This window comes from Pararge aegeria, chromosome 4, assembly GCF_905163445.1.
Source record: "Pararge aegeria chromosome 4, ilParAegt1.1, whole genome shotgun sequence".
In the NCBI taxonomy this organism is placed as follows: Eukaryota; Metazoa; Arthropoda; class Insecta; order Lepidoptera; family Nymphalidae; genus Pararge; species Pararge aegeria.
The window spans coordinates 5,187,425-5,331,603 of NC_053183.1; the positions used below are offsets into that span (position 1 = coordinate 5,187,425).

At 33.8% G+C, this 144,179-nt stretch overlaps 2 protein-coding genes across 3 annotated transcripts; one reads left to right on the forward strand and one right to left on the reverse strand.

Annotated features, from left to right (window-relative positions):
- The first annotated feature begins 343 nt into the window (after positions 1-343).
- LOC120623492 lies at positions 344-22,812 on the forward strand. Its single transcript, XM_039889530.1, has 24 exons — positions 344-746; positions 1,963-2,133; positions 2,796-3,055; positions 4,106-4,278; positions 5,130-5,223; positions 5,963-6,196; positions 7,297-7,555; positions 7,852-8,018; positions 8,802-8,925; positions 10,743-10,809; positions 11,634-11,909; positions 12,641-12,686; positions 12,781-12,824; positions 12,998-13,081; positions 13,673-14,160; positions 14,232-14,532; positions 14,807-15,690; positions 16,127-16,149; positions 16,875-18,381; positions 18,975-19,112; positions 19,885-20,001; positions 20,623-20,838; positions 21,506-21,614; positions 22,628-22,812. The coding sequence occupies exons 1-24, from the start codon at positions 483-485 to the stop codon at positions 22,759-22,761; spliced, it is 6,180 nt and encodes a 2,059-aa protein (XP_039745464.1). The 5' UTR covers positions 344-482; the 3' UTR covers positions 22,762-22,812.
- Positions 22,813-34,283: 11,471 nt separating this feature from the next.
- LOC120623516 (voltage-dependent calcium channel type A subunit alpha-1) lies at positions 34,284-80,058 on the reverse strand. 2 transcript variants are annotated; one of them, XM_039889567.1, is made up of 40 exons: positions 79,955-80,058; positions 68,243-68,377; positions 62,581-62,713; positions 61,257-61,396; positions 60,176-60,276; positions 59,438-59,593; positions 59,055-59,275; positions 58,719-58,822; positions 58,060-58,175; positions 57,919-57,978; positions 57,689-57,790; positions 56,342-56,539; positions 55,491-55,705; positions 55,145-55,357; positions 54,767-54,940; positions 54,468-54,518; positions 53,074-53,177; positions 52,862-52,984; positions 52,444-52,623; positions 51,712-51,978; positions 50,868-51,011; positions 50,316-50,517; positions 50,068-50,232; positions 47,591-47,701; positions 46,791-46,874; positions 46,608-46,652; positions 45,485-45,667; positions 45,297-45,388; positions 45,027-45,180; positions 44,819-44,946; positions 44,531-44,733; positions 44,247-44,455; positions 42,266-42,429; positions 41,481-41,493; positions 40,296-40,414; positions 38,229-38,383; positions 36,218-36,298; positions 35,307-35,500; positions 34,615-34,724; positions 34,284-34,533 (listed from the first exon to the last, which is right to left on the reverse strand). In XM_039889567.1, exons 1-40 carry the CDS (start codon positions 79,966-79,968, stop codon positions 34,314-34,316), a joined length of 5,583 nt encoding a protein of 1,860 aa, XP_039745501.1. In that variant the 5' UTR covers positions 79,969-80,058; the 3' UTR covers positions 34,284-34,313. The 2 variants fall into 2 exon arrangements, 1 of the variants encoding a protein (XP_039745501.1); XR_005658710.1 differs by lacking the exons at positions 34,284-34,533; positions 34,615-34,724; positions 36,218-36,298; ... (2 more) ...; positions 46,608-46,652; positions 47,591-47,701 and adding exons at positions 39,683-39,729; positions 48,570-48,680 and having other exon boundaries at positions 35,427-35,485.
- Positions 80,059-144,179: the final 64,121 nt, after the last annotated feature.

Here is a 144,179-nt window from a genome sequence, read left to right on the forward strand (position 1 = left end):
CCGTATTGATAAAAGTTTAAATGTAGAGTTTGAACAAACTCATGACCAGGAGATCATATTTTACTGAAGACATTTTGATTTACTTACGCGGTTTGGGATAAATTACACTGCTTAGAATGTTTTACTTTAATTTATACTGAAGAATGGCTTAAGACATATTATGAAATTTGACATGACTATTTAACATTTAAGACAGCTTTATGCCTAAAAATCGAAATATAAAACACTATTAGGCATGTCTGTACAGTGACATACCTCTCTCTTTTTTCCCTAAAAAAAAAATAAGTGACGTTTGGTATTAGACATATGAGTTTTGACATTAAGGCATCTGTAGGGCGCCAGCGGTGTGCCGGTGACATTTACCAAAACAAAACAACAATCGTCAAACAAAACATGTGAACATCATACAATTATCGGCACCAACTATTTACAACGCCGGGGGAAAAATAGAATTTCACAAATCACCTGTTTCAATCAGAATAATGATTATTGCATTGCAGGCTTTGTTATATTTTCGGGAAACTTTGGTCACCGTGATCGAAGGATTTCTGAGGCCGTACTACCAAAAGTTAAGTTTGAAGTTCAAAGGTGATGACGATTCGGACGATGAACAGTCTGACGATCACGTGTTTGCAGAGTACGATGATGAAAAGGGAGTTGTGTTTTATCCGCCGGTATATGCGCAACGGTATGCAGCCGTCAGCGACTGTCTTATGGACGAACGATGGTCCGGGAACCTGGAGAAGGTTATCTTTAATATTATTTTTCAAGACCGTCCTGAGTACTCAACCGTGTTTGAACGAATTACTATTGAAAATCATTAACCAATCTCTGTGACTGCTAAACACTTATTTACCACTTGTATCTTATATTGCTTAGGATTCTGGATCATTTATTATCGTCTTCATCCTCAGCATATTAATGACTCTCTGCAACAGGCTGTGGAAATAAGGAACTGATTTGTTTTGCTTTGCTTTTCTGGGCACAGGCCACTTTTCATAAGATATAAGATCTTATGGCCAAAACAGATGGCTCAACTTGTTCAAAAAAGGACGGGTGGACAAAGCTAATTTCCTAACTTGGCTTGTTATAAGAGTTTCCTAAAAAAATGTATGTATGTAACGATTTGGGGCAAACATAGAAATAATAAAATTTTATATTGCATTTCATAGAATGTTTATTGAGAAAGTTTAATTTTTTAAATATGTATATGAAGCAATAGGGCATAGAAATTAGCACGCCAATAATTTTTTTTTTATTCAAATACTAATGAGAGAATGAGGGATAAACTTGCATTAAAACAGTGAGGTACAGAAGTAATTTTTGGGGTTGAGTATTTGTTGTTATAACACAATACCTAAGTATAAGTTTGAGTAATGTTAGGACTCATTTATATAATACAGCTATGTTAAGAAACAATTGATGAATTTCTTACTGATCTGTTTCTTTGGAAACACACCAATCTACTTTCATCTCTAACAAGACAAAATTTCAATTGTAAAATTGCTGATGTTGGAAAAGAGCAACTGCTGAGTTTGCCAGCTTGTACTTAGATGAATCTGCCTTCCAAACAGGTGAGAGAGTCATAGCAAATAGATAGACTCAACAATTTAAAAGTGTTATATATAAGGTCTACTGGAAATAAATGAAATTGTGGCTAGAATTTAACATAGTAGCTGTGTAACACATTTACATATATTTTACTAAGTTGTCATTAAGTAATTCATCAATTGTATCATAACCTCGCTGTAATAAATGTGTTTTAACACATTCTTTAAACTTATGCAATGGTAGGTCCAAAATTACCTTAGGAATCATATTATTAAAGTGTATACTCAATCCCACAAATGACTTCTGCATCTTTCGCAGACAATATGCAGATGTCAATAATTTATGACCATTTCTTGTAAGTCAACTGTTTATATCCAACTACATATACAAGACAGGCTATTATTGTTACAGGTCGTTGATTTTGGATACCATGATATGAGTTTCATAAAGTATCTCAAAGATGTGCCAGGCATAAAACACATTTTAGGGGTGGACATAGAAACAATACCGCTGCAATGTTCCTCTGATCTTCTAGGATGTGATAATTACATTGCAAGAAGAGAAAATCCATTGAAAGTTACTGTAAGTATATGACAAAGTATGAGACAATTTTCTCCCCAGGTAAAGGATAGAAAGTTATCTTTTTCCACAGTTTTATCAACTCAAAGAGCATTGGCACGCAATTGAAGAAGGTGGACACGTTAATTATATCCCTTGTGAGGGTCTATAATTTTTTACTCCTGCCTGCAACACCTTTGAAACATGAACAAAAATATTTGTTGTAATTATTACGGCAGGTAGTTGTAGTTAAGTTAATAGCTCTTAGAATAATTAATTCTGTTATTGTCACATCTACTGTTTACCTCCCATACTGCTGCTGCTGCCTTTTGCAGAAATTTCTTTATTCCATAGTCTTGAATTAATGTTTATTCTAGTCATAGAAGAAGAAGAAGTCACCTTTATCCAGTGGAACCCTGAGACTTGTTTGTTTTCATCTTTCCACCTTGTTGGAGTCTACCAACACTGCACTTTATTATTTAACTTCATTACACCTTGGAACTGCAGTGTTCATTAGCACTCTGTGCAAATCGCCCCCACCCATTGACACTTAGCGTTGAATAGAGCGTAAGTTGGTTCTCTCCTATACATCTTTTTGCATGCTAAGTGACTGATGAACTTAATTGGAGAATAAAGGAAACACACACAGGTGAAGAATAACAGAATTTCATTTTTAATTATTTCAGCTATTTCAAGGCAATGCTGCAGATCCAGATTATAGATTAATTGGATGTGATGCAGTTGTAGCCATAGAAATGATAGAGCATATGCTTCCACATGATTTGGAGCGACTCATCCACACAGTGTTTGGTTTCATCAAACCTTGGGTAGCCATTTTTACGACACCTAACGGGGATTTTAATGTCCTGTTCAAAGCTTTGGAGAGAAATGGCTTAAGAAGATTGGACCACATGTTTGAGTGGAGTCGTGAACACTTTCATGATTGGTAAGGATGGTTTTATTGTTATATAGTTTGTTGGTTTTATTGTTATGTAGTAATTTGCAACATCTTCAATTTGTCTTCTATATTAACCTGAGAGATAAAAGCTCTTGTTGGTATTATTTTATTTGTTCCACAAGATCCAGTATTGGCCATCCTCTTCCCCTTTTTAATTTAATATCAAGTTAGTAATGGTAGATTGTTCAACATGATTTACCCAAGATAAATATATAACATATAACATTCCAGTTATGTAATGTATAACATTGCATAACCTGAACCCCCATGATAAGCAATCTACCATTAACAAATTTGAATTGATGATGAATTTAAATTCCACCTGTATGTTAATTTCTATAGTTCTTTTTTTTATAAAATTGGCAACAAATAAATAATAAATAATGGTAAATGTTACCATTTACCATTATTTATTCAGTCAGCTGATTTTTGTAGTAGGCTTTATAACATTATTCTGTGACCCACAGGAAACGTGGGTGATACAGTGGGGCACAGCTAGACATTTCATGTTGTAAACCTGCATTATTAGAATTAGCTATAATTTTAGCATAATTTCTTCAGACAAGGTTTCAAGGTCCATTTTTTTATGATATTGAACACTCCTGTTTTCTGTGTATGACTTAATAATAATAAATGCTTTTAATTCAGGCCCAATATGACAAAAATTAAAACAAAAAATACTGTTAAGATAGAGATAAAAGAAGCAAATAAAGACTACGATAGTATAACTTAAATAAAATTAAAATTGCAAAAATACAGATAAATATATTTTAAAATTTAGAAACTAAATGAATACCAAACTACAATTACAAATTTCTAAAAATAATAATAAAATAATTCTGATAAAGTTTACAAAGTAATTAAAAAAGAATTATAGCTAGTTTCTTCTAGAAAGCCAAAAGCTATAAAGCTGTAAATTCCTTTCTTAAATAGGCTTTTAATTAAGTCTTTAAAGAAAGTGTCCATTTTATTCAAAATTTTCATTTTAGTCTGAAGACATAATTGCATATAGAAATGATTTTGTACATTATGTTACAGGTGTAGCAATATAGTTACCAGATACCCAGAATATACAGTCACATGTAGAGGAATTGGTCCTGGTCCACCTGATACAATGCATTTAGGCTGCTGCAGTCAACTTGCACTTTTTACAGCTAAAAACTACATTAAACAGCCTGATTTGGACCTTAACAGCTTAGCTTTAGTTGCAAGTAAGTTTTTAAATTTGACATTCTTCACGAATTAAGAATAACGATTTCGGAAAAAGTAAAACAAATAATGTCAGTGTATAGTCAACACATATTTGAAAATATAATGAAATATATTTTCAAATATGTGTATAATATAAAAACATTTCATAAAAACATTTCATTTCATATTCATAAAAACATTTTAAAAACTAAGAAAAAATGTGACTGCAATAATTTGAACATTAGAAAAAATAAACTTGCAGTGCAATATACTAGGTTACAAAAAGTTCATAATTCGTTTAAAGGAAATTGCATACTATAAACCAATTGACATCTTGTCTCATAAAAATTTAAAAGTTTGTATTAAAAGTAAGCTTATAGAAAACTATTATTGTATAAAGGGCTATGTAATCGATAAAAAAGCTTGGGTGTGAATTATTGCTTAACCAGTTTGCCCTTCTAATAATTTTAAAATAATTTTAAATGACAATGTGAGATGGTGATAACAAAAAAGACCTGGCTAAGTTTGTTGTGGGCTTCTTCTTAGACCAGGACCCATTTGGAACCCTCGTAGCTATAGTTTTAAGTTTACGAATATGGTTATCGCCATAATCTCACTACCGTGTACACATTTCTCATGTAATATAGGAATTCATCAAAAGTGCCATCTATGGGCCACTTGAATAAAGATGTTTTTGACTTTGACTTAAGTGCAACTAAAATTATTTTGTATTTGTAGTTAAAGGTCACCGATATTCATTTTAAATTACGTTTACTAGGAATATGCATATAATTTGTGTGATATTTATCCCTCAACGTAACGCAAAAAAATTACACAATCTTTATTTCTCAATGGATAATTTTTTCTGTAGAAAGATCGAGTCAAAATGATTTAAGTCATATACTTAGCAGTTGGGAAAGTTCATATTCAATAGTGGAAAATAATATGCTATGTGCACCACAAAGGTAAGCTTGTAGATACTCTTATATTTGGAAACTTTTTGATTATTGTGTGCAGCCATGTACATTGACCTTTAAATCCAGAATTACAAAAATACTTCCTGGTTGAATTAATTAACCATATAAAGTGGTTATTAACTTTTATATCTAAAAATCAAATAATTAAATTTAAATACTGAGTGGTTATGGCTATGACCAGCTTTTCTTCTTCACTTGTGTCGCTTCATATGCCTAGCCTGAAGCTTGATCTAACTGACCATAATAACTTGATCAACGTATTACCCCTCATTCCGGTGTCCAACCTTCTTATTGAGAGAATCATCATACAATTGATGAATTTCTTAGATTCTTAGAAACAGGTAGTTCAGCTTTCTCACAAGATAGATAATTGCAAAGCCTTATCTCGGAAGCTTAATTAATTTTTTTTTAATTTGAAATATGGCTACTTTGGCACTTTCGAAACGTCAACTCTACCTATTTGTAGTGAACCTACTAGCGGTCCCGGTGTCAGATTCTATCGAGAAGAAGCCTCAGCAATTGCTTTTTCCAACATCAATATATTACAATTCTTTTTATCTTGCGGAAGATGAGAGCGGCAAGGTTCCAAGCAACCTTGAAATTTGAAAAACTTAAGAAATTAATCAATTGTATAGTATCTTCTCAGTAGAATCCGCCACTGAACCGGTGTCAGAGACAGAATTAGCTTTTCTCATAAAGGAAACAAGAATTTTGAATTTTTGAATAGTGTCGAATCTTATCCCGAACTGTACGACGAGTCTTCCTGCATGACAATTGTCATAGCGTCTGCCCCGTTGTCCCTGGAGTCCATGGAATACCAGGACAAGATATTGCAGTGTAACTTAGATTCGGAGATTGGCAAGAGCTTTCTTATGTTCGATGAAGAAGTGTATTTTAAAATTGTGGTGCCGCGTCCGGAGAAGTACTTTAGAGTTTATGAGTTTGAAGATGTGACAAGCAGGTTTATTGATTCAGAAATTATACGTATATAAGTAATGTTATTAATTCACAAAATATTTGCAGTAGGTACCTACTACGTTGCACACATTACAATTCGATAGGTTTTAATTGAAATATTGGAGCCAATTCTGTTCTCTAAAGTAAACTTAATTGACTATAAATACTGTTATTTTTAAACTCTTCCATTCGACCATTGAAAAATAGACCTCACTACTTGTAGACCTAGTCAATTTAGTTCATTTTAATTGATTTTGTACAACAGAATTCGGATAATTATATGTTCAGATTAAATTGAACCTTAAGTTATCTGTCTGTCATTAGTGCATCTCATACCAAAATTATGTTTTTCTAGGGTTCCAAACCCGAATGGGTGCCAACGGGACCCTATTACAAAGCCTTCGCAGCCAATCCGTCCGTCTGTCTGTCCGTCTCTCTGTCTGTCATTTGTATCTCATGAACCGTTGAAATTTTTAAAGGAATGTGTATTTCTATTGCCGCTACATCATCATTTATTAAAAATTAAAACTAGAAAAAATTAAGGCCCTTTTGCAGGAAACGAATTTTTTGGTGATTTTTGCTCTTTTTGATCCTTACAATGTTAATACTGTTTGCTATTGGTAGTGGAACCCTTCGTGTGCAAGCCCAACTTGCACATCGATTTTATTAGTTAAATTCTGTTATCCTATCCACCGGTCGACGTAGTTATATTTACGCGTTTTTAAGTCTTTTATATGTTTAATATTGAAATAATACATACAAGTTACAAGTAGAAAGCATTACAATAGTATTAAAGAATGTGAGAAAATGTATGTAGTTATTTATAATAATATTTCGAAATAAGCTTTAGCTAGTTAGTAACATTAATAATAACATATTAGTTGTATCTAATAATCGATGATACTTAGAGATATACTATTAAGATTATACTATTAATTTATTTCATATCATTGTCTATAATTAATTATTCGTAATACTTAATTATTGATAAATTCCATGAATTACTATGCAACTCCATAATCCGTAATTGAATTCTAGTTATCATTTTGGACGTATTTGTAAAAATATGAAATAATCTAAATAGATATGTACCATTAATTACAGGTTAAATTGTTCAACATTTCAAGTGAAGAAGTTTTCTAAAACAACTCAAGGTTTAATGGAAAAAAACAAAATGGAAGCGTTTGCGCACACGCGCGAGGTGGTTAACGAAATCCGGCATTTAACAAAAATGCTCAACTTTAACAAAGAGCACATAGCTCCAGATTTTGAGGGAACATGGTGTAATATTAACTGGGGTGTGAATGCTCCTTACTGGAACCAATATTACGGGGTTGTGAGAGAATATAGCTATCCATTTGAGGTAAGCGATTTCAAGGTTCCACGCTGTAACACAACATTATCAGCTATTCGTTATGCAGCTTTTTCGCCTTCATACGGCGAGGTGTTTAGTTTCTATATTTACTTTATTCTGTACAATTATCACTTAGCTAGAGAATGTTTAGCGAATAAAAAAAAACCGAACCCAGTTCAAATTCAAAGCACTAAAAAGAAGTATTCTTAAAAATAACAGTATTTTTTTTTGTCTGTGGTATATAATTCAAATGTGTGTGTGTGTCTCCATATATTTGTTGCCTAATTTATACAATTAACTTGCAGGTTAAGACCGACGAAACTCGAATTTTAGACCTAATAACAAAAGAAGTGAGTAGACTCATAGACACAGATTACGAACACATCGCATCGGAAATGCATAAAATAGAAATACCCATTGACCAGTTGATGGGAGCGGTCAAACATATTACTACGGATGTAGACAAAGTGAAGTAAGTTTTCTATTTATTTTTATATACTACAAGTTAGCCTTTGACGGCAATATCGCCTGAGGGCCTAGTGTGAGAACGTTAACTTATTCGATCGCCTTAAGGTAGTTACAATATGGAATCGAAAAAGCGACATCTAGTGGCAATACTGTTACCAAGTTTTGTTAATAGATGGCGCTCTTCTGATTCCGTACAAGACCTAGTTAACTTTCAGACAACCTGGTGGTTAGTGATGATGCACTCTAGTATGGTAGCGGGATAATCTGCTTGTGGAATGGCAGTTATATTAAACGTACGTAGAAACCGATTAGAGGTATATCCTCTAATCGGTTTCTACGTATGTAATGTACCGACATGCTAAATCGCCTAGCGGCACGCCTTTGTGGGTAAGGTTAACTAGCCATGCACGAAGCCTCCAGCCAGAAAAATGATGAAGATGAAGGAATATTTACAAAGAGAGTTCTAAATCTAAGTTATTCTATATGGCAGCAAACGGGAAAACAGATATACTCTTTTCTAGTTTATAATATGAAAATTAAGCTTAGTTTGCTATACTCTGCGAATAACAGGAGAATCTGTATGGTGTAATTTAAAATTTCTTCAATCCTCATACTCCACACCAAACAGATCTTCGGCAATGTACCCTCTACGTATACGTAATCGCCCTGCGGAGCATCCTTAGGAGATGTTGACTTTACAATGAATATTTTTTAAGTCCTGTCCAATATCTAGTTTAAAATATTAGTGTTTTGAGATAACCAGTATAACATCCGTACTCTCTTTCAGAGAGCTTCTTGAATGGAATGGCTACGATGTCGTAAATGATCTTGTGATCCATTCGCGTCTAATAGTGGAAAACAATTCGGACATCTCGAAGGATGACGACTGGCAAGATGACACCATATCTGACGTAAACAATATATTTGAAATTGTTTAGTTATCATTAAATAGCAGCATGTGGAGGGTTTTCTACTACGCTTTGTCAAACTTAGGTTGATAACCTTGGCATCTCAGGCCCATGGAGTTGAAAATGTACAGATAGTGTCGTATTTCATTGATGGATATCGTTTAAAATAGATATACTACGACAATACACACATCGCCATCTAGCGCAGTTTGTTATGGGATAATATTTTTATGAATAATATACATAAATATTTATAATATACAGATAAACACTGAAAAATATTAATTTTCATCACAAAAACATCCAGCTGTGGAGATCGAATCCACGGCCTTGGACTCAGAGAGTAGGGTCGCTGTCCACTGCGCCAATCGGCCGTCCACTTCACTTAGTATTGCCGCAACAAAACAACCACATAATATCAAATCGGTGTGAAAACGAAATGAATTTTAATGACGAAATGACCAAATAAAAATACGCATCAGTATAAATCTTCATTGTTATAGATCTTTTAGTCATCATATTAATAAATTACTTATTTAATAGAAAAAAATGGGTTTGTTATATATTTCAACTGTCGATTCCGAATTCAATGACAATAATAATAGATTAGTTATCATAGTGTCATACCTTATAATAGTTAACAAATGTAACGTTCATTTCCTCCATGTTAAGTGATAATTTGTACTAAGGTTAAGCTTAATTTATGTTTAAGACACAAGTAGCGTTAGCTCAATTTCATGAGCCAGCAGTGGACCGATTGACGTCAAGCAGTGGACGTCAATCGGTTGATGATGGTGATGACAAGTTTGCCATTTACTGCGATCTCATCTGGTGGTAAGAGATGATGCAGTCTAAGATGGTAGTGTTTAACCTGTTAGGCTGTATGGTAGCCATACCCCTTACCGGTTTCTACGCAATAAATCTACGATGGCCGGCAGCAAAGACTGTCTCGTTGGTAATTTTCGAGGAGTAAAGAGGTTTGTTCTGTATTTATGTTCTGTTTCGTAAAGTAAAGCGATATTTTTTTTTAACACTAAACTCATGTAGATGTGTGCAACCTGTTGATTAAATGATATTTTTTTACATTCATAAACTCATGTTTCATTTACGTATTTAAAAAATAGCAACCCATATTGTGAAACGTAGCTTTTGTTAATTATTATCATTACCGATGTAGCAGCTGCCAAGTAAAAATAGCATAGACAATTTGGTACCATTAAGTAAAAATTATGCGACAAAATCGACTATAATAATGCGATTACACAAGTTAATGGGTAATAACTCCTTGGAAAACTTAAATCATTAAACTTTTTTACAACCTAACAAAAATAATAGTCAACGCAATCATTAAAGAACGGGCAAAAAATTGAAGAAATCTCTTCATTTATTTATGTGAAGCTGGTTTCAAACAATAGTGTCTGGAATGACCATTTATGATATATACCATACCACGCGGTTGAATATGGGCGTAGCCGCGAGCATAGCTAGTAAAAATAAAATAAGCGAACATCTCGAAGAGCCAACTTTATCCGGCCAAGAAAGTTCGTTCGAACTGTAAGTAGCAAGTGTAGATATCAATGAGTCGTAAGACCTATTACTTAAGATAAATCAAGCTCTAAATACTTTTCTATGTACTAAAGACTAGAGGATTCACTCAAAAAGATGGTATAAATAAATACATTAATTAACGCTATAATTAATTGTCAACCTCGTGACACCAATTGGACTTGTCGGACTATAAGAATACTTTGTATATTAGGTATAACTCAATTAATTTATCAGTGAAGTATCTATAGTAAAATTACTATAAACTTTTGCAGTGGGACACAACGGAAGCACGATCAACTTCATTTTCAGACGGTAGTACGATCATTTCGGATTACTATGGTTTGCAATTTTTATTTTCATAAGTTTTTAATTTTAATGTTGAGTACCTACTATCAGGCTAGGCCTTATTCCTAATTCTTAACCCCACCTATCAGCCGCCCTACATACCGACTATTAAAATCGCATTGAGAACTAGGGGTGCGCTTTTAAACACGAAGATTTGGAATCCAACGGGCGACAGATTCCTCATAACCTTCGACCTAATGTCCTTCTCAAGTCCTCGTACTAGTCATATTCCACCGCCTGTGCCGACGTCTGCTCGATAAGAGTCCACGTCATCTTCTCCACCGCTCCCGCGCCACCTTCTGCGCTCTCACACACTCGCATAAGTAAACTAAGACCATGGTTAGCAGCGTTAGGTCTTACAAAACCATAGCATCGTGGACGAAGAGACGGAGAATTCAAGCAACTCTTTAATCTGTGATGCGTACTCCCGGTAATGTTTGATTAGATTTAGCCATCTTCTTCCTGCCTCATACTCCAATTGATCAAAAAGTGCGCAAACTCCAACTGGATACTCTATATCTAAATGAAGTAAAAAGATTACTTTTTCCTTGTGATGAAATCTGTGTTTGTTTCATTGAGATGGACCATGAATACGTTTTGCTTCATCTACCAAAGTCTACCAATCTGCACTGGGCTATATCTATGGACTATACCTATGGCCTACGAGGAGAACCGTGTCATTTAGTGGACTCTGAGAGGAGACCCGTGTCATGTAGTAGGCTGGTGATGGGTTGATGATGTTGATTAGACAGCTGGAATTTTGGACACCTATGTTGTTGGAGTAAATACTTAAGAATTTGAAGCGTGAGGAAGTTTAGGAATTAATTATGCCGCAGGCTTCCGTCTTCGTCGGGCTATTGATCAAAAAGTGCGCAAACTTCGGTCAATACTTACCGTTGATAAAGATATCACTATCGAGCTCGACCGAGTTGTATGTAGGCTGATGAAGCTAGCCCTTTGCACGAGTAAAGGACGACAAAACCCACCGCCCATGAGTTGGATGCAGTGCAAGTTGTATGACCTGCTTAGTCTCACTGAAAGGGCTATTGAGAGACGGAGACTGCAAAGATTCCCTTTTAAAGCTATCGAATACCGTAAGAATTTCATAATATTAACTTTATTTTGAATTTAAATAAAAAAAACTATTATTAACAATTTAAAAATAAAAACGATTTCTAGCCACACTATGCAAGACAGGGTATGCACAGGTACCTATGTAGCTACGTACCTACTAATCGGGCATGAAATAAAAAAAGACGAAAAAAATGGAAAAAACTACTTATACGGTTTATAAAAACTTATGGGTAGGCTTTTTTAACTCGTACAATACCTACCCTTAAGTTTTTTACAACTCGCACTGGAGATTTTTTCTATTCTATATCATCAGCACGCTTAGTGCATTCCCTGTATAGACGCCACTGAGCATTGTAAATTTTGTATCAAGAATTTTCAGTACCATCCCATACCGGAGTTATTAAATTGGCGGTGTCAACTACAATCCCCCGTGCCTCGGCAAGCACATAAAGCCGTCGGTCCCTGTTATTATCACATGTGCGTGTCGCTAAAGCCCACCAACCGCATTGGGGCCACTTGATCGGTCTATGCTCTAAGCGGTCTTTTCCTGTGAGAGGCTACGCCTGTGTAACGAAAAGGTACTGTACCGTATGTACAGTAGTACTGTATGTTTGAGCTAGCGAGTCGCTCGCCCGAACATACAGTTTGTGTAGGTAAACTACATGAGCTTTCTATAACTGTACCCACAATTGAATTGTTTTCCTATTATTCTATGCCAGAAACTTTTTCATTTAAGACAGCAATGTTTCAGATATAGATAGTTCTGGTCTCGACGAAATAAAGGTAGATCCTTTATGGTAAGTAATAATCTTTGTGAATATTTTTATACTTTTTTTAACGGACTGAGTTTTATTTCGTCGTTCGTTTAATTAAGCCACTTTTTATTTTCAGCGAACAAATTGTGTCAAAGTATCAAAACTTAGACTTAACGCCAGGTATGGTTTTGTAGTTTTGTGCTTATATTTTAAAATGTGTCTGTCTATTTTGCTCTGTGGGATTTATATGGAATTCAATTCTTATAATTTACCGGCATTAAACTTATACCGCTTTACTAAGTAAAGTAAGTAAAGAGCCCGAAATAACACTTACTAACTAATTTTATTTCTAGATCTGGATTTAAATGGCGACTCACAAATATATGATTCTGAATTTTATGACTATAATATTAGCATTACCAGTAATGAATTTAAAGGTACGTACTTTTGGTATTACAATGGCATATTAATATTGCAGGTAACTAAAATATTCTCTATATTTTTGATAAATCAATATCTTTGACAAAAGTAAAGACGTCAAATTCAAACCTAGTTTCGCGGATTAATCTTGAAAAGCAACAGTTTAAACCCCACAGGGGTAAAAATAACTTTCTTAGCAGATGCACCTCATCGTTAACGTATGACTGTCCACTGCTAGTTTAAAGGCATCTCCCAACGGGAGGTTTTGTCTATTATCACCACGCTGAGTAAATAGGTTAGTGATCGCAGCAGATGGTTCTAGTTGATCAGAGGACGCAGCTGCCCGTTCTCCTTTATAACATTTTTTATACAATGATCGTATAGTAAAGCACAAATTTAAAAATAATAATATATTCCCATAGTCGCATTGTAATATATTCCCTTAGTCGCAAACTATATTCTGATCACTACTTGGCTACGTGCAGTCTTTTGGGCGGTTGTCTGTCAGTTAGTCTGGACAAAGCTTATTTTAGTTATAGATAACAAGTTTTCTTTTTGGGTTTTATCAGTACATATACTGGAATTTATTATTAAAAATTGATTTTTAGAGTGTGACAATAATTTGCAAGAAGAAAGAAAGAAGTTAAAAGAAGTAAATGAAGGTTATACAACAGAGTTAGAAAGAACAGGCTGCATTGGCAATTGTAACCTGGAGCTAGTCCCATATCATAATTGTAGAAGTAAAGCTGTCGTAATTAGTTCTGGGGAAAGCAGCTGTAGCTCATCTAACGGTTCTGGAAAAAAACAAATTAAATTAGAAGACAATAATGAAATTTTATTACATAAGAAATATAAAAGAATGGGTTCTGAAGCAGTTGGGGTGCAAAAACGATTCCTCAAAAAACGAAGCATGGGTTCCTTTAAAAGTAACATATATAAAACTAGTAGAACGAAGATGATTAAAAAAGTTTCTAGCAGGAGACCGAGCTATCTCAACCTTCTGAAATATGATTCTATTGAATATAGCAAATACCAATTAAAAGAACGTAAAATGCCGAAGGAACATCACATGTTACAATCTACTACATCAAGACCGGTAAAAAGACAAACCTTATTTGTAACAAATAAAAAATTAATTAAGTTCAGACGATAACATTTTGTTTTCAGATTCCTGCCAGCTTGATCGAACTCTGTAATTCGCAATCAAATAAAAACTTGGAAAAAATCACTTCAACTAATTCTAATAGCAATACAAGTAAACTAAATAACGATATCGCAGCTACTGAAGAATGTATGTTTATTGGAATAGTAACAGAAGAAGGCGAGGAAACTATACCTATGCGACGACATATCGGAATATCTCCTGAAATAGATTTAAACATTTTAGAAAATGAAGTATTATTAGCATCTGTCATAAACTTATCTCAAGATAATGAAAATGACCAATCTCAGCCAATATTTATATATGGTAAGAAAAACCTTACTATACATAATTTGTATATAATTTTAACAATTACATTTACTGAGATAGCTGATGAATATTTTTTTATGAATATAATACACATAAATACTTATAATATACAGATAAACACCCAGAAAACTGAAAAACATTCATGTTCATCACACAAACATTGTCCAGCTGTGGGAATTGAACCCACGACCTTGGACTAAGAAAGCAGGGTCGCTGCCCACTGCGCCACTCGGCCTTAAATACTTAGCCTTAACTAAAATCTATTTTTTAGATTTAGATGAACCTTGTACGTCAAAAGGAATCCGTCACCTAAGTACAGACGTTCAGTGTGGTCCAGACAGACAGTTGAATATTGCTTCCCCCATGTACTCGCAAACAAATTCACATACCAACATGCCTAAGTTATTTACAAGGGGAATAAAAATTAAAGAATCCATTGATTATGATGAAAAAACAAATAAGAATACTTACAATTATGGTACATGTACAGAAATATGTGATAGTACTATAACAAAAGGAAGAGAAACTACAAAAATAAAAATAAAAATTAAAGATTCAATACAAGATGCCACAGTGAAAATGCCACAAGAACTTAATAATAAAATGTCTGAGTTTTCTAATTTTGAACCCCGAACGGAAGCTAAAATTCTTAGACCCGCATCTAGCAATCTTAAAATTGAAGATTCAGGTTCGGAGTTGTGTGAAAGTTTAGAGAGCTCTGCTAAATCACCGAGCAGATCCAAAAACACTAGTGATTCTCAAATTCAATCTATATGTAATGAGAAAAATGTTACAGTTAAACTTTCACAAGCAAGTAATGATAGAAAAAATTTGGTATGCGGGGGCATTTATGTACATAGTTTTAAACATAAACAAGTTTCTGAAGATGTAGTATATCTGGGTGAGTGGCAAAGAAAACAACATTTACATGAAAAGAAACGCAGTTCTCTTTTGAAAAAAACTCTATCACTGCCAAAGAAGAAAATGTTATATTCAAAAGAACATGCTGATGTTAACGAAATGAAATTTTCGAAGAAACATAAATCGTTAACAGGCTCTATTTTGACTATCAAGAAACCACAGCCTTTAAATAAACCAGCCCGAAATAATAAACTTTATTCAACAAATCCTTTGAAATCAAGTGAAAATAATACAGCGAAAAAGGTATAAATAAAAAAAATAAAAAAAAAAATATTTTTATCAAAAAAATTGATACAAATTTTCATCCCATTTCCCGGAAGAAGCTTATTGTTTATCGGAATAAAAAGTAGCCTATATGTTGACCCGAAAATTTGGTAAATGTATAGTGGTAGCTGATAGCTACAGCTATACATTTTATTTAAATCCGCTCAGTAGATTTCACTTGATGCCCGGACAGACAGGCGATAGACAGACATACAGACAGACAAAATTAAATAAAAATCTGTTTTGGACTTGGTATCGATTATAAAGCATCCCCCGGTCAAAATTTTCAAAAAATATTAAATGCACAGAAATCTTCCAGTTACAGTTTTATTATAAGTATAGATAGATATAGATTATATCTTTTAATAAATTAATTACGATTAAGCTTATTAAAACTATCTTTCAGATTGCTTCGAAAACTCTTGTAAGGTAAGAAAAAGTATACCGATATGGCTTTTTTATTACTATTAAAAAAATTAATGTTATGATTATACTCAATTAAAGGATGTCTACTGAATTATTATTAATTGCATATTATTCTTCACTAAGAAATAATTTTGTTCGTCTGATCTAAACACGCGTGAGACAGAGTTATTTATATTTTATACTTTATTACTTTACTTTACTTTATTTACAGATTGATATTTTATATATATTTCAAATAGTGTGTCGTTTTATTAATATACAAGGTACATTAAAAGACATGACCAATAGAGAAATTAAGACTTACTTTAAATCTTGGCTAATACATAACGATTGTGAGGGCACAGAGAAAATAGTAATAGTTAAATTATTTAATATAAATTAAACAAAATTACAAATTAAAATTAAGCATAGAAAATGTTATCTACACAAACACACAGACACACACACACATATGCACCATACACATACCCACGTACAAACACGTTCACACGCAACCACCTCAAAAATTTATATCATCCTTTTTGTAAATTTCTTTTTTCCCTTTATATAATTTTGCCTGTTCATTTGTCAAATGTTATCAAGATTTTAGATATAGGGAAAACACTGCCTCCTGTAACACAGTTTAAACTACCGCAAGAGACAGGGCTTAACACAAATGAAATCTATACGTTTTTTTAATCAGATAAAGATATTATATTATTGTTATTGTGCATATGAAAAAATTTCAGTTCGCATATAGCTAAGAAAATAAAAACCATAAACACTACAAAAAAATGGATGAGTGTGAGTACTAAAGAAACTCCTACAACAAAGCAAGAGGCATATCAAAAAAATAAAAACATAAAAAATTATTTACCTTGGTATTTACAAAGGAAGATTCAATGTTCAATTTTAAAAAAGAATAAAAATGAAAATAAACGTGATTATAAAGTAAATACTAAAGCTGGAAATATTGTTTCGAAAGATAAATTAATTTCACCCTTGAATGCGAAAGATTTGACGAAAATTCCTCAAAAAACATTAATGAGTAATATTAACTATATGATATTCCGAAATGAAATTCAAACGGAAGATGAGTCTAACATACAAAAACAACTTGCTACAGGAATAATTACAAATGACAGTTTTGATCGTAGTCAAAGCCCACAATCGCAGCATAGTTCCACTTGTTCTTCTCTCAATAGTGTAGCTACTGTTCGCGCGGTACCTACACGAAATAGAGTTACTTGTAACCGCAGGAATTCTACATCTTCAGAGAAAAATAGTTCTGCTGTTTTAGAAGCTGAAAATAACAATAAGAAATTTTCTCGTCGAGGCAAGAATAATAAGAAGCCAACTATATCGACTGTGCTGTGTGACAATAAAGAAAATATTCCACAATCATCTAAAAATGCAATTTCACCTAACAGAGATAACGAAACAGCTAAAACTGTATTTTTAGGAAGAACAAAAAGTATCTATATGGCCCAAGTGACTGCGGAGACGTCTTCCTTGCCATTAACATCTTGTGCTGTTTCAAAAACTGAAATACAACCATTAATCAAATCACTAAATTTAGGAAATATTTGTATTAGAGATAAACAAGCATACGAAAAACCCAGCTCATCAAAATTAGATAAGAATTCTTCTTCTTTTGTTCCTGATAACAAAATTTATAAGTTTGAAGAGGTTATAGAATCACCCTTAAAAAACAGCTTTGTTATTGATATATCTGAAACCTCAAATGAAGCTGACGATGAGTTTTTGATTAGTCAACAATCTATTCAGAGCACGGAAAGTGGTATATTATCTGCTATAAGAACTTTAATTGAGAATAAATTAAATATTCCTGACTATTCTTATGAGCATAATGATTCTGATTCGGAAACTGTAATTTTGAGTAGAGACGACAATTACGTTAGTATAAGTAATAACGACTTTTTGTCTACTATTGATACAGTAATGAAAAACCAAGTTACCAGTGAGTCAGAGGGCTGTGTAAATTACTCGCACCTTAATTGTCCTAGCACGATGAATGAGAATGACACAGTACTTAATACCGTAGATTTAAAATCACCAGGTACAGAATCCGACGCCCTATCGCTTGAATCTTTTGCCTCTTTGTCAACATCCAAGTTTTCTGAGTATTATTTAGCTGACAATGAATTAGAAAGCACATTACCACATGTTGATGCTTTAAATAATATTAGCTCTATTCAAGATATTTTTGAACGTAAGGAGCTGAATACCATACCTGTAAGTATTAATTTTGGGATCCCAACAAGCCGGAAAAAGTGGCGATCGCACTTAAAATAATTGTTGGTAGATACCCACATAAGGTGGATAGACGATATAAAACGAATTGCCGGGTGTCGTTGGATACAAGTGGCACAAAACAGTACTGTTTTGTGAATATCTTCAGGGAAGACCTATGTCCAGCAGTGCTGTAGTTGAGATGAGATCATTTATTTATAGTGTACTTGTACACCACAAAAAAAAAATGGACAGTACTAGAGATCTCTTCCAGGCAACCTTAGTACTCATTATCAAAGGTCCTAGTACCTAATAATTAAGAAAATGTAAAAACCGAACCTAGACCGACCATAAAATTTCTGAGTTTGTACCTATTTAATGACCTAGTATTTTCGCACAGTATTATAATAAACGAACGACGATACAAACGATTCACAGGGAGGCGCTAGAAGCAAGCGGCACAAGACCGTAGAATTTGTAACTCTCTACAAAATACTCATATGTCTATGTTCAGCAATGGAAGTGCATGGGTTGATATGATGATGATTATTATAATAATTAATATTTCCAGAGAACTATTATTTTAAACTTTTCAGAATGTAGGTGGACTCTTAGCCATACATGCATTCAGCGGTTTTTATGTTAACGAACCAGTAACAGGTGATCAGCCTGATTTCGTGAATTTCATTGATTCTGAAACAGGAAGTTTTGCGTATGAATCAGCAAGACAAGCTGTAAGTTATAATTGAAGCATGAAAATTTCCCGCCTTCGGTCTATCAGTCAGAATTTAGAAAAAACAGGCAGATAACTTTATTTATTCAAAGTAGACAAATGATAGTAATACTAATGTTTGCCTGTTATCGTCCCATTGCTGGGCACTGGTCTCTCACGAAAGAGAGGGATTTAGAGCCAGACTATTCCAATGCTTAGTATAGTAGAGCTTTTTAGGAAGTACGGCCATGAGGCACGCCTACGCCTTAGGTTTTAAGCCTCAGAGATAGATCAGCAGGGTGTGTTTCTAGCATGCCCTGCGACGTGTTTATAGGCGACGGTTTCCTCTTGCCACCAGGAGAGCCATCAGCTTGGGCCATAAATTTTGTGACAAAAAACATAGCCGGGCTTCAACGATTATTATTAATTTTTTCAACGATTTTGGCAAGGCTAAAATGTGCCCCGAGGTGCTGGACAACATCGATTTCATAACTTCGTGCTGGTTCTTACCGAGATTTATGTTTACAGAAAAGACCAATACTTGCCCAGGCCATCTTTATCCGTAGTTTTATATGCTTACCACTAATCAGTTTAATTCATAGGTAGTTAATTGTTACTATAGGTCGTAATTTTATTTTTATATGTATGTATACTCTTTATTAGTACTCCTAAGAAAAATAAATCATACAAGAAGTAGGATGCAATAGGCGGCCTTATTAAATCTGCGAGGCAACCTTAGGATTAGGAAAACTAAAAAGAAAACAAAAAAAAATTAACTCATTTTAATTTTTTAGACATCCGAAGAAATATTTGTGTCCGGTCGATCTTCTGACACATATGAATCATGTTATGTTGATGATGACGCCTATGTCCCCAATTGGTTATTCAATATGATCAGCCAACAGGCATCGGTAAATTATTGTTTGTTGTACTTATCAATTATCAGTTAATTATCAATTATCTATAATTGTCGATATTAAATAAATGAATTATATGGTAGCGAGCAAACGAGCATGTGTCACCGGATTTTAAATGATTACTGCCATCATCTTATAAGTTATTACCTAACATATTGTCACGCACCTAACGAATTCGTTTATCCGCTCCTTGAATAGGTAACCTAAATCGTAGGTTCATGAAAGTTAGAATGAAGGTCCGTCATTTTTCAAGTTAGATATACTACTATCCTTGAAACTTTGTATTTAGGCTTTAGGGTAAAAACAAAGAAATACGTGTTCAAACAAAGAAATTGTACAGCTTTCTATGGGGGGTGAAATTGGGGATGAAATTCTATAGGAAACTTTTTAATATATTTTTAAAGGTTTTCTGGGTCTTTCGGGTTTTGTTCCATCTATAGAATTTTATACTTTTGTGGGTACCGTTTTTCAAAGCGTTTCGTTCAATTGGTTTGAAAGTAAAAAAAGTACTGTTTGCAAATCAACAAATTTGCAACCAGTACTTTGCAGGTATATTTTCGTAGAAGCTACCCAAATCAAATAAATACAAATATCAGAAATAATCCTTAATTTTAGGCCGAAGAATCTGATGCGGAGGAGCTAAATCTTCCGCTGCCAATGGCCATAGTAGAACCAGGTTTCGATATGAATGGTAACGCTATGGAGCCAGGAATTGGCGTAACTGCTGGTGCTGGCGATGGGAGGGGCATGCACAGTGATCATTCGCAAGATAGCTCTGGTCGTGGAACTTCGCTTAGCTCAAGCGAAACCTCTTCTGGACCAGATAGCGTGGTAAACAATTTGCTAACTCATTTTTGCGTATGCACATCGAAGGATCAACTGAAAAGCGCATGATATTATCGCCTAACATTTTTTTTTATATTTAGCGTTTTTCGTTTATTTCCATATAATAGTATCATTTTGTATTTGAGAAAGTTGATAGCTTTAGTGGCTAGGATTTCGGAATTACTTTCTGGGAGCCCCAGTTTGATCTCTAAGTCTGCTTTTCCAAAAATTGTGTCAGTGGTCGATTAATGGCATAATAACTACTAAAAAAAATTCAATATAAAAAGTTATTTATATTAATATTAATACTAAACAATTTCAAACTTTGTACACATATTTCTGAATGTATTAGAATTAATAAAGGATGCTTTTTATCCCGAAATTAAGCTCAGTTCTTTTGAGAGAGGGGTAGAAGGTGTTTGACGATTTTACACCATAACGCCGTCAAATGATAACCGATTTAAATAATTACTTTTGTACTTTGGATTTGAATTTCGTGTAGACCTGATGAATGTTATTGGAGATAGAGGACACAACTCCTCAGCGGACATCAGCCAACCCGTCATTTAAGGCTTAGCTATCCTAAATACATAAAGTGCGTAGAATTACACCTTAATCGAATGCCACATGTCTTTCGAAAAAAAGCTAGTATTAAATAAACTATTAATTTCAGGCAATTTTAATAGACCCAGCTGCTTTTACGGCACAAATGGAACATGTACGTGAGCCAATGATTGGTGCACCCAGTCGGCCGGATGCATCGAGAGTGTCATACAATGGAGGTAAGAGTGTGGTATATCGTATCTATAGGAACTGCATGAGGTTATTTGCTGTATATTGTCTGGTGCAATCTGAAAATGAAATGTGCATATTTATGAAGCTCGATGTAAAATATGAATAAGACTACGTAGACTTAAAAGAAGCCTTCTAGTTTAATATGAGTTCACATATTAAAACGACATAATTAAGGCGTTTGTCGTTATTAGGTATTTACAAAATATAACTTAGAATTTTTATTTTTTTTCTGCCGCTAGCAGACCGGAACGCAGCATTGTTGCAATGCTGTGTTCCGGTCTGAAGAACGTGGTTGCCGGTGTATTTACGGGCACATGAGGCTTAATATCTACGCCTCAGATTGGTGGACACCAGTGCACGCCACTTGGTTTCCTACGAGGGTGTGCATACAGCAGTAAATTGCATAAAGCGGCAAAAATTCTCCTATACGGGTTTTATATAAATTTTTAGGGTATGCAGTGCTTTCGTACATGTATGAAGTGCACGCCTCTAGTGGCAAGACTCTACATGATGTGTTCCTTGCATGCCCTGCGAAGTGTGGCTCTGTTTATGAGCATTCAGAAGGGCTATCCGTTTGGTCCATCAATCATTAAGTATATAAAAAAAAGTTATTGAACGAGTAAATTTTGCTGACATAATGAAAGGAATTTGTCACTACGACTTATGGGAATTTGTAAGCATCGTAGATACTCGTAAGTATTAATCCTTGTTCGTCCGTGCTTAAAGAATGGAAAATATACCATTTTTCTCAAAATTGAGTCAGTAAGAATGTGCTTGATTCTCGTCACGTCTCGTTTGTTTCATTATTAGCGTATAATAAAATCGGGCTAGCAGATTCCAAGGTATTCAGTATGAATACTTTGGAATCTTCTTTAAATCTTTCGCCTAGAATTCTGTCAGAAACTCCCAATCACGGCTCTAAAGAACTCTTTAGAGTGTTAAATGGACAGTAGTTGGTTAAATGGACTAAGAAAGATGATGATGAAATTACACTTTACAGAAACTAACGGACAGAACCCGTCCAATCATCAAACTACGACACCGAGAATTTTAAATCCCGTGCAAATTGCAAGTGATGTTGACGCTGATGTCAGTTCTCTTGAAACTGATGCTGTTGATTCGGATAATTTTTGAGTAACCAAACACAGATTCGCAGGGTTTTCTATAATAGTTAGTTTTGGCTTTATTTTAGAAGACGGTAAATCTAGACTGCCTGGATTTTAATTGATGTTCAAATTAAATTATTGTATAGATACCCTCGCTTTTCATTTTCGGATAATTTAGAAGATTCTAATAGATTTTAAGTCGACGGCCGATTGGCGAAGTGAGCAACGACCCTGCTTTCTGAGTCCAAGGCTGCGGGTTCGATTCCCACAACTGGAAAATGTTTGTGTGATGAACATAAATATTTTTCAATGTCTCGGTGTTCATATATATTTATTATAAGTAGGTATTTATGTACATTATTATAGAAATAATTATCATTCATCTTAGTACCCATAATACAAGCTACGCTTACTTTGGGGCTAGATGGCGATGTGTTGTAATATATTTATTTATTATATTTATTTACAATCTACGTTAGCCTAAAGTAGATAATCTGTTCAATCTGTCTTAACATCAAATATAATTAGGAACTATTTTTTTACTTGTATTTTATCCGTTTGCCCAGCGAGGTGATTATAGGCAAGCCATACACCATTAGGAGAGGCCTTTAGTCCACCAGTGGAGTGTAATAAACTATGGATTAAAAAAAAATTACTAAATATTTGTTCTGTAAGTATTTGTATCGTGTAGGAAAAATATGGAAAAGTAATTTTTTAGATGGAGTTTATTGTAAATATCGTTTGTTTGTTACCCATGATCGGTTCAACCACTGTACCAATATTGACGTTATTTTGATAGAAGCGGTCATAGTCTAGTGGTGAGGCCGTCGGCTTTAGGTTCTTTTGGATGTGGATCCCCGCCACGCACCTCTGACTTTATGAGCGTTTTAAGGAATTCAATTGACTTAACGATGAAGGACACTGAGTAAACCTGCATGCTTGATAGTTCTCCTTTATGTTCTTAGAGGCGTTTGAAATACATCAAAACGCCATTGGCCATCGTGGTGGAGAACGGCCTAAACCCTTCTCATTCTGAGAGGAGACCCTTATTCTGTAGAAGGTCGATTGCGACGTAGGCTAAGGTGTAAGAAAATTTGGAAATGAAACATAACACACATTATCGAGGAAATGTCTTTTTTTGCATTTATTCATATTGTACAATCTTATAATATGATTCATTCTGCAAAATTTTACATGCGAGCAAGAATTCATATATAAAACATCAGCTCTGTCGTATTGTACATAACGATTTTACCAGTAGGTATAGTGAAAACATGCGTATAGTATTTAGTTTTAGGATAATAAATTACTTAATTACTAAGTTAAAGTTGGTTCTTTATTAATACAATATCAATATGATGACTATCGGAAGTTGTTGACTCGTACCAAAAAAACTTATCTATGGTGCGCTCTCGGTGCCGATGAACTTTCTATGCTAAATTAACAGTAATAATAATTATTTATTAAATATAAAATATTATTTTTTGGTAAAGCGTTTAGACACAGATATAAGGCAGTCATCTGACATGACTCACTTATTTCGCTAGTGACTGTTACGACCCAACAAGCATGTCGGAAGCCTCATTTTTAATTAGTTCCGCTATTCCGCAGTATTATTAGGTTTCTGTAAGAAAAAACGCACATGGTTTGTTTAAATTTTACAGCCCTATTACATTTATTATTATTATATGTAACAAATCAAATATCACTTTGACTCCATTCATTACATTTTATTTTCTTTGCCAAATATTTCCATTGCAACAATATTTTTCCACAAAATTCGCCATTAGCAACTCAACCCAGGAAAAAAATTTTACCTTAATCTACTTTTGGCCCTTTTGGCTTTTTTCCTTTTCAACAAGCTTTGTTTATCTTATTATAATGTCGTTGTACCTAGCTCATCTAACTGCGTCACAAAATAAATATTATAATTAACAAAATTTTAATTTAATATAAATTATCAAATTCATTATTCAAAATAATAACTTACCTTTTGACAAATATTTGATTCGCAAAAAGTAATAATATCGAACTATTAAAGATGAAGATTATAAATATAATGCAAACAAATTAAGTAAACCGTAAAGTTAACCTATTTATAAAAGATACTGACATTAATACGTAATAACAGTGACGCATGTTGTCGAATGATAAAAAACGTATAAGAATATTGAAATGCCCTTATCTGCAGTTAAGGTAACTATTACATAGAACGATTTTTTTCATTATTTTAAGGCAGTGAAACACCCAACTTAAATTCAAGGACAGTTGGGGACGAGATTACCTAGCTAACGTTATTATTAACTAGTATATATCACTAGATTTTTCACAACGACCTCTACACAACGGTCGCGTATATATTACAATATTTACACGTCTTAAATTTGTATGCATAGCTGATAGTTCATTGCTTCTTAACGTTCTTATAAAACAAACAATCTTTTCGAAACTTACGTTAAACGTATATTTTAAAAATAGACAATTGAACAATTGTATCAGAATTAAAATATATTATATATAAATAAAATAAAAAACAAAATTAATGTATGTATCTAGATTACTGTTTTTTTCTGGTATTTTCGAAACATATTTTTGAATAAGAAGTTATGAAAATATTGTTTAGAATAAAAAACAGTTAAGAAGACATGGACTTTAGTTATAAGAAGGTATCACGAACACTAAAGCAGGACGCACTCCGCAACTATTCACTCAGTCATCGAAAGTCCATCGGCTTATTGTATTCTAACACCCCAATGACAGAACGGAAACCCTCATACATCTATACAATAACAATAATATAAATATTCGGGTAATGTCAATCCTTTAAATTATAAAACTACACAGAAGAAATCTAACACTCTGAGATCAAGGGTAGTTAACCAGTTATATTGTAACACTTATTTCGCTGCGAACTACACGCTTTGGGCTGCATATTTTATTCGGTAGTATATGTTAGAAACCCGAGGCATTTTCTTCATAAACTTGACATCGGCTACGCAAGCCGAAATTTCGTTCGGCAAAGCTTTGCTGAATTGGCATGTTTGGGTTGGATCAGCACAATTTCAATTTTGTTCTTTATGGATTCCACATTCATAGCTCTACTGAAAGAATGTTGATCGATTGAAAAAGTCGGTGGTTGAGTTTTACCGTCCGGCTCGGCTGGCCGCTAGTTGCACTGGCGGCTAAGCTTAATGGGCTTGTTCTCGATGTCTTTTATTGCCCGGATTCGCCGAATAATGACGAATGCTTAAACGCGTAGCACGACTTATGTTAGCAAATAATACCTTTAAATGTTTAACAGCGTAGCTATTATTAATTATATGATCAAATCAATAAGCAATTTCAAAATCAGTTTGTAGTTTTGTAAAACCATTCATAAAATATTAATAATGTTTACCTACTCTGTTTCGCAGCCACACTTTTAATGCATAAACAAATACAATACAATCTAAAAAGTTATTATTGAACGTAAAATTATTAAATTTACAACAAAAATTTGCAACTCAATAAATTATAGACTTCTAAATTGTAACCAAATACATTTTTGAAGGTGCATTCAAAGTAGCTGCATTAAGTTTCGATGGTCAAAGACCGTGAACTATGGACTATGGATACTATTGCCTGCATAATCCGAGGAAGATGGACTTTGAACAGTAGCTTGTTGAGCGGGTTCTCAGGCCATACAATGAAAAACTTACGGCGAATACCAGTCTTCTTCGAAATGATACGACCTTAATGCATCTTGCCTGCCCTGGTCGGCCCTCAAAGCCTACCCTATGCACTGGCTATGAAGTACATACGACCTTCATAACAGCAAAGCGGCTGCAGTACTGTGACTAGTTTCTTTAAACTAATGTAATGAATTACGCTCGTAATAAAATTGTATGGATAAAAAGCTCTTGATTGGTAGATTCTAATATCATACACAATACGTTCCAACCCAAAATGACAGCCCACTAACGGAAAAGTCCATCTTGTATCTAGTAACAGGCTTAGTCTATCAATGTAATTTTTTGCCACTTTGTTGGTTTAGGCATCTAATTTGAATATACCCAAAGATAAACAAACTGTAACATCTTAAAATTAAACAATTTATATAGGATAAATTTATTTTATAAAATATAGAATAAACGGACATAATATTTTGACACAAACATGTGACCCTGATTTTTAAATTACGACCAAAAATGTAAACAAAGGTGTTGTTGTATAAGAAAATGTTCATGAGGCAGTGACGTTTTTTATTTAAAAGTATTCTAATTTGAAAAAAATACTTTTCAATACATTTGCTCGATAGCTGAAGATTGTTGTCCAGAACTGTATACAGAAAATTAAGGCTGATGTGAAGTTTATAATCATAATGCGTATGTAACGCAGTAAATTTAGTAAATAACGAACTAAGTTAGTACATTGCAATCAGCGGTCAAGGTTATGGCCTCCAAATACTCGACAGATGAGACAGAGTTTAAGCCATTGAGGATATTATATTTCATTTTCGAAGATAAATACTCTTTGGAAGAAATTAGAATTGAATAAGCTTCTTCAATTCTGATCATCTTCAACCTAAAGAAAAGGTATTTTTGCTGGGTTACTGAAAATTATAGTGTAAAATATGATTTAAAACCGATAGATATATATATAATATTTTAAAAATCACCAAAAGAAAAATTTGAATATACCAATTAAAAATTTTTTGAACGCTTCGCTTCATTAGTGCCTGTGATAAGGTCTACATGAATAAGACATTTCTGAATTAGAATTTGAATAAACACCGTGTTGTGGGATACATTATAATATTGTAATATATAGGTAGTTTAAAATACTGCATCGTCCTTACAGCTTTCAGTGCGCTTCTTATTATTTTCTTTACAAATGTATTGAAAAACATAGTATTATACAAGCGTGCATTGATAATTATAATCTCGGCGCTATAAACACCTTCGCCTACGGATTTATTAATAATTTTCGAGCCTTTACCTTAATTACCGACTTACCACACTTGTAAGATCTATAAAAATCATAGTGAACTTAAGCAAACAAATAACATTAAAGTAAAGTATTTTATATCAATCAACATTGTTATATTTACATTTTTTAAATCTATCACTTGTTATCTTTGAACACATTTTATTAGTAGCAATAATATCATTGAATTTTAATTATAATTTATAAGGATCGCGCGAGTGAGGTATCCTTGTTTACGATAACTTGATAAGTCATTGTGTGTGGACATTAATTTGTTTACGTATTTTGTTGGACTTAAATTAAATATCAGAGTCAAGCTACGTTTTATTTAAGGTATTCTGCGAACAATAACTATATACAATTGTTAAATTTTCGACAAATAACTTTAACAGCGTCTACGCAATTAACGCCGTCCATTCAATATCCCGCGTTTCATATTCAGTAAAGGGTGACTAACTAACAGGCAAGATGTCGTAAAAGGGAAAATACTTTTACAATACAAACTAAAAATCTTTAAGAGATGCAGTGCTTTTGTTCACATATGAAGTACGGTGTGAACTAAATATCTTCAAGTTTTCTACGACATTTAAAAATTAGTGGACCCAGTATGATACCAAAAAAATAAAGTTAAAATTTGCATGAATTTAATTGCTCCATAATATTTGCTTAAACTAAAACTTTGTCTCATTCTGTACCTATCTGTATTTATATCGCGGCTAAGTTATAATTTTTTTTAATTGTATAGTATCTTTGTAGTACACCGACGACTAAAAATATGTAAAATATGGAATTGAGTATGTACTTGTACCACCGATAATCAATATGGTTACAGCAAAAAAAATATCAATGAAAAATTATTTAATCCCTTCTAGGATAATATAAGCGGTCTTAGTCCATGGTATGCACTGTATTCTTCACTATGTTCTTCATATTTGCACAAAATCTCTCAAATCATAATCTTCATATAGGCAGTATGCCTAAGATTTTTTTGAACAATTCATAATGCAGGGGGATTTTCTGTTTGATATCATGTGCCTTTGAAATGTCTACCCTGTCCAAAGATATATATATATATATATATATATTATATTTATATATGTAAATATATATCTGATGCGTTATATGATGTCTGGTCAAGTGCACATCCTCGAACTTAAAATATCTTCTATTCAGTTATTGTGTTGGATAACTCATTTCCACAGATTTTGGCTCTATGTTCATGCGCAAAGAGTCGCGACTATGTTAAAGTTACTTGTCGTAAAAAATATCGAAGAGAATATAGAAATATTCCATTGGTTTTATTCTATTGAATCGAGCTGCGTGTAAAGGAGTAAAAAATTTTTGACTGTGCACACAAGTGGTTAAATCACTTTTTATGTTTATTCAATTTTATTATAATACCAATATCAGAATTAAGAGTATTAAATGAATGGAGACGGTATTTTTTTTATGAACTACCCACTAGTTGCAACGCAATGTATTTGTTTTAAAAAGATTTTGCTTTATACATTGTGTATTAATGTACTAGGTACTAGAGCGATGATACGCAAAGTGGTCGATAACGAGTCTACGGGTCGACCTGAATGGGGTCTATGCGGAATGCGGCGGAAAAAAACTTGAGGTTCCATGAGATGTTAAAGATCGTGGAATCGTGGACTATGTTTAAGCAGGCCGTGACTTTAATTGTGGCTTTAATTATTAACCTCCATAATTTTCTTAGAGTTTCGCAGACAAAACGGTATTAAATTAAACCTCACACTTAAATAAATGTTCTTTTAAATTCGGTATTAAAATTAAGTTTTTGACCAGTTTGTTATTCTTGAGTGACATGGAATAAACTCTTTTGAAGTTGATGACTTTGCAAAAATTCTAAAGCAGGTGGTCAATCCAACACTAGATAATATGGTAAGTATTTTACAAAAGAAATAACAAATTCTTGGTCATAAAATAACGAAACGAAAATATTAATGTCGTGTTTATTTGATTTATTCCGTCCCGTATTTTCGAATACGACTGCCATCTTCCCATGGATGCCATAAAAGGCGCAAAAGGAATAAAATTAGCTAGACTAATAGTAGCAAGTTTTCGAAACATGAAGACAAATTATGCCGACACCGAATTTCAGTATGATTTACCTACTGTTGTACAGTAAGTATTAGAGGAAATATATAGTTACTTGTTACTTGCAGCCCAGTTAACGAAAAGATTTGCAATTTCGTCTCTAATACGTAGTACGTTATTACTCAAAGGCTTTATATTATAAAAAAGAACATAACAATTCTTTATACAAAATTTGTACCTACAATCATCGCTAGTCAAAATAACCACGCAATCATCATTCATAAAGTTCCAATTTAGTCACAAGACATGCATAACGTTAATAAACGAACATTTTTTTTGACAGCAGTAACAAACGTTTGCAAAGAGCTTACACCCATTTCGAACACAGCGTCTCCGTGAAATTAACAACTTTCCTATGCAATCACACAGTTCTAATAATTAACCTCATTCATAATAATGTTATCACAGAAAATCATCTATTTACAATTTTGACGCACTTAAGTTTTGTACGTAACCTATAGCATGCTTCGTTACGATCTTATGGTTTAACGATTTAGCCTCGAACATTAACTATTGTATTCTTGTAGAAAAAATATATCTAATTAACTAGAACTCGAATCCAACAATAAAACAAGTTACTATTAAAATTGCTCCTAAACGTTAAGTCTAAATCAAGAATTAGAATTTCACTAAGCTTTTGACCAAGTGTATCAAAATCTAGTATCATAATCTACAACAAGCGTTTAAAAATTAAACAGACTTATAATGTCTTGAACTTACTAACATTATAGCCAATATCAATAATAATGTTCGAGGTATTGCTCACGCTTTTAGTGAATATGATAATGGAGGTTTAGTTTAACCTGGTTTAGTTCTTACAAGATGAACATCAGTGATCGTACCTGTCGGAATTGGCTTACTACTTACAGCATACGTTAAGAGCTTCGATCTGACAGGATCTAATTTTTAGTACAGTAATGGGTCGAAGGATAAGATATTGGAATAGGTACTTGAGTATAATTTCAAAATCAGAATCATTTAAATTAACTTACAAATAAAAGAAACAGAAAAATTATAATTCTCTATGGATGCCTCAAGAGACATAAACTTGGAAGAAAGAATATGTATATTTCGTAAAACCTAATCAGCTCAAATGTAAAACACAAGAATACTGGATAAGTTTATGAGCATCTTAAAAGTACTGAATGAAAACTCTGAGAACCTGTAACATTCTAACACTGGTATTTGCATATTATAGATTAAACAATAATAGTAGTAATCCAATAATATACTTTATGTTATTGTATATTAAAAAAGGATGTCAGATTGTTAAACTGTAGGCGTCAAATATCGTAATGGCGGTGTTGCCCTCATAATGGAACCATCCTCAGGTCTTAATGGCACCACGGTCAAATTCATATGTTTATTTCATAAATTTATATTACACTCCCAGAAGGGGTTAAAATTTTAAAAGGTTTTTATGTCGAAACAAGCTTCCAAGATTGTGAATATTTTACCGTTGTTACAGGATAAATCATAAATAACTATGTCAAAATAATCTGATCTTTTCTCGATTTATTGTATACGGTCTCTTTTATTTAGCATACTAAACTTCACCGGTGTATCAACAAAGCCTAGAAAATATTTTGTAGTAAAATATATAATAGTATGATGTAACTATGACCTCTTTACAGGTTATTCGTGGCCGTTAACGTTTAAGTGGTAAACCAATTCAATCAGTGCCTTCGATTATATATTATGTCTAGTCATCAGGTGGCTCTAGGGAGATGTTGGCAATTTCAGTATTTGATTCATTTGTGGCCGAATAAGTTAACGAAGTCTTATATCGTTGATTTTTCGAGCGTCGATCGTTAATACGTCGGACTGTTATTTGTTAAAACAAGAAGTCTAAAACGATAAGGTAGGTGGTTAAACAAGGATTGTTGCATAATATCCAAGAAAAGGAAAACAGTAAAGGAAGCTTAAAAATAAGCATACAATCTGGGAAGATTCTTGGTGTAATGTAACTCAATCTAACAAGCTTATATTATTTAGTTCTGAAAGTGTTTTAACATGTAATACCGCTGTTTACTTTTAGTGTTGAATTAGTTTTGGCGACTTTCCAGTTTCGATACTCTCATCTTCAAATACTATGCTTTGTCTAATTTAGGATGATAATTTTGACAGGTCACATAAGGCATGAGGTATTGCATAAGCGTTTGCGATCCTATCCGAGTATTATTTTCATAGAACTTGGAATCGACAGTTTCATGGCAATGCTGTATGGTCAGATTATAATTTATGATACAAAACATTTAGTACCTACCACATTTCTTTTTTTGATAAAATCATTCCCATCCCAGTTTTAACCGCTACGCCACTGGCAATCAATGGACTTCTAATTTTAAAAGAAAAAAAATATTTTTTTATTGCAAATAACTTTAATACTAACAAAAAATAATTATTATGTGTATTCTATTAAATGTGTGTATGTAAGATAATAATGTAGATTGAATGCTTTATATATACAACCTAAAATAAACTATGTAAAACTAAATAAAATCTAAAACGTCTTGGAAACCACCGCAGAGGAATGACTTGAATGTTAGATTTATTTTATTTCACAAATGATTTCGATAATCTTTACTTAGTTGTTCTTTATACGTGGGCCATTCACTAAGTGGGCGGTAACCATCTATGAAGTACGACATTATCTGTAAAATGAATCACTGGATAAGAATACAAAACTTTATGGGCGAGCCTGCCAAAATTATCATCCTAAATTAGACAAAGCATAATAATACCCTGCTGCCCGCAGGACGTCATATATATTTTTTTTAACCTAAATGATAATGCGATATAATTTCGGATGTTGACCGCAGTGGTTTTATAATCAAAGTTTTGAACCTTGTATGATGATTTAATTGTATTACAAAATTAAATCGTTGATAAAAAAAAACATAAATATTATTGACCTTTTGACCTGATTGAAGTCGTTAACATTTCGCACGTCATAATAGCGCCGCTGATCCCAGGCCAGATACGTTTGTTGGACTTTAAAAAAAACCATAGAGAAGAGAAATTTGCCATCAACTCCCTAGATTTCATATTCAGAAAGTTTTAACAAATTGAATTACTGATTGCTTATAATTTAAGGTGAAGCTTTTGGAGCGAATTAAAAGTATGTAATTATTTTAATAATGGTTTAAATTACAAATTTTATCATAGTGAACACTATGGGAGTAGTTTTAAGTTATCGCTTTTAAATATAATTATTAACCTAACTTTGTAGTCGATTCTGAAGGTAATTTTGATGCCGTTTTTATTTCAATGCTGATATTCTATTAAAATTTTCAAAATTTAAACATTTTTAAATATACTTGGTCTATGGATGATTAAATGTTACCTAAATAATATAAAATACTCTTACTAATCAGGCGAAAAAATCTATTTAAACAATAATATATCATTATTAATCCAGTCAAGCGGCTACCTAAAGGATCTTGTCACATTTGGTCTTGTTAAATTAGTTAGCGTATATTATCAAAACAGAAAAATAATAACAGAGGCACTATACAATTATAAGTAGTTTATTTAGATTAGTAAAAAAATGATTATTTAATTCAGTAGAATTCAGTGGATCAGATTTGACAAACCTCCATTTCCAAATGTAACAAAACACTAGTAAACCTATTGACTGGCCTACACACGATTTAACAATTTAAGTAATAATATTCTGCAGTACTTCATCAAAGTTTACATACAATTCATATTTATTTATTTAATTGTATTTAAATTTAAATAACATACTCATAGATATAAAGCACTTTGGGGAAGGACAGCAAATTCAATAAAAAATGTTCAACTTTTTATTTAGTATATATTAACTAAGTAAAAATTATTCGCTATGTAAATATTTTATACATTCCTAGTACTTTTTCATTTGTTCCAACGATACAATACTAGGTTCTCCCACAGTCTGATTTCAACATGAAACGAGCTCGGTGAGGCATCCCAGAGAGCTCGTTGCTCTACGGGAGCGGGCGGACTGTGGTGACTGATCTGTGGGCCGTCGCGCGACCGTCCGCGTTGCCGGCGAGGACCTCGGCGTCTGTCGTTCCAGCAGGCGATTTTTTATGTAGACTTTATGTAGTGCAAATTTAATATAGAAAGTTTACTTTTAAAATACAGACTAATAACTTCATTTTATGTAAAAATCCTAGCGCAAACAAGTTGCCTGGCACTGTTTCGCAACTCGAATATCTTAATCGTAATATAAATCAAAGAGTAAAATTTTAGCGAATTAAAAATTAAATTTTCCAAAACTTTGTAAATACTAGAATTCGGTCACTCGAAGGTCGCGGAGGGCCGGTCGCGGCGGCGCGTCCGAACGGCGAGCGGCGAAAGTCGTCCGTGACTAGACACACGCGGGCGCGAGCGAGCGCGCTAATTGTTCTGGGGCGCGACGCGTCAGAACGTGTGCGCGTGCAGGGGGGGCGAGTCGGGGGCGGGGGGCGCGCGCACGTCCCACTGGGAGCGCGCGCGACGGCGCCGCTAGCACCAGTCGTCCTCGTCGGAGTCGGAATGGCGCGCACGCGGCTTGTACCCGTTGGGCAGGCGCGGCGCGGCGGCGGGCGATGGCAACGCGCGCGCCCCGCCGCCGCGCCCCAACGCCAGCGCTGCCTCGTAGCTCAGCGGCGCCTCGTAAGCGCGCCCGCGCTCCGTCTCGTAACCCCAGCCGCGCCTGCCGAACTCACGCCCGGTTTCATTGAGACTTTTCGGAACACAAATGTTATATACAGTTAGTTCAATCCAGTAGACCAATAGTGGAAAATTAAAAAGCCATAGAACTCACCTTTCTCTAGATCTATAGTCTCGGTGTATCAGTCTTTCAACTTCTCTGCCGTACTCGTACTCGTCGTGCAAAGGCTCTAACGGTTCTCTCGTTGTATGCCTCAATGATAACTGTCGAGGCAATGGATAGAATTAAGAGTTAGAACAAAACTTACAATGCCTTGAAACAGTGAACATATTTCTCACAATTGCGTCAAACCAAGGCTTTGGTCTTCTGATATCGACTTATCCTTAGGTAAATATCTGTTCGATTGGTCAATAGATCTCAGTCCCACAGCAGGCTATAACAGACACTGAAGAGTGATAAAAAACAAATTTAAGATAAGTTCATACGTACCTAACCCTTCATAGAAGTATTGCTATAGAAGCATGCGTTACTTTGAGGATTTCCATGATATATAAAAATTAAGCTTGACGGAATATAGCAATATATTTCGCAAAAAGCAGGACAATCTGTATGGTGTAATTTTTAATATCTTCAATCTTTATACTCCACACCAAACAGATTGGCAATGTACCCTCTACGCATGTTTCGCTCCGAAAACGGAGCATTCTCAGGTCAGGCATAAATTGTTACGTGGATACGTGTACTTCATAGAAGTAAACATATCATAATATTGCCTATGTCACAGAAGTGTGGAACAACTAGAAGTTTAGAATATACCGGAACTATTTTTTTATATATCTACTTACGTGCGAAGGACTATGGCTGATTCTTGAAAACGGTGCTTGTTGTTTAACATGTAACGTGGACGGCTTCGTCGGCGTCGGAGGCAGCTGCCGGCCGCGGCCTCGCCTGCCCCCTTCGCGTTCCCACGACCGCTCGCGCCATTCCCGCCATTCTCGCTCTCTTTCGCGCTCGCGGTCTCCACCTATTGATGCCCAAACTGCTCTTTGAATAATTTGAGCGTTCTAATATCTGGCCAATTGCAATTACTAACATTGTTGTATGATGTTTGAGGCGTAATAATAAGATGAAAGAAGAAAAGAAAGGAAAATAATTAAGACTGTAAAGAAAATTATGTAGCCGGGATAACAAACAGATGTGCAAACAATTTTCTTATGAATAAAACGTAACAATTTTCTTTGCAAGCGTTCCCCACATGTAGAACATGCGCACAGCGGTCAACGAAATCTATCATCATAATTTAGGAACAGATTATATTTCAAGGAGCAAAAGGTCTCTTATCAGTATTAAATTACTAAATGAAACATTTCACTTCAGACCTTTTGCTTTACAATTATCTGGTTTAACGACGTAAGAAATAGAGTTTGAATTTCGAAGTTCTTATAATTTATAATATAACAATCAATCGTCGTGTAAGTATAATCTTACTATGTAAGATTAGGAGGGGTATCTAACTTGTGCCGCTTTGCAAAGTTTCCTTGATGGAATTTTGAAACCACTATATTTTTATTGTAGACAGTAAGAGCCACAACTGAAACGGGTGCTGAAATGTTTGAAATAAGCAGTGTTAGCTTTATTATTAATTTCAGTAGTGTCTCTTAGGTAAGTAGGTAGGTATATATTGCTTTAAGCAGACTGCGTATTGTGGTGTGGTGTCGTGGGCGAAGTGTCGCTGTGTGAGGCGAGTGGATCTCACCGTAGGTGTGGTGTGGCGGGCTGGGCGATCGCGAGGGCTGGCTCAGGCTGGTCGTGGGGTAGGGCGCCCTCCACTCCTTCCCTGCTGTCAGGAATACCTTCATGTACCTTCCACCACGCTATATCCTATGCCCGTCGGATTACCGACCTAATTTCTTTACTCACAAAGGTGACTCTTAAAGTTTTGGACGTTTGTCAAAGGTGGTTTTAATCGTCTTTTGGGGATGGAATCGGACAGGTTGGGAAAGTTTCTAAGTAAGGAAAAATTTGTGTGTCCTAATGTTTAGTTTGTAGGACACAGAGGAAATCTTCGTATAGTGTGTACAGGAATTATTATCTACTATATTATATGCTACGTTATAAATTATCATACCAACAAAATATTCAGAACCAATTTAATCAAAAGTTTCATCAAGCGCTTGCATGCTGCATGATGTAATTGATGTTATTTCAGTGCATGCGCTCCTGGCAATACCTTAATGAAAGCAATGTGCAACCAAATTGGGCACCCGAATGTTTGTAGCATGCAGCAGGCAATACAATTTTGATAATGATAATAATTTATTTTACAAATTTTTATATCATGACAGTGGAATAACAAACGACAATTTTGAAAATACCTTTATTAATAAACAAAAAACTTAAATTCTATAATATAAGATCAACATGGCCAGGTGAAAAAAATATTGTTCATAAATTATAAACCAGTAAATGAGAGTACCAACGAGCAATATTTAAATAGAGCTATATATTAACTACATAAAAGTATTATACAAAACTAGCATCTTTGTATGTAGGTATAGCTAAGATAAACAATCTTTATCTAGTATTATGAGATAATTTGTTCATAGCAACGGCTTTGCCTTCTGAAAATCTTATCACTACATCTACGAAACATGAAATTCTACAACTACCTACTTTAAAGCTAAGGTTCCCATATTCTCACAAAACTTTCAGAGTACCTTCATGAGAAGAAAAATGTTTGCAAAACTGTTTTAGTTTCATTGACTAAATCTAAATGAAAGTTAATAAATATGCTTATAGTTACAATATGCGTGAAAACTATATGAAAAATAATGAGGTCAATAATAGTTGAAGGCGGAAAATATAGCTTGTTAATGGTTTGATATATATATTGGAATGAATGATCTGTTACTTTATTGTATTATTTTTGCGTTAGCATTAAGCTGTGAATCTGCTGATATGGAATGTAGGGAAAATAAAAGTAAATCTGACATAAAAAAAATAATGCCTGTAAAAGAACAGTATACCTAATTAATAGTTAAATGATACCAGCAGATTCACATTGTCTATTCATGTCAACAATCTGAGGTAGATATTATTTACGCTATACCGGTATCAGGCCCTTACTCTCTTGGACCATTACTTTTATCGTCACAACTGTGATATGAATATAATAGAGAATTAGGGCACTGAATGAATTTGAGTGTGCAAAATGTAATGACCCCAACTAATATAAATAATATTATAGATGTTGCCAGAAACTGTAGTAGTTTATTCCGTTTACCACTCTCACTGCTATATATCCTGCCTGTACGCCGTCAAGCATTAGCTAGTAGTAAAACAATCACCAACGAAGTAGAAGACTTGTGTGAGTAAAGTTTGAAATGAGTTTCAAGGAATACTCTCAAAATTTATTTCAACTTTTTATCTTCATTTTAACCATTCTTTGTGTAGGTTCATCGTAAACCTTGCTATTATTAGTCTACTAGTTAGCAGTTTGATTCAATCTGGACTCGGCTTAAATAAAACCTACGAATTGGATTTTGCTATCTTGACGTTAGGCTCGGAGATAGGAAAATAGCAAATAACATTGATATGTCGGTTCCGGTATCTCTAAAATGTAGCATCAATATTCAGTTTTGCGGATCGGTTTGAAATTTTCAATCTGAAATTCCTTACATTTTGCATACTCAGCTCCCCTTGACGCTTTCTGTATTATTAACGTTATTTTAAGACTTTAGCTATGACTTCAATACGAATGTACTTACCATGTGGGTGGTAGTGATGCGGCGCTCTGTGTGTTCGGCCATGTCTTTGATGCTCGTGTTTGACAATTTCTACGACGTTGTTAACTGTGTCGGAGAAGCCAATATCGTGATGGTAACCTCCGTAGTGACCTCTTCGTCTTGGACTGGGACTTCGTCTGAAATATAATGCGGTTCGGTTTTAATATGAAAAGATAAAGTTAATTTTTATGCGTTTTAAAGCGTAATTTTCTAAGTTAGATCGTTATTTAATTTTTGCATGCTGAGGTAATCTCTTTATGGGTAAGTTAAAACGTATTATTTTTTTACTAGCTAAATTGTGACTTAACAAAAACAAAATCATAATCATAATTCGGTGCATGCAGTCAAAAGGCAATTATAAGTTAGATTAAAATATCGAAGCTATGAAGAGTTATCGACGTTGTTCGATTACTTTCACCCCTCCGTCTTTCCATCTCCGCGTTCAGTCCCGAATTTCCGAATGTGATCCAAAGATTTAAACAGTTATATAGGTACTAGCTGACCCGCGCAACTTTGTTGCTCAAATCGGGTATTACCGGAAAACACAAATAAAATGTCATTTTCTAAAAATTAATATTCCGATTCCGAGATTCCAATTAATTCCAAGTTTAAAGATATAAGATATGTTATCGCCTTATTTTGACAAGTTCAATATGGAAGTAAATTTCCCTACCCAAATTTTCAGCCCATTTTCTATTCTTTTAACTGTTTTTTTCAGTAACTTTTAATACCAATTGACTTTGATACAAAACCTTGTACCCACTGTACAATTTCCTACTTGTTCATGATAGATTAGCCTGAGAATTTTGAACACGTGTGTTTAGTTTGAGTAAAAGCAGTTATTTCGATATCACATACATATAATTTCAGTGAATTTATTTATTCAACGTAAAAAACGAGAGCACGCCCATTAAGTATCGACCGATACTTTTTTTGAATATTTTTGCTGATCAATGTGTTGTTAAACTGAATTACCGATTGGATACTAATTAAATTGAAATTTATCATTCAAATTTGACAGTAATGTATATAATTAATTAAACCTTAACCTGTAAAATTTTTGTTTTTTCGGTTCGTCGGTAATAGATTAATGTCGACAATAACGTAGGTCAGGGCTATTTCTACGATTGCAATCTTTGATTTTCTTAATTTCGGAATAAAATTTAGTCAAATATAAGATGTAACATATCACATATATCGTTGGTTAGTTTGAAAGTTTAGCTTGAAGGTTGTTAATAATGTTAGTGGAGTCGTTAACCTCCGTAACACTTGTAGAATTAGAATCGTTATTAAAAGTAATTTTAATTTTAATGATTGAGTTCGTACCTGATGCATATCCTATGAATAAAACACAGGACATAATATCAGTTACCCTAAATCGTTTAGTTTGTTAGTTGTTAAAAATGTTAGTCAAGTCGTAAACATTCTGAACATACCATCTATTACTACGATATCTTCTAGATCAATTTCTTCTTCGATGACGCTATAAAATAAAATAATACAAAACCAACTTAAAACAAAATAAATTTAACTAAAATAAATCAAAAATAAAGTTCGGTATATCCATTCGGTACAGGAAGTCAACAGCCAATTGGGTTTTTGAAAATTTTTTTTTAAGTTTTTTACATCAAATATCAATATTATTAATAACAAAGTTTTAAAATACATAAAAAATCCATAATTTTATTTTTTTTCAAAACCCCAATTTCACTTATCGAATTTTGTTATGAAACATATCTATTAGTCCTATGAAATAATTTATCATCTAAATTCACAAACAGACAGACAGACAAATGTTTAATATTTTTTTTTTTAGATTTAAACACATATTTTCTGAGTATTTTGACGTTAATTACAGACACTTTCACTTAATTTTTTGCATAGATAAATACGCTTATATAATCGCACGATAGCAACGCTTGAGAATTCAGCTTTACCTAAATCATGACCTCGATGCTATGCTTACGCTCTGCACACGTATATGGTATGGTAATATACTAAGTAACTTACGAAAAACTGTTGAGTAGCAAAGTTTTTTTTTTTATTTACCTTAAACTCGATGATCTTCCGTGATGCCCATTTTGGTATGTATGAGGTGCTTGTAATCTCGCTTCGTCTAATGACTCCATGGACGCGTGTTGTGATCCCACATCTTGCAACTCCAATATCTACATGATTAGGCATTATTATTAAACGACTTGGTTGAAGCTATACGCACACGTTCAGCAGTTTTAAAATTCCATTAAAATTTGCTGTCCCATATTTACAAAAAAGTTTAAGTTACCACAACATCGATGCACATCTAGTGTGCCTAAGTACATTTGCAGTGCATGCGTTTGTGCTCGATCGTGCATTACCTTACCAATCTATTTAAACACATCAAATACTTACCCGAAACTATCAAGAGTTAGATCTACTAGTAAAAAACTAATTATTATTAATATCATGCGACCTTTTGTGAATTATATCTCATGCATTTTTTATATTAGGTACGTAGATTTAAGAGTAGTTTGATAAGTTTTTAGTATGGGCATGATAGTATTTGTTTGTGTTCGTGTAACGGATATGACAGTGCTGCGTCTAAAAAACAATTGAAATATTATCCCTAGTTGAAACATTACACATATATCATTCACTATTATTTACCTAATCTTAAATCATTCGTTATATAAACATCAATATTCTACAATTCATACTGCATTATTACATTGAAAACAATTACCTAAACATAAACAACCTGCAAATTTCAAATCAAAAGTTGTTATCAGTACAACATAATCTATAGATACAGACATGTAATGGGCCTAAGCCCCTAATTGCTGGTATACGATACTTAGGCTAACTGCAATAAGGGTTATTTTTAAATAAGCTAAGACAAAACGAGAACATTAATTACAATAATATCTTCATTAGGACAACACAGCGAGACTAACAATTTTATAACACCAACTATCTAGAGCAAAAATTATAAATATTTCAACAGGGTTAGTAGTATTAGTAGGGCACACTCAACATTAATAACATATGCAAATTAACACTGAACCACGAACGTTATAGTGATGATTTTAATTCAATAATATCATATTGCCAGTTTTATATATCAGCTGAATAATTTCTTAGAGGGAATTGATGCTTTGACGTTTTGACTTAGGGCAACGTTCGTATTATTGAACTGGGATTGATCAACAATAAGTATGATTGGGTCAATAGGGTCCAATACCAACGAGTATTCACCTTTTTGTTGTTCCTGCAACAAAAAAAAAGGAATGTTTATTATCTTTTTTCATTTTAACTTTACCTAAGTTTAAATGCTACATGTCAAGGAAGTAAAGTGCAACTTTATTGACCTTTAAGAAGCTACCGTTACATTAAAGATAGAAGAAGTATTTATTCTTTAAAATCAATTTAGAGCTTTCAAATAAAATGATAAAACAGTATACAGCCTAATATTAATATAATGGCCTTGGTCTTGTCTTTATAGGGGAGCCCTGCGAAAATAAAATAATAATAAAATGACATATATGACATACTATTTATTTATTCTTTAAAATAATTGTTTTATAAATATAACCTAAAATAAACTATTTAAAACTAAATAAAATCTAAAACGTCCTCGAAACCACCGCAGCGAGGCACAGTTCTTAAGATGCTGGCAGTATTGCCCCTTTGGATGGCCAAACTAATTCGTTGGCCAAGGTAACTGCCCGCTGTAGGATCACCGGTAGACTCGATAACCCTTTTCGATAATTCTTTGAAAAGAGCTCTTGCCTCCGGACCCCACGGTCCCAAAGTCTCTACTCCAAAAGGCACAAAAATGAAGCTGCTATCCAGGTTTTCATATTTACGCCTCTTGGCCTGCTCGGCAATAGCAGCCGCACTCACCATTGACGAGGTGGCAAGGTTTTTGACATAGAATGGAAATAAAATAATAACAATAACAATTCAGGACCTAGATTTGTTTATATTAAAATAAATCTCTGTACCGACCGAATAAACTATTATATTTAAATTCAACTTACTTGAAAGATCTTCTTGAAGAGCGTTTGGCGAGATTTGTTAAAGAATGCGGATCTTCAGCGTGACCATTTGTAAGTGCGGGGATCTCATGACTTAGAGAGCCTGTCCGCGAACCAGGGCCCAGTCCCGCCGCAACATCCATCAGGCAGTTAAACAAGGACGCCTTCTGCACCACGCACCCCACATCATCTACTCTCCCCATACATTTGCGCAATCTCATGCACCAACCTCTACCGCTGATTAATCGATATATCTCACGAATACATGAGTATGCGCAAATGCCCCGTACAATACATATCCATGCTGGAGTTCGTTAATATGTGTTTGTATTTCTGTTCGTGTTTTGTCCTGTGTAAGAGTTTTATGTGACATGGCTATGAAATCGAACATGGAATGTATTCATAGTGTTTGTGAAGATGAGATCAGCGTTCTAAGACCTGAGAAAACACCTAACTCATGTTATTTGTATTATACAGCTTGGCGGTGATACTCTGTGAGAAATCGAACATAACTTTTGTGTATCTGTTTTTTCCAGTGCATTAAGGTAGGTAAATGTGCAATTATAAGGCCAAATGCTGCAGGCCGATTTGAAATGCCAATTTGTCTTTGTTTTTTTACTTTTTCATTTTTTTTTATCATGGCATGCGTAGTTTTTGGTCATTATGGTTTATAATCATTTAAAATATCAAGTTTGCTGGCAAATAATAGCATAGCGCAAGAAGCATAAATTGTAAGTATAATAAATTCATACAACAGGCTTCTAAAATGAATAATAATTGAGCCGAAATGTAGTTTGGTCAAAACAAAATAGATCGTTACGCAAAAAACAAACCTGACAATATTCAAAGACAAAAATCATGCACAGTTTCAAAGTACATACTTTTAAAAATAACAAACAATTCTCGATTAAAGATATTACATAAACAAACTATATAAAATAGCCATTGAAAAAAGATTCTAATGGGGATAAAAACTACATGGCACTTCTAGATCTACGACAATCTTTTAAAACTCATCAACATACACATTTCCAATGTACTATATACGTTTTAATTTTGCAACTATAGGACAGGTTACTATTGTTATTGTGGTTTATTAAACCCTTACTTTTGATTTGAACAAAAATGTGATTAAATTTTGTCACAACTTTGTCTACACTACCAGCGAAGTGCATCATAACCTAATGCTATGTTCCTTAAATTTGCTATGTTACTATGTTATATTTCAAAATCTTCTAAAAGATATTTATCGTCGACAAACTTGTCGATTTAGCAATTATTTTATTTCTAGCTTTCATATTCATAGAAATCTTTATTCAAACACGATGCGAAAGAAGTTTGTAAAAAAATTATGGAGAAATAAATAATCTAGAATAGTGCAATAAAAAGGTATTCAAAGTTTCGTTCCGTAAAATATTTAATACTACCGGCTGATTGGCCGTTGGGCTATTCTCGCTGAATGCCTGAAAAGTAAACCACCAATGTAGTCGACTCATTAAGAGTCGATTTCAACTAAAGTGACGTATTGCTGTATTTGACATGTAATACAAAAGAACTTTTATGTTTTGGAGCCACTTTATTTCGTTCAGTCAAATACTCGGTGGTGGAATAAGCTAAATTTATCTAAAAATAATTAAATACTCTGTTTACACAACAATACATCGACGGGACGACAACACAACAATCTATTATTATCTAGCTATTATGTGAATTTTATAAATCTAAACAAAGGTTTAAGGGTCCATCAACAAACACTACTTTTAATTGTGTAGTTACAGTAAAACCTAACGACGATTATACTTGGCTTAAAGGTACTAAATATTGTGCAGAGAATACATTTGACTGTAGCCACATTCGTTAACTCTGGCTTCAGTTTGTCTACACCTAAGGTTATTAAACTCTTGAGAGATATTCATATAAGTAATCACGTGGAAAAAGTAAAACAGTAACGGTGCATTTTAGTAAAATCTGTAAAGTAACTCACCTGGCCCCTATTTGCATCCGGTTTAAACCTTGTTGTTCGCCAATTTTCTATGATAATAAGGCCTGCGTAAATCTTCCCGACCGTCAGTTTTCCTGCATTAAGAACATCTCTTCGAGGCACCAGCAAGTCTAACATCTTCTTTGCTTGAAGTGGCCAAATGTGAGTTATTGTTTCTCGGAGATCTTCATCGGCTTGGTCCATTTCTTGGGCTGTGATATTTTAAAATTAGTATTAGCCTTGTCTTTTTTAATGCAATAATACTAGAGGTATCAAATGTTCCTCACCGGATCTCATTTTAATGCTGAGATTTTCTCGTATTAGGGCAAAAAGCGTAGTAGTAAAATTAACTTTCCCTTCTTCATCTAACGGCATATTCATTCGTATTAACTTTTTAAAAGCCAGCCTGTTTGGACACTTATTACCAAATCCTAGTGGTGGATCCATGTTTTTTAACATATCGTACATTTCAGTGTAATGAATTTTTCCGCTGCAACAGAAGCATGACATAGAAACCGTTACTCATTCCTGGTTTTGCTATTTTTTGGTAAAGTAATTTAGATATCTTTACTTACGTTGCGTTTGGATCATATTCAGCCCATATTCTAACAAATTCGTCTAAATGATGTGCTCCCAAAATAGAAGAGTCTCTTGTTAAATAGTCAAAGTTATCCATAATGACGGCAACAAATAAATTTAACATCTGAAACGAAATTAAATTATTCAATGGCAATATTTTTTTTTTCAATACTAAGACTAATTGATTTAAATAAATGTACTTACAAGGAAAGAACAAAAGAATATGAAAGAAACGAAATAAGCATAAGCAAGTGTGCTGCCACAAGATTCACTTGGAGGTTTATGAGCAGCTTTATCACACTTGGCTGGTTTTAAGCAAGCTAACATTATATTCGGCCATGATTCACCCGTAGCACACCTAAAACAGAATAAAAATACAGATTAAAAACAAAACGCGAAATATTACTTAACCACAATTTGATTGATTGATTGAAGTGTTTGATAGTAAGTGAGTGTATAGTGTCAAATTCTTACCTAAATAACAACATAAGTGCTTGAATAAAACTCCGAAAATTATTATGTCTGTTCATATCTGATTCGGCTGCTAATTCTATATTGCCAAAAACCTGTAAATTACCAAAATTATAATAAAAGAAAGCCCTGATGAAGATTCTTTATATTTTATTGTTTTAGCTAGCACTGTTTACTAAACAATTGCTTACCTGCATCCCAATGATAGCATAGATGAAAAATAACATTGCAATGAGAAGGCACACGTAGGGTAAGGCTTTAAAACTTTGCACGAAAGTCCAGAGAAGTATTCGAATTGTATAGCCCTGTCGAAGCAGCTTGATCAGTCGCGCGGCTCGAAAAAGGCGGAGAAAACCAACGTTGAATGTATTCTCCTGCAAAATCATTTATTTGTCTATTTCAATCTGACTTATGAAGAATAATATTGAGTCGATGGTAAAGTTTTGTTCTTAAAAGTTAATAAAAACTTTGAAAATTTACTAAAATAAGACTTTTGAAAGATAATCAAAATTAAATGCAGAAAAAAAGAAAAGAATCATTAAAATTTCATAAAGCATTCGTTAAGCTAAGATAACTCCACAATTTTATACAGATTCATTTTATCTTTAGTCAAATTCACACGAATTTATACGTAATGTTACAAACATCGTAGAAAACAATAAAATAGGTACAACGATTATAAAAAAAAATCAAATATACACTACTAATGGATTTAAAGTCTCAATAGACATTATTTTAAAAACTTTACTATGACTCAGTTTCTAAAAAATATTATAATTTGGGGGTTTCAAAATATCAAAGGCTCATTAACATGAATACTTATAGAGGTATTCCATGAAATTCAAACTAAAATAAAAGTAAAAATGATCTAACATGATAAAAACAAATTTAATGATTGAGATCTAGACACTATTATAAGATTGATATTAAATTTTGTAATACAGACAAAATATGAGATGAGAAAATGATTTGTTCACCATAACCATCTAATACATTTAAAACAAACGATTATTAATCAGCAAATACAATATCTACCTATTAAAAACACTAGCAATTTTTTCTATGACTAGCGAAAATAGTCTAAGACTTTCTTCGACGGCAGAACACCAATTTCACAACGCTTTTACTCTAAAATTCCAGTAACACACCTAGCACACGTTTCCTATTTATAAAACTATATATAATCTATAGATCAAAATGTCAACGTTCTAATACTACCAAATATCAATAATTTTGATCTATACAAATAAATTCTAAGCCATCAAGAGTAGTTAAAAAATTCTAAAACTCCTAGCATATAGTTGGATAATTTACCTGCTGACAGGATATGTCAGCAGCACAGTTTTCGGCAAGGTCACTCTGTAATCAGGATATACCTTCATTTGACGGACAATAATTAGGCAGCGATGAAAAACTTAATATTAAATCTTTAAAAATAACATGAAATAAAAACAGTTATTTAAATATTTAGATCAGAAAATTAATTTGATTACTTACGCCAAACTCCATAATTAGGGCGTCAATAATACTTCCAATGACCGTTATAAAATCAAAGGTATTCCACGGGTCTTTGAAAAAATTCTGTAAGTATAAAATCGTGATTAGTAACGAGATTCTTCTTCTACGGATACGATCAAAGATAAATTTATGTACTTTCAGATAATGTAATTTATGTTTGAATAAAAATAAAATAACATTTTTAATAAAATTAGTTTGAGAAATATGAAAGTAAAAGAAAATTAAAGGGTATACAAATGTACACTTTCTATACAGAGAGGATCATAAAAGGACATATTACTTTGAAGGACAGGATTTAGGACATCTCTCTTAGTAATTTAGTTGATATCTATAAAAAAACTATGATAATTATATCTTGCCTATAATCTATAAAAATTTATAAAGTGATATAAAAAAAAACTATTTAAAAATATTGTCAATAAATAAGCGAGCATCTCAGAAATATTCTATATTATTTCTAGCTTTAAATAATAATTATATTCAAGTCAATATTGAATATTATAAATAGCTAAAATTATATATACTTGATCTTATGATGTGTATTTTATAAATTAGGATCATAATGAAGATTCTCAAGAAGTACACTTTCTAATGATCAATGTAAATACTTTTTTTTTACTACATTTATCTTGCATTATGAGAGTCTTCAATATCATATTTTTTATTTAAAATAATCCAAAAACCAATTCAGAGAATTACAATTGGCTCATAACCCTTAAATAATACGGATAAACCGTATCATCGATATTACAACTAATCAAAAAGTGGATCATTCTTACCGTACATCCGAAGGCAATTAACTTCAAAACGGTCTCGAGAAGAAAGAAGAACGTAAAGACTATGTTCATGACTGTTAACACGTCCATGAGTAGTGGTGGAGCCTCGTGAAACTAATACAAAACCAAGACCAATTTTTTTAGAGGTGAATCATCAAATCTAAGCTAAATGCTACCAAAAAATTACTTAACAATTTAATTCTCTAGAGTAACATTAGCCTAAATTGATCTAGCTTTAAAATTCAAACAACGCAATGGTTTCACTAACCGCTATTTTTAAAGAAATTGGATGGTTACATAATTTTCATTAAGTAACAGTATGTGTATTTTGTGTGTGTTTTTCATGTAGTTCGGTTTCGAGCCAACACTTTGGTGTGTAAAATTTGTATCTTTTTGTTATTATGTGATTAGTGCACGTGCTTCATGCAAAGGCAAAATGTACATGCACACAAGGCATCACATATAACATTTATTGTTCTTTTCCATTCTTGTAAGCTATGCAGCAACACGTGAAAGTATCATATTGTGGAAAGAAGGGTTAGTACTGACCTCGTGGATCCATTTGCAGATAAGGCCACCACAAAGATAGCGCCAAGGATGGAGAGTAAAATAGTCTTACCTTTACCAAAAAGCGCTGCTAATTAATAAAACTGAACAAGCCATCATTAGAAACCACATAGTTAAGGAGCAAGATAAACAGCGTTGTTACACCAATTTGAGACATGCAAGAGACACAGGCCATGCTTTACACTGAACTGCAAATAAATTGTTAACATTGCAGCACATTACTATTAGAGAGAAACCAGTAGGGAATACGTGGAAAGGGTTAATATTTACTTGGCTAAAAATTATCCCATACAGTCATGAAAATACACAAAAAGTATGTTATTAGCAGAAAGAGTACATTTGTAATTTCCGTTTCGTCTTTCTCTGATTGATAAACCTCAAGTGTCAGTTTTAACTGTGTTACTTGTGTACTTACTTTGACACCATAAGCGATGATTTTCAACACTGTTTCCACGGAAAACATTCCAGTAAACCCCATATTCGAATACTTGAGGATATCCGCGTAGACGTCATTTTGATTATAGTACTGCCATTATGTGATGACGTGTCGGATAAACCCATGGCAATAAAAACATTTATTCGTTATATTGTTTTACGTACTTTGAATTAAGAGATATAGTAGAAAGTAAATGTACGGAATGCGTTAGTTTTGATGTTGTTAAAAGTATAGATTCAGTTACTAAAAAATAAAAATAAAACAAAAACGGTGTCTAATGTTAGAAGAACAGTATAATAATAATATTATATATATATATAATAATATTATATATATATATAATAATATATATATATATATATATATATATTATCAACACCGTGGAATTAAATGCTAATCGCTAACTACAAAAGAGGAGATGATGAATTCAAAGAACAGAAATAAATATGTGATTAACTTAAAGAGAAAATAATAATATGAAGGATTCGTCTAAAATTTGAGTATTATTAACAGTATTTAATTTTTTTAGTTTATTAAGAACACCAGAAAGTGTGCTTTAATTAATTTAATTAATAATTTAGTATACACAGATGTACATGAAGCAGCCTGAAGCCACCGGCTTGGCAGAAGGCCCTTCTACCAATCATGCATATTTTTCACACAAAAACAATTAAGATTAGGCCGTTATATAAGAATCATGCAACACGAACAACATGAATGGCTTCATGCCTGACCTGATTCCAGATATCATGTGCACAAGCACGGATAATTAAATAAACTGTGAAGTTTTTGTGCCGAAATGGTGCTGGAAAGGATAGGCTTATCGTGCATAAACACTTATACATAAATATTAATGAATAGCAAGCAGGGACTTAGGATTACAACACAAAAACACAGGAATAAACAACAAAAATGTTGACGTTACACTTGATTTTATAGGCTCTGGATCAATAACGGCGCATTCCATTGCTGTGTACACTGACGCCGAGTAATTTCATGGTATACATTTTTGTGTTGTGTATGTGTGAGTTTGTAATGCATGTTCAATTTTGGCAGTACTAAATATAGCCAATTATAATGTATTCAGTACATGTACTTGTATTACTAGGATATTCGCAATTCTTAAGGTTAAGTTTTACTAGCTAACACGAAAATAAAATATCTTAGCATAATAGACAAGTATGACGGCAAATTCTTCAACTGGGTTCGGTGCAGGCTTTCGTGAACATCGGAGGTATGGTGACTACACTAATTTTTCTTAAGTGCCTCGTGATTAACTTCAGTTCTCTCACATTCTACATAAATAGTGATCTTCTTCTACATTCCACATTTTGGTGCTTCGTTTGTTCAGTTAATAGGTAAAAAACTTAATTAAGTCGGTTTTCAAGTGTTAAGTTAAGATTGCTTCTGCAGTTTGAGATAAGTTATGAATGTCATATTAAATTAAATTAAATTTATCCAAGTTAAGAATACATACCTTCATCATGAGCAGTAATGTATTTAACACAATGAGTGCCATGATGAAATACTCAAAAGGCGTAGAAACTACTATTCTCCACACTTTGTACTTCAGACTCCCTCTTTTACTTGGCATATACCGCTCTAGAGGTCGGGCTTCTATCGTGAAGTCTATACATGATTTCTGAAAATTATATTGTAGGAATAACATTATTCTAGTACATTTTTTTAGGTTCGCCGTTGGGTTGTTAAAAGCGAATAACTTACCTGATTTTTATCAATTTCACCATTCTGTAATTCAGCTTCACCCTGCTCTTGAAATGTAATAATAATCAAAGCTACGAATATATTAACAAAGAAGAACGGAAACACCACAAAGTAAACTATATAAAATATGGACATTTCTATTCGAAAATTTTGTATAGGTCCCCTGTCTTCGTATGTGGCAGCCATTGAATTTTGTAGCACTCTGGAAAAATAAAATAAATGTTGAATGCATATTGAAAAATCATTAACAAGCAGTATCGGGCTCATTTTGTTATACCAAATAATTTAATCTATACAAATAAATAAGAATGTTTAATATTTTAATGCGTGCGTACGCCTCCGTTACTGTGGATTAAACCCACATCCTTATGACGTTAGAAATCAGGGACCACAACTTTGCAGACGAAGGAACTGTGCAGAGCTTGCATCTGTGTGTGTCTTGTCCTATTTGGAATGCATTGTCTGTTGATCGATCTAACCCTAATGTGGCGTGGAGATCAGGAGTGTAAGAGCCTGGCGGATATACTAATGATTTGTCGTCGCTTTACTTACTGTGGCCAACCCTCCCCCGTCTGAACTGCGAAGAGCGTCAACATGGCGGACGCAACGTTATCGTAATGAAACGATTGTGTCCTCCACAGGCGCTTTTCCACTCGTGGCAACAAACTGCTTGGCTCGTAGACAAAATACGATCCCCTGAAAAACAAATATACCAATGACATGTATTTCGTATTCTTATTAGGGTTTTTTTCTGTAAAAACTCTTAGTATTGGTTAGTATTAGTGTATTATACTATTAATTGGCCGACCAAGTTTATGATCTACCTTGTGATTAGTGGCTAATCATTGTCTATAAACAGATTAACACTGTACAAAATGCCTCCCTGTGTCTATTAACCTGAGGCGTAGGTGTCTGTAATTATACCGGCAACCACGCCCTTCAGACCGGAACACAATTATTTTGCTTGGCAGCATCAAGCGAGTCGCAGTGAGCAGCTGGATACAAGCGGCCCAGAATCGTAGAGTTTGGAACGCCCTACAAAATACCTATGTCCAGCAGTGGACGTCAATCTGTTGATTTGATAATGATGATCATGAATTTAGTTTAGAGATTTTACTTCAGAATCGCCCCTATTGTCACTACCATAAGATAATGTCATTAAACCCACACTGGAGCTGCGTGATTTTATGTTCTAATATTTTCTCACCTTTAAGAGATGATACCTGTGCTCAGCAGCGGCCATTAATAAGGCTGACGATGATGACACGTGATAATAAGATATTAACAGAAGTTCCGAAAATGTGCAGCCTTATTCCAGTTAAGAAACGGTGATTGTTGGTGTTAACAAATTTATTGATTAAAAAATAAATTACAGGTAAAACAAAGTAATACTTACTGGCAGTCTTCTAAAGTATTCTTACTGATATCGTTGCAGTGAAAAAATTTACCATTAAAAAGTTGAACCGCAATTACAGCAAATATGAATTGAAACAATATATACACTATGAGAATGTTTATGACATTTTTCAGAGAGTTCACAACACAGTCAAACACTGCTTTTAACTTTGGAACTCGTTTAATAGTTTTTAAAGGTCTGAGCACTCTTAACACTCTTAACGATTTTATTGTTGACAAATTTTGTCCCGCCCCTTTCTTTACACCTCTGAAACAAAAAACATTTAAGTTAACATTTGATAACGACTAAGACACCGAGAGGTATCTTTGCATCGTTCGAGTCCATATATAACTGTATCGAAACCCCCGTATTTATATCAAAATACCCACAATCCACACGGCGCAATGTCATGAACATTGGCTGTGTCATCAAATATAATTCAATTATTTCTTCAAATGTATTTATTAATGAAATAATTATTGTTCCTGTATTTGTAAAATCCTGATCAGTTTAGTAGAATATCTGACAAATATGAAATTGTAGTTATCAAACGTTAATTATTTACCCACTTTATAAAATTACTGTGACACATTTAAAATGAGAAAGACCGAATTTTCTCTCCGTTTTCAATGAAAGAACATGCATTCTTGTAAGTTAGCAGTCATTTTATCCAGCAATATTAAAATATAGCTTTGAAGTCATAAAGTAGAAAACAAAAATCATTTCACGCACCCGATTTCAAAACCGAAGCTGACAAGGGCGCATATAACGACCGCAGCATCCATAATGTTCCATAGGTCGCGTAAATACGCGCCCGGATGGAATAAAATGCCGAGGTCCACAATCTTCAACAGCATCTCAACAGTGAACACCCCCGTAAACGCGTAGTCAAAGCAATTTAGTACTTTATTTCTGTTAACAAAATCATATCGCTTAAAAAATGTAACAATCAGGTTATTTTAAAACAATTGAATTCACCATGTTCTTGTTGTGATACTAAAAAAATGAAGGATGATGACCTCCTGTTTGTAATAAGTGAGAAATTGTTATTTATTTAAAAAAAACTCGCGTTAATCGGTTTCAACTGCGAAAGATTGTCAAAAATATAAACCATACTTATTAACTTTAAAAAATATACAAATAATTTTACCTTGTACTATCTTCGTCTACGGGATCTTCGGCTGCTAAAGCCACTGAACTCATACAAATAACTACCATAATAAAAAAATCAAAATATCTTAAATTTACAATCCAGTGTGCGCCTCTTCTTATGCTGTAACAAATAAATTTCTTATTATTTACAGTCATATTATTATACTGGCTACGTGCTATTGTCTTGTTTCTTTTTTTTCATTTACTTACGGATTAGTAGGTGACAAAACAAACATGGACGAATATGGCAGCATTGGTTTTGGTCCGTCTGGTATCTCTTCTTCCTCTTTTTTCTCATCTTTTTTGTTTTTACTCTAAAAAATAAAATATATTGAAATAAAGCTTTGTCCAACCAATACATTAACAAGGGTAACTTAAACACTTTTTTTTCATATTTAATGTTGTTGTCAATCTTTATTATCGTTGTAATTTTTTATTTTGCAGAAAGTTTCCCATATAGCCTCTTAACTCAAAAATGAGAAAAACTATAACATTTTCACAGTCTAAGTTGCATATCAACATGCGTTTCTATAACATTTTGATAAGCAATAATAATTAAACAAATAAAAATTACGAATATCAGACAAATGTCTATTTCATAATAAAGCCAAATTATAAAATTATATCAAAATGTAGCCTCATCGACAGTATGTGTCGATAAATTAATACAATGACGAAAAAAATATTGTATTAATGCAATTCTGGCATAGCTACATTAAATAAATTTGAAGTTTTGTAAAATACAATTTGACACTTGGCTGACAAAAGCAACATTGATTTATTGAGGATTCAACTTCTAATATTGTTGACAAGATAAAAATGGTCATATATATTGCGTTTTTATTACGGTCGTATAATATCAACAGCAATAGGTCTACTGTTTCACATTAAAGAAAGGCAGTTTTAATATCAAACTTAATTAAATTTGAGCAAAGCAGTTATTCGTTATTTTTATTGCTATAGTTAATTCAGTTTTCAATCATATAAGGCAGGTAAGCTTCCTATAAGATCTGAACTACAGTCAAAGTAGTCTCTTTATGTCAACAATATTTTAAGCCATCGCAACCACCAACGTTTAAGCACAGCACAGCGCCACTTTGCTGCTTTACCTTCCTACTTGCTGGTGACTGACTTATGTTACATGGGGTCCCTTCCACCGCGTGTAAAGCACCCAACTCATTCTCTAATTCCTAATCAGCCGAAATACAAATTTAATGTAAGTAGGTAATCAATTTGTATTTCGGTCTATTTAATCAATATCTGTTATTATACAAGTTTCATAATTATATTGATCGTCTTTCATGCTATGGCTACGTTTTACATTTGTTTATAAGAATTATTTGTCGCATTACTTTCAAAAATGCTAGGACGTAAAAGGAGTTGCCGTTGAAACTACAGCGTGATATTTTCCGTTCGCTATGCCATATGAGATTTAATTCTGTATGAGTTACTTGAATTATACAATAATGTCGTCAATTTATAATTTATAGATAAAACCTAACTGTGAATGTATTATCTACCTTATTAAAAGCCATGAATGTTAATATAATATATAGGAATACATATTATATCAATGTAAGCATTAAAAAATTTATTTTTGTTACCTGCTTCTCTTTGTCTTCTTCTTCTTGCTCTTCTTCAGCTTGAGTTAACTCCTGGAAGTAAAAAATGCCAACATTTACACGAAAAGCGGCATCTTTACAATTGAGCTCTAACGTTGACACACATAATAAATAATAATTCACAATAAATATTCAGACAATTAAGACTTTTCCTTAGTTAATCATGATTATTTTAATAATATTAGCAGTGATGATCAATATGTACTGTTCAATAATTGAATAGAAAATTATTACTAATTAAGTAAAGATAAGTCTATTTCAGAAACCATGAAACTACCTACCTGTGCATTTGCCAAGTTGTCGACGGCGATAGCAAGAAACACATTTAGCAGCGTATAGTTGCCAAATAATACAAGAATGACAAAATACAGCGAGTAAATCATCCCCTTTTGTATACCACCCTGAGACTGGATCCCACAATACATCACTTCATTCCAATCTTCGCCTGTTAAAATCTGAAAAGTTAAATAAGTCGGTAAACTATTCATTTATATTTGTAAGATTATTCAAACTTTGTAAGTTAATACAATAATATACTTATATCTGTTACATTCAAAAATCTCTTTTTAGAAGTTACGAAATACAAATATCCTAAAAGAAATGTATTCAGATGTAGTGTAAGATCTGTAAAAGTTTAAGATAATCAATTTAAATCATACCTGGAAGACAGTAAGCAACGCGATCGGAAAGGTATTGAAATTAGTGGGCGGTGTACCATCTTCAAAGTTGAATTGACCACCAAACAACTGCATACCCAGCAGAGCAAAGATCAATATGAACAAGAAGAGAAGGAACAGTAGCGAGATAATAGATCTCATTGAGTTTAGAAGAGATATCACAAGATTTCGTAGCGACACCCAGTATTTTGTAACCTGTAAATAAATAAAAAGATCAATATTTTTCATTGTCGTTGTTGTTATTACACTCCATTAAATTGTATGATAATAGATAAGTAGAGAAAGATAAAACTTTTAGACTTTTAAGTACTATTAGTTTTAATGTTACCTTAAATATTCTCAACAATCTTAAAGCCCTAAGGACTGAGAGACCAAAAGAGCCGCCTTTTACTTCGGACCATACAACTTCGAAGATGGAACCAGATATGACTACACAATCGAAGCGGTTGAATGAAGATTCAAAGTAAATCCGCGGCCCGAGGGCATACATTTTCACCCACATTTCCATCATGAATAAGCCCAAGAACACAAATTCGGCATAGTCTGAAACATAGAAACGCAAGTTACAAAATAATTAAGAGACACTGTGATTTGATATTCTGAATTAATTTAAATTGTAAACTGTTTTAATGCTTACTTATATTATAAATTTGAAAGTGTGTTTGTTATTCTGTCTTTCCTTCACGCCCTAAGCAAACTAAGCAATTTATCGATGTGGCATAGAGTTATTTAAAAGGCCGGAGAGTAACAAAGGATTTTAGTTCAGGAATACAAATTTCTTATATAGTTTAACGGGTACGTACCACGATAATATTTTTGGATTTGTCGATATTAATTTTTTTTTATTTATTTGTGAACAATAATTTCCTGTCATGACCACGACAACAGGGCAACTGGGTTGAAATATCGACAAACACGATACTACATACCACGATAATATTTTTCGATATTGTTGAAATATATTTAATGTTGATTAACCACGAAAATCTTAATTTAAAATCAGGAAAACAAAGGTTTCCTACTGGACTTGTAATAAGCGCGGACGAAGAATGGCTTAAGCTTATGTTTTCATAAATTTTAACGCAATAGTACAAATAATAAGAACAGTTCATATAATTATATATAGATTTAGTTTAAAGTTTAAAAAGATGTATTGCAAATATTTTGTATTTCACTTACATAAAAATGAAGTAAGCCACTTAGGTTGTCTATAGTGCTCAACGGCGACGCATATTGTGTTGAAAAGCACCAGCACGATGACAAACCAATAAAACCATTGCGTTTTGACCGTATGTCTTATCCAAAATCGAAACCTCTTTTCTGCTCTCCAGAAGTCCGCACATTTACCGGCCGAACGAGCTTTGCTTTTCAAAAAACCTGAAGTGTTTAACTATTTTTAATAATTTATTCTGGCATTAATTGTTTCATTCTAGTGAAATAATATCTAAACAGTAACTGTAGTGTATACATTTATAAATAACTGGATATTTTGTGCTTCATATTACGTAGTAGCAGCAAAATATACATTTATTCAGAACTATCTCACGTGTTATTTTGTGTAAGTAAAGTATGTTTAGTAACATTTGATAATTCTGATTTAATGTAGGTTAAAAATGCCATTAAATTAAATACTTTCATAGATTATAAATTATTGCAGCAAATTTTCTAGTGCTAATAAATTCATATCACATATTTTGAATAACTAAATAACAGCTCAGATCGAGCAGTAATTGGATGTGTAACGGTATCGAAATTCTATCACGAGTCGTTATACGATATTTGCCGCAAATAAATCTCAAGACCGTCTTTTGGGACCAGTTTCATTTTTAGGTTAGAATATTAGCGATTACGTTTTATGGTAACCTTTCCTCATTAAAATAATGAATATCAAGCTGTAGGATTCGAATGAAAGTGAGGTACGAATTATATTATAGATAAAAAATGTAATCTCTTAAACAGAAAAGCCTAAAAACATAACATAAAATTGGGATCGCATGGTTGTTATTTATAAGGGATCAGGGTACGCTATTCCTAAGACTATTTCTAAACTAGATTGACTACTAAGAAGATGAAAAGGAATATTCTACCAGCGTCACGCTTGATCCCATACCTTGCTTTTTCTTTGGAACTGTAAACAACCAACACACAAATAGAGTACGAATACGTATGGAAATGAATGAGTTCAAGAATCAAGTTTTAAAGACAACTACATGCAACATTCATTGTAAATAGTTTAAATAGAGCTCTATTAGAACATATTATATGTTATGTACACAAATTTATAGTAAGTAATTTGGAACATAGCGTACTAACATAGACACCGTAAAATATTAAATGTCAACGAATTAAAAACGAATACAAAACCACAAAATGATAGGTACCAAATTTAATAAAACAAATAACAAATTGATAAAGAAATAATACTAGACAAGAAAAGAAAAAAAAGGGTTATAATTGAAAAAATAACTAACGATAAAGTGGAACTACGTGATAAAAAAACAATTCACGTAATAGTATTTTACTGACCGTCGTCCCCACAGTCTTCGTCCTGTTCTTCCTCTTCAGTATCTGTACTTTTACTTTTCCCAAGATTTTTTAACTTTTTCTTTGCGGCTGCTCTTCTCCGAGCTAGAATAACACGACTGTTTATATATTTTACGCATGAGGACCTACATAGATATCGTTAATTGTACGTTCACAAATATATACTGTAAGTATGTATACTGTTAGCATTTTATATGACAACTAAGTTTTACCTTCTATAATATGCATTCTCTCTTCTTCTGTCGTCCTTTCTTCTGCTAATATAACCTCCTCTGAAAAAATAATTTATGTTTCTTATACTGTTTCTTCGAAGCTTATAGTATTGATAGGGATCACAGATCATGTTAGCTTACCTGCTTTACAAATCCACTCAACATAACCGTTGAGTTCTCTCTCTAGTAATTGCTGTCTTCTTAATTTAAGAAATTCTTGTCTATTTTCTACTTTCTCTCTTTCTTTAGCGAATTCACTGGAAATATAGCAGTGTGATACAGACTAGCAATGAATTCATGGCATCTAGCTTATAATAAATTGAATTAATCGAATATGTGACATTATAATTCTTTGTATGACTTTTAAAGTATTAATTCTTTGGTACCTAATTTGATGATAATAATAAAAAATAGATGAATAAAAATAGCCTAAACTTAATGGAGATACTACAAATATAGCACTCAGTGTACCTAATTTAAAATAAGTTCAGTGAAAAAAAACAACAAACGTAAAACAATACAAAACTATCTATAAGTACAACTACAGAACCTTATCCCAAGCTTTACACAAGAATGGCATCAGACCTGCTTCCGTAATCCAGCTAATATAACCCGTGAAGTCTTGGTTAAACATTTGCCGCGCCCTTTCCTTTTGGAACTGAGCCCGACGCTCAACACGACCTCTCTCATTAGAAAACTCTCTGCATTCATGCATTTTTTAACAACAGAGAAAAAAATAAACAAACATAAAAAGAACAGATGATGGTTAATATTTATTATTTATTATTAAAAAAACTCACCCGCTTAGGACACCGAGAACTAAGTTGAGCATAAAGAACGAACCCAATACTATGAGAGGCACAAAGTAGATCCAGTTAAATGTACTACCTAACGCGTCATTCGTCTGGAACAATACAAATTGAGATAGAAAATATTGTATTTTTAGTAGCTAATGAAACGATACAGAAAAAAGTATCTATTGACAAAGTCTTCAGTTCCATAAATATATGTTAATTCAATTTCAATTTATTAGTTTTAAAAATTTGATATTAACAGTTGTTATTACATATTTTTGTAACAATGAAAGGAGTCTAATAGATAATTAAAAGAAGTCAAAAAATTACAAAAAGGTATACCCAATAGAGGATGGCGGTCCAGCCCTCCATTGTAATGCACTGGAAGACGGTGAGCATAGCAAAGCCAATATTGTCGAACGAGGTAATGCCCTTGTTTGGCCCCTCCCACTTTTCCAGGCAAGTACTCTTATCATATGTACAAACATACGCCCCGTGAGGTGCCAGCGTTTCGTTATCGGCATTACACGGTGTTGGACTTTCCCCATCATTCACTATTTCATCTGTAAAATACAAAGGATATAGAAATCCGATTTTTTATAGCCCATAAAGATATCAATCTACAATCAAACCATAACATTATTCTTAAGCAATTGACAACATTTGGGTCTACAAATTCTCTCCAAGTCATTTAAAACTGTTAATTTACAGAGTTTGGTACTTACTAATATCTTCTAAGTTATAACAAGTCTTATGTAGCGCCCCAGAATAAAACTCGAGGCCAATGATGGCAAATATGACGATTGCGAAAAGCACCAAAAGACCGATCTGCAGCAACGGAGCCATCGCCTTGATGATCGACTTCAATACAACTTGCAAACCTGCATGCAGAGTTGTACTATATTATATGCTTTAACTAACCTAAATGTATTTCATTTTGTGAATGAAACGCGTATTTAAGACGCGTGTAATTTATTATTACAAGGATGATAAATACTTTAGGAATTTTGATAAAAAAATTAACATTAGTGTCAGTGAGGTAATTAATTTTAAACCAATTTTCTATAAAAGTACATTTACAAAAAATGATAAATTTTGAAATAATCATAATATTATACCTACAAAGTTGATGTTTAAGTCAAAAATACGACTACTAATTATAATAGAAAAAAGTAATGACTGAAAAATAAACGATACAGTATAATATTAAGAAGCCTGCAAATGGAAAGATTACGGTGATCGTGCACAAAAACATGTGATTATACTGTTGCATAATTTGAACGCGAACAAAGTCAACAATTTACTTAATAAATTAAACATATGATTTTAATAGATCGCACAAATTAAACTTAGAAAAGTACCACATACAACTATTGTGTTTATGTATATTTATATTACAAATTATGCAACAGTTTGTAATAGTGAAACTACGAATGCTAAACTAAGAAAGTTCTAGAACTCACTAGGAACGCCCGATACTAATTTAAGGGGCCTCAGCACCCTAATGGCACGCAAGGTCCTGAAGTCGACGTCTGCGGGCGCGATTGGCAGCTGCGTGATGATACTGCCAAACACATATCACTCGATACTATAGCTTGAACTAGCAACTAACTTAATAATAAAATTACTACGAAGGAATATGCTCGTGAAAGGCCACATCTACAAAAAGTACTATTTTTTTATTTATTTTCAAAACCATATTCCTATCTTTAGCAATAAGAGTCACTAGCTTATCAACTACAATCTAAGTTTTCTCTCTAGTTACGTTGGTAATTAAACTAATCACATGTTAAACTTTACAAAATTTAAACTATGACATAATTATTTATTCACACCTAAATAATCGTGTTTAGCTAAATTCTTACGTAAGAATTTTATTTGAAAAATAACACAATACACATGTAACAAATGTTATCTATTAAATATGCAACACGTAATCGAAATCCAAAGTACATTTAGCATCGACAATAAATCACAAAAAATCGAAACCACTCAGCTATAACGATTCTCATAATGGCAAGAAATCGATGCTACGTTCTCTCACTAAAGAATGTAAAAATTCTATTTCCAAAACTAGCTCTGTGTTATCTACGTCAAAAAAGTTCCATCGACCACATCTAGCCAGAATGTTCTATACAATATAATAAGGTTTATTGAACTTTTCGCCAATTACTGTGAATTACTTGGTATCCGCGAGACGAGCTTGAGCGGTCGAAGCACTCTGAATGAGCGCAGCATCCGCAGGTCAACGTCCACGTTGTATTCGGCGAAAATCGTCATCGACCTAGTTTTTGTCATCGAATAATTCAGTAAGAACCCTTTCTTACCTATCTTACTTTCAAAATGCCTAATTAATATTCAGATCAATTTAATAATCTTTTGAATGTTTGGTATTAAAGGAATTCTTTATTCCATTTTTGTATCATTCATGCATTCCAATGGCTTTATTAATCCAATTTGTCGATAAATGCTAATTCTATAGTTATTTTGCCAAAAGTTTGTAATTAAATATAATTGATTCAAATTAGATAATATTTTACTCACCCGGTTACTACAACGAAAAAATCCATGATGTTCCAAATGTTTCTAAGATAAGAACCCCTGTGTAAAACAAAACCTAAAGCTAAAATTTTTAACGAGGCTTCTACACAAAATATTCCTAAAAAGTACGCCTCGGTCTCTTCCTGTAACAAATAAAAAAAACACATTAGATAGAACGTATTCTTTAGGTCATTCATAACAGAACATAACAACTACAAGTGCCTTTCCACTAGAGCTTTGTGATGTAGTTAAGCAGAGAGCTAAACTATAGACCGTTTCCACAAACGTTAAAGCTCCCTAGATAATCCATAGCTCACATACTTAGCTTCTATCTCCCTTTTTAATAAATTCATCTACTGCATTTTCACGGTGCTATTGCTAAGCTATGAAAATAAAGGGTATAATGTCCACAAGGTGGATATCTTACACACCCATAACTACATAGCTTAGCACATATCTGGTTGAAAAGCAACCATATTCGCAAATAAAACAAACCATCATAAACATGACTGTGAATTTTAAACGTGCAATGAAAGATAACGTGTCACATAAACTTTTAATTGTTTTTATCAGTTGACTTGCGGTCCCTCGCAACATCGGCCGCGTATAAATCAACCTTAAAAGGTAGACATATGCTATCCCTAACTGTTTTTTAGAACGTTTAAAGGGGAAAAATTTTTCACGCATAATTTTAAAGAAACTTTAAACGTTTACGCAGCGCTCGCAGCTTTAGCTCTCAAAAGGAAAAACAAACCCCGATTTTAAAACATTCTCAGCTCTTATTGGTCTTAGCATGGTATTATATAGCCTACAGCCTTTCTTGATAAATGGTCTATCTAACACTAAAATCATTTTTCAAATCGGACTTGTAGTTCCTCAGATCAAGGCGTACAAGTAAACAAACAAACAAACTCTTCAGCTATATATATATGTATAAGATAATGCGTACCTACTCTATAAGATTGGATGTCAATCCAAACAATATAAGGAAGCGATAAATCGAAACTAGGTTTCCGGATCGAACTTCGAATTATGTACAATTTAAGCAATTAAATATGACTTGCTTCAACGGTGAAGGAAAACATCGTAAGGAAACCTGCATGCCTAAGAGTTCTCCATTATTTTGTCGTGGTGGTCTACGGCCTAAACCCTTCTCACTCTGGATATTGATAACGATGAGAATTCTTAGTGTTTCACAAAACAGATGTTGGTATCTCCGAAACAAAAACATGATATGTATCTGGAGTAGCAGAACCAAAAAAGAGACCAGAGACTAGGTAGAAGATAAAGGTTATAATGTGAGCGCGCTAATCTTAACAGTGCTTACCAGTTTCTGTGCAAGGATGGTCTTATCGCCGTTAGGCAGATGCTCTTCCAGCGCCAGCACCACGCAGTTGGCGATGATGGTAAGCAGCACCGCGTACTCGAAGGGCGGCCACTCGATGATAAACTTTGTATACCTGGAAGATACAAGAAATGTTTTATTATTTTTTATAGTTTACTAACCAAGACGGTTGTGGCTCGTTTATATAAATAGCGGGCAACGATATTAAGCGATTACCGCTGCCCGTAAGCATCTACAGCACCAATGCGTTGCCAGCTTTTAATTCATTTGTTTATCTACTCCTTTAAATACCACCAATCCTAGTTTTTAGGAGAAAAAGGTAAACTGTTCCACAATTTGCAAGTGCGCGACAGAAACGATGTAGTATAACGGATAATACGAGAGTACCGTGTAAATAACATACATTAGCGAAAATACACAATAAATTGATATTATTTACCAATAGTCATTATCATATAATTTCATAACATAATATGCTCTCCAAGCGAGTTTTAATCTAAAACGGATTCTTCAGGGGCTGATGGAGTTAAAAAGGACAATAGCATAGTCGGTACTGGAGTAAAGTGTTGAAAGGAGACAGAGTGCGTTTCGTAAATAAAAAAGATACAAACTACACATATCGATATCAACAAGAAGATAATATGGCCTTGCGACTTAGTAGTTTACACTAGTTCGACCGACAATTATATCAGCGCCATCTCTTAAAATAGTCATGAACTATTTGGACTACGAATAAACTATCTTTTAATTTTGTTTTCTATAATAACAACAGGTCAGTTATAACTTAATGTCCTTAATCATTTTATATGATTGATTGATGTAACCGTACTATCAAGTCGGCAATACAACGAAATCTTAATGATCCCTATAAGGTGCTCTTAAATGTTAAAAGACCATGCCATTTTGTTTGCTCAATGACCCAGTTTATACGCAGCTATATAATATGACTACACTATAAAGATTTGTCTGGTAGTCACGGATTATAGCATAGTTATACTCATTGTATACCATTCGTAAGGTTTCAGATTCTAGGGTGCTACTTTTTGCTTGCGTTACTGTAGTACAAATTGTAAAATTATTGTCTCTTAACTGATTTATTTATTTACCCAACAACTAATCTCGGTTGTTGTATGCTGTTTATGTTAAAGTTTCTGAATTGTTAACTCTATAAAAATATATACTTATTATTATCCAAATAAAAAAAACTCTTATTCCCTTTATGTACTCATATATAGCAGACCTAGTTAATTTACACAAGAACAGTAATAGCTTTGTTTATTGGTTTTGCTAAGATGATTTATTCCCCGTTAATGACAAGCGTGTCGTTATCGTTCGCATTATAGGTTGCGACGCTCACATGTTGAGATTATTTATCAATTAACACATAATTTCCTAGCCGTTCTGATGAATCCGTCCGTATACGCAGAGTATAATGCCGTATACGCAGAGTATGTATGAGTATGCGTATTCTGGGCTGTTTATTGCAGCACTCTTATAATAAGATAGGGATGCGCCTATCCAATGTGTTCATATTTGCATCCTCGACTAACCTTTTTGACGACCCCCCTGAATTTAAGTAGGAGGGTCCCGGGTTTAATTCCCGGCAGGGGCAATTTGGGAATTAATAATTTCTGAATTTTCTCTGGTCTGGTCTCGTTGGAGGCTTTGGTCGTGGCTGGTAGATAGTAGATAACCTTACAAAGACGCGCCGCTAAGCGATTTAGTGTTCCGGTGCGATGTCGCGTAAAACCTATTAGGGATAGGACTACCATACTCCCTAACAGGTTAGCCCGCTACCACCTTAACTGCATCATCACTTAGCATTAGGTGAAATTACAGTCAAACTCACCTAATGGTAAACATGCTAACTTGTTGTGGAAAAAAACCTTTATTCTTTAAATTACCTATCGTAACTTTAACACAAGACAGTAAGTGGATGGGTGCTCAATTGGAAGTTTGATAGAGAATTTGGCATCCGGCAGTCTCAACTCATTTCACTAACAAACAATTTAAATTTTTTTCAATTTTCAATTAAAAAATTCAATTTAAAATTTCTAAAATTTTTTACTCAGCTCTAGCAATAATATTAATAAATAAGAACAAGGTTCAAAAAAAATTTGGCACAAATCATGCACGCGGAGTGTAATAAAATTCGGTGAAACATTTAATTGTGATAAAAAATATATTTTTAATAGTGATCTCTTGTTGTTTTATTTGCATATACTTAAAGAGAAGACATAACACCAATACTTAACAAGACAACTATAGGCAAGGACAAATTACGGTGTATAAGCTTGCGTCCTGCGTGCGACCAATCACATGTGGCACCAGTTTAAGGAACTGCTGTTTATTGCAGCACTCTTATAATAAGATAGGGATGCGCCTATCCAATGTGTTCATATTTGCATCCTCGACTAATCACAAGAATTCTAAAAGAAAAAGAATTCTAAAAGAAGAGTTCTAAAAGAAAAAGTCAACCAATAGTACAACCCCCGTATTGGGAAAAAAAACTATTATAACCGCTTCACATTTGATGGAGATATGGTGTGAAATTGACAAAAATTTTCATCCCATGTCCCAAGAGTCCTGTGCTGAATTTGCTGACAAGAAGTACCTCATGTACTAGCTCGTGGAATGAAATAAAAACATGCCAGGTTTCATTGGAATTTATTTTGTAGTTTTTGCGTGATGTGCAGCTATGGTATAGACAGAGAAAAATGAAAAAAAACAGTATCAATTATAGAGTTACTTAAAAAAAATTATCGAAGTATCTTCAATGTACAGAATTCGACCCATTAGTTATATTAGATTCAGAAAAAAAACTATGATGGCACATTTCCTATTAATAGAAAAATAATTTCGAAAACTACTTCTTCATTTTGATGGGATAAAAATTTCATATTACATTTTTAAAGTCAAAGTCAAGTCAAAAATATCTTTATTCAAGTAGGCCCACAGGAGGCACTTTTGATGCGTACATAAGAACCACACGGTAGTGAGATGATGGCGATAACCACATTCGTAAACTTAAAACTAAATCTACGAGGGTTCCAAACGCGTCCTGGTCTAAGAAGAAGCCCACAACAAACTTAGCCGGGTGTTTTTTTTTGTTATCACCATCTCACAATGTCATTTTAAATTATTAGAAGAGCAACCTGGTTAGAGCAATAATTTACACCCAAGCTTTTTTATCGTTTACGTAGTCCTTTATACTATAATAGGACTTTTCTATAAGCTTACGTTTAATACAAACTTTGAACTTTTTAAGAGACATCTCCAATTGGTAGTTTATTGTAGAATTGTATGCAATTTCCTTTAAACGAATTATGAATTTTATGTAACCTAGTATATTGCACTGTAAGTTTATTCTTACTTCTAATGTTTAAATTATTGCAGTCACATTTTTTCTTAAATTTAGAAATGTTTTTATGAACGTACATTAAATTTTTAAATATGTACTGACTATACACTGTCATTATTTTAAAATCTTTAAATTTATCTCTTGACTTTGACCGTGTCTTGTCAGTGCTCTTTTTAGATAGGATAGAACACTGTTTTTCTGAGGAATGTATTGCATTAATTTAATGCGCTGATTCAATGGGAGAACAGAAATTTCACGCAAGAACTAGTAAATACTAAATACAAATTGATGCTTAACATACCTACTGAATTGAACTTCCTATGAATATTTATGTAAACAACGCTTGGCTTCGCATAATATGCCCACAGATAGCGAACAGTACCTAGCTCTGTTTTCAAAATGCATGGGAAGAACAAGGTGCTTGTTAAATATGTATTAGGCATTAGTTGGAGCTTCGTTCTAAATGAGGGGTTTTCATAAACCAAGTGGGTACCTAATGACCGTTAGCCGTGATGGCTCAACATTTAGTGCTAAGCATTAAGAAACCACGCTAGAAGACTTAAGCCCGTTTTCACTAAACCTAGGCCTTGCTTAAATATATATAGGCATATGACTATTGACTATTGACTAGAAGTTATAGAAAAATAAACGTGTGTGTAATTATGTACACGCGTTAGAAGTTATACTTATATTCGTTGGCGTAGCACTCGTTGGAGTTCTTTCTAAGTTTGTAGAGAAAACGACACTAAGAATAGAAAAAGGGTATTCAATACATTGAAAGTTTCATTTTAACGCATTACCTACAAGTAGTTTTCTCATTATTGGACTACCAAGTTTCAATGAACATTAAATTTGAGATTTATGTACAACTGAATCAATTAAATCAACGTAATAAGCCCGCAGACGGACGCTGGTATTCCCCTCTCACTCGGTTTCGCAACTACATCGTATACATAATTTCACTCCAATGATTTTTTCCTAACGTCGCTAAAGAAGTATGAGTTTAAAAACGTTTCACACACATTTAGGTGATAACTAATGGTAAATGGTTGATAAATGGCTCGAATTCTCCTAAGATTAGGTGTTACTTATTTAGTCATTGATTTCTACGTTGTTAGTGAAAAAGGGCATAACAGTAAATATCCGCGAATTTATCCGCCTAACTGAAAACGTACTGATTATGTCCAACTGAATTGAAGTTAGAGAACGGTGAGACGTGCGCTCTTATGGGTCGCAAGTTCGCAACATGCGTTGACACACTAGCCTGATCTCAAATCAAGGAGACAGTTAGTTATTTGTTCCATTTGCCGTGAAGATCCTGCATCCATAGATTCTAAATGCCAAAAAATTCTTACGAGACATTACAGAACATTAGATTGCCTTATCTGTTGACAGAAGGTCTTATGCGATTAACTGTACAAATACATCAAAAAAGATACACAGTGACATCCTTTACGTCTGCTATATTAACTAATCCGTGACCCCGTTTTACAACTATTTATATTGTCCTAGATAATATTAAAACAATCATTTACACACTTCCGTACGCACATACAGACGAGTGATTTTAATGGCAATTAAAGTTGGCAAATTAAATTGCATTAATTTTTGTATGAAAAACTTAAAATTATAATAATTAACAGTAATCAGTCAATAGTCTGTCTATAACAATTTTCAGTAAGTTGAGATTTAAATATGGATTAAACAGGGGGTGTTGTTATACCTTCTTTTCGAAATTACCTTCTATATTAGCAGATGTAACACTGATCTCTATTATGAGCATTATGGAATGGCTATCCCTATATAAATGATGATGATCGCTTAAATTTTGTCCCCATGTAACATACGAGCTACACGTGTCATACGAGTGTCTCGGGAACCAATTATGTACTGGTGATTGTCATTGTATGCTTAGCGCTTTTGATACTATCATAGCGTCATACTCGAAGCGTTTAAAATGGCTTCAATCAATTGAACAAAAACACAGTCACCATCCTTGTTTTCGGCGTGGTGGAGATGCTTTTCGGTTACCAACCCTTGGGCAGGCCGGAAGTTATGGGAATCCTACTCTAAAGGGGAAGTTACCTGAACTCATAACCTACCACAATCTCTTTTTTTTAAGCGTCTCCCTCCGAATTGAGGTTGACACCGCCAATTTCCTAACACTAAACTGGTACTGAAAATTCGAACTCTGGACCTCGTGAACCCTATTTAACATGCTAATTACTACAGAAAACACAAACGAGGCATGGGAATGAAAAAATAGTGTGACGTAGTGTTTACCTCCGAACAGGGTTTTCGTCGGAGAATATAAAGAGCGAGCTGGGCCCCGGAGTAGCGGGCTGGTGGGCGCCACCCATGGTATCAGCTGGCGCCGCGCGAGCCTGCGCGCCCGCCGCCTCCTGCGCTGCCGCCAACCTGGAACGTGCAACAAAAACATTGAGAACTGGCACAAATATACAGTACACACACACACGCACTGTATACAAACATTTATTGACAACCTCCCTGGCAAAGTTATGTCTGGCCAGTATTTTCGCAAGGAATAATTTATTAAAATATAATTTGCAATCAATTTCAAAAAAACCTTTAATTTCTGCAAAAATAAGATAATTAAGTATATAGTAGATTCTTCCGGACTTCAAAATCAGTCTTCATGCCTATTATAACTTTAACAAAATGTACTAGCAAAGTTGATGTAAATTATTATACGTCTTTCTAATAATAGTATTTCTTTGGTCTCCATATACAATTTACAATAAGATGCCCTATCTTTGCCCTGTCAAATTATGCGCGTCGCATCGGGACGACCGAATTACTTTAGCTTTAGATTGAAGCTAAATCACCATCACCTCAGTGTTATTTATAATAAATATAAATATAATCTTAACGCTCTGTGATCAGTTGCCGTAGTACAGAATTTGCTCGAGGTGCCGTTTTCGCATATCAAACTTTATTCCGTAAAAATACAATAGTTTTTTTAGTTCAGTAATTTTACTCTTCGTTAGAGTCGCAAATACCGTACTTTTGTTTATTATTTTAAGAAAAAGTGTTGTGTTAAAAGCCCTAACAGAAGAACTGAGCTTTAATACAATATGAATAACATCAATTTTAATCTGATGTACAAGTATTTCAATTCTCGATAACTATTGTCCTGGTGAGGTAAGTACTTTAACAAAGTTTTTGATAGAATTTGTTTTGCTCCACGCTTTTATTGCGTGTACGGCATTATACTTATAGTACAATGCTGAGCTGGAACCTTGTACAAGATTGCCTGATAATAATATTAAATTTAAACTTAACTCGACGTCCTTTCAAATTTTATTGAATTGTGCATGTAATATGTAGGTATAGCGGATAGCCATTCAGTAAAAATAATATGCGTTTTATGGTCATAAATACGAAAATATATTTAAGAAAAACAAGCTATGTTGTCTAGCTATGACAACTATGAACCTGGTCTTACAAACATTTTGTACATTCCTATATATTTGCAATTACTAACCTCATTTATTATGTAAGCAGGTATTATTTTTGGTTTAAAGGTCGCTGGTACTTATAAAACTGTGAAATCTGATGAAGGCACCAGCAACCAAATCTTATGTTTTAAGAAGTATTGTTTCTTTATAAATCATAAACGCAATGTTTTTCTTTTTTTATATACTTAATCTAGACCTCTGCGTACAAACTATTTTTGGCCTAAATAAAGTTTTATTATTATTATTATTATTATTATTATTATGTCAGACGGTAGGCGCAGTGGGCAGCGACCCTGCTTTCTGCGTCCAAGGCCATGGGTTGGACGCACAAGAATGTTTTTCAGTGTCTGGGTGTTTATCTGTATATTAAAAATATTTACATAATAGAAAAGATATGAAAAACTTTATTGCAACAAAACACAATAGGAAAAACACTAGGAAGCATACTTATTTGTGTACAATGTGTATTATATTCATAAAAATATTCATAAGCTATCTTAGTACCCATAACACAACTAGATGGCTACATAGCCATCTAGTATACACACATGTGTATTGTCGCAGTATATTTATATTTATTATATACTATTAGTTTATTATATACTAGCGTACCCAGCCCGCTTTGGCGGGCTAGATTTTGCTTTATTTTATTTTATTTAAACAATAAACTTACATCATTAAATTTTTAGTTTAAGTCTCATAATATATTAAATCATTTATTTCTCTCCGTATTCATTCTCTTCTATTCTCTTCTCGAGTGGGTGAACATCATTATCTACACCCATGTACACCCAACAATAGAATATCATCATAGTAAATAAAAGCTGTATTTGACAGTTTGACAGTTTAAAAATAGGCGTCGATCGTCAACAAACTTTACAGGATTACTTGCCAGGATCACTTGCCAATCCGGAGATTTCCTGAAAGTGTCATTGAAATCGGTCCAGCCGTTTCGGAGCCTATACGGAACATACCCACACACTTTCTCTTTTAAATACTCGTATATAGAAGATAAACGCACATAACACAAAAAGTTAGAGGTGCGTTCCAGGGAATGAACTCTGACAGAAAGGAAGGCCGAAGCTCCACTAGGCCATCACCTGTATGGCTGTACAAAGTAACAATACCGCCGAGTGGGCAGCGACCCTGCTTTCTGAGTCCAAGGCCGTGGGTTCGATTCCCACAACTGGAGAGTGTTTGTGTGATGAACATGAATGTTTTTCAGTGTCTGGGTGTTTATCTGTATATTATAAGTATTTATGTGTATTATATTCATAAAAAAATATTCATCAGCTGTCTCAGTACCCATAACACAAGCTACGCTTACTTTGGGGCTAGATGGCGATGTGTGTATTGTCGTAGTATATTTATTTATTTATTTATAAAAAAAAAAAAAAAAATACCTTGTAATTTATTCAACAGGAGCATATTTATTCAACTTAAACATAACACAGCCGACATAGTTATTGAAATAGTTGCTCAAAGTTTTAAAACTGACTAACATTTGCCGTTTAATTGGCAATAATAACGTTATTAAGCGCGCCGGCTTCTAGCGTCGTATGAACTCGTTATGTCCTTAGACACGCGACGGTTAGAGAAAATTCATTTATTAGCACCTATCGGGACGGGCTAGTACCGATGAAACAGTTTACAAACTTATTTATTTACTAGCTGCTGCCCGGTAATATGTACGCTTCTCTTTAGTTATTAAAAAAAATCGTGGCTAACAGTTCTTTTCCGGATTAGGAAAGAGGTGTATTTGATTCCTACTCCATACTTAGGTAACAAAGTATTTTTAATTACACTATAAGCTAGTCCTTAACTTCAGTTACACCTTATCGTAAGCGATGATGCAGTCCAAGATATATTTAACCGATGTTGGTTTCTAAGCGGCATTGTACCGCAAAATCAAATTTCTTGTTCGCACAACTATGCAAGCAGGGTGGTAACTAGCTCCAGCCAAAGCCTCTCACAAAGCCAACCCAGACATAATACAGAAATTATAAATTCTCGCGTTGCCCTTGGCCATTATCAAACTTGAGACCTACAACTTAACCACACCGCTCACTCTGCGTCAGAGAGATCGTCAAAAGCTTAGATTTTTTGATTTGGTTCTACGGCTTTTTCGCAGTAAACGCTATGTCCATCTGCAAGGTGTAAGCGCCAAATTGTATCAATGTCCGTGCTTTGGTTGAACCGAACATTGGTAAAAAACAAACAAATAAACTTACGTGACACGTGTACACTTTAACAGCACACTTGATTGTGACAAAATTTTCGATAGAAATATATACTAGCTATGTTACGGCGAAACATTTTATGTTACGGCGGGATTTGTTAAAAAAAAACGGGGAAGAAACAGCAAGTTATAAAAGAACGGGATAACTTATATTATGAACACTTTCGTCGGTTTGAGGCCATCAATTATATATTTAGTATAGTAGCATTGTGTGCTCAAGGAAATTTCATAATTGCATGTAGCTTAATGACAAAGTAGTGTCAACACCCCCACGTTTTACTATAATGAAGAAGAATATTCCAGCATATATTAGAGTATTTCAGGTATTTAAAGTACGTCATTACTGCTCGTATTTAAAGAACAAAGATCCCATACACGCTATTTTATAGACATAGTTTCCAACGAAGTAATTACAATTCAATACACAGTCGATTTTAATTAAAAAGCGTCAACGTAGGCAAAAAAATACACGTACACGGATACGAAATTACTAGAAAGCGTACGATATCTGATAAAGGGAGCGCCCGTTCTGTGGAACCCAAGAGACATATAACTTGAAGCATATATCAATATTAATTAATCTAATGCATTCGTTAGCTTCTTTTTCGTCAGAAAGGTTGTGGGTAGGGTTGCTATTGTTAAATAATAAATTTATTTTAACTATGTCGATATATCGGTATAGCTTATGTGGTCAGAATTCCGGTCTTCCTTTTGGGGGGACCTATTTCGATCCCCGGCATGTACTACTAACTTTTCGAAGTTATGTGTTAAGCAATTAAATATCACTTGATTTATCGTGGAAGGAAAACATCGTGGGGAAACCTGCATGCCTGAGAGTTTCCCATAATGTTCTATAGCAAATACGTATTTGAAAATTTGATATATGTTCACAAAAATATATCTAAATTTAAGAGGAAATGCGACTGCAATCATTTAAACGTTAAATGCAAAAATAAACTTGCAGAGCAATATAACACATAAAATAAGTAATTCAATTAAAGGAAATTATATTCAATTTACAATAAATTACCAGTTGATATCTTGGCGATGTCTCTAAAAAAGTTCAGTTTGTATTAAGCGAAAGCTTATAGAAATGTCCTATATATATAGGTAATCCTTTATGTAAGTCTTTTTCCGAAATCATAAACGATATAGAATCTTGGGTGTGAATTATTGCTCTAAATAGGTTACTTCTAAAAGTATTTTCAAATGACAGTGTGAGATGGTGATAACAAAAAGAAAACCCGGCTTATTTTGTTGTGGACACCTTCTTAGATCGGAGCACGTTTGGAACTCTGGTAACTTTAGTTTTAGGATTACGAATGTATTTATCGTCAGTACTACTCACTCCTATGTACATATTTTACTTGTGAAGCACAACAAAAAACGTAGAATTGTCAACCGTTTGACATCAAATGCACAAGGAATGTGCGAATCTTTTCAAAAGATCTGTGTCCAGCACCACTGCAGGACATAGATCTTTTGAAAAGTTAGTCTTATAATTGTTATTAAAGATACTGTTAATAAAACCAAAATAGGAAAACAACATCATTATCTCCACCGATAGACGTCTACTGCAAAACACAGATCTTATGAAAAGTAATTCTTATTGTTCTTTATTAACAATATAAAGATACTGTAAGTAAAACCAAAATAAAACAATAACATCATCATCTCCACCGATAGACGTGAGGTCTAACGTTGTTTGGTTTTACTAACAGTATCTTTAATAGCAATAAGAATAACTGTTCTCGTGTGCGTGTGAAGATCTGTTTAGTGTGGAGTATAAGGATTGGAGACATTATAAATTACACCATACAGATTATCCTGCTTTTCGCGGAGTATAGCAAATGAAGCTTGATTCTCATAATAAAACTGTGCTCGTAAAGTAATAATTAGGTTCGTCCGTCCTTTAAATTGTTGTAAATTCGAAAGTTAGCAGTTTGACTATGTTATCGTTCCGACTCCTTTCGTAAGTTCCACGCTTATCTACTTAGAAAAGAGAATAAACCGATACGTCAAAAATGGCGACTGGGTTATACCATGAAGACGCTAGGTTGTTTGTATAAGTTTTCCTAAATAACCTTTGTTCCGTTGGTTTACATTATTAGGTAATTGACCTACAAAGCTTTTAATTTCATTTGGTTTAAAAGTTTTGGATTTTTTACAAGGACTTAACCAAGAGGAACAAGAGTTTGAAGTAAGTGAGCGTTTCACCACAAGAATAAGTAAAAAATAGGTTTTCCAGTTCAAATTGGAATAAAAGTGTTGTAGTATATATATATATATATATATATATATATATTTATTTATTGGACTGATTATGATCTGTTTTGCTCTTTATAATTACATCTCAATGTATTAGTTGTTGTCGTTGTATTAGTTGTAGAAATTTCTTGAATGATTCATTATATTATTATTCATATCGGTGCGACAATGTTTTTTATAACAGAAAAGGAAACTCTTAAGAGATTTAACTGCCAGTATGATAGTAGGTAGAAAAAGGGGCAACCCTAAATGTATTTTTACTGACCTACTTCTGCTATTCAATGTAGTCATGTAGCCCTGTTGTATGAAAACAAAGATTCGATGGTACTTGTTACATAATAGATTGATGACGCACGATTAGTTCGTGCTCACGGAAAGAATCGGCTCAGACTTCGTGCATAGTTTTCGCGTCTTAAAATTTTCTTTTGGCTCCCATCTAGTCAAAAATCAAATTTAACCGACATTAATCCGCATCAGTTAAAAAAAGGGTGACTTAAGAGTTTCGAGTTTGGCGTTTGTCTTTTTTCCACACATATTAATTACTAAACCCGATAATTGTTTTGAACTGAGACTTTAACTACGTTCATCATCATATCAACTCATCACCGCCCACTACAGGGCAACTGAAGGCCGTATTCCACCACGCTGGCCCAGTGCGGATTGGTGGACTCCGCGTTCCTGGGATTCGACCTCGGCCCCCCGAAAGTGAAGTCCTACCCACTGAGCTAGGACTTCACTACGTTACATATGACAAAATCTTGTACCAAAGCAGTGTGGTGGGTTCCGTATCTCTCTCGCTTTAGAGAGACGGAGTTCGTAATCCGTATTGAACAATCTAACTACTAGACCAACAAAGCAGAACTACAATGCTACCTGCATCTACCTTAAAAAACTAAAAAAAAACGAGTTGAGCTTGCGCACGAACGATTCCGTACCAAGATGCATCTTGGATCATATTGCAATATGAAACACTATTTGTTATTAACATTATTAAGATCGAATAAAATACACATAAACACGTTTCCTTTGCAAGGTTATGTGTTTAATCGACATAAGGCGACATAATTCCTCGATAGTGTCTGCCTTAAAAATATTATGCTTACATTATTTATTTTTTGTGACAGAGCTCGTCTGGGGAAGTACTATTGCCATCCTAATTTCTGCCGCAAAGCAGCATTGTTGTAATGCTGTGTTCCTTTCTGAAGAGCGTGGTTGTCGGTGTTATTACAGGGGCATGAGGCTTAACACCTACGCCTCAAATTGATGGACACAGGATGGCATATTACAGGACGTGCTCCTTGCATGCCATGTGAAGTATTGCTCTGTTTAAAGGCGATATTTCCACTTACATCAGGTGGGCCGTCTGCTTGGTGCGTCAGTTATTAGTAAAAAAATTATTTAGGCCTAATTTAGGCGTTTCATATTCTCATTCTGTGAACATTTTAACTCTTTTAATCTCTTCAACGGTTCATAATATAAAGCCACCAGTCAGACGGACGGACAGTCAGCGGAGGCTTAGTAAATAGAGTCTTGTTGGCGCTTTTCGGGTACGGAACTCAAAACAGAAATACTAGGCAGTGCTACGAGGGGCAGAGCTACGAGAGGTCTTGCACGTGTGTTAACGGTCATAGAGAGAAACAATATGTTTCGCTTTCGACAAAGTAATTAGCTAAAGCACAGCAGGCATCGATTTAGGTCAAAAGCGAAGCTCATATCAAAACAGCGTGATAACTCAATTTCGAAAGGTAAGGCGTAATTACCCGCCAACTACGCGACAGTATTGTTTTGAATAGATACCTTCCAACAAGATCAACGAACTATCATCCATTCCTACTTATATTATAAACTAGCTGTTTCATCGTTTCAATAATAACTCAGGAACCCATTATTTTTCCCCAGATGAAATGTAACATATTGCTGTTTCCAGGATGAAAACTACTTTTACGAGAAATTTCAGCACGATAAGTTAAGTGGTAAAGCCGTGCATAGGTAACAAAACGCAAATCCCGCGGGTAGCTTTTACCATTAGATTCTCCGGGATAAAAATTATACTATGTCCATTTCCAGGATGCAAGCTACATGTGTGCCAAATTTCATCAAGATCGGTTCGAAGGTTAACCGAACATAGGTAACAAACAAAAAGCTATACTTTTATAATACACGCATTTATAATATTCGTACGTGGCATGCGAAAATAGATGCCTGCTTGTTGGTTTGCTGGTCGCCTTAAGAACTGAACTTATCCGTATTCCTAGTCGTACTAATATTATAAATGTCAATGTAAGTTTGTTTGTTAGTCTTTCACGCAAAAACTTCTTAACCGATCCTCATGAAACTTTGTACACATATTTTTGGAAGTGTTAGAAGTAATATAGGATACTTTTTATTCCGACATTAACCTCGGTTCCTTTGGGAGAGCTGATGAAAGTGTTTGACGAATTTACACCATAACTCCGACAAATTATAACCTATTAAATAAATAATTTATTTTTGTACTAAAGGTTCTAATATGTATTTAATTTGCCCAAACTTTGTGTAGATCTGATGAATGTGGTTGGAGATAGAAGACAGAACTCCTCAGCGGACAGCAGCAAACTTTAATTCTTTTTAGAACTACTACTAAATTGAATGCCACATCAAAAAACAAAATCAAACGCAGACGAAGTCGCGGGCAACAGCTAGTCTCAAATAAATTTACCGAATATTTAATATAATATATACTTAAACATATAATTAAAAATATATATATATTTTTAATTGTGTTTTATTTTTAATTAATTTCATAATATTGGAGAAAATTAAAAAAAAAATATATAAATAAATGATAGTTATAAAAATGTCTTTTTACAAAGGATTCTTATAATCTATTAAACGGTAACAACTGTATCAGTAACAACTCATCATCATCATCACCAAAGCTCTAAAGACCTGAGTGCGCCTTGGTTTGGTCAAGCAAATTTCTCAGGTCAGGTCAGGCGGTCAGAAGCTTCATCTTTCCAACTCCAAAATCGCAAAACCCTCATATAACTCTCGACACCATCACTCCATCGATTAGTTAAAACTGTGTTACAGTTCATCTTACATAATAATGGTCATACGATACTGTTTATCTCGGAAAAGCATTCATTGCGCGGCGCTCCCGCGGGATTAAAACAGTAAATTAAAAAAAAATTACCAATGATTTTTACTGCTAAATTGACAAAACTTTTGAAAGAGATAGCTTATGTCGGTTATAGTATACTTTGTAAGACGGAAAAACTACCTGTTTCCGCAGAATTAAAAAAAACGAAGCAAACGCAACTTAGTCGCGAGTAAAACCTTTTTCAAAATTCATTTATTTCAAGTAGGCCTAATATAAGCACTTTTGAAACGTCAAGTCTGTCTGTATGTAGTGACTCTACCACCGGTTCAGAAGGCAGAATTCTACCGAGAAGAAGCCGGCAAGAAACTCAGCAATTGCTCTTTTCCAACATCAACAATTTACATTTTACATTTTAAAATTCATTTTTCTATCTTGTTAGATGAAAGCGGAGCCGGAAGCTTCCAAGCAACCTTGTCATTAAAAAAAATCATCAATTGTATAATAACCTCGCTGTAATAAATGTGTTTTAACACATTCTTTAAACTTATGCATTGGTAGGTCCAAAATTACCTTATGAATCATATTATAAAAGCGTATTCTCTACTATGTATTCGCTATTTAAAATAAGAAAGAGATAATCAAGTCATGCTTATCTTATGTGAGTACCGAGATATTATACCTACGCTTTTATTCTAGGCTATGATCCCATTTTCCAGGGTTAAGGAACCTAATATGCAATGATACCTAAATCCTTATAAACGTGGTTCACTGCTATATATTTTTGTGCAAGGCATAGGCATGCTATTTTTTTCTGAACTAAAGCTAATTTTTTTTTTTTATTTCTTCTACGTTGGTCTGGTGGTCGGCATATTTAAATACCGAGAGGTCTTGGCTTCGATTTCCGGGTAGGACCAAAAATTTGTATATTGAGTTTTTGTATCAAAAACCCAATTCTCAGGAGGTACTAGCCCATTAGTTTGGTTTAGTGGTGTCCACCCACCTTGAACCCACTCCCGGTGTTACTACTAACCTTTTGATATTATTTATTGTTAAAGCTCGCCATCCCTTTTTGTAGTAGCGTGGTGGAATTATGCTCATTTACCCTCCCTCCTATGAGAAGAGGAATGTGCCCAGCAGTGAGACGTTGATAGACTAGTGGCGTGATGGGTTTCCGATTGTTGTGCTAAAAATTCAATAGATAGGTACCTTGCAATGGGGTTCGTTGAGTAGGTGCAAAATCAGGTCGAGTGATCAGCCATATTGAAGGACACTGAACGTCTTGGCCTTAAAACGCCTCATTAACGAAAACACTCGAGTTATTGTCATTCGCCTATAAGAATAGGCCCTTCGCCAGCCTATATTACCCAAGATTTTTAGCCCTTTTACCCATGAAATTTACTTTTCATTAAGTATGGTGGCTGTTATAAAAGTAACAAAACAGTTTCTGTTTAAAATGCTTTTAGTATAATACGTATTCTATACGCAATACATTTGTCAGATTATTTTTTGTTTCAGTTAATTGATGTACGATATTATTTATATATTAAAACGAAAATTGCACGGACGTAGAAGTATGAAATTTCACACACTAATAGTTCATATAGGGGAGTGCAGAATACTATATATATATTTTTTTTAATAATGAATATAAAATACATTAAATAAATATAAATGAACATTACACACTACCATTGCATTTGAAATGCACGCATAAATACTGTTTATTAATAATTTTTATCAATTATAATCTGTTTTAAGAAATAGGCATATTAACTGTCATAGTCAGTGTCTTGGCGAAATCTGTGATTATAGAAGTGGGTATAGTCTTTGACAATACAACCTTAACAATGTTCAAACTTATAATCTTAATTAATTATGGATGAATTTTGACGACTGCGGGACCACTAGTAGGTATTATATAATAACACAACCATAACTATCTATCTAACCCAAGGTTAAAAGAAAGATTTATACCTATCAGGGCGTGGATAGAAATGCCATTTAAAATTAATACCTACAATACTGAAAAAAAATATAATTAATGAAATCTTTATTTCAATACTGCATTATTTGTATCACTTTCTCCCTACATCTAATATTCTGGACTATAATTACGAAAGGTGAGAAATCTCTCTAGTATTGGAAAAGTATTTTCGGCTCAACCACAGCGCCGATCTTGCCAAAATTCTACATTGGGATACAAGCTATTTCAAAGCAGAATTTCGCCAAGATCGGTCATCCTGAAAACGGACATGAAATATTTTATATAACTGAACAAAAACGACGGAAGTCACGGACAGCAACTAGCAGTGCGATAAGAGTTGATTGCTTGTGCTTGTATCAGATACATCCATATCAATACATAAAATCTGTGCCTGTGTGCTGGACATGTTCCACGCATGGAAGAAACTCGACAACCAAAACCAAAAAATGGTACATATTCTAACGATATACCTATTTACTTGTACTGTATCCTTACTTTCCCAATCTCTTATTAACTATAACATTTTAAGTAGTCTAAATAATTTAAAAAAAACCTAAAATAATTAGTAATCCCTACATATAAAATGCAATTATATTGTCCCAAAATATTAATAAAAGACTTAGAAAACTTTATCGCAAGAGGTAACTTAGACCTTTTTTTGTAATTTAGGTATTTAATCGTGCATAGCGGATAATTAAGAATAAAATAATGTTTTTTTTTTGAGATTTTTGATATAACTTTCTCTGCAACGATTTGTATTTCAATGTATATAAAAAAATCATCAAACACACTTTCGTATCTACAAAATCAGTAACATTGAAAGTAAAGCCGAAGCCGCTGCTAGTCACATCTTAAATGTCTAGGTTATCTTTTAATAGTACCATTTACGAACATTTTAAAAAGGTTAAATAGCACTGAACATATATTTAAAACCAATTAATACCTGGTATGGGCCATTTAGTGATAGTATTTAGGATTAACTTGAAACTAAACACTCTCATGATCACATTTATATCACAGATACACACGGGAAATACGATTAACACCTTAAAAAAAGAAAAAAATATTTAACGCTCGAATAAACACTGCTTCTTGTACATTTGCCACAATTAAAGTACTATGGAATACGCGTCAACTTTTTATGAATCTACCTGCATTTATCTATATAGAATGATGGATAAAAAGCCGGTAGTGACCCACCTCAAACATTATTAGTAGGAATTTTGTTACAGAGTATATATAATTTTGTTTTACTACAGAATATACGTGATTTTATATTAAATCTAAGAGTCTAATAATATACAGAAGTTACAGCTCTCTTCAATTGCCAGTAGAAAAAAAACTTCGAAAAAAGGGTGGGTTTGTATAAAAACATCCTAACTGAGATTCATTCATATCCTCTTAATATTTACCTATCTATTAGCTGTTGGGTCAAGAAAAATCAACATAGTTTGGTTTTTTAAAAATCCCGCGGGAAGCCTTTGCTATCCATTGGATAAAAGTATTGAAAGTCTCCAGGATGCAAGGTATATCTGTGCCAAATTTTGTGTCAGTGCAATGGTTGAGCAGAACAGGTGACAAACACAAAAAATTAAATAAACAAACGGATACACTAGGCGTTTAGGTAAATAATGATACAGTCTAAGGTAAAGGGCTCATCCATTAGGGTATCGCAGATATATTAAACCCACACACCTTATCGGTTTATACGCGACATCGTGCAGGAACGCTGAATCGCTTTGCGGCACGTCTTTATCAGTGGGGTTGTAATTAGCCACGGCCATAGCCTCCCACCACCGTACCAGACCAGAGAAAATTCAAAAATTATAAATTTCTAAATTGAATTAAAAATCCCCGGGATCGATCCCGGGGCCTCCAACTTGAACACCGCTGCGCTAGGGAGGTCGTCATAACAAAGGGAAGGTTCTGTTATCAGTGAAATCAAGCAAAAACAGATAATATATGGTGCATAGATAAGCCAATAAGCAGAGTCAAAAAGCATTTCAGCAGCCACGGTAGGTATCGCAAGCTCTGCGGCGGTCATTTTTGCCGGGAAATTGCCCATATCCGATCTCTGCCTGATACCTCGCCTCGTTGCTATTTGTTTTTCTATTCACTACCAATGCTACTATTTGTACTGCAGATGCCTGCTTGTATTTGGCACCTTGCATTCCGATATCAGTCATCTCAACCGATGGACGTGCAGTACTGGTTATGGGATATATTAATTTCCACACTCCACGAGTTATATATGGCTTTTTTGTACGTTTTTATTATTTAAAGATTAGCCCTAAATACCTGATCGTTAGTTATAATGCAGTATAAAATGGTAGCGGTCTAACCTGTTGGGGGAATGGCATTCATGTAAAACCCATACCTTAATTAGTTTCAACGCGACATCATACTGCAAGGCTAGCAAAGGCAGGAGCAAAAAATTATATCCTCCGATTATATCCCCTGACAAGGAATATAATTAATGTGTCTACCTGCTAATGGGAACATAGAAACACATATATTATTTGGATATTATTTCCACTGGTGCGCCAATGCTCCGAGAGTTGATAAAACTGTGGCAGATAAATTTATCTCCTTTCCACTGGGCGGTATTATTCTTCTGCCCATGCTAGCCGTGCGATTAGGGTGATTGCGTATCTCACGACAGGCGAAAAATCTCGGGATCACTGCTGTCAAACGTCACTTTTAATTACAATAAATATACAAAGAGACGTTTGCGAAACTCTTGGCTGCACGTTTTTGTCAATAGGGTGGAACTAGTCACGAACTAGAAGTCTCCCACCAAACCAAAATGTCCTGGTTTTACTGACGTTTGCGTCTCGCGCTAATATTGATCAATATGCACTACATATTGCCACCTTAGCTTCGCTGATCTTCGAGATATGTCGAGCGCCGCTTGTATGTGAATAATAAACCAGGGTATAACAATACAAAAAATTCCAGCACAGCTTTGTTCAATGCCCATTGACTTAGAACTTACTTATGAGGATCACAGTTAGTAGCCAGTTTTAAATGCGTCCAAAGTTAGCTTAAATGTTACAATTAGACATAACTAACCACAATTGCGCTTGTATCGATATCTTTAAAACTTCCTTCGTATTCAAAAAAAGAAGTCATTTAAAAAATAAAAATAAAACCATTTTATTAGTGATAAAAGTAGAAAGAATCTCATCTAAGCAAACCCAAATGGTAAAGGACTGAGCTAAAGATGAAGGGTTAGTAGGTAAGTAGATTGTGGTTACCAGAGTCAAAGTCAAATGTCTCTTTATTTAATTAAGCACGTAGATGGTAATTTTGATGCGTTGATTACATACAAAATTTGTACGTAGTAGTGAGCAGTGATGGTGATAGCTACATTCGTAAACTTAAAAGTAAAGCTAGGAGGGTTCCAAACGCCGAGTGTTCTTTCGGTGTCCTTCTTGTTATCACCATCTCACATTGTCATTTGAAAATATTTAAGAAGCAACCTGGTTAGAGCTATTGCTCTAAGCTAGCTTAGTTCACACCTAAGCTTTTTTATCGTTTACCTAACCGATATCACTATCCAATCCTACCTACCTAACATTATTTTCCGCCATCTTTGAATGCTTGCAAAATATGCAACTGTCAGACAAACAGCAATAAAATTAAAAATAATTGTTAATATTTTGGTTTCAACCTAGATACCTACCAAGAGAACTTAAATATTCATTTGTAATTTGGAAAAACTTCCGGTATTTACAACTCATCAAGTTTTCGTTAGAATCAGACGGAGTATGTTTACAAACAGTATACAAAGTAAACATTGCAATGTTTTACCGTATTATTATGTAAACCCAATAAGGGTTCATCAGTTTTGTACATATTTGTGACTTAAGTGTTTGATCACACGACAAGTCGCGGGACAAAATGTTGTTAAAGCCCTTTTGTATAAAAAAAAGATGAGTGCACAATATGACGACAAGGCGTAATGACCCAGCAGAGATAGGACGAAATTTGTCTATTTCCGTCGCACTCACTCGGGGAAAGTTACCGATTTATCTATCAGATGTGCCCCTTTTTATCGATTTAAAATCTTAGACAGTGGTGCCAATTTCATTATGCGATTTTGACAGGTTTAAAATGTGTGTAACCACGGCCGAAACGTAGCACCAGGCGAAACGGATGGCTATCCTTTTGTTTACAATTCTTTATTGCACTTTAACATAAAAAAGAAACACGACATTGACGAAACCTGATACCTGGAGGCATTTTTTACCAGTCTAACTTTTGGTAAAGTGGACAGGATTGAAATAATTGTGCGTAGATAAATATGACATGAAAAGTAAAAATAACAAAAATCTGAGAAGTAAGTTCCATTCAAATAACAAAAGAAATTATTTAAAACATTTTATTTAACACATAAAATAAAACAAATAAGAAATATAGATATACCATACATGACCAATTAATACATAAATAATACATAGATACAAGTTTGCTTGGAGGATATCACTCCTCTCTCGCAAGACAGAATAGTTATTGCAAAAATCATGATGTTGTCAAACGCATTTTTCTACACTTTTATATGGCTTGTAGCGGTAGCATATGCACCATGTTGTCCTGATCGAACGGAGTCTTAAAATGTACTTCAATTTTTTGTTGAGTAGCGAGGTTCTTTGGCGTGACAAACGCCAATAACTCGTTCTGCGCTGCACGTCCATTCAGTAATGGCGACGTGAAGCTATTCTAGTTAACGATATAGGAAAACATTTCCTTACGTTTTTCTAGTATAGGACGTTCTTTATGTAGTTGCGTTGTCGTTTAAAGTATCAGTCTTCTTCTGCGTTATCTCGTACTCTACGGTGTTTAATAAACCCTATGTATCAATTCATAGTGCAATCTATATCCTTTGCTTTCAGTCAAATAATTTCAGTAGTTTTAACGTGAAAGAGTAACAAACATTCATACCACCAATACATCATATTTGGCAAATTCACGTTCTATTGTTCCATTCCGATGTATAAGAGTCTGTGCCTCAAATACACTCTCAGTCCAGTACAACGAAGTCATTGTGTCTACTGGTATCTCTGTCTAAATTCTACTTTATTTATTTATTTATATTTTTAGTATATTTACAGCTAGCCAAAACGTATACTAAGTAATTTACAGATGTACATTACAAAAATATTATTTAATTTGTCTGAATATAATTTAGGAACTTAGCAAAACTTATTACGTAGTACTTTGTTGGGCAGAATATGATTGCCACTGTCTACTATCCACATTTGCAATAATAAAGTGATACCAGACGTCCCTAACATTCGTTAAACTAGTTCCCGAAACTACAAACGTATATTTATATTGATTTAATTATTTATTAATGCAAGCGGCATAACACCGTGAACCAAGGCTGTGGAAAGGAAGGGGTTAAGGATGTATAGTCCACAACGCTGGCCCTGTGCGGATTAGTGGACACACACCTTTGAGAACAATATGGAGAACTCTCGGGTGTCCAGGTTTCCTCATTATTATTTGCCGTTGAAGCAAGTGATATTTAAATTGCTTAACGGACATAAATTAGAAAAGCTAGAGGTGCGTACTAGGATTCCAACTCGGCCCCCACAAAATGGAGTCGAAGTCCCACCCACTGGGCTATCACCAAGCGGTGATAGCACTCATTATAAACATTCGATAAAGCTACGCGCGTAATGATAATTGCAAATTACCAAACAAGGTAAGCATGAAATCTCAAGAGTCGTCGCTTTGGAAAATGCAGCGTCGCGTTAGTAGCCTAGCTGGTCAGACGAAAATAAATAAAAAAGGGAGCTGGCATAAGACCGTGGGATTTGGAAATTTCCGCAAACCTGCAACCCCGATGACGTAACTGGCGCTGGAGTCGAAAGGGCGCGAGCGCGATGAAAAAGTTGTTTAGGGGTAGATTCAGGCGCAAACGCAGTTTTTTCTGTTTTAGTGTCGATAGCTTAGTTACATATTGAATTTGTTTTACTGTATTTGTTTCGTTTTAATGAGTGATCAAGTACTTCCCACGTTTCTCATTTAACTGCCTAATTATTTTCATATTTGAGTGAGAGTGTTGTGGTCTTAAGACATAATATTGTTAACACTACAAAATACCAATGTCCAATAATAGAAGTCCATCGGTTTTTATGATGACGAAACAGCCTAGCCATTAGCTATAAACCTAAAGATACGTCAACAATAACCCGAATCAAATCGTAGTGTATGATTACGTATTGTGCGTTGAGGCAATTGAATAAAAATAAATATTTTATTCAATTTAGATTTTTATTAAAAATATCAGTATTTTATTGTTTCCATTATTTTTTATCGCTTTAATATTATAACTTAACACTATGCCTACCAATAATAGTCTATGTTGGTGTGATGTTGTAAGCTAATTTAGCACTATACAAGTAACAATATTAATATTAGAAGTAAAAATAAACTTGTAGTGCAGTTTACTAGGCTGCATAAAATTAGAAATCATTTAACGATAATTGTGTATCTTTTTATAACAAATTACTAGATGAAATCCTTAAGATGTCTCTCAATAAGTTCAAAGTTTACATAAAACGTAAGCTTATAGAAAAATCCTATTATAATATTAAGAATTACATGTATGATAAAAAAGCTTGGGTATGAATTGCTCTAACTTCACAGCTCAACATTAACTGGACTGTGAGATGGTGATAAAAAAAAACCTGGCTATGTTTATTGTGTTCTCTTCTTAGACCAGGGCGCGTTTGGAACCCTCCTAGCTTTAGTTTTAAGTTAACGAATGCAGTTATCACCATCACTAACATTAGTGTAACATGTTAATCGTGCTATGAACGCTCCATTAGTGCCTGTAATAATGTCTACATGAATAAAATATTTTTGAATTTGAATTCATTTACCTGAGTTTACCTGAGCTTAGCAAGAAGGCATTATTATTATATAAAAAAAAATCTATAGCTGTTATTGATAGCCAAGGTAATGTCATCAATGTGTTTTTGAGTGTTTCTTACATAATCGAATTTAGAGTTCCATACCGAACCGAAATTCATAAGTTGTATGAAACCTTATTGGGTTTATTTATAAATATAATATTATAAATAAACCCAATAAGGGTACTATATATATAATATAATATTAGATTCAGTGCCTGCCTTATTATTATAATTTACTCACTCGAAAGTAGTTTTTAAATAAGTATCGAAATAATAACCTCAAAGCAATATGGACTTGATATGATTCATTTTAGATTCGCAAATTCTGTAGGAAATACAAATTTTTTTTTTAAAAAAAGTTTTAATCATAGTCATTAATGAATTTGTGATTTAAAACAAGGTGGAAAAGAGACACTTTGTCTCTGACGTTAGTTATTCGATAGATACTCAAATCACAAAATTTAACTAAACACGCGACGCTTGGACTCTATTTGTAATGTATGGCGTGCTATGTTTATTTATTTAACAAACACATTATTTATCTAATGTTTGTTCTGAATCTAATATTTCCTATGAGGGAGTCAACATGGTTAGCGTGTTATTAAAACAGGGTGCTTTATCTAAGCGATAAGATATTGTGTTTATTATTGTGAACATAACTCGCTTTGATTACTTAGTATTATTATTATTATGTACATTTTAGCTCTGTGGTATAGATGATCTGTAAAATAACTATAGTTACTGCTAGAAGCCGAAGTGGCAAAGGATGGGGCATATAGTTCTTAGACAGGGTTCCTAGAGATCTAGAATAGTGACCTCCGAAAACGCAGCGTTGGTAGACTCCATACGACGTGGGCAGACGAAATCGACGATGAACGAGTTGCATTTCATTGGTGCCAAACGGCACAAGACCATGGAATTGGTTATTGTAATCAGGCTGATGATAAGCTCAGTGATCAATACAGTTTGGCAGTGCTTATTGTATCTGATTCGTTGGTCTGGTAGTTAGCATTTTCAACTACGGACTCAATGGCTTGGGTTCGATGCCAGGATCAGATACTGTTATAGGTATTTGTTTTTTTAAAAAATAATTCTGTATCTGTCTGAAGTTTCTGCGTTGTCCATCCCAGCGCATCGAGGAGCTCGTTTGTGTGTGTTTTTGACAACCTTCCTGGCTAATTTGTGAGCGCTGTGAATTTAAGTAGGAGGTCCCGGGTTCGATGCCCGGTAGGCGCAATTTGGAAATTTATAATTTCTGAATTTTCTCCGGTCTAGTCTGTTGGGAGGCTTTGGCCTTGTCTAGTTACCACCCTATCGACAACGACGTGCCGCCGAGTGACTTAGTGGACCGGTGCAATGTCGCGTAGTAACCAATCACGGGTACGACTACCTAACTCCCTAACAGATTAGCCCGCTACCATCTTAGACTGCACTATCAATTACCATCAGGTGAGGTTGCAGCCAAGCTTGTAGTGGATTAATAAAAAAAATGTTATCAATAACATATTCTGACAGTAATCGTTAAAGCCCACCAACCCGCAATGGAATAGTTGATCTTTTCTCTAAAATTTTCTCTCCTATTATAAAGGACGAAGAAATTGCTGATTCGAGCAGTGTGACGTTAATATGTAGGGCAGAGGTTATCTTATAGTAGCTGACGATTTGTCTGGTGCCAAGAAAATAATGCTTAAGTTGTTTTAAGTATAAGATGATGATAAAAAGAACAATATCCGGCTGAGTTTTTGGTGATTTTCGACCAGGGTCACGTTGAAACGTGACCCTCCAACCTCCATCACCTTGTATCTTAATGATAACCGATATGTATCCATCAACCTCAAAATAAAAATCATGTATGAATTGAGTTTTCTTTTATGATGTGATAAAAGCCCATAAAAGAATAAAGAATGTTTGATTCAATTTGTTTAAAACAATTGTCTTCGTGCTATGGATATCCATCAGTCTTTACAAAGACACCGCACCGTCACGTTATACCTATGTGTTCCTACCTATAGCTAAAAATATCTGCTCGAACCCAGTTGTCTGTAATAATTGTTTATATACGCATAAGTTATTGATTATCAAGTACCTACATTACGATTGAGTGATTTAACGGTTATCGATAGATAGAATAGCATCGTTGAGAGCGCGTAGTTAGCTACGCGGTCTTAACGATGATTTGTATTGTATTTTTTTTTGCTACTATACTCGTATCTAATGGTAGTATTTGTTTATTCTTTAAAATAATTGTTTTATAAATATAACCTAAAATAAACTATTTAAAACTAAATAAAATCTAAAACGTCCTCGAAACCACCGCAGCAAGGCACAGTTCCTAAGATGCTGACAGCATTGCCCCTTTGGATAGCTACTATATCTTTATATATATAATTCTTGTGTGCGTGTGTATGTCACTGAACTCCTCCTAAACGGCTGGACCGATTTGAATGAATTTTTTGGTATGTCTTTGGGTGGCACCCTGAATGGTTTAGATTCACAAATCAGCCCGACAGATGGCGCTGGGGTCCGCTTGTCTTATATAATACTACTAATATTATAATTGTCAAAGTGTGGTTGTTTGTTACTCAATCATGCAAAAACGGCTGAACGGATCTGGATGTAATTTGGCACACATGTAGCCTTTGACATGGAAAATAATATAGGCTACCTTTTATCCCGGGAAATAAGAGAGATCCAGTGGGAATAAAAAACCTTAATCCACTCGATCGAAGATCCGGGTAAGTAATAAACCATAATAATACAGTTATTCATTATTATTAGAAATAACGGTCCTGCCGTTATTTAACATAAATTTTAAAATTAGTGTTTATGAAATAATAAACCTCAGTCTGTTAGAGTTCGGCAGATACGTTCTGGAAAAAAAAATGGTTCGATGCAAAACTTCATACAAACCGGTTGAGTTTATACGGAGAACACAAAATATATTGATTTAAATATTATATTCGATAATTTTTATAAGAGGCAAAAAATCCCCCGAGGAGGGGATTGGTTGGACTCATTTGTTTTTTTTGTTGGTTCACCACAATACATCTTTAGTATGTTAATGGAAATTGACACTTCGGATTATACTCCGTTTGTTAGGTGATAGGAACTCCATCGGGTTATTTTGTCTTAGTATATATAGGTAATACCTATACAAAAATCTATTATGCTAAATCTATATATACATATATATAATTCGATTTTATTAGATTAGGCTAACATTTCAAATAACAAAAAGATGACGAAATACATGGTTTCCATATATATGGATATATATCAAATCTGATTAATGTACCACTGCTAGAGACGGAGTCTTGAGCATAGATTCACCACTATTACTCTTACCAATTACTATTCTAACATATTAGTGATAAAAACCGGAACTGACGGTGTTACGATGTGCTCTCGGAAACAAAGGGGGTGAAATGAGTAAATTCCTGACTCCGGGCTGGTACTATGAATCCCTAACAGAAAGTCCTATCAATACACATAACACATGAATCATTGGCTGTAAATGCTAACCACTTGACCAAAAAAGAAGTAGATTTATAAAAATCTATTTATCAGCCTACGCAGCTAATAAACTTAAGAAATAGGTAAGGTCGTTATGGTAAAAGTGAACTTTGAAATCCTGTGGGTGAAAGTGTGTGTGGGTTAAATGTTAATAGTTCACTTTATAATGATTTAGACAGATATTGTCTTGTAGAATTATATGAGAAAAAATATAACTACACTATTTCTCCCACACAGTGTGCTGTGTGTAAATACTTTATTGAAAGGGTTGTTTAATAGAACCTTTTTAAGATTCGATAATTTTATAGTTATATATTCATTATTTATATTTTAAAAATTCTCTCAGTGCTTCGCAGATTTACTCGCGGTTATTTTGCGCGTTAGCGTTATGCTAGCTAGCATACTATTTCTTAATAATTAATAAAATTAACGAATTAAGAAATCTTATTATTTGTATGATGAATCTGTTATTATACTAATAATAAGATTTCATTTGATTTCAGCAAACACACTGAATGTGATGAAACACGTAGAACTTACTACGTGGCTATAACGTAGAACGTCTGTTGATTTGCCTTGATTTCCATTTTGACTTGGTGACAATATAACCATCTCAAGTATATTATATATACACTGCCTGTATTATTCTAACAATAAAATTATTTTATTGTATTATTTTCAGTCCAAAATTACACATCCTCTTCCTTTTTTGGAGTCGATTAAAAGTAGCGTGGGTTCAAAAAAATTGGCAATCTTACCCAGGTTGTAAGGAATAAATTTTGCCATGAAACCTCACGTCTACACAAAGGTAAATCTATAATAACACCACCTTTGTTTAACCTTTCATTTTAATCTCCTGCAGTTTTCATATTAAAATATTACAACGTTTTCTTTTTAAACCTACGCAATTTACTTTACAAAGAATAAAGAACTACAAAACGTGCAAATAAAAATCGAATGTTGTAAAGCTAATTACTTAGGGCATTAGAATTGGCGTGGGTGAAATTGTATACATATTTTTTTTTATTAAAATCATAATATTGCAATTTATAGGATACTATAAACTTTGTTGCCCGCGACTTCTTCCGCGTTCGTTTTTGTTTTTAAAGCATCCCGTAGTTGCAGTCTTTTTGGGAAATGTGCGGCATTAAGCTAAGGTGTTCTTAGGTACTCAGTTCTACACCTTTTAAATGTAGGTACTTTAATTTTTTTTAACTCTCGATAACGTCTTAACTAATTGTCTATATAAATGAATTAAACATTATTTTACTGCTATATTGGTGATGATAAAACCATTTATTTAAATATAATATCACCCACTTTTGTTTCCAAAAGCTGCTCAAAGTAGTAATGAGTACTTTAATCATGTAGTACATACTTTATATGTATCTCAATAGTTTTGTCAGCGCACGCCAAGTAAAGAAATTTCATAGGCAGAATGTATTTTCTTTGGCTTACATTATTACAATTTTCTTAAGAATTTATCATATTTACAAAATTTGCAATGAAAATTTATAAATATATAATGTGTTTTGACAATTGCAACCAAGTTAGAGCGAGCGTTATCTATCATTAATAATTACTTAATTAAGATAAAACAGCACTAAAGAGGAAAAGTTAAAACTACAAGGATTTTTTTGTAGATTTAGAATAAAACTACGCAGGCAGACAGAAAGACACACACACCCACTGACACACACACACACACACACACACACACACACACACACACACACACACACACAAACACACACACACACACACACAGATTTGTGTTCTACAATAGTACATGATGCTATGCACAATAAAATATACTTTAATTGTGCAATTATTATTATTAATATATACCTATTTTGTTTACATGTGTTTAAGATAAATGAGAAAAAATAAATCTAAAGCCTTGCCTGAAGTAAAAAACAACAGTATAACTAACAAAATTAGATGGTCAATGTTATTATATTGTGGGTTTGTTCAATTCGGAACATGCTACCCTCATCTGAGTTACTTCAAAGATATTCACCACTGCCTACGCTTAAAAGCCACTTCACAGATATCATAAAGTTTTCTAGTCTCCTTGGATAAAGGAAAAGCCAAAACAGGGTTACAGACACCCAATTCCCGCAAATCAAGATTGAATTTAGCCCTAAACGAGAGTCTTTGTATGTTTGAAACCACGTTTTACCATTTTGGCATGAAACCCTAGAAAATCATAAGACGTGTAGGTTGACAATGTTGCAAAATAGTAAAGCTCGATGGAATTGGGCGAAAATAGGCAATCGTGGAACGCGTGTTTGTTGACAGAGTGCGAACACGCCCGTATCGACCTCCGACCTATCGTAAATCCTCGGACGCCTGTATTGTTTACCCACAGTGGCGCCGATTTGTCCTTTCGCAGCCATACTGAGAAAGTAGGTGAGAAGATCGATTTAAAGCGTCGTCAGGAAGAAGAAGGAGTAGAAGTAGAAGTATTACCAATTACTTGTAAACTAATAAAGTTTCATTAATTCAAAATACATAACTTTGAGACGTTTATTAGTTTTATTACATCGAGATATTTCTATCACAATTTTTTTAAGTGCTTATTTCGCAAATCGATTAACCCTAGTCACAAAATAAAATATCTACCACGCCTCGCAATCATACAACAACAATATCTGTTGTTTATCAACAGTTGTTGCAATTTGCCGATTTTGAAACATACCTGCTATTTATTATGTACCTACTAAGAAACTAAGCAGTAGAGTTTGACTGAGCTTTAAATTTTATAATCTGACGGGACCATGATAGTTAGATATATTATCTCGCGGACTTTTTTGTAGACTTATAACAATGAGTTCTGAAATCACGTACTACATAATTTTTATGTTACAACAATATTCATAGACAAAATTTATTTTCTTTGGGTTACATTATTACAATTTTTTAAGGATTTACAATTTTTTTGAAAACAAATGATAGCCTTTGTTACTTTTATAAGTGAAGAAATGCTTAAAATCGTTCCAGTATTTTCGTAGCATATTCTGTACAATCAAACAAAAACAAAAAATATATATATTATATAAAAGGCATAAATAAGAACTGCCGACTAATATACTGTTTAATTTTGTTTTTTATGGTTTTAACGAAACATACGAGTATAGGTAAATTGTAGCATTCACTATTTGTCTGCTCAGTGCTTTACAATTAATCAATTCAAATGAAAATTATCTAAGATACAATACAAACAATTCACATTATAAACTTAATAAATCACTTCACTTACTGCTATCACCGAGTGACTGTCACGCGAAATCAAAACACTACCCATCCAAAAAGTCAAACACCCATCTAATACAGTCCAGTATATACAATGTATAAGTGTGAACATGCGTATACGTGTACACAGTATGTTATGTTATACTACCCATAGCTAGTCTGGCGCAATACGTCATGAACATATCGTGGTCTTAATATGTGACACGAAACTATAAATTTTTCCCGTACCAAAAATTACTCAACGCGGCTAAAGAAGAATTCACTTTTAAATAGGAAGGAAGTCGTTAAACACGAACATTTAAATTCAAAATCGTTCGCTCATATCTGGCTATTCGTGTTTTATACAGACCTATGCTGACAAGCTCAGCGAACGCGTATTTGTTGACACGCATGTAAGATGCCCTCCCGACCTCCAATCGGGCGGGCTCGTATCTCCACAGACGCCTGCCACAGCCATGCCGGCGCCGAATCGTCGTTTCTCGGAAGGACCCAAGGACGCCTATCTGGCGGTTCTCCAGACAACTTAACTGCAACTAGGGATGCCAGATTCAACTAATTCCCCAAGAAATTTCTCCTATTCATTTACAATATAGATCTTAAACCCATTTATCATGTCACATGTTGGAGCTGAGACAAAAAAAGATCTAAAACATTATTTTTCCGTTTCGAGCAACTCTTTGCAAATTGAGCTCTACTACTCTTTGGTACGGGAAATAAACTAAGCTAACATAAAAGGAGGTACATTTCTACTTTCACACGGGCAATATTGTACGACAGTGTGAACTTTTCTCTATCTGCCTTTGAGAATCCCGCGAAAATTAATATTTTTAAGGGACTCTTCTAAAGCCTTTTTGTTGTCAGGCCATGAGACAAATTATAAGAAATGTTCCTCCTTGTACGTTTAAAATCTTCTGAATTAAAGGCGAGATTATAAACAAAACTCCAAACATATTAATTTGTATGTCTGTGCTAAGAGTATGGATATCTATATTATAATAATACCCTCCAAGGTGCAAGTATGTACCATGTTCATGTACCTTACATGACTATAACGGTCGTCATCCGAATATTAAAGTTTGGTATAGTCTTGAAAATAATGATCATCATACGAAGTAAGAATTCTTATTAAAAACGTGCGAATGTATTGTTCATAAAATAAGTTGTTTTTTTTTACCAAGCATTTTTTAAACACTTCAAACAAAGGCTTTTTTGTGTACTACCAGAGTTTGAAATACTTTAATTACTCTACAATTTGTTTAAAGCCGCGTAAAAATGTTCTTAATCACTAATGAAAATAAATAATTGGCGCATCGCAGTGAGTCTTCATTAAACGCCAATTTGGTAATGGAACTCTCAGAACGTCCCGGAACTCCCCCCGGCCTGGGCACCTTAGCTGCAACTGTTATGTAACCTACACGTTCATTAACAACTAACTTTGCGAGTTTGTTGTGGAACGGATTAAATTTTTTAAGCCTGCCTAATTGAGGTTCGCTCTTTCCTGCTTCTCTTTTTGGTTCTGGCTCGCAATACTTAGTAGGTAGGTATATGTGCGTTACACGTTAATGAGGAACAGTTTTTGGTTGAGCTGTTATATATTCTGTTCGTTTAAAATTCGGTAAATATAATGAATGTGTGATGCAATGTATTTACTGTTTTTCTACTGGCGGTAGAGGTTTTGACGATCTCCCTGCCAGAGCATTACATGTGGTCTTATATATTATAATATTTTGGATATTTAAAATATGGGGATATTTTGGGTATTTAAAATTTCTGTAGTCTCTTCTGATCGAAAGCTTCGGCCGTCCTATATCCTCCTAGGTCCTTATCACCTTACCGATAAATATGTACCGCCAAGTTATTTGCACTTCACTGCGTAGAAACCAATTAGACGTATGTTATGAATATAACCCTAAAAGGTTTAGCCCTTTACCATATTAGGCTATATCATTACTTATACCCAGGTTGTCATTCATCAGGTGTCAGAATCAGAGGTGATAAACAGAATTACCAGAAAATGGTTATATTTTACGCTTTTCTTATAAAAGCGTAAAATTTCCTACGACAAGGCTCAGTCAGTATATTTTGATATATTATATTATTCCTGGATACGAACTACAAAATAAATTAATATTTATAAAACCAATTCCTCAAGATCCAAACTTCATTGATATCTACCAAAAAAATTGCAAATTCCTGTTAAGTTGTCATAATTAACTTTTTGGTAAAATCCTTACAATATCGTGTTCATTTAAGGTAAAAGTTCCCCAAAAGACGTCGCATACTCATTATTCATTGCTCTTAGACCCGTATAGTTTATTACATTTCGGAGAAATAGTTAGCACGTCATTAGTGAGTCACTTGATGATGTGAGGTAAATGGTTCAGCTATTCATCGTTTGCTAAAAACAAACAGGTCAAAGTCTATTTCACCCCTCAATAGCATATAGTATGAGCAAATTGAAGCACTATTGTGATCCCCCTGAAAGAGAGGCCAGTCTAAACCAACACTACATGCAATATCAGTAGATAAGAAATATTTTTCTGTTTATTTTTTTATAAATATACAACGACAATACACACATCGCCATCTAGCCCAAAAAGTAAGCGCAGCTTGTTTTATGGGTACTAGGATAACTGTTGTATATTTTTTATAAATAATATACATAAACACTTATAACATATAGATAAACACCCAGACACTGAAAAACATTCATGCTCTTCTCACAAACATTTTCCAGTTGTGGGAATCGCACCCACTGCCTTGGACTCAGAAAGCAGGGTCGCTGCCCACTGCGCCAGTCGGCCGTTGTATTGCCTATTACCAATGTAAACGATACCAAAGGTCAATGGTCGCAGAAGAGGGCGATATTTAAAATATCGATAGTAGTATGCTTCACTACCATAGTGGCTATCTTGAATCATACAATGTACTTCAGAACTTTAATTCTGTTGACTCGCAATGAAAAGTTTTGCAGGGGACGTCAGCTTACTCAGCTTTATGCTTATTGCATTTCGGAGAAGTAAGGCCCACGCTTGCGTGAGTCATATTGTTGTTGAAGCTTGCCAACTTTAAAAAATGAGGACGTTCTCAAGTGTATGGTTTGTGCGTATGTTACGCGATACCTCCTCTAATTGTTAACTGATTTTAATGATTCCCTTTTTATTGAGAATGGTATGGCTCTGATATATTCTTCAAATAATTCAATTCCGCATTCCTTTTAAAAAGCTTCTTAATCTATACGGAACTTTTGCTATTGCTTTTTCCGCTAATTGTGACTCATTTTAATGATGATAGTGTTATTGAGTACCTACAGCTTATATCCGATATTTTTTATTCTATTTTATTATTCAAATTTAATTTCAACCAACATTTTATTATAGCATCAGCATTTAGAAAACTTGCATTAATGGTGAGGATACGGAAATAAACTGTACTTTTTGAAATAGCTAAGAAAAATTCGAATCAGACGGATATGTCGAAAATAAGGCTTGTTATATTATATTGCCTATTAATGAACTTAGACCTTTATTAAGAAAGGTAGGGTAAGACGATGTGACTAAAGGTCATGCATACCTAACAATCAATATAATATTAGAAGATAAAACACTTTATTGCACACATAAACATCAAATAACGTCAGACAGAGTAATTAAGTGGAAAAAGCCTATAGGTACTTACCCTATTATTATTTGATAATTATTAAAACCTAGTAGGTTAAACTGTGATCACATAGCATTACTTTTTAAATCAAGAATATTGGCGTAGTATTAACACAGGATATGCCAATACTACGCCAATACTCGCCAATGTTCTTTTTGCTATCACCATCTCACATTGTGGTTTAAAAAAAATTTAAGAAGCAACCTGGTTGGAGGAATTGTTCAAACCCAAGCGTTTTTGTCGTCTACGTAATCCTTTATACTATCATAGGACTTTTCTCAATCAAGCATTCGCTTAATAAAAACTTTGAACCTTTTTTAGAGACATACCCAAGATGTTACCAGTCCATTAATAAAAATAATAAATGCTTGTTTGCTTGTAGTGTTTGGCTCAACTGAGACGTCGATTTTGGCACAGAAAAAGCTCACATCCTGTTAGCTGTTAGAGAAAATGTTAGCAAATCTACCTTTGGTTAAAGATAAAAGGTATCTTTGTTCAGACTGGTCAAAATTATGTATAATCTGTGGTCGGTATAAGTTAGAGTAGGAATTCAAAATGATAAGAACCCAGATCAAAAAAGAAAGGTCACATAAAATGGAGGGAATAATGGAGGTACGGATAGAAGTGTCAAAAGAAGATTGAAGAAGTTATGTCTTTGTAGTCAAATAAAAGTGTGATATAAGTTCAGATAGATTAATGTTTGAGTTCATAATGTGCTATGTAGTAATTAGAGATACTACTCGCTAAAACGATTAAACGTTATAAGATATGAATATGGGGTTTCTTTTAGTTCAGATACTTTTTATTCCGGAAAAGCACCAACACATTCCTGGGGTTTTAAAATAAACCTTTGTTACCTATACACGCTTGGCAGCTAAACCTAAAGATCTTGACGATATACTGGTACCGATAATTTTTTTTAAAACGACATAATCCTACCAAATAAATCCGAATATTAAAAAGCGGTAAAATCTTATTATCTTGCTCAGTGATAATAAGATAAAGAAATAAGAAGAAGACGTAAAATATATATACTTACCTACATATATATTTTTTCTTTTCTAGTATTTATAGCTCGATATGATATACATGAAGCGGTGATAGTCCAGTGGGTACCTAAAATTTTTCTGAGTTACGTGCGTTTTAAAATGACATTTGCTTCAACGGGTCAAGAAAACATCGTGAGGAAAAGTGCGTGCCTGAGACTTCATAATTTTCTCATAGGTGTGTGGAGTCGATCAAACAGCAACACCAGTGTTGTGGACTATGGCCTTAACCCCTTCTCATTGTGAGACCCGTGCCCTGAAATGGGCCGATAATGGCTGGATAAGATTATGATGATGACAGTTTATTAGTTTAGTAAATTATACTGGTTCATTTCCTTTTATATACATGGCGTTTTTGACACCTTTCATATATTTTTCTTATTTGTGCAATTTTGTTTATTTATTCGTATGTAGTTATTTGAAGTTTAATTTTTATTATAAACTACCCATTTGTTTTCACTCGTGTTGTCCTAGTCTTAAGGTTGGTGGAAGCGATCGCTACTAAGCGATAAGGCCGACTTTTGTATTTTATTCCTATTTTTGTGTTTTTCTCGAATTTTCCTTTATTTTTCTTACTGGTTAGTGGTATACAAATAAAGAGAATAAAATATAACAACGGCAAAGCACATTTACTTCAGGAAGATTTTACATATTTTCAACAATAAGTAACATCTTTCTTTGTACACTCATTACTAAAATAGACGATAGATGGCGTTACCAATAAGATAAAACAAGTTTTATTACGGTATCAGTTCAACGTGATCCACCAGTAATAAATTCTAGAACATAGCATTCTATTACAATGCACGAAGTATGAGTGCAATGAGTAAGTCCTACCTACCAGTACCAGTAATCAGTATCGATTTTTGAATAACGTATGACTTTCTGTAAACAAACAATGTTTTCTAACTGAAAACATTAACACTATTGACGCTGAACTTTTCAGACGTATATATTCCTGGCGCAAACACGCAGCTATCTAAAGAGAACATACAGTTGGTTTTATTTATAGTAAATAGCATAGAAAGAAACCCACAACGGTTAAAAAAATTAAAGTCTCATTTAGTGCTTGACCTCGTTGAAAAAGTATTTCAAATTTTGAGCTTTTTTATTGTGATTCCAATATAACGAACTTACTTTTACAATACTGTAATGAAAAATGTATAAAATATTTGCGCATTGGACAAAGTTGTAAGTCAAATCATAACGTTTATTAAATCAAAATAAATCAAATCAAATTAATTAGCTATAAAACCGATGCAACGTATTCAAGCATCACTTATGTCTATACAAAGCAGCCACAAGTCATTATCAACTTAGTTTTATGTAGAGTTGTAAGGAATCCTACTTTATGTATTGTGTTCTGAAATACTCGTGTGCGTGAACATTTTCAAATTGACAAAATATGTTGCCCTTACAAAATAACAGATTCACGCATAAAGTGACGTTTGTAACTTTAAAAGTTGCACTAAGGTTAGAGTTATTGTTGGTGAAAAGAAAAAAGTTGGGAGATACGTGTCCCCATATGAGAGTGGTTTTATACACCTACTTAGAAGTTCAGAACGTGTTCGTATTACTTAGGGGAGAAGTCAAAGCAAAATAGCTGTTTGAGTAATTTGGCTGTTGCTATTTTTATGTTCGTTGTTTGTGAAAGTAAACTATAGAGTTGTTAAGTTGTTTTCATCGTAGAAAGAACACAAATACCATATATATAATAGTTATAATTGGTCGTAATCATCACGAAACAGGAGTGGCTTTTTCTATTACATCTTCGCTCTCTTAGTCTAATTAAATTATAGGCTAGTTCAATATTTTTACACACTTGTGTACTTGACGATCTTTATTTTATCGTGACATAGCGAGTCTACAAAAGTGATCTATAATATTATTGTGGCGACAACCCATTTTAGTTCCGAGAGGGTGTGTGAGTGACTTTTATATGTTCGCTCTTCTAAGCAAATTAATTGGTTGATTATACTTTTGTTAATTAGAAATGTTAAGAGAACTTAACGGTCCCTATTTTATCATAACACTAGTTATATACTGTAATCGGTATCTTAGTCACCGGGTCTACAACACTGATCCACAATGTTTAGTCAACAAATCTTATTATGTCCCGGGAAAGTGTAGTCATTTTCGAGGGTGCGATTCATAAGAACTGAGATTCTGTTAGATCATAATGTGTGTGTTGTTGAAATGGCAGATAAATTTAACCTCCGTGACGCAGTGTTGAATAGTGTTGTCTTATTAGTGAGAGCTTCCGGGTTCGATCTCCGGAAGGGGTAGTTTAGGTATTTATAATTTCCGAATTGTCAGTTTCATGGTATGGCAGGCGGTGTCAGTCATTATGCAATGATTGAGTAACCAAAATCGATCCAAACTTTCGCATTTATAATATGAGTAAAGATTATTTGAATATTTATTATTAAGTATGTAAATGTAGAGAATTATCCAACACGTAACTGAATGAACAATAGTAAAATCCGCATCCCAGTAGCGATGCTGCGGCGAAAGGCGCCTACCAGTCGCGATAACTAGGCGCCGGCCTGTCTCGTCTCAGGCTCCGAAAGACGCGTTGGAAGTTGCCCAGAAAATATTTTTTCCCTACAAATATAGGCTTCGAGGTCACTTCGGCTGTTATGTTAATAGGACATCGGCTGGGAAAACCCTATGGCATATATTATAATTCATCAATGTCACGCCTTATTTTTGCTTTGATGCTGCAGCGTTTTTTTGCTCTTCAATTTTGCATACCGACTGAAGTTTAGATTGCTTTTTAATTGTGTATTAAATTTTGATTATGTTCGGTAGCCTTCGTGGTACTTAATATTGTTTTTGTTTATTCATTCGTTTGTATATTAACTGTATTTCTATTAATTACTCGACGCTGGACACAAGCCTCTTACAACAAAAGGATATAGATAGAGCATACACCCTCCGCTACAATGCGGGTTAGCGAGATTTAACAATTATCACCATATAAGATACAATTCCCGCGACTTCTTTGGTTTTTCCAGGATAAAGATTATGATCACGCTAAGCTCTAGCAATTTACGTACTCCGGGGTAGTGCTTAAAGAAAAATCGAATTCATAATTATTTTATTTGACCTGACCGAGGAGTCAAACCCTCCCGATCCGTATCGAACACGCCGACCACAAAACGAAAGTAGCGGTTGGTTTTCTTTTCAGAGGATTTATATAAAAATCTAGTAGGCTTATAATAATTGGACACATTATGACCCGGAAGATAAGGGCAGAGCAACTTGATTAGTTAGCTCTTTTTAAATATTTTTTTAAGACTTAAAGATATACCATTTTCTATAAGTTATTTAATATTGCACTGCTTACATTTATATACTTATATGATAAATAGCAAAGATTTATTTATTTGTGATTGATACACCCGTGGAAAGCTGTTTTTTCACGAAGTAGCTTAAGCTACATTTAAGTAGAATAATTAAATGAAAAATTTAATCAATAAAACGTACGGAGAGTTTATGTCTTTGAATCTATACAGCTACATTATATAATGCAATAAGTGACAAAGTTATATACACCGTTAAGCTATACGGCACATAGTATACGATTCGGTCGTAAAAATTTCGTCTTCAATGAAACCTATAGAAATGAATGAGTAAATGCACACAACATTTATTATGTTATTTTGAGATCACATTTACCTTATTTTCATAATATTTCAAAAGCGAATGTGTCGACTGTGTGTTTGCTTATTGGTATGTTACCTATATTCTTCTCAATTACTGCATCAATCAGCAGGCCGATTTTGTAGCTCAGCTGATCCCACGTTTTACTAGCTACTGAACGAAGTTCCCATGATATAACCTCTTATATTCAAATTTTGCTTTCTAAAACCTAAGTTCCAAACTGTGTTAATTATAACTCTTTTGGCAGAAACAATTACGTTATTCATAATACATATATTGGTGCCGAGTTAGAATCCCACCTATAGCTTTTCTATGTTATGTGCGTTTTAAGTAATTAAAATATTACATGGTAATGGTTTGGGCGTTATTTGATGGCAACTTATCACAGTAGCTAGCTTCATTTGGTGTCAGCTGAAATACATAATCTGCTGAACAAAAAGGTTTGTGTCCTGGAAACAGTAATAGTGTACCTTTTATAACGAATAAATACCCGGATACCGTTATGACCGTGCGTTCCTGACAACATTTTAAGCAAAATATGGTTTATGCTGTGTAGACATATTTGAAAACCGAAATTGTCTATTGCTAATTCCATGAGCATATTACTCATAAATAAAGTTATCATTCCTAACCAAACTTTGCATAGCAACAATAAATTCAAATTGCTATTTATTATGTGTAGACAATTTTAATGACTAAGAGGCAATTCGACGGCCGATTGGCGCAGTTTGCAGCGACCCTGCCTTCTGAGCCCAAAGTCGTGGGTTCGATTCCCACTACTGGAAAGTGTTTGTGTGATGAGCATGAATGTTTTTCAGTGTCTGGGTGTTTATATGTATATATTCTAAGTATTTATGTATATAATTCATAAAAATATTCATAAGGCATCTTACCTATAACACAAGCTATGCTTACTTTGGGGCTAGATGGCGATGTGTGTATTGTCGTAGTATATTTATTTATATTTAATTTGCAACAATAGCCCCTAGAATATAGTTTAGTATTGAGATATACTAAATAGCTACATACTACGCGTAAGTTTATTGGTTAGTTTTACACTCAGCACAGCAACAGAGAAATGGAATATGATGTTTTTTGACTAGAGAAAATGAGAGTGACATTAGCTAGCGTTTGAAACCCTCGTAGCTTTACGAATACGAATAGATCGAATACCATTATCTTACTACCATATTTACATATTTTGTGGAATGTACGCTTAAAATCGCATCTATGGAAAAAATATATTTTTGACTTTTACTTTATATCCCAGAAAAATAAATTATTGCTTTGGGGTAGACCTAAAGCTTAATTCAGCTTCTAACTCTTCCAGTTTAAATGGCGGAATGTTGTTGTTACTTGGTATTAAGGTGTAGAAATATCTCTAAAACAAACAGAAAACATGCTTATAATACACGAGCAGACGTAGTTTTAATACTTAAATATAATTAAAAAAATAATAATTTTCTTAGTGCCCTTGGGCAACACACGGGCTTTTAAAGATTGCATATGATTGTAAAGTTTGCATGAGCTCAACGTAACCCTCTAGGTTACGAATGATACCCATGTTCCCGAATTCGGAAAAGAAAATTAATCTAAAATATGCAAATTTTTTCAGTACATTATTATTATTATTTTATTATACTAGGACAATACACACATCGCCACCTAGCCCAAAAGTAAACATAGCTTGTGTTATGGGTACTAAGATGACTGATGAATATTTTTATGAATAATATACATAAATACTTAGAATATACATATAAACACCCAGACACTGAAAAACATTCATGCTCATCACGCAAACATTTTCCAGTTTTGGGAATGGAACCCACGGCCTGGACTCAGAAAGCAGTGTCGCTGCAAACTGCGCCAATAGGCCATAAAAAAGATTGACACTAACAATAAATAAAATGATAGTAATTATTTAACTTAAATATAACCTAACCTTTAATATAACCTATTATCGAGTCTACTGGTGATCCTAGAGCGGGCAGTTACCTTGGCCAAAGAATTAGTTTGGCCATCCAAAGGGGCAATGCCGCCAACATCTTAGGAACTGTGCCTTGCTGCGGTGGTTTTGAAGACGTTTTAGATTTTGTTTGGTTTTACATAATTTAATTTAGGTTATATTTATAAAATAAATGTGAAAATTATAAACTATATTTAAATTAGTACCTTTAAAATTAATTAAATTTATTCAAAATAATTCAATACTGTAATATTAATTAACTTTAATTTAAAATCAAACAAGTAAAACCAAGCCTTATGTAGGTAATAATGTTCATAGCTTAGTCTATTCCGTAGTCTTGACGTAGATATTTTAATATCTCAGGCCTTTTTATAGAAAATTACTATGCGCCGGTGAATAGCGGGAGAGATGCATAATAAAAAGCATTGCTGGCACATTATGAAGCCCTTACAGTGGAGTGCCACCCTTCTTATCTGGTTCAATGTAAAAGCTATCGATGTTGCACGTGTCGCAAATATACTAGACGTTCGTCTCGAATTAAGACTTCGCTTTATAAGTATGCAAATACCAAAACTGTCGCAAAAAAGTGTCTGTCATGTATTAAGAATTCAAAGTCAAAGTCAAATATTTCTTTATTCAAATAAGCACATAGAAGGCACTTTTAAAATATTACATAGAAGTGGCGTGACATAGAGATGGCGATAACTAAATTCGTCAACTTAAAACTAAAGCTACGAGGATTCGTAACGCACCCTGGTCTAACCCTGGTTTATACTTTGTTTATAACAAAGTATAAATAATTAAATTTTAAATTTTAAAGTATTAATAATTAGATTAAAATGGCTATCAATAACGAACTAGAGGTCCCTTCCCTTGAAAGATCCAAAAGAAGGTGTTGTGAATTTTCAACAATATTATAGTTATAAATTAATAATATTATAGTTATTAGTGTTTAAAAATATTTTTGAACATGGTACTGCTTCACGGCACTTTACCTGGTAAACTTACTTTAAAATGTTGACTTTCTTTTTGGCTATAACAATAATCGGCATGAAAATCAATAAAATAAAATGATAATACAAAATTTTATAATAATCTAATAATGAATAAATTAAATAATGCACTTTTATTATACGCCTCAGGGAACAATTACCGTAAAATACAACGTGTAACGGGATTACGAATACTGTTAAAGGGTGCATAAGTACATTTCATAAGGAATCACCCCGTAAAAATATGAAAAAAAAGAAGCATATTTCCATTTCCATTTTACTTGTGGCAACCCTATTGAAGATAATAGACCGACACGTGCATAGTACCGAAGCTACTCGACGCGTACAGTAAATAATGCCTCTAAAGCCTCTGAAGTATTATAACGGGTTTGATTTACACGTTATAGTCATTTAAAGGGTAATTAATATTAATGGAGTTAAAAGAAATAGCTAGAAAAATATTAACATTACTTAGTTAATATTAAATTCATATTATCTATCTGTTGATGTACATGAAAGCAATTTGTGATATAATGAATAATGAATACTATTATTATGTAGCTAGTACTATTACAACATATGGCGACGTTCACTCAATTTCAGTGGAATGCAACTTTGTTCGTCAATAATATTGATTATTAAGTATTCCGTGGTATTGGTTAACGTTCAAAGGAGCAGTTGTAATATTTTTGTAAAAAAAAATATTTATTACATTGAATTGACACCTACGTATGTACCAAATAGTGATAAATAATTTTGTAAGGTCATACTTACAATGATTATTAACTATTCCCTCCGTTCCGTATTACATCAACATTAAAAGGAGCAGATGTAACATTTAAATTGTTAGATAAATTATTTATTACATTGAATTGACACCTACGTATATGTACCAAAAAGTGATAAATAATTTGGAAGGAAATACTTACAAGATCTGTTTTGACGTTGAATAACATGCAAATCGCTAGAAATTTGCGAATGTTTAAATTTAATTTAATTCTATATATAAATAGCGTGTTAGACTTGATCCAATATTTTTTATTAACTATGGTAATCTCTTCGCGACTCGTCATTGTTTTCAGGGTGGTAACCAGCGACGGCCAAAGCCTCTCACCATAGAAAATTCAGGAGTTAAAAATAATCAAATTGCCGGGGGCGGGACCCGGAACCTTCGCTAATAAAATCACCAGCCCCATGGAAATCTCCAAAATAAAATGACAATAAATAGTCCATAAGAGTCCACCGTTGCACATGTTGCCTCCCAACGGGAGGGTTTGTCCATAATCACCAGACAGACGATATGATGATTGCAGTAGATGATAGTAGTATCACAGAGGACGCTTTTGTTTTTAAATGCCTGTTTTTAATCGCCTCGTATGACACCAGGGCGAAGAGTATTTATTTATTTATTTATTTAGGAAAAGCAACCGCTAATACATTTTTTTCTTGTCCAAGTTTTTACGTTGCGAGCTAAGTGAATGTTCAGCTTATTACAGGTTTTCACAACGTTTACAAATAATCTCAAAATTAATTACATTTTATATATAACTGCATTACAAAATAAATGTCTAAAAATATTTTACTAATTAATAATGTTAAAAATATAAATTGAATTAAAATTAAAATTCATATTTAAGAATTAAATTAAAAAATTAAATTAAAAAAAAAAAAATTTACATCAATGTCCAAGTTTAAGCTTATTAAATTTAAATTTAATAAGCTTAAGCTTAAACTTGGATAGGGGTAGTGACAACTGTTTTCTGATCTGCCGTCACCACACGGCACTAATTAAAAATAATTATATTGTAAAATACGACATAGGTATACGAAATGAAGTAACGAGGCCACGATGCGACCTACCAATAAGTGATTAAAACAAACAAACTGCTATTCATGTTAATGACTACACAGTGCAGCGAATATCATAAGCGATATTTGATTCGTTTACAGCTATGGCTAGCGAGGCATCAAACTGTATGCGTTACTATGGCAACGCCTACATTAAGCCAACAGTGAAATTAAAGTGAATTTACAATGGAACCTCCCTTCCACGCCTTATTCAAATGAAATAAAAAAATATTCATCTTAAAATGATTATTATTTTATGGATACGTGTAGAGGTTCTCGAACGTATTATGGAAATAGGACAAAATTTCGCATACTAACATTTTGAAATATTACAGTTTTATTTCGTTTTCTATTTAGAGTATGAGAGTTGAAATTTAAGGGATGTGTATTTCGCTGTATAAATAAATAATGAAAATAAAAAACAGAAAATTAAGGGGGTAGTCAAGTACTCCTATAGAAGAAACGAGGCTGTTTGTTCTATTTTTTTTATAAGTAGGACTCGCCAACAAAGTGTAGCGTACTTTGTTTGCGAGTCCTACTTGCCCTAAGCAGTTTTTATTTCGATCCCCTACTTGTGACGCTCATAAGTGTAGCCACACACTCTTAGCATTGATGGCTTAGTGTAGCCTTATCTTAAAAGTCTGGCAATGTGATGTATTTCTCCCAAATTATGTAATAAATAATAATTACATACCATGAATGGCATTTGCACGTTATGTATAGTTACTTGTGATTTTTGGGGTATAATACAAAAAAGTAAAATATCAGGTCGAGCGAACACTCCATATCCTTTTTCACTCCATCAGTCAAGTCGCGATCAAGGCCTGTTGTACGTGCTTGCCACGGGACATTCGCACCGCACCAAATTCCGCGCTTCGCGAACTTCGAGGCAATTTCGGACTAAAACAAATGTATGGAAGTATATTCAGCCGGCCATGGGAAGCGGTGCCCGTTTTCACGGCGAACAGCGTAGCTTTTTCTTCACATTCGCGTCCCGTTGCCAGCCCAGTAGTCTTTACCCGAGAATAGCAAATATTTGTTATTAAAAATAAGTGCAAGCGTACGTAATAAATAAATACCAAAGATTTTTATCCTTTAAATGAAAAAGAGTAAAACGAACTTAACGAACGATCTTAAATAATTGAGAAAGCAAACATGTGGGTATTCATTATAGCAACATAGAGTCAGCTGGCGTTACTGCTTTAGTCAGACGTGAACTCGTTTGTTTACATTATTTTAAATTTGTCAAAAATAAATTGAGGCTACCGATTTAAATTTTTAATTATTTTTCAATGATCTTAAGCAGTTGCTTTACTATATGTAATCATCATAGTTCTAAGTATTAAAGTCCACTTACAGGGAAAAGGTTTGATCAGTAGGAGTGATGTATTTAGAGCCTGTACCTATAAGGCTGCTTCAATACGGATCGGTGGGCTTATACAGTTCTATATTCTGAAACTACGAATTCTTTGATAGAAAAGCCAATATATGAAAATTTTTGATCCAGGAGGCGTTCTATCAGGCTCAAAATTCGAACCTGTCGTATAACGCTGTGCTATTAAATGTTATAAATAAATAATTTAATTCATTGTAATCGGTTATGGCAAAATTTCAAAATCTTCATTATACAATTTCCTAATCTATGTTTTCAAATGTTGTGTTAATCGTAAGAATTATTGGTAATAATAAACTAACATTGTTACTTAACAAAGAAAAGCGCATCCCTCTATCACTAAGGGAACTTTCCACCACGTGTTCGACCAATCGCTCGGCTGGTTGCGTTAAAATAAATATTAGTAGCGTATTTCGGAACGCAGGCCTTCAAGTCAGCAAAAAGGGTGAAAGAGACAGCTACAGATTACTCGACCGGAGTGAGCAGGACACGACGTTTTTATCCGATCGATAGCCGCAGCCGCAGAGTGCCGCTCATGTGACGTCACACGGTCGTCTCGTCATCTTGGCACTACAAGAAATTGTCACTATACTTTCGCACCGATTCCCAGTATTTGTGTTCACGGGTAAAAAAATATTTGGGTCTGTGCTTGTAGTTCACAATTAATGAAATCACGCGAAAAAATTGTAACGTTAAATAGTACCAGTAAAGTCAGTCTGCTAACAGACTGAGACAACAGTCGGTTTGCAATACCTAATATTAAAAATAGTTCAACGGTGGTTTACAGCTTTAACATATTTATATCGTGTGTAATATATTAATAAACTGTATGTCGGTGATGAAATAAATTTTATGTGCCTCATAATTCACGATTTACAATACCATAGTTTTAGTTTAACAATTAAACTAGATATAAAAATATCAAACAATATTGATTTCTTAGTTTAATTTGCTTAACAAAATATCTAAATTAGTAATTATTATGGTAGTTATTCTTGTAGCAGTCTACGTAAACTCGTAGCAGTAAGTAGCGTAGCACTTTTCATTTCTAAAAATAAGGCGCTACGGCGTCACTAAGTGGATGTCGTATGGGCTATTTTAAATTAGTACCACTCCTTTATAATATAGTGTTAAATGACTGGGAACAACGTCAGTTAAAATTGGATTATTTATTAAAACAGTTTAGTTGTAGAGAGCTTAGCAGTGGCATTACGTAAATCTGTCAAATTGATATGCAATTGTTAAATTATGTCTAATCGTGTAAATAGCACGCGACTCGGTCCGCGTTTTTTGTTTTTTTTTTCATGATGCGTCGCGATTTATTATATAAAAAGTATACAACAGTCTACCATGAAAGTTATCTCTACGCAAAATTTTGACACTATCCTTCAAAACATTACCCTCGTGCATTTCCAGGATAAAATGTAAGCTATGAAGATTTCCAGGATGCGAGCTATATATGTGCTATATCTTATCAACATTGGTGCTGAGGTTTATAGGTAGGTAACAAGCTTAGGTAACAAACAAATAAAAAGACACACTTTCGTATTTATAAAGGCACAGGATGAGTACATATAGTGTAATTTTAAAATTAGTTTATACCCGTGACGTCATTCGCAGGAAAAAGTTACTTTTTAGGAATAAAAAAGTATTTTACGTCTGTTAATTGAGGCCCAAGCCAATTAGTGCGTTAAACATTCAAATCCGTTTTATGCTTTATGCGTGCCATCTGTTTCGTTGGATTGGCATGTTTTACTACGGATCAATGGATCGATTCCCGGGTCAGTAGTTTCACGACCATTTTTTCCATTCAGCAAGGCCACTGCACCAATCTTTATAGAAATTACCAAGGAATTAGGCATTACGGAGATAAACATAGGGTTAATGTAATCCTGGAAAAATATATGGCTCTCATTTCCACGGGAGTTAAAAAATAACTTAGCTGTTTCATCCTGGAGACTAAGAGAGATACGTTTACACCCGGGAGAACAACGGTTCTTACGGGTTTTGTACAAAACCGAAATACAGGTCGGCCATTAAGACGATCTAAATTTCTTTATATGTATATGCAAAGTGACCTAACTTCACCTTCTTCATTAAAAAAAGACATGTCTCGTCTTCAAGGCATATTGTGTCTACAGGTAGGAAACAGGACAAAAGAGGTGAAACAAAAAGCTCGTATTGCAATTGCAATCTTAAGCTGGGCGTATTTATAGGGTAGATTCCGTAGGTACCTATAAAGTCTTGTATGTCTGTGTTAGCGAAATTTTGCGTAGAAAAAAGCTTGCATGAAAGACGGACATGGAATACTTTTTAAACAAGCGGATGGAGTTGCGGGTAAGGGCAACCAATTCGAATCTCAAGACATATGCCGAACAATGGCATTAAATCGCTTGATATAATAAAGATGATAGAGTTGGCTTATCATTTTGTTAGGTTGGGTATGTAACATGTGTTGCGGGCTCTTTCTTAGACTAGGACGCGGTTGACCCTCGTAGCTTTAGTTTTAAGTTAACGAATGGTTATCGCCATCATCTTCCTACCGTGTACACATTTCTCATGTAATGTACGCATCAAAAGTGCCATCTATAATAAAGATATTTTTGACTTGGACTTTATTACTTTTTATAGCGTTCTTTTTTAATGTAATATATATACCTGGTTGATGAAACACTAAAATTTTTTTTAATAATGAGTTCGTGTTTATTGCGTTTCTAATTTAATTTGTTAGGGAAATAATCATTTTTAGTTTGATAGTTTTTAACAACTGAGTTAAAGTTTATAGTGAAAGTAAAAGTGAGTCTTTAAACGCAGTACCGGGCATAGACCATAGGAGAGAACGTTGCAGTGCATATTACCACCACGCTTCAATGTGAGTTTGTGGCTGATTGACGCAGCAGTTGCAGCACAACTGGAAAATGTTTGTGTGATGAAAATTAATTTTAATTTCAGTGTCTGGATGTTTATAAGTGTATTATACGTAGTTATGTATATTCTTCATAAAAATGTTCATCAGTCTTAGTACCCATAGAACAAACTACGCGACTTTGTGGCTAGATGGCGATGTGTGTACTGTCGTCGTATATTTAGTAACTATTTATTCATGATGATAATCAAATCCGACCAACATCTGATACGATCAATATCTGTCAGTTTTGAATCAAGTATCTCGTGATCTGTGCAACGAAAAAGCAAAGTAATAACAATCAAAGTACGAATTAGAAAACGCTCGCTTTCTCTGTCTGTATCAAATAGCTTACCTTAAAAAGCTTAACTTAACCGGTTTGATTGTATAATAGTAAAGGTATAGAGTTGCGTATATTGTTAAGGTATATGGTATCGTATGAATTGTTTATAAGGCTAGTAATGGGGGTATTAAGTTGATTGGGTATTATAACAGCATTAATAACAGTAAAAAACTGGCTTCGACCAACATCTTAAGAATCTTTCGCTTGGAACGGTGCGTATTGTAAAGAGGTCACTCTGGAGCCCTGACCGCCGATTGCCTGGGCATTCAAAAGCACCGCAAGCGAAGTGTTTTAAAGTTTTTACTTAAATTACCCATTGTTAGGAATTAAAAAAAATTGATAAAGAGTTACAAGTAATGAGTAGGTAATAGTTAAATCCTCATTTTAAAGCAAGAAGAACCGAGAAACTGGCATACGCAATTTACTTTATTGGAGAAAGTGTGCCTGTTTGTTTATCACTTATGGTTGGTTTAACAACTGTACTGATAAAGACGTGTCACTAATAGCCTTGGCACAGATATAACTTGCATCCTGGAGACGAACACAGGCTACTTTTTATTCTGGAGGGAGATCTTGTCAAAATTATGCAAACATATTCTTTACATACCTAAGATAGACAAACAGTCCAGGCAAAAATGGTTCCTGGTGTTTTAAAGACGAAAACAATCATTGTCAAAGTACTATACAACATATTGTAATTTATCTATCGTCTATATCTAGATATAAAAAGCAATTGCCGTACTAAAATGAACTTTTGAAAATCGAAATGGCTTGACCATTTTTAATAACATCATTTATGTTTGTCGCGCCTAAATACAGCGGTGTTCTGCGAACAAAAGAAAACTGGGAAGACCCCAAACGAATTGAAATTGGTAAATTTGTATGGAAATTATATTGCGGATTATTTCAATACTTTAATAGCGTTCTTCAGGTGGTACTAAGTTTACCGGGTAACCTCTGATTTTTTTATTCCGTTACAATATGGGAATAAAGCCTAACTTTAAAAGGAGTCAAAAGTGGATATTTTAGATTCATATTTATTTATTATTAAGTTTGTTGTGGGCTTCTTCTTATACCAGGACCCGTTTGGAACCCTCGTAGCTTTAGTTTTAAGTTTACGAATGTGGTTATCGCCATCATCTCACTACCGTGTAATTCTTATGTACGCATCAAAAGTGCCACCTATGGGCTAAAGGATATTTTTGACTTTGACTTTGACTTTGACTTTATCAAATTAAGTAGCTTGATGATGATCCGTTAACATCTTTGACTGCAGTCTAAGATGTTAAGAGAATGGCAGTTCTATTTTGTGTGCTTAACACTCCTAATCGATTTCTTTTCGGCATCGTTCAGCAACCTTTAAACGTTGGCGGCACATTTTCGTCATTAAGGTGGTAACTAGCTACGGCCGAGGCCTCCAATCAGACAAAATGTTGACATTCACTAATTCAACCACAGCGCGTGACTGGATACAGCTAGTTATACGTAAATAGTAATTATTAAGCACAGTATTTAAGATACTCACGCATAGCATTTCAACTTTTACCTTGTAAACCATAATCGTAATAGCTTTGCGATGCGATATCACTGAAGACGTATAATAAAAATAAAGCTAAAGAGTTTTTTTTGTTTGTTTGTTTAGACGCGCTAATATCTAGGTCTACGAGTCGCATTTGAAAAATATGTGAGGTATGTATACCTAGTATTATGTATATTATAGTAACCTTTAATATATCTCAAAATTTTGACTATTCTTTGTTTATGTTAAAGTTTTATTTGACACCATGATACAACCGAGCCGAAGCAGACACCGTGGGAATAGCGTCGAATAGTGGACGATTGATATCGGAAAACAAAATTCAAATTCCGAACGGGAACAAACCAAATCAGCTTTTTCATTTTGTAATCTCATTCTTATAACACGCTGGAAACAATTATATAAGCAACTATAAGGCAAGAAAGAACAGACAATTACTGAATGATGATAAAGTATAAAGAGAATCATTTATGTTCTTACACAATGTAAGACCATTAATTACTAGATCTTTTAATTCCCCAAGGCCTTTTAGATTTCCGGTTTTGTTTATCCTAAAATAAATATATTTCCGTAACACATTATGCTTTCGATTGCAAGTTTAGATGAGATTAAGATTAGATTGCTATCTATTTCTAAAACGGCCCTTAAATTAATTGATGAATTTTTTTATGACCAGGTTGCTTGGAAGCATCCGGCTCCGCTTTCAGCTCTCACAAGATAGAAAAATGAATGTTAAAATGCAAAATGTAAATTGTTGATGTTGGAAAAGAGCAACTGCTGAGTTTCTTGCCGGCTTCTTCTCGGTAGAATCTGCCTTCCGAACCGGTGGTAGAATCACTACAAACAGACAGACTTGACGTTTCAAAAGTGCTTATATTAGGCCTACTTGAAATAAATGAATTTTGAATTTTGAATCTTATGTTTCTTAATGCCTGTATCAGAAAAAAATATTTGGAATAACTATGTTGCCAAAATTCAATTTTCAAGTTTAACACTAACAGCTCCATTATCTTAATAATCATTGATTGAGAACTTTTAGGTACTTTCCCGTATTTCCCCAAAAATTCGATATTGCTTCTGAAGTTTTTACGTATCACTGTAATGTCGTGGCCTCAATTGTCATAAAAAAACCCTGAGTGGAATTATAACGCGATAAATTTATATTTCCAAATAATTCCTTGTAACTTATGAAATTGACCGCCTTAATAAGTTCATCATAGTATATAAAAGTGGACAATTGAATTATTCGATACTGATTCGACACACAATATTACGATATTTACGGAACCGTGAAGGTGAATAAATAGTACACTTGACCGTCCTGTATTTATTCCTTACAGAGTATGTTTATATAAACCACTCATTTCAATAAACGGGACGTACACGCAATCGCATGATGTCAAGGGGGTTCGTTTTTGGCTATTAAATTACTCCAGATAAGGTTAAAGCGCGCGCCTCTCTTGTATACGCGTTTTTTTGATGAAATTTAATAATAATTGGCAGGTTGATTTAAAATAACAATTATTGTAGAGTTGATAGCCAGGTTGGAATAAACTTACTTCGCTTTCAAGGAGGCCGATTTTCTCCACCTCGAACTTTTCGGAGTTATGTGTGTTTTAAGAAATTAAATGTCACTTGCTGCTTGAAGAAAAACATCGTGAGGAAACCTGTTGCATGAGTTCTCCATAATGTTCTCAAAGGCATGTAAAATCCATCAAGCCGCACTTGGCCAGCGTGGTGGACTACAGCCTTTAATCTTCTCATTCTGGGAGTAGACCCGTGTCCTGTAGTTGGCCGCTACAATGGGTTGTTCATGATGAAAATAGTGCCGCTAGGGTAAAATGTTTTTCTTACATATGGACAACGTGAAATAGTACCAACAAATACATCGGGACCTTATTATGAAGACAGTAAAGCTTAAAATCATTTCCCATTGTGCATGTTACTAAATAATCAGGCCACCAACACCCACAAGATCTAGACATGAAGGAAACGGGCAGCCCATAGTTCCCTAGTTTAAAAATACATAGCATCGTCGACCTTAATCACTGGTTCAATAACATGGCATGAGCGAAAAGTCGATGGACAATTTGTCCGAGTCTCACATAGAAGTTGGTTCGGACAGCTGGTGGTATATTGTTTTTAACAAGAAACAGAAAGCCCTAAGGTTTAAAAGAAAGAAAGCCTAGTAGTTGCAGAAGTAGTAGTAGTAGTAAATGTGATGAGTAATCTGACTCAAAATGTATCAGAATGTACTCAGAATGTATCTGAGTTTTCCAATGGTGTGATGTTCGTTGGTCCTTAATAACTTATAAAATAACAGTTTTACTCAATGTTACACTGCTTCAGCCGTTGCTAGTTGTCACCCCACCGACAAAGACGTGCCGCTAAGCAATTTAGCGTTCCGGTACGATGTCGCCTAGAAAATATCTAATCTTTATAGAACAAGGTTTATAGAACAACATTAGTAATTATAAACAATCAACTTACTAGAAACGGATTAGTGTTATCTGCCTATTGTCTGACAAAAGTACATCCCTTATGGGGATGGGTATATGCCTGTATAAATCCTTCGGTATCATATAATATACCTATTTGATCTACCAATTAGTAATTATAAACAATCAACTTACTAGAAACGGATTAGTGTTATCTGCCTATTGTCTGACAAAAGTACATCCCTTATGGGGATGGGTATATGCCTGTATAAATCCTTCGGTATCATATAATATACCTATTTGATCTACCATAATATTAGATCTAATTTAACCTTAGTTTAAACAATGTATGTGTTTATTTTAACAAGCATGGTTACTACACGATTTATAATTTTTTTTCTTCTAAACCTATAATACTACAAACAGACTGACTTGACGCTTCAAAATTGTTTATAAACGAGACCTACATGAAATAAGTTAATTTAGGAGCAAGTTAATTAGGGAGTACCCTAACAGATTAGCCCGCTACCATCTCAAACTGTATCTTCAATTTTCACCAGGTGATTTTGCAGTAAAGGGCTAACTTGTAGTGAAAGAAAAAATATTTTATTTCTTACGATCAACTTAGAATCATTTACGTTGTTCACTTAAAAAGCAGAGGTACTCAATTTAGAAATTTTAGAATAATCTCACGTTTATTAGGCCCCTCTAAAGGTTGTTAATTGGTTGGTCTATATAAACGATATCTTATATATAAATATAACATACATAAGGCGACAACCTTCTCGAAAAAGCTAAGGGTTCCTCATCCTAAGTGCGTGGTGGTTGCGACTCTTTACGCAATTAAAAAGAATAATAGGAATATAAACAAACTTGATGACCGGCGCCATTATTCAGCACCAAATCGGTTACTACCGTACGTCGGTTACTAAGGTTGTAATATCTTGAAAAACCTTGAACCTAATTGCAGCGCCACCTACCCAGAGGTCCAGTTTATTTCTAAACTATATTAAACGCGGCCGGGCGGCTCGTGAACCATATAACAGTTAGACATATAGCCTCGCTGACTCTTCTGTAGATAATAATGATTTCTTTAAACATGTAGTACATTATTTTTATGTATTATCAACCATTTTCACGGCGTAGGCTAATGAAGCTCCAAGTCGGTAGGGCATCTATAGCAAACATCGTTAAATTTCATCCAATTTACAGAAAACTATAATAAAATATACACTCAAACCTTCATCATGAGTCACTCTGTTCAGTAGTAGTGATAGTTTTTCAGTGTTTCAGGTATGAGTGTGGTACTACCACACTCTTATCACGCGCTGCAGCCGCAAGTTTTCATTGTAATAATATTAACGTGCAAATACCCTAGTAACTTTTCACAGAATAAAAAAAACATCCCTCGTTTCGCACAGATTCACAACTAAACTGATCTGGAAACGGACATTAAACACATTTTTGTCCCGGGAAAACACGCGATATCTGTAAGTTTTTACAAATTCGAAACAAAGCCGGACAAAGTCACGGTCAGCAGCTAATAATCTATAGTATAATATGCGACGCGAAAAATTGGTGCCTACCCCAACTTTTAGCATTTCTCCATATATGTAAAAAAGCTAAACTATATTTAGAATGGGATAAAAATCCGTTACCAAAATTTAAAATTAATTTGACTGCGCCCCGCTGTCTTTGACAAATGGTGGTTAATTTAAATGCATCCTAGTATCACTATATGCAATTAAAAATGTGTTAGCAAGCAGAATTAATGGAATTACTCGGTTACATTTTTTCAAACCCCGTATTTGCATTATTTGAGGTGGACGTATTCGCGTGACCTCACCACACTTTTTCCTTTAGTTAATTTTATTACTTTTGTATCATGATACTCGCAGTTAAAATTAAAAATATGAAAACGCAACCTTCATAATAGGCGTAGTGTTTATTTCCTCATAACGGAGTAGGCAAGAAATAAACGAAAGGCAAAGATTTTTTTTAACAATAACTAGTACATCTTTTGTTTCGCTTATATCTGAGTTCGAAAGCCATTTCATATTATATTAAATAAAATAGTTTTTTTTAGATTCTTTTCATTTCTTTTCCTTCCATTTTCACCCAAATTTAGTTACCGTTTAAATATTGAAAACTGTACCAACACTATACAAATTCATCGTTCATTCAGAAATCATTGATTTTATTAAGTCTGTTTTGTGTGTCACAACTGTGTGTGTTCGGTTTGTTGTTTAATTAACTCAGCTGAGCTAGCAAAGCTCAGCTGAGTTAATTTTAATGGGATTTTGACGGGTAGGTAGAGAATTAAACAGTAAATTATAGAGGACATTTATGGGATTGTCTACCACTTAGGGCGTGGGTATTAGGTGCAAGCCCTTGTTTGTTTATAGATAAGTGTCATTCAATTAGGCTCTTTTTAAGGTGTCAGCATCCGTAAGAGCTTTTCATATTTCTTAATTTAAGAGTGAGTGGCGTGTTATGTGTTAAATAGTGTATGTAATGTTTTATAAGAAAAAACTTAACAAAAGCTATACGCGAACGAAGTCAGTGAAGAAGTAGGTCATCAAAAAACACAGGCATTGTTTTTTTGACCTACCAATGTGTAAGTGTTCCAAGTTTAAAAAATGTGATATACCTAACACATTAATTACGGCGAGGTTACAATTGATGAACCTCGAAATTAAAAGTTCGCTTGGAAGCAACCGTCTGCTTGGAAGCAAATTTGCAACTTGCACCGCTCCGATTTCATCTCTCACAAGATGGTGCTGGTGCTGCCAACTTCTTCCTTCTTCATCTCAGTAGAATTTTCCTTCTGGTAGGGTCACTTTATACCGACAAACAAAAGTTAAGCTTATGTTATTAAGTTAAGTTAAGCTTATCTACTTTTAATAAATGAATTTTGAACTACGAACGTGAACTAATTCAAACAGTTTCATTATGCACCCAAGAGCACGTGCTATGCGGCATATGAGGCGTGAGATCGATAGGTTTTTTTCCAATAATTGCATTGTTTGACCTGACATACTCGTGTGACCTCGACTCGCTGTTGAGAAGTAATTCTCAATTACGGAACACTTGAATTTATTTTTTTAAACAGAAACGAATTTCTGCCTATGCCAGCAGCTTTGCCCGTGTTATAAGTATTCAAAATAAAAAAAAGAATTAAAATAAACAATTTATTGATTTCAAGTTAACTTTAAAACATCATACGTCTGTCTATTCACATTGACTCCAACACCTATTCAGAAGCATTTTTCTGAGAAGAAACCGGAGGAATCGTTAAATTTTCGGTTTTTTTAATATCATCAATTTTACAATAATTATTCCATAGTGAGAGATGTGAAAGCCGAGCGTCATGCTTCCAAGCAACCTTGTCATTAAGTTATTCATCAATTGTATGGTAACTTCGTTGTAATATAAATATTTAAACACATTGTTGAAACGTATGCATTGGTATTCTGAAATTACTATGGGAATCAAGTTATAAAAACATAAACTCAACCCTATAAATGACTTTTGTACCTTTTGCAGACGATATGCAGTCGTAAAAAATACTTATCTTCTAAGTTATAAATGCGAAAAATACAAGCAACTATGTTTCATTTTTATTATTAAGTAGAAGGTTTTACGGTATAAAAGCATCCTATTGCATCAGCAAATACCAAATTTCATTACAATATCCTTTCCGGCAATTTTGCATGAAAAGGTTATAACGGAATTGCGGTTAAGAGATATCCCATAGGATACCTTGCGTTTTTTTCAGGATAAAAAGTAGCGTAGTTATGTCACTCTCCGACACGTAATCTATCAACTTCGTATTGCTTTTGCTATATGAAAGAATATCACATGAACAAACATAGTTTCGGATTTATTATATAACTCAAACTAATTCAAATTAAAATATTTTTTAAATTACCTTTTTAATAATTGTTTTATTTGAGAGTTCCTATCATGTTTAAAATGGTAACGGTGATGTTCCTCTAACAACTATTTATAAATTTGATTGAAGTGTCTGTTTGTAATGACAGAATAACAGCTTTTGTACTAAATATTTTTAAAGTTTGTACTTCACGTAAAATTAAAAAAAAACATAGTTTAATTTATTATTTTTGTTTGTTGCAGCTAATCTCTAAAACAGGTACACCGATTTTAACAGAACTTTCACGGGTCGGTTCAGGGTGATACAGGACTACCACCGGCACCTTTTTATTTCGGAAATCTACACCTAAAGTGATAAAATAGGAGTTGAAAAAATGTATGAGGTCTTCACCACTGGTATAGGGACAGCATCGCCGCGCCAGTCTCCACTACCAATGGCATGCTTGGTTTAATTCCATACATTTGATTTTCATGTGACCAGCACTTGATATCTAATGTTTTTGTAAAGTTAGAGATATTTAAATTTTCAAGGTACAAAAAGGGGGTGATAGATATTATAAAAGTCAAGTCAACCGCTTTAATACAAATAAACGTAAACATGATCCTTTATTAGTGCGTACAATTTATTCAAAAAAGTAGAAAATCCCCTGTTTCACGTATCAATATTTAATTTACTTCTAAATAATAATAGCTATTCGCGGTTTAATGTAACTATTTCTAAGACAGAGCGACAGATAAGGATAGTAATTAGCAAAGAACAGAACTTAATAATGTACAGCATGTCTGTTGGTAATGTCGAGTTCACTAACGAAGTCAACACGTAACTAAACGGATAAGATCTCGGCTCTTCCTATATAGTGTACTGTGTTCAACACAAGTAGTAGGTATACAAACTTTCATCCCTTATTTCACGACCTTCAACAGATGATAGAAAAAAATACAGCAGGATTTCTCTGACAAAATAAAACCTAAAGAATTAAATGGTGCTAAGAAGGTTCCTTTCGTTTCAAGCTCTACCATTGAAATTTCAAATTCATAGGTTTTCTAGTGAAGTTTTACACAAAAACCTTCATTCTCTGTATTTAGAGGTTTCCTTTAGTTTTTCGTTCAGGTATTTTATTGCTTGGTACCTAGCTTATTAATCATATGCTTATAATATTATTAATTAACAGGTATATTTGAGTAAACAATGAGAAGATTGTGTATGATGATATAATAATAATAATTGTTGATAAATATAACCTAAAATAAACTATTTAAAACTAAATAAAATCTAAAACGTCCTCGAAACCACAGCAGCGAGGCACAGTTCCTAAGATGCTGGCAGCATTGCCCCTTTGGATGGCCAAACTAATTCGTTGGCCAAGGTAACTGCCCGCTCTAGGATCACCGGTAGATTTTGAAGGTACTTTTAGTCAACGTGGAATTACGTTGGAATAAGCACGCAGTGTTTTATTAAGTTCTGACTTTTGGAAGTTGACGTGTAAACAATACTGCATAGCTATTTCAACGTAACGACACGTATTTTCACACTCTTACTACAAAGATATTCATACAACTTTCAACTTTGAAGGGTGGATCTTACGAGGTTAAAATCCAGTATCACATGATTTCAACGCCTTTAAATAAACTTAGACTGTCCAAATCTCATATTTGGGAACTTCAAAATATTAGCAATTACAGTTCAATCACCATTCGAGAATTATCCTCACGGGACTCCACATGCGTTTAGGAAGTTAAATGCACCTTTTATTTATTTTCGGAGTTGTTATTGTTTTAATAGGTTAGTATGGTGTGTTTATGTAACTGCAAGTGGTTATAGCCGTTTATTCATCTGGCCTGTTACATGTGCATGTATTTAAATGACACATCCATCTAACAAGAAATGCTGGTATTTTATAGCATGTCATTGACAACTGAAAGTGACAATTTCACTGAGCCCTGTGGTACGCTAGTATTAATTGCAGAAAGGATGCTGCGCCGATTGACGAAGCTGACTATCCAATCGCACTGTTTCTCGGATAATCTGATTTACTAAAGCATATAAGGTACAGAAATGTGGTAAACGAACATAAGCAGCGCGATCGTCATTCTGAGTTTCTCTGCTCATTCATACAAAACAAAACATAATAAAGAGTTAAATCCATATAAAAATAGTACACCTAGAGCTCTCAAAATCACTTACACCGGTTTCACTTCTTAGCTATGTATGCATATAATTAGGTTAATTACATGGTAACTACTACTGAAGTTAGTTATTAGATTGCAACGCGACGTGATATGAACACGCTGGCCTTTGATTATGCTTCAGTAATTTTAATGTAGTATAATGTCACTTTGAGAACACTAATTTTATCTAATGAAATGATGAAAGCAAGCGGGCCTACATTTGCACTCAAGATATATTAGGTAAAGATGATGCCAAAATTATAATAATTTTGATTACTAAATAGTGCAACCGCTGTGTCTGTCTGCTTATTTTCAGTAGTTTTTATTCTAAAACACAGTATCTAAATTCCTACTAACAAATAGGCCAACTTATGCATGCATTATACATGTATTGTACGTGTAATACTTTTTGAGAGATTCGTTTTATGAAATCCTAAAACGCCTTAAGGTATTTATTTAAAAAAAATAAAAATCACTTTAGATAATAGTATTTTCTCTTCTACAGTAATATCTATAAAAACAAGCACATCCTTTTATCAATTAAAGTATGTAAGAAATTTTTCTTACTCAGGGATTCTATATTCAGCAACTAAATCTAAGCCTTGTCTGTCAATCGGCTACTCATAGGTTAATCGACTTAAAATAAAACTGTAACGAGTCGAATTCTGCACAGTAAACATAACTTAAATTTTTGGGCACTGTTTTCGATACTAAAGCAAAAACTGTATTTTTTTTCATTTTTGCCTGTCTGTTGGCTTGATGAGCGGTCATCAAGCTAAAACTACTAAAAAACATTCAAAAGAAAGCTTACGCGATTTGAGTTTATACTACGAGGTAGGATATAGGATACGTTTTATCCCCAAATTCAACTTAGTTCCTTTGGGAGAGGGGATGAAAGTGTTTGACGATTTAGCACCATAACTCCGTCAAATGTCAACCGATTTAGTTTTGCCTTAATTTTTGTGTAGATCTGATGAATATCTGAGAACAGCAGCAAAGCCCTCGCTTATGGCTTAACGATGCTGAATACATACTAGGACTAAATAAAAATATGTTAGAAGTTGGTTCGGTTTACCTTTACCTTACCTTACCTTTTTAGCATACGAATTAATTAACAAAGCAATTGCGATTCTTCCTTCAACGATTACTTTTCTTGGTTAGTGATAAGTGGAGACTTTTGGATACCAAATTATCTTTCAAACTTCCAAAGAAGAGTACCCATCTATTTAATGACTTGGGCCAACGTTGCTAACCCAGCGCTGTCGACAAATATTTAGTGCTGCTGTTAAAGCTATGCATTATTAATGCAGTTTTATAGGGAATTTATAGTATTTTGAATAAAGCCAAACGGGATTAGGTCATTGGGACGGGCATTTGCGATTGGAAATGTTACGAAGTTTTCAAAAAGTGATTAAAGCTCCAAGAGCCAAAACAGATATAATATTCGCCCAGACCTCAGTAGTTTGTAAATATGTTGAAATTCATACTTAAATCATATGTTTGTATGACAATTTCAGTACTCCTGGAAAATTACGTTTGGTATTTGATTTATTGAGGTAGGTGTAGATTATTAAGAAGTACGCTATGTGCGAAGCCACAGGGCACATCTAGTAAGATAGTAAAAAGTTATGTTTGACTAGTTGTTGCCCGCGTTCTTGATTCGCGTTTATTATGGTTTTTTACATATCCCGTGGAAACCGTTTTTTTTGTGAAAGAAAAGTAGCCTACGTTACTTTCTATCCTTTCAACTGACTCTATAACAAATATATCTTTATATCTTTCATATATATATATATATATATATATCTTTCATTTAATAATACTATGATTTAATGAAAGATCTAAGTGCCATTCTGACCATTGCTAGTCTTGAAGTTAATACCCTGGTTCCCATTCACTATTATTTTGGAAAAAACATTCAAATGATGAAATGATAAATAATGATGATTTTGTCACAACTGGTCACGATTTGATAGCACTAACAATCCATCACATTCACACCAATCATATTACAAAATAAGTTCATTGAGATTTATTGGCTACATCCTGTACTACGCCTCTCCATAAGTGACATGATTGTATAAAATTATACGTAAGGTGCATGACTCCCAACTTCTAAAATAAGGCTGCGTTTAGATGAAGTGAAAAAAATCGAGCGGCTGCCGCGGACCTGCCACTTGATCGCCGCGCTCACGAATACGATACTAAGAAATGTAAATTCTATCGTCAACACGACTAATTTAAAATTCCTTGGAATGACCCAATAGCGCCGTGTCCGTATTGTCTCTGCGTAAATTTTAATGATATTAATATTGACATTATTATTATTAGCGACATTTTTATTTAAGTTTTTAGTTTAATTTATATATTATATATGAAACCAATTAAACCAGCTATATCAAGGAATAAATTAATTTAGAACCACGAAAATAATAAAAGGAATACGTGTACTAAATAAGAATTTAGTAATATTTCTTTTACTCTTTTTTGAAATGTAGAAATTTCTTTAAAAAGTATAACAACTTTCTATTAAAGGTATCTGAAGGAATGAGAATTTGCTTGTAGAAATACAGTATAATGCTTTGAGATAGGTATAGTAAAAGTTTTTTTATGTCACATACCAACACTGTTTTCAATGTTAGAGTTGTACAAATATATGCAAATTTAGATAAAAAGGTTCATCTATATATATAAAAATGTTATGTTGGTTTGTGTACGCTTCAAAAACTCAAAAAGTTCTGCACCGATCGAGCTGAAATTTTAGCATGATAAAGGTATAATACTCATCAAGGATTGTTTATATCTATTTTTCTCAAACATTCAATCACAATGTGCCACAGCGAAGCGTGGCAGGGTACAGCTAGTTACTTATAGATTTGGTTTGGACACCAATGAAATATCGCACCTATATCATTTGTATTTAAATTTATAATTAAAAAGGTATAGGTACGTATTTTAAATGTGTCGACCCAGATAATTTTAGAACCTAGGTAATTTTTTTATTAATATACAAATAAGTCGAAAGGAGTAGAGATTTAGAAACCCGTTTTCAGGTATATAATGAAACTATTATCACTTCATACTAAAGGTTCATATTCTTTCAAACTAGTCAGATTCTCTCTTAATCAAACATACAATTTTGTGGCTATACTATTCAGGCCCAGAGTTAGCTGCTAATATAGGGTTAAATTACAATTACTCCTTGCGCAACCAAGTGTTTGGGTTATGTTTTATATTTTTAACCCACCGATATGCGGTTAAATTACTAACTCAGGATAAGTTTTTGTCCAAATTGAATGAAATGATACCAAATTAAAGTAAAGTTTCAAAATCAAACAATCTAAAAAAATGTCTTTATAACGTAATCAAAAGACGAAAGAAATGAGACAGTAATTTGAGGTTTACAAAAAAACATTCAGCTCTGTAAAAGATCTCTTACATCCACACTAAGGTGTGAGTATGATGATTACAATATAGTTACTCATAACTACGTACTAAAAATACATAATATATCTACATAGTAACGAGTCTCAACTTAATAATAAATAAAAAAAAATTAAAAAATTACATACATATTACAATAATAACGTGACGCATATTATTAAATACAGTTTTAAACATAAAAGCTTTAAGCAACTAGTGATAAATATATTACTATGACAAAGATAGATTTTTTGATAGAAAACAGTATTATATAAAGTTACATCAAGAAGATATCTTGAATCGCAAGTCCGCAAGGGTCTCGTATCTCATAGGAGGGAGATATTGTGTTACACGACAAGGTTACACATTGAAACACCTTTATCGATGTACACTGCACTATAGCAACTTGCTGAACGGTCGGTGATTGTAAATGTTGATGTTGGAAAAGAGCAACTACTGAGTTTCTTGCCGGCTCTTCTCGGGAGAATCTGCTTTCCGAACCGGTGGTAGAGTCACACAAACATGCATACTTGACGTTTCAAAAGTGCTTATATTAGGCCTACTTGAAATAAATGAATTTTGAATTTTGAATTTTGGTCTTCGAGAGCCAGTACTAATATTCCTAGATACAATTAATAGATATCATATTTTATGTAAGTGTCTCGATCTTTATGTATTTCGTATTAGTATTTAAGAATAGATTTTAGAGTTAAATGGTCAATTTAAACATAAATAATACACTCCGCATTAGTAAACTTTGTATCGTTATTAACATAGAAACACTCGCGTAAGCGTTAAGTCTAAAAAATATTATTAATATTGTTATTATTAGGTTAATTAAACTAATTGTAGGTAATGGTAGATTGGGAAATACAAAGAAACAATATGTTCTGGATTAGTAAACCAATTAATATATTTATTAAGATAACAAACGAACTATTATCCATTGAGCACAAAGTTCAACGGATTATATTATTCTTATTGACTATTCTTGTTTCATAAAACTTAAGTATTATTTAGATAATGTGAGTTATGAGTACACAATAGAACGTAGACTTTTGTTATCATTAGTGAGATAACACTTTTTAAAGTTACAGATTTAATAAATGCAATTAAATGGTCTGTCTGTGACTTCGAAAGTGTCAGACAAACGGGCTAATCTGGTTTATTTAGATTTTGAAGAAACTTTCACGGGCAGTTAGACGATTGTACATATAGGTTACGTTTTATTAGAAAATGTAGAAGTTGTTGTCCTATACTTTGAAGTTAGGGCATTAAACTATTATATAAATATTTTTTCTAAAATCAAATTTAATATAATAGTGGAATATTAATCCCTCCATTTCATAAAACCTTTAAGTAGGTACAGGTTAGAATTGAGCTTCATGCTCCGTTTCCGTTGCAAAATTGTACGTTGACGCAGTACGATTTTTTTTTAAACTAAGAGACCTGAAATTTGGACAGTGTATGGCTTATTATACGAGTATTATACACGACTGCAATAAGAAAGTCCATTCATCACCCATGAAAGAGGATAAATAAAACAGCAGTTTCATTTTTGTAAATTATCGTTAATTATTGATTAAAACATTTGTTAGGGTTACATCGATGTCACTTGCATGTTTACTTGATAAAATATCTGACTGGATAAATTCAAGGTAACATTTAGTATGTAAGTACCAATGGTACTCTTCAGCAATTAAAAATGTCATCGTTGAATAGTTAAATTTACACTAATTGCACGTATTACAATTTACACGTATGAAAATATATAAAAAAATATTAATTACTAGGGGACCCCAGCGCCATCTGTCGGGCTGTTTTGTTAATCGAAACCATCCAGGGTGACACCCAAACGACCCGACCGGCCTATTGGCTGCTAGGAGATGACCCGCACGCCACACAAACGCATACCAACAATTTATTCAAATCGGTCCAGCCGTTTAGGAGGAGTTCAGTGACACACACACTAGAAATATATATATAAGATTATATATTTTCAAAAGTGTAAATTGAAGCGCACCATTATAAAGAAAATGCAAGAAGACTTGTTCTATTTATTTAATAATTAAGAGCACTAGCAACATACGTATTACACGTTTTTAAATAAAACATACACACACAATAACATGCACTGATATGCCCGTCATTTACACGAGCACATAGCATCGACAAAGCGTCATGTAAAGTTCTTTTGACAAAAAAATTGTTAGAAAAAATTAATCAAAAAAATAATGAAAACTTTATAAGATGATTTCTATTAAATCACGTGAGATTTGGATTAAAGTTTTAGATCTATATCCATTCCAAATTTCATCAAAATTGGTTCAGCGTTTCAGCTAAGTTTACTTAGTCTACAAAATCAAATTAACACACGGATACATTTTTGCTTTTATAATATAAGTTGTTCCTCAATTTTGGACCTGCCATCCTGTTATGAATGCAATATATATAAGAATGGCTGTTGTTATCTTATTAATAGCAATAGTTAAAAATGGTTTTATTGGATTATAAAGGAATTTCTTATTTTCATTTGCAAACGTTTTGATTCCATTTAGAACTAGCCGTGTTATGCAACACCTAACATATTATTTGTATCAAATAATGTTGCTATGTAAAAAAAACCTTAAAATAATGACATAAATAAAAAAAGCTATATCAACATTAAAGTTAAGATAGCAGAAAATTGCCCGAATTGTAGCGGGCCGCCATTTCTTGACTAACAGACATTTCGTTCTTTGGCGACCCAATTTCAAAGGTTGTATCCCGTTCCAATTTCGAGGTGGGCTATTACATAGATGACAACATTTGACAATGCATTTTTGGAATAATTTGTTTAAAAAATTATTTGTTTTCCCGCCATTAGAGTAGCGCGGAGGAAGAGAAAGAAAAGCTCTATATCGCTGTACTATACACCTTGGAGAGGAGGCCTTTAAATACATACGGCAATGGATTCTTGCGAAAATGCATGCTACAAACAGAGTAACACGACCACGGCATTGTTTAGAAATAAAGAACAGCTTTTGATGGAAAAATTGAGATACTAAGTCAATTTCTACATGAATTAAATCATAGATAAACCAGAACTGAAAACACACTAGTATTATGTATTATCCGCATTAAGGTTAATTATAATGAGTCATATAGAAAGATTGACCTTAACCAGAAAAAGTCATATAGAAAGTTGATTAAGATGGTCCTTGGTAGAATTAAGGTTGCTTGCAAGAAAATCATTTTCCCGTCATAATATAATTGGTCTGTATTGGTAGAAAATTTTAAAATAGCAGAAGTATGGTGATAATAGAGAGAATGAAAGTTTTAATACATCAAAAATATTACCCTTTCAGTTAATTTTGTCAGCTCGTTCAAAATATACAATGCCGAGTTGACCGAGTTTCGCTCGGATTTAAAAACAGATTTTATCAAAGAGAATTTGAAAGGTACATTTTTAGAGTAATCAGGACTTTTGTTATGAATTACTAAGTCAGTAATCACTTATGACAACAACACTGATAATTAATGTTAAAAAAAAGATAAAAACTGTTGCTACATTATTGTTTCTTTAGATTTATTATAAGGCCGAGATTAAAATAGGCTTAAAATTCCACCTATACATTAACTACACAGCTTAACCACCAGGTAGACAAAAAATCCAGTTTGATACAGCTGATCGAATATTTTCGCAAAATATGCACTCGCCAAAAAATTGCTTCTTGTGCATCGCATCAATATTTTTTCTTAACTAACATTTGTTAATTTTGTTTGGTAAGTTTTAAGTAACGAACCAGTATACGATTTATCGTATACTGGTTCGTTTTAATAAGAAGAAAAAGTAACAACACGTATACGGTTCATACTATATAATTGTTGCATTTAGCAAAAATACAGTCACACACATCTTCGGAGATAGAAAATGAAGCTTCTCAACGTAGAGCAGAAAATCACATGCAAAACCGACTTATCTTCAACAACTTATTTTAATATATATAGTGTTACAATTGCATATTGCATGTATTTTCAAACGTCCTGTTGTTTACGAATCGTATAGGTATTTTATTTAACAGTACTATTTCAGCTTTAATTATATTTATATTAATAAGACCGTGACAGCCGAGATTTATATCTTCAGACAAGTTTTGGTCACTAACCTCGTTAGGTTAATGACCAAAACTGACTTCCAATGCTGATAAATAACTGTTTCTGTATACAAAATAGCAAGTGTGAATCTTTTAAAGGAGAATATTGAAGGACTTACGCTTGTAGGTACATGTTACATAGTGTGTAAGTAAATTGGATAAGCAAAAGTGATTATAGGTAGACTCAAAGACTGCAATTCTCTAGAAAAAAAGTGAAGGACTGACATGTACTATATTTTGTAAAGAACCCGTATTATTAGGAAGGAACACTTATAACTGGTAACTCAAAATCTATTACTATCTATAAAACCCAACGAAGTATCTCAATAATAATTTCCAAAGCAAAAATGAAGTTTCGACCGTATAGCAAAAGCTTTTATTTTTAACAAAGTTAATAAATATAATGCAATCCAAAAGTTAATAGAAAAGGCCATATACGAAATTGAACGAATCATTCTGAAATCTTATCAAGATCTTATTTCCAACTATTGAAACCAGGTTACGTCGTACTTGTATCGAATGATAAAAAACTCATTATTTTACAACAAAATCATTACATGCAACCAGATGTTTTTGGTTTTATTCACATAACATCTGAAAATTTTTCATGCGTATCTGATTGAAAAGGAATTTAAAGATTCCAACTAGCAGAAACGGCTGGCAAGACCTAAAAGCAGAGAGTTTATTTAAATGGATCAAGTAATCGGAGGGTTTGACTTCATCTAAAACATCAAATATTTATATATTTCTTCGTTACCGTCTGTAAATTATTAGTGATAATTTCACGAAATGGTTATATCAACACTTGCTTATATCCAGTTATATCATGTTTATAGGTTATATTACATTTCATAAATAGATTTATATGTTGAAACAGTCGCCCATGTCACGTGGTATTTTGCTTTTCATGCATCCTGCGGGAACCGAAATTTTTCTGGGATAAAAAGCAGCCTGTGTATTAAACCAGGGTATAATCAATTTTGCTTCCAAAATTCAGTCAAATTGATTCAGGTGTTTGCGTGAAAGAGTAACAAACATCCATCCATCCATGCATACAAACTTTCACATGTATGTATTAGCCTTAACCCATCTCAAAGATTTACCTACTCATAAAAAGCATATACTACTCTCATCATCTACTCAGATGATTAGTGGTCCCAGATTTAACAAAATTTTACGTGGTCCGTTATGAATTAAATCATTGATGAATCGGTATTAAAAGCATATTTTTGCTATGCTAAGAACTGGGCGCTAACTATACATTAAATCAAATTTCAATTTCATCAAAAAGGAATATTTTCTATTTACTCCATAAGCCCAGTATCTGCGCGGGTTTTTTTTTTCAAATGCTTAAGACGGTTTTTGTTTATTCTCTAACTGGTGTTACGAAAGGATATATGCAGTTGGAAATCCATAGGTCCCTAAATAATAAATAATAAGGCGCTATTCTTAAGTAGATATTTATTTGAAATCGTGGTAGTATTGGTACCTACTTTACCTTTATAAAGTATACTACTCTATAATATTTACTTTTATACTTACCTATTTATTTACTAGTAGTGATAATAGTTCTTCAACGTACGGAAATCGGTAGGTAAATCCGATTCCCCATGCCAAAGTATATTTTTACCCATTTATTTTAAATTTCTTAAAAAACCTTTAAGGTGCTATTCTTAAGTGCAATCTTATATCAAATTGTTTCAGTGCATAACAGTTCGATAGAAGTATTCTGAAAGAGCATTAAAACTTAGCAACAGATTTAGCAATAAAACTCCTTGGCATACAAATGTTTTTGTATAAATTTATTGTTGTATCAAATTTGTATTGTTTCTGAGGAATTTGTGTGCAATAAAGTGTTTATATATCTATAATCTATAATATAGAGTTTAATTTGACATTATTTACTACCATAGTACATAAGTAAATAAATAGGAAGTTTATTATTTAAGGTAATGTCTTCAACAGTCTTCGTATGACTTTAAAATTCACTAATAACAATTGTTTATAACCCACAACACTTCAGGGATGATTTGATTTTTCATCCCTATTATTGCATAACACATTGAAGGTGTTTTTTTACCCCAATCATTTGACATCACATTCACCATTCGATTATTTAGAACTCGATTTAATGTGTGTCTCTATCTAATCCTTTTTTAGGGATAAAAATAAGGCCATTACGAGTGTTAAGAATTGAAGAATTTAATTTGAAATAATAATCAATGCTCCATTGAAATACCTTATTATCTAATGCTAGCAAGATTACATGTAACGTATTTTTACAGATATATATAATGAGTAGTAATGCAACTGACTCAAGTGATCCACATGTAAATAAATAAATACTACGACAATAAACACATCGCCATCTAGCCCCAAAGTAAGCGTAGCTTGTGTTAGGGGTACTAATATGACCGATGAATATTTTTAGGAATAATATACATAAATACTTATAATATACAGATAAACATGCAGACACTGAAAAACAATCATGTTCATCACACAAACATTTTCCAGTTGTGGGAATCGAATCATGGCGTTGGACTCAGAATGCAGTGTCGCTGCCCACTACGCCAATCGGCCGTCAAATACATATGTACAAGCACTAGTAATAATTATATTATCGAGCATTAAATGGAAATCGCTAACTATATCTAGGATAACCTAGGTACCTAAACCGAGAACGTTCCACGTGGTTAACGAAGTTCGCCCATACCTCCTTAATTCGAAGCCAATTTTAATGATTAATTTTTTCAGCCTTTTTAGAATCCTATGAAGATTTACGGACATAAGGAACGAACTATTCGGTCCGTTTTCTTCAAATGTATATGATTTCTTCCATAATTATCAAAACGTAATACTTTCTATTTTTTTAAGTTTTTATTTTCCACGAAACATTTCCGAAAATATTGTTTAATTATATTATAGGTAAGAATAATGATAAATTTTGGCATACCTATTATTTGAGAGGGTGAACCTATCTATCTAACTTCATCTAATAAAATTTGGTAAGTATATGTATATAAACAGTATAAACGAATAAGAGACGACCAGTTTACCAAAGGTTAATTTTTTTTTCATCCTTTCATAATATAGGTAAGGGAAGCTTGATATTATTAAAATGTACGAACAACAACTCCGATTTAAAGGATTGTACTCGTAAATTAAATGTTTCACTGCAATCTAAATAGGTAAGTCGCTAGTTGATGCAAAGTTGCTATGGTAGAGTTTGTAGCTGGAGTAGATTACTTCGTAAATTATAACAAGGAGCATAAATAATCTAAACATTCACGAGCTGTTGAAGTTTAAGTACTGAAGAGTTGAAGAAAGCTTATGAATATTATACATTCACGTTGGCATATAGCAAATATATAGAAACATATTATATGCTCCTTAGGGCTTTGTTCTACTTATAGATGTTCTAAAAACAGTTAAAATTTCAAAAAAGAGCAAGAATTCAAACGTATATTCCAAAAATCAATCTCGCCAAGAGGTTCTGCTGTCACTTTCTTCGGAATTTGTGTACAGCAAGAGAGAGGAAGACAAAAACAGCTGCTGCTTTAAAATTCTAACAAATATGAAACTGTACTCTAATGGATACTTGATGACTTGAAATTGAGTTAATACATCAGCTTTACAATAATATTGATTCATATTTCCATCAAATGTCTAATAACACTGCGATTTAATGCCTGCATTCAGCAACTGATGTGATGACTTAATGACATATAATTAAGTGAGTGTTTATAAACTTATAGCATCACTATGAATGTTTGATTAGTATGGCTTTAGTAGAAATGTTCGATCACAACATTTTTATTCATATTTCAGCCATTTTCCATTGATTTTAGGGTTACTATGTTCTTTTACAATATCAAAATTGAATTAGCAATCGGTAGGTGTTGCGTGTCCAATCCAACCAAGATAATTATTAGTGCTGATGCTATAAACTCCTACGTGAAGTTCACGTGAAAATGGCACGTTACGAAGCCTTATAAAGTAGCACTCACCAGACTTAGGGGCATGGGCGCGGCGCGTCGCTTGCGGACGCACTCCTTTAGTTAAATGAATCCGTTACGAAATACCGCTTCTCTTATCTTCATTTCCGTAATAAAAACACCGTTCATTTAGCTAAGACGGACTTATTATATACAAGAACCGCAGTGACCCGCTGTTGCTAGGAGCGGATCAATCGTCAACCCTTACAGGTTACATGAATGAAACCTACACACTTTAGTTGCGCTCGTATCAATATTCTGTCTTTCGATTCGACCTCCGCAAGGAACCGCACGACCGACTGAGTAATAATTGAGTAATGACATAAACTATAACGGTTTCTATAATATAAAGGTGTTGGCACAGCGATAACCGAGTTCACGAGAGAGGGGCGGAGGATTAGTAGTGAGTCCTAGCCTGACGGGTCAGAGTCGTGTAACGGACGAGCGGTAGACGGCGGTGGCGGAAGGTCGGGGAAGCCGGGATCGCGCTCGGCGCGAGCCCGGGCTCCGCTGACGTCAGCGACGGCTTGGCGCCGTGCGGCCCTACTCACCACCGTCGTTGGCCAATTATTATTTTATTTACACGATCGGGAAAGTCATGAAACAAAAGGCAACGACAGTGGGGCGCGGGCGGAGAACACTCGCCGCAGGAGCGACGCACGGCGCCATCTAGCGGCCAACGCAGACCTTCTCGCGCCTACTCCTTTCGGTCTGCGGACGATCGAATCGAGACAAAACTCTGCTCCGACCGACCCTCACTGGTCGGAAACACTGTCACTGTCGGGGGCTACACTGAGCGCGGTCATCGGATCTCATGCATCGCGTGTCGTACCGTGGTCAGAGCGTGGCTGCGTGTGGTGTTGGCGGTCGGGTGGGCCATGCTGTCAGGCGGCGCGGGAGAGGCGCGGGCCGGGCATGGCGGGCTCCTGCTCGACACTGCGGTGCGGCCGGTGCGGGCGTCCGCGGCGCGCGCTGCACGCCACTGGGCCGCGCACCGCCCGCACCCTCGCCCGCCGCCGCTGCGCGCGCACGCCCGCACTCGCCACTCGCCGCCGCGGCTGCACCGCGTGCACCGCGCCGCCAGCCGACCCGCTGCCAGCCTGCCGCCAGCTCGCCACCAGCCTACCGGCAGCCCGCCGCTTCCACAGCACACGCTGCCTATCGATTGTCGACTTCCGACTTCCTGCACTTTATAAAAGCTCGCTAATTTTCCTTATGTACGAGTATGTTTAAGTTAAATTCGATAAAACGTGTTGAATAATCTGACAGAACATTACGCGTGCATCTATAAATAGTTGGTGAGATTAAGAATAACATAAAGTGAAAATTAATCGTAACATCTTGTAAATAATTTCATTACATATTGGCGAGTAGATATCATAGAATACAGAGGTATGTAGTAGAATTTTTTTTTAGAAAATACAATTATGTCAGCTGTCTAAGCCAAGCTTACCATTTTATGATTTGTTTGCCAACTGTCACAACTATTTATTTTGGTGTCATTTAAATGTTTAGGTATTAGCAAGGTTAAATCTGAAGAACTAAGGAGTTCCAACGACATTAACTCCTAACTTAACGATAGCGTAATTGCGTTACGACGCTTGTTTATATTAACTGACATTAGGAAGCAGTGCAGTCCATATAAAATTAATATTTATTTTTGATTTTTACAATAGAATGACTAGATTACACTAAGAGCACTCTTGAGCAGTCTTCATATTCAGATAAGATCATAGGGATATTTAAAAGCAGCACCATCGACAGAAAATATAAGGAGTAATTGACTGGCACCGCATGGTGATGCAATGTGGTGGGAAGAAAATAATGAAGAAGACTGTAGGCCATGTTTGGGCTAATTCTAGGGATATAATTTACCCTGTCCGGTCAATTATATGGCTTACTACTGACTATTACTTTACTCAAGCACTGAAATTGGCGTTTTAAATCATGTGGTAAGCGTACGGTACGTAGGGCCAAAAAACCATTTACACACGATACGATATCAGATCGATGGCCTTGCGATGCCGTGCTGCAATGCAATAACGTTTTTTCCTCGTAGTAAGACATACGGCACGATGTTTTCAATACGATGTCTTTGATAAATGTTTATACTTTATGATTTTTCCCACATCACAGGACACGGGTTTACTAGTGATAGTGATGTATGTCCATTTATTCCGTCATCTTTGAAAATTGATCACCAAATGGGTAACCGGCATAAGATTGCAACGGCAATTTCATGACAGGAAGTCGTGCTGAGCATCGTGCTACAACACTATATCGTTACAAAACAGGTCTTCTATTTCAGCTTCAATTTTTATTCCACTACAAGTAAGCCAATGTCTAAGATGTTAGCAATCTAATGGTCGTTATATTAAAACTGTTTAAACAATCAGTTTTTACAAGATATCGTACCGGAACACTAAATAACTTAGTGGCACGTCTTTGTTTAAGGGAGGGGGAAGGGTACCTCCACCTGACCAAACCAGAGAAAAAAATCAGAAATTATAAATTCCCAAACGGCCCCTGCCGGGAATCGAAACTGGGACTTCCAATTTTAAACTGGGATTAACTCACCTGGGATAGGGAGGTCGCCCAAACACAAAAACATTTAATCGCATCGTGACACTACATCGCAAGGTGCCACGACGCGACGTTGTAACGTGGCACCTTGCTGCTGCATTAGCTGTTTTGACTATATCATAACTGGCGATAACCCGAAGACATGGATAAAAAAAACTACTAACAAAAAACAACAGACTTCGATAATGATAAGATAATAGTAACAAAAACTAAGAAATAAATATTTATTCGCTGCAAAGTGAAATCTTAATTTTCCTTACCTATATGCGAACGCTATACAAAATATACCGGATGCTATTATAAAGTATCTTGTAGCGCTCTATTGCAACATGTAATATGTGGGTTTTTTCTAGTTCCGGTGGTTACCCTATAGATCGACCAAATAGTGCTTTCCGAAATAAAATTCACAGTCTTCATAAGTGTGCCTACAATATAAGAAGATTTTCTTCGATTTCTCCAGGATAAAATCAAAGATCGGAACCTGATATCAATAGGACCACATTGCAAGAGATATCGAATTAAGAACCTCTTCTATTTGTAGGTTTAAGTCGGTTAAAAATGAACTAGCTGTGAATTCATAAGAAAACGTCAAAAAACAGTCGCATTAAATAGAAAGAACTGTTGAGCGTTTCTGACCCACAAAGGGTTGTAGCACCGCAGGATTGATTGGATGAACACACAGATCTGCCTCAATGTCATTTCCATGCAATTTGATGTTGACGCTTACTTAGTTTGTGCGGAAAATGGATTTGAACTCTCTACGACTTTTATTTCGATGAAATTTGAATTTATTTCGGTGCTTATTTTTTTATGTTATAGAGTATTTTATACTGTTATATTGGTCAAATAATAAATTTAGTCCAAATCACCTGCTTCTATCCAATATAATCTTAGGAACTAAAAAAATAATATTGGCTATATGATGTTGATACAATCCTCACATCATTACCATAATTCGTAATAATTACATGTTTTAGACTCCCTTAATTGCCATGATATTGGCAATAACATGGCTGGCAATTGAGTAATTAATAAATGTTATGGTTCACATTAAGCATTAGGTTTAATTTGCTGCAATGCACAATTGTGAATTCAACTTCATCTAAGGATGGTATCGGACATAAACATTCTTTGAGAACAGTATGATTATTATATTCCACATTTACTTTCTGTGCCTGTTATTATATATAGTTTTAGTATTATTTATTTTACCATATAGTTTATTTGATATATGTACTGTTTTTGTGATTATTAATAGTATATTCTTAGAGTTTTGCGCACCGCTATAAGGATTCATATGTGAGCCAATTCCTCATAATGGTTGGTTAAAGAAATCACTATAATTGATAAGGCCGCCTTTGTTACACAAATTTAAATGTCCTGTACCTTTGTTCTCTTTTATTTTTTTCTTGTGAGCAATAAAGTATTTTTGATTGATTGATTTATTGATTGATAAATATTTTAGAAAATAAATAATGTTATTGTTCAAAATGTTATGATGTATGCCGTGCAGATGTGCCTGGTTGTCGCGAATTATAGCAAATTAAACTGAATGTTTTCTTTTATTAGTTATAATTGAAAGGCCAATCGTAGGGCATGCAAGGAAGATGAACTGCAATATAGGAAGTACCACGAATAAATATCCTTAATTCATTGACAATGTACTTCTTTTGCCTGTATTGTGGTTAATTATTCAACTATTGATAGCGAGGACGTTGGTTCGATTCATTTCGCGTGAGGTCAAGAAGATATAGACAGAAGTTCCCAATACCAGTCCAAAGTGAAATTGTTAATTACTTCCTGAAGTTAGTTTTGTCTACCCCTGTGCCATGGCCAGCACGTAAATCCTTCGATTTTGATCTATTTAATCTAACACCTACTATTTGTCGTTGAAGTCCACCAACTCGTACTGTAGCAGTACGGAAGGAATAAAAGCTCTTTACTCTTTTTTTCATGAGAGATCAGGTCTGTGCCCAACAGTGGAGCATTAATAGACTGAGGTTGATGATAATAATAATAATAATAATAATATTTATTTCCAAAAATCTTAAGTCTAAACAATATAGTAAAAACATTTCTTATTTTATAGGATGGGGCATCCATGAAATCTTAAAAATTATATTACTACAAGCTTCTGAAGCTAAACTAAGAAACCTTGTATTTCAGCTTCAGTGCCTTCACCCCCTAGGGTTTTTGATTATTTTTAGCTCAAATATTAAACATGCAGTTATAATTACTTAATAATAATAGGACTACGCTAACTACTACGGGCTAATTGATTTATATTTTTTGTAAAAGGTTGATTATTAATATGTTATATACTACTTGTTCCTCTCTATAAAAAAATAATAAATATAAAGGTGTATGCCTGTGTGTGTGTGTGTTGTGTAGTGAAGAGAGGGTGTGTATTGTTGTATTCATTGATGAGAATGAATGTGTGTAAAGGGTACTTTGTAAATAAAGTTGTTAGTAAATAAATTAAATTTTAACAGAAAATGGGTGCCCTTTTTATTTTAAAATAGTAAGTAGGTTTTCAGTATCGTCATATGATAAACTCTTTAAATATGCAGTTATGGCTTTTTTACAATTTATTTTGTTGAGAGGGTAGATGTTCGTTGACTCATTTATTTTGTTATACAAATGAGGTCCCAGGAAAGAAAAGAATTTTTTAATAAATGATGTGTTTGATAATTGTGATGTTTTTACTACGGTATGTTTTCGGCGTTTATTAAGATGGGCAGTATCATACGTAAGTTCAGCATGTTGCTTTAATAAGACACTTAATATAAACAATTTCCTTACTGAGAGAACTTCACAGCTTTGATAAAGCAAAGATGTCGAAAACAAATAAGGGCGAAAAGTAGCAACCTTTAATAAAGCACGTTGTGCGATTTTAACTTTCTTTATAAAAGTTTTTGAGGCTCCACCCCACGAAGATATGCAATATGTAATTAGAGCTTGACACAAAGCAAGGTAGATGCGTTTCATGATTGCAGCAGTTACGGCATGGCAAAGATGATGATTGTTTATTCAGGCATCGGCCTTAAAGTTTAAAACCATTTTTTAAATATTTAATAGCAAATTCCGTAGGATAAAAACTCCTCCTTTGACTCTTGAAGAATGACATAAAAGAATCCTTTGTCATCTACGAAATTTACTTAAGATTGAGCTTAAAATCAGGTCACGCCTTAAGGCGTACACGTTTATTTTCTCAGAAGATAACAAAAGTCGCCAAGATGGCGGTTTGGCAGCAGAATGAATTTGTCGAAAAATGTTGCATGAACTACAGGTCTTTCAGATTTGAAGCTTATGTAAGTACGAGTATAAGTAGTATGTGTGTAAACACATCATATAAATAGTGGCATCTGAAATAGCCTAATCTTTAAAAGAGAACAAGTTTAGGCGAAGGTGAAAAATGTTTAGTTCTCTATGTATAAACATATAATTTAACCATTAATATGACAGTTAATTGCTGTTCGTTAACCTCGCATTATCTCCGAAACGGCTTTACCAATCTTTCGTTTTGAGCGCATTACTACAGGTAGTTGAAAAAATAAAAAGTAAGAAAAGCCTAAAACAACTGTTACATTCGGAAGAAACTAAATAAGTGGATTTGATATAAAACAATAAATAGATACACCACCAACACCATCAAGTTAGTTTGTTCTTAAATATTAAATTTGATAAATACCATGCAACTTATACCGTAGAAAAACCAGAGCTTCCAACATAGCTCAACGAGTTGCGAAGCTAAAGTGGCAATGAGCGGGGTAGACAGCTCGGAGAACTGATGGACCTTGGGGTCTCAAGGTACTGGAGTGACGACCCCGTCTCATACCGTATTATTAAACTGACATCAAGCCAATAACAGAACATCAGGTATCGGTCAAAAGATGCTTAAGATCGAACTTGTAAACCTGTCCTGAATGCCGTATTAATAAAGCGACAATGAGTGTCGCTTTATTAATACGGGCATAACTATTTATGGGGTTTCGTGATATCCATTATAGAGCTCAAAATATTACAACAAGAGTATCATGACTGGGAGTTGCAGCTGTCAATATCGCATTTTTTTGCTCAAAGAATCTGCATGGCTGTTCAGTGCGTATAGCTACCTTTCTTGACACCATTTTATGCGGGAATTAAATAGTATTAATACTATATTTTTATTTTTTTTTCTATTTTATATACATTAGTTTCTGACTGCATTCCTACCTGGTGGTAAGATATATTCTAAGATGATCACGGGCAAAGCCAGAACAGTAAAATTAATAATAAGCTTTAGTGTAACATTATGAACCAAAAACATAATATAACTTCAATTAAAAACAAATTCACTGTATCCGCTGTTATTTTTTAGTTTAAAAATCGGACTTTTCGATAGCTTTTCAGTTTTTGTTTACATGGACAGCTGAAGTCGTAACCGCTGTCTGTCAGCTAGTATTATTTTGTCATCTAACGGCGACACTTCCTGTATTGTGATATGTTCGAAACAGGGTCTGATTCTATATGCCATTGAAAATTTTAGTAAGCAAAAATAGATTTTGCATCACTATGTTTTCAATACGTTTGGAGTGTAATAGAAAATGAGCGCTCCTCATAGAACACACACATACTTTTAAACACATAATCTAAAATTGTGCCCGTTTGTTTGTTACCTATGTCCAGCTCAATTACTTTACTAATTTTGACGCAATACATTACAGATATAGATTTTATTTTATAGATCAACAGATTCTCCATTCCAAAATAGCACCCGAGGACCACTCCCGAAAGCTTAATGAAAATTTTTGCTTAGAGGCAAAACTGATCATGTGTAAAGTATCCTGGAGACAGGCATAGGACACTTTTTAGCTCGGGGAAATAAACAGTTTGCGCGAGATTTTTATACAAACAAAACCAACGTGGACAAAGTCGCGGGCAGCAACTTGTTGTTTATGAATATCAAAATACGTAAAAGGTACTTATCTACACTTATCTGATTTCAATTTATTTTTTCAAATAAGGAATTTATACTTCTCGAGTAAAAAAAATTGAACGCATCCTAAAGCAATGTATTTTATTTATTTATTTTTTATGTAATGCCGAAGACAGTGATTAAAATGTTCAATATTATATCCGTCGGGTTTCATTCACGGTATCAACTGGCTCTAGCGTGATGTTAATTTGCTTTTAACCTTCTACCCTAATAAATGCACTAAGATAAAGGAAATTTCAAAGTCTTGATAATTCCCGAGATTAGTGCTTAAAAAAACACTTATTTCCCAAACATCATAGGTATTTATATGTAGGTAGTTTTAAATCTAGCGTCTTATATAAAGAAAATAATTAACTTAACATTCACGTTAGCGTAGCACTGCGTAGCATAGACGTAGCACCCGACGTAGATCAGTGATCAGTTTGAATTTCAAGCGGTCAATAAAGAGTTATTTTGAATATTGTCCTGGGGGTTAACTACCATAGTTCAAAGCAATATTATGTTGATATATTTGATTGAGTATCCCTTTTTTCAACAGACTTACAAAAATAGGAGGTTCTCAATTCGACTGTATGTTTTTATTACTGCGCCAATTATAAACCGATTTTTATGATTCCTTTTTTGTTTGGTATTTTATACTTCAGACGTGGTCAGATTATAATTTGGAGAAGATCTTTTATAGGGATTCTTGAAAAATCGAGATAACGCTTGAAATTTAGATTTGAACTTCGATTTGAGTATTCTTTAATAATTATTTAAATGAATAACTTGAGCATTTTCTTTCAAAAATACCATTTGGTCATGTGAAACTGATGATAAAAACTACGGATGACCAACGAAAGTATGCAATAATAAGTATCACATGAGTTAAATTCAAAATTCAATATTCAAAAATATTTAATTCATGTAGACCTTGTTACAGGCACTTATGAAGCGTTCATACATTTAACATGTTACGGGTTAGTGATGGTGATAACTGCAATCGCTAACTTAAAACTTAAGCTAGGAGGGTTCCAAACGCACCCTGGTCTAAGAAGAGCCCACAACAAACTTAGCCAGGTTTTTTTTTTGTTATCACCATCTCACAGTCTAGTTAATGTTGAGTTATGAAGTTAGAGCTATTCATGCCCATGTTTTTTTTTCATACATCTTATGGTTCGGTTATGGAATTAAATAGGTAAGCAATTTAAGCTCATCACAATAAAGAAGCTGATGGTGTATGCAGCTTCGGCAATGTTTTGTAAAAGTTTATGAGCAGTTGACATTTGGCTATTAAAACTTAGAGTTTTTTCGACAAAAACCGAACTAAAAAGGAACAAATAAATAAGTGCCAAGGTATTTCGTATCCAAAATACTATAGACGCAAAAGTGAATCGATTTACTGGTTTCCTCTACTCGTAGTTTCCTATCCACTGCATGGATTCTGAACAAAGATTTACAAAGAAAAAAATTACAAAGATTTACAAAGCTAATAGAGATGTACAAAGAATAACACAGGGAAAAATGCTCGGGTATACAATGAAAATTAAGCTTAATTAGCTATACTCCACAAAAAGCTGGAGAATCTGTGTATTCATAGATAAATGAATGAATATAAAATTATAATAAATTCAATTTTTTTACTACACACCAAACAGATCTTCAGCAATAAACTCTCCACGTACGTTTCGCTCCGCCATCGGGGCATTCTTAGCAGATGTTGACTTTATCTAAAATACTCTGGTATTGGTATGTTGGTACTTATCCTTGGCTGCTATAGTCTTGACAAAAATTTGCAAAGTGATAGCTAGTATTCCGGATACGGACATAAAAGACTTTAAAGCCTGTTGATATAAAAAATTCCTCTGGGATTTTCCAAAAATCAAAACAAACACTGACAATGTCACGCACATCAGCAACTTTAAGTAGGGATAAAAAAATATTTGTATGACTTATTTTAAAGAAGTTCGAAGAATTCCTCTTTACCCAAACGTTTATAACTTATATGTATCAAAAAGCGTTATATTTTCTTTTCGCCTTGGATACATACTATTTAATATTAGGTTAAGAAATCCACTATTTTTTATATTAAAGATTGTCAAATACTTTTTAATACCTTACTACCTAACTGCATTTCGTCCAAACAAACAAAAAAAACGGATAAGCGCAGTTAACTTTAATTTCAGCATTGAGTTAGATAAACATAATAAGTGAATTTATAGTAATAACTTTTCTTAATTCAACAGTTATATTCTAAATTAAAAAAAAAAAAGATTGCTCATACAAAACCAGCTTTCCCTTACCTATTTAAACGTAAGTGTTCTAAAATTATCAATAAGTAATTTTTATACAGTTATTCTATTTTGTACAGTATTTTTTTTGTTTTTTATATGGGTCTCGTAGCCTGAAACAGAGAAAAAAAAATCGAATAAATACTCCACATATCATTAGTTAAAAATTGTAGTCAAGCGCAAACCAGTCAATGATAAAAAATTAACCCTCGGTCCAAATTCACAGCACACTCAGTGAGGTATACATGAAATAGGTCACCAAAAGATAAGTGACCTATTAATAGTAGGTACAGAAATATGCAGCAGCCCTCATTCATTGTGGTCCGGGAGCTGCATAGCAGCCGACACGAAAATATAATCGCAGACTGCAGCAAAAGTCGCACGCAAATCTCAATAGGCCCACCAAAGTTTGAGACCGCATGTTTAATTGTTCCTTATGATCTGTATCTTCTGGTTTTAGTACTCTTATCTTGACTTACATGCCACTAAGTAAAAGGGAATACGAAATATACGATTTATATCCGACCGACTTCAAAATGTACAAAATATTTTTGCATTTTAGTTGTACGAGTATAACAAAGTCGGTTTTTTATTTGCAAAATTGTTTCGTTTAAATATTTACATAAAGCCGATATTATTTGCAACTACCGTTGGTAATATAATATTTAAGTACTTTATTTAGCTACATTTTGAAGGTGCAAAAACGCTATATTACACGCTTTTGTTTAATAGTCATTGACCGGATCAAAATTATAAACAGCAAAAAGAAAACCATTGGTCATTTATTTAAGTTGACAGTGCTAAATTGTTTACCTTCATTGATTATAACATCAATTTAACGCTGCCATTGCTAGTTGCGATTACTAGCTAGACTTCGTAACTTACTCATTAGTATATACGGAAATATATATATATATTGTATGCCTTGTGTACGGTTCATTCGGTTTCAACGCTTATTAATCTAGGTAGCAGTGTGCGATAAACTATAACTGTACTTCAACAGTGCACTCTCCATGCCCCTTATGGTCGGTATCTTTTATTATCTAATTTTGCGCATCCCACGCAGTAATTCTCATTTAGAGTAGACCTGCGTTTTGTGTTTCAAGCTCTCTTCTTTGCATGACTTAAAAACTGTGCAGCGATCACCCAAAATTGAGCTTAGTCAGTGCAGACCGTATTGAGATCTGCTGAGACCTAGATCTGCTATTAGTTTTTTTTACAAATTTGCGAGTCCCCTCGATCACACTTTTTCTAGATGAAGATGAATGAAAAACCGTGAGAACCATACTTGAGCATCCTCTGGATTTTTTTTTGCAGCTAAAAAGGTTTTGCAGCAATATGCGATAAACTAAAATTGTACTTCGTCAGTGCACGCTGCATGCCCGCTATTAGTCTGTATCTTTTATTCTCTGCTTTTCTTTTATTCGGGTCTACATTTTACCATGCAACTTTGCATTAATGCCGCCTTTTTACCTGACTACGAAGAGAAGTAGGTCTATTGTAATTGCTTGTATTTATTTAATAACCCAGTAACCAGTATCAAGGAAACCTGGTAGTGAAACCTGTTATCCTTACTTTCGCTTAAAGAATACTATTTCAACCGTATACATCAACATGACGGCCGATTGGCGTATTGGTCAGTGACCCTGATTCCCACAAGGCTCGATTCCTACAACTGTTGATGTTTTTAGTATTTAGGCGTTTATATAATATACATATTAACCTTGGAACTAACAGATAACTAATTATGCATATTATTAATAACAATATGAATCAGTTATCTTAGTTCCTATAACACATGTTCATGTGTCGTTCTTAGCATTTTTATTTATTTATTGATACTAATATTGAAAATGCTGAAGTGCGTCTGTTTGTTTATTACTGTTAATGCTAGGCACAGCCACTGCCATATGATAATCATGATTACTCTAAACGTGCATTATGTTAATGTATGATCAATCATTTTTACGGCGAACGTCAGTACAACTCTAAGTCGGTATGACATCTTTAGAAAACATCGTTATATTTCAGCCAGTTTACAGAAAACCATAGTAAAACATACACTAAACCATCCATCTATACATACATCAATCCATCCATACATCCATCTCCACAAACTTTCGGATTTATAATATTAGTAAGATGGTAAGCATGCATTCGATCGTTGTACCATATGCCTCGCGACTTGCTGGTATCTGAGTTATGTCCTTAATCTCCGACAATATT

Bases quoted from the DNA above. Each gene is read 5' to 3' on its own strand.
- LOC120623516 (XM_039889567.1), bottom strand. The intron at 51,979-52,443 runs GTGCGTGAAATG...TTTTTGTTTCAG, and splicing joins AGCTTCGGTTTTGAAATCGG to AGGTGTAAAGAAAGGGGCGG. The intron at 44,947-45,026 runs GTAAGTACATTT...ATTTCGTTTCAG, and splicing joins TATTCTTTTGTTCTTTCCTT to ATGTTAAATTTATTTGTTGC.
- LOC120623492 (XM_039889530.1), top strand. From the start codon at position 483: ATGATTATTGCATTGCAGGCTTTGTTATATTTTCGGGAAACTTTGGTC. The intron at 13,082-13,672 runs GTACGTACTTTT...ATTGATTTTTAG, and splicing joins TACCAGTAATGAATTTAAAG to AGTGTGACAATAATTTGCAA. The intron at 18,382-18,974 runs GTAAGTATTAAT...TAAACTTTTCAG, and splicing joins AGGAGCTGAATACCATACCT to AATGTAGGTGGACTCTTAGC.